Source organism: Lygodium microphyllum, chromosome 17, assembly GCF_053477565.2.
Source record: "Lygodium microphyllum isolate KBCC chromosome 17, Lygodium_microphyllum_v1.1.10, whole genome shotgun sequence".
Lineage (NCBI taxonomy): Eukaryota > Viridiplantae > Streptophyta > Polypodiopsida > Schizaeales > Lygodiaceae > Lygodium > Lygodium microphyllum.
This window is the reverse complement of record NC_141151.1, coordinates 119,137,450-119,281,628: the sequence shown is the minus strand read 5'-3', so window position 1 is coordinate 119,281,628 and position 144,179 is coordinate 119,137,450. Positions and strand designations below refer to the sequence as shown.

General features: G+C 42.5%; 1 protein-coding gene across 1 annotated transcript; it reads left to right on the top strand.

Annotated features, from left to right (window-relative positions):
- Positions 1-66,736: 66,736 nt before the first annotated feature.
- LOC148022298 (transmembrane 9 superfamily member 2-like) lies at positions 66,737-133,916 on the top strand. Its single transcript, XM_087697927.1, has 7 exons — positions 66,737-67,078; positions 124,360-124,400; positions 124,484-125,039; positions 125,120-125,257; positions 125,343-125,499; positions 125,587-126,071; positions 133,354-133,916. The coding sequence occupies exons 1-7, from the start codon at positions 66,939-66,941 to the stop codon at positions 133,571-133,573; spliced, it is 1,737 nt and encodes a 578-aa protein (XP_087554053.1). The 5' UTR covers positions 66,737-66,938; the 3' UTR covers positions 133,574-133,916.
- The last annotated feature ends 10,263 nt before the right edge of the window (positions 133,917-144,179 follow it).

The following is a 144,179-nucleotide window of genomic DNA, read 5'->3' as shown; positions in this document are numbered from 1 at the left end:
GAAGACTTATGTGTCCATTTGACCTGGATCGAACACTTAGACAAACTCCGTGCAGTCTTTGAATGGTGTCGCTTATATTGTCTCTCCTTGAACCCCTTGAAGTGTCAGTTTTGGGTAAAGCACGGATGCATCTTAGGACACATTGTGTCAAAGAACGGCATTGCCACTGACTTCTCAAAGGTCAGGGTTATTGTTGACCTTCCACCCCCAATTAATTACAAGGGAGTTCAATGCTTCTTAGGCCATACCGGATACTATCGACGGTTTGTACTGAACTACGTGTTGATTGCCAAACCATTGTACAAGTTGCTAATTGTCTTCGAGTGGACCAAGGCATGCCAACAAGCATACGAAGAATTGAAAAAGGCTCTAACAACAGCACCAATTCTACGAGCCCCAGATTGGACCATTAGCTTCCACGTGCACATCGATGCTTCTAAGTTTGCCGTGGGGGCAATGTTGTGCCAACCTGGTGAGCACAACTTAGATTATCCAGTGAGCTTTGCTAGCAGACAACTCACTAAGATAGAGTTGAACTACTCGACAACAGAAAGGGAGGGATTAGCCATGGTGTTCGCTGTGAAGAAATTTCGGCATTATCTATTGGCCACACCCTTCATCTTTTTCGTGGACCGTCAAGCCCTGCTTTATTTAGTAAACAAACCTTGTGCTACAGGGTGCATAGCTCGATGGCTTCTCCTACTTCTAGAGTTCAATTTCTCCGTGGTAGTACGAAAGGGAAAACAGCATTACATGGCTGATCACATGTCACGCATCCCCACAGGAGAAGCCGCTGGACAAGGCATCGTTGATGAGTCCGACACCCACCTATTCCACCTGTCCACCAGCGAGAGAGATTTATTTAAGGCTGATCTAATGCCATATTGGGTGGACGCCATAGTCCAAGTGCTCGAGCACGGACTACCCGAGCGACCAATAGAAAAAGCCCGACTTAGGCATTGATCCTGAAGATTCATCCCTACCAGCTGATTGCAGGCCAACTCTATAGGCTGGGGCAAGACGGATTGTTGCGTAGATACGTGTGTGAGCATGAGATGCACGATGTGCTTTCAGAGGCGCACAACGGCATCGCGGGAGGACACTTTAGTGGAGACACAACAGCACGAAAGGTGCTGCAGTCTCAACTATGGTGACCCACACTTTTCCACGACACCAAGCGATTCGTCAAGCATTGTGATGAGTGTCAACAAACAAAAGTGATTCGTAAAGATCAAATGGAGCTAACCCCAATTATTGCTCACCAACCCTTCGAAAAATGGGGAATCGACTTCATAGGGCCCATCAGTCTTGTGGCGCAATACTCACAAGGCAAGTACATCGTTGTGGCCACAGATTACCTCACGAAATGGGCAGAGGCAAGAGCCACACGAAAAAATGACTCTAGGATGACTGCCAAGTTCTTATGGGTGCAAGTGATCTCGTGCTTCGGTTGCCCCATTGAACTGGTTAGCGACCAAGGCACACACTTCATCAACGAAGTGATAGCACATCTCCTATCTACCTTTCTCATTATCCATCGCAAATCCTCACCATACTACCCTCGAGCTAATGGCCAGGCAGAATCAACTAACAAGATTCTTATCAATGTCCTAACTAAAGTAGTCTCAGCCTCACGCAGCGACTGGGACAACAAGCTGATGGCAGCCTTGTGGGCCTACCGCACAGCTTTTAAAACGGCTATCAGCCAAACCCCCTTCAGACTGACCTATGGAACTGAGGCAATTCTACCATTAGAATTCTTCATTCCTAACTTGAGAGTAGCACTTCAAGAACGATGGGAAGGGAAGGAGGCATGGACGCAACGCCTGGTCAAGCTGGAATGCCTATCAGAAACTCGTCTTCTAGCCACCTACGCGCTTATCTGTGAGAAAGCTCAATGCAAGAGCTAGTTTGACAAGCATGTCAAGCAGCGCGAGTTTGAACAGGGTGACTTAGTGCTCCTTTACTCAGTTAAAGGGCATAAGCAAAAAATGAAATTCAGAGGTCTCGGACCCTTCAAGGTTCATGCAATCAACCAAACCGGCAATGTCGAGCTTGAGACACTAGACGGTGAGGGAATAGGCTTCTTCAATGGCAGTCCTGTCAAGAAGTACTTCCCTCCCACGCATCCTTTGCATGAGCCACCATTGTTAGAACCGCCAGTCAAAGTACGAGTAGCTACAATCACTGAAATCAACGAAGATGATGAGGAAGCCGTAGAACGCACTTACCTCCGTATCACGGTCACTGCCAAGCAAACATGCGCTTTCAACGCCTTGATCGACGAGGGAGCAAACTTCACTGTCTTAACCCACAATCACTGGATCCAACTTGGCAAACCACTACTTCAATCCACAATTGCCAAATTAAACCCATATGGGGCCCACTCATACGCACTTCTCGGCAAGTGCAGAGTCGCCGTTTCCATCGAGTCTGAGACTGTTCCAATGCTTTTTTACATATTGCCAAGCGCTACAGGCTCAAGCACGGAGTCACTGCTAGGGCGAACCTTCAAAAAGCAGACTCACTGCAATATTGATTATGAGTCGTAGCACATCCACCTAGCAATAGGCAACATGCACATTGTCACAGCTTTCAGCAAGGGCTGCGCGACACCATCACCGTCCGCAAAGCCACTGGTAGAAACATCCATAGGCAAGACTAAGGAGGGGGTAGTGCACGGCCGCCACTCCCCGACTTCCATAAATCGCAACCCACAACAGCCAAAGCTAAGGCCCAACAGCCTTGCCTTCAATGGGTGCCTAAACAACCGCAACCACTGCCTAGGAGTCAACGTTCCTATTCTCATAAGACCCAGAACTCTAAACCTAGGAGGCGAAGACGCAATCGCAGGAAGCGCTGCGTGATCAAGCAAAGATGGGTCCCTAAAGCCCTCTTGCATGTGCAAGGCTACTACGAGGGAAATACCTGGCTGTGGATCCCTAAGGCCCCCATAGCCAAACGCACTATTCATACGCCACCCTCAAGCTTGATCAGCCCACGTCCCATAACACCTCAAAACCATAAGCCGCAGTGCTCTCCACAGCCCCAGCCATCCGACTCATCTATGCTTCGGGCCAAAAAAGTCGCACAGGCCTATCGGCCCAAGCAACAGCCACCGTCACAGGAGGCATCATCCGACCAAGTCAATTTGACCCCCAAAGCAAATCTGATTGTAGCAGTCCATCTGTTGTGGTGGACCCTATTCCACCCATATTCCAAACAGCCCAACTGCAGGCTCAAGGAAACTCCCAACCGCCCATCTTCGTTGTCAAAAGTGCTTGTTCTATCAAACCTCAACCACCTGTTGGCCTTACGCCCTCCTACGAACGAAAATCCTTCCTAGCGCTAGCCACTGACCTTGCGGAGGACACCGGGGATGACGTGGTGGAATGCATTAAACGACTCGATGCCACCTTCGTGTCACTAGCCCTCACCTACGACCGCAACTTAGGTTTATTGAAAGAACCCTTTGCAACGGAAGTGCGCAATATGCCTTCCTCTTGGGAGACCTTTGAGTTCTCATTTGCAAAAGCTTCTCATTCCGTTGAGTTGATTCACAGCGAGATCTCCAAGGAGCAAGCCATCAAATAGTGCCTTATCACGTCATACGATCCACGAATCACTTCTGCTATCACTGACCAAGAAATCGCGGAGTTATCACACATCGTTGATATTGGATCACCTTTCTTGAGGCAGTGGTACGCTCTTAGGTTGCAATGGGAAGTTGAAGGATGTCGCATAATGACCAACGCCGAGCAGCACCGCGCCATCAAAATAGCAGAGTATGATCCCACTTACATCGCGCCCACCTCGTACAGAGTGTTAACCACTCTTCGGGGACGACCCATGGATGAGCACATCCAGGGGCATCCCTACCTTGACCGCCTCTTAACAGAGAAAGAACTCCACATTGCGAGTCGGGTCGACTCTGGTGACTTCCTCACAGATGTTCTCACATACATCACGCACGTAGGAATTCGACCCTTTGATTTGGACCGCACAGCTCAACTGGAATACAATCCAAATTTCTATACTTGGCTCCTTCACAAGTAACTCCCATCCCAACATGCCGAAAGCCCTTAACCTTTTGACCCTCAATCCTAGGAAGGATTCTTTTCAAGATGGAAGGGGAGGGGGTAAGGTGGAATGAATCAGATGAGAAATGAATCAAAAGGGGAAAAATCAAAGGGGGTAAGGTGGAATGAATCAGATGAGAAATGAATCAAAGGGAATAAATCAAAGTAAAATTAGCGAAAAGCATAAACAGGTAGTATGAAAAAACGGACAGGGTAGGAAAATGGGAAGGAACACTTTGAAGTAAAGGGCAAAAGTCCAAGTCTAAAAAGGAAAATCTACATGGCTTCCTAATGAATTCATTCAAAAAGCATAGAGTTTTTCTTTTCCAGCAATCAGCGAATTGACATGTGGAAAATACTAATGAAAGTTACGATTTATGGCAGGAGCATAAAATGTCACAACAAGACCGCGCCCATTGACTCCCTTTCACAGATGAGGAAAGGGAGCAATACCGCATCCATCTAGAGAACCGCGCCTTCAACCAGCTCAAATTCCGAACCATCCACAACATAGAAGTCGTGGTGGCCAAGGAGGAAGCAACCAGAAGGGTGGTTGAACAATGCAACCTCACGAAGTATCTTGAAAAGTTCTCGCAGGAGCCGGACCACCTAAAGTGCGTGGAGTTTCTTAGAACATACAACCAAGACAAGAATGTGGTATTGTAAAAGTGGGCAGAGGGGAAGATGCAAAGCAAGTACAGGTCCGGTTAGATCTAGCCTTGGTGGACAAGGCTTTGGGATTGGTACCAAAGACGGAGAGGAAACAAAAAAGGGATGTTTATGCCATGCTGAAAATGAAGAAGGAAGATGTGCTCACAAATGACAGCATAAGCTTCTAGGATATCCCTGACGCACAAGCCAGGATGCAGGCCAAGCTGATACATGTGCTTTTCTCCAACCAGCGTTACAATTCATTAATGCATCGAATTAGCGTACCGGTGCTAGAGAATGTAGTAGCCCATACCCTAGACGAAGTGGATTGGAACGGGTACGTGCGAAAAATGATTGATCAGGCGGCCAAAGCCTTGGCCCTACGAAGTGTACCAGCAGGAGGAGAATCTCCGGCTTCTAAAGTTACAGAAAGAAAGAAAGCCTCCTCCAAAGCCTCCTTCATCGAGAATGGAGGTGTCTTGACTGCACTCATCCAGGAGGTAGTGAAGGAAGCAGAGGAGGCAGAAGAAGGAGAAGGAGAAACGCCAGAGAGGTCGCCTCCTCACCAGGACAAGGATAGGTCCACCGATAGAACTGAGATAGAAGAAGAAGGGGAGGGACAGACTAGCAAAAAGACAACCAGGAAACCCAAGAAGAAGACGACGCAGAGAAAGAAGAAGGATGACGAAGTCAAAAAGAAGGAGAGAGAAGACTTGGAAAGGGTAAAGAAAGAGTCCCTAAAAGAAGCCAAGGAGAGAGAGAGGACGAAGAGACAGGAAGAGGAGAAGGAAAAAGAGACTTGTAGAAAGCAAAGAAGGCGTCGAAATAAGAAGCAGAGGAGAAGAAAAGGATGGAAAAAGAAGAAAAAGGGAAAAAGAAGGAAGAGCAGAGAAAAGCGGAGGAGGAAAGGAAGAGAAAGGCGGATGAGGAAGAGGAAGAGCTGCGAAGGAAGGAGGAAGAGGACATGGCGGAAGCCACACACCGGTCCATCGAGCAATAGAGCCGAACAGATAAACTGGGAAACCTGAGCCCGCATAGAGAAGAAGGGTCAGGGTCTAGCACACAGGTGCCGGAGTTTGTGCCACCTCCAATCCCTAAGGGCAAGGGCAAGGCCCCGATTCATCCAATTCCTACCCTCTTGGTGCCTTCCGCTGAACCCACCACCATCACCCCTAGCATCCCGACCAGTGCCGACATGTCAAACTTCGTGGCGTGGATGCAGTACTTCATCAACAAAGAGATGGGCCAATGACAAAGCATAAAAACCACGGCCACAGGACAAAAGGGGCCAGCTACGGATGCGGAATCCAAGCAAGAGCGCAAAAGGCAGAAGGTAGAAGCCTCCACCTCGCCCATCCACACAACGATGATGCTATTGGCTAATTACGATGAATACGTCGCCGAGCTACTCTCCCAATTGGAGAAAGCTAAGGAGGAATGCAAGATAGCCGTAGCTGAGTTGGCAGCCGAGAAGGAATCAGTGGCCACCTTCCAGCTGGATAAAACGAGAATGATAGCCATGCAGCAGAGGGAGATCGTAGATCTCAAACAAGAAATGAAGGCTAAGGATGAGAGGGAGGAGCATTGGAGACAACAGCTCGAAAACGAGACACAAGAACTAGTGAAAATGCAAAGAGAGCACAAGCTCCTGATAGTGCAATATCAGGAGCTCGCTACGAAATCTGCTCAGATTGATGTGCTTGTGGCTGAGCTGAATGCCAGGGATGAGGAGAGAAAACAAGGCATAAAGGAGCAGCAAGAGGAGATCGAGCGCCTAACAAATCAACTAACCTCTGGAAAAGAAGAGCAAGAGAGGCTGGTTAGGGAGTTGGAAGACTATGAGCAGAAACTCATGATGCTAACCCTAAAGCAAGGAGAGAGCTTGGAAGTGATGAACAAAAGAGCTGAGGAGTGGGCTACGCACAATGAAAAGAGGGTGAAGACACTGGCGCGACGCCTTGCTCTGGCAGAGAAGGAGAAAATTATCGCAGAGAGAAAGGCAGAAGCAGCCCAAGTGGCCTTCAGCACTCAACAGAAGGCCTTCCTCGTGCGACACCATCCTGGACGCCACCCACGCAGCGTAAGGAGAGTCATTGGAGGTGACGCAGAGAAAGCTCAGCATGGCACGGAGAGCCTTACACGCTGGATTGCAGATGCCACCCTTACCTGCGGAGGTTAGGCTGAGCTTGGATGAGCAATGAAAATACCTATTGCTGGCCGGCCTAACCCCCCAGGAAATCGACGCCCTCGGATTCGAGGAGGAAGCAGCACAGGGAGAACAGCAGGGGGAGGAAGTAGAACTGGAAATCTACATGAACCGATTCAGGCAAGATGTAGTTCCACAACCCCCCTCGCCGCAATCTCATGCTACTCCTTAAGCAGGACCCGATTCCACAAGAGCGCGGCCTACCTCCCCTATTCTTTGACCCTAACGCTATAGACAACTGCGCCATGGCTCGTCTTATGATGAGGGCTAGTCTCCTTCCCTCTTTTTGCCTAGCCCTCCTAGAAGATATGAATGACATCCAATTCACTAGGTGCAATCACCCTTTTCTCTCCACCACTTCTCTTCATGTCCGCATGAATCTGAAAGATTACATACAAAGTCGCTAGTTTTTGAGCAAATCTATCCGACCCCCTTCCCCTCCTCATTCCGATGAAGACAATTAGGCCTGGTTATCATTTCAAAAAAAAAAAAAGAGAAGTGCACCACAGTCACTGCACCTAGGGTTTTCCCTATCCCCCTCCCCACTTCACACTTAGGGCACATCAAGGGCAAGACTTTCAGACCTGTCACCCTAAGACTTGCACCGCACCTCCAACGACACACGAACCGGGTCCTCAAGTGTGGGACATTACCAAGGGCTTGCCCAAGGTTAGACCCATCTCCCGGTTCCACTGCCACGGGCACCACGCACTACATGGAGAGGCAGACACACCCCTTAAGGAGTGCACAACTTTTCTTGCAGGTTATGTTCGAGTTTCAAGAACTGGCTACTCCATTGAAAAGGATCACCCACGGCATCCTTTAATGACCAAAACTTTCTCCATGTGCCGGTGTCCAGCCATCTGCTGATGGCTACCATGATTGAACCAAGTCAAGATAGATCTGCCATTGGCATAGATCTTGGATTCAATAACAAGCTCAAAGTCGTCCCTCAATGATCAATACATCATAGCATAACCCAAGACATACATCCGGAACCAATAGGCATATGTCAAAGCATGAAAGATAGCTTTAGCCCAAGAGTATTCAGCATGCATTTACTATTATAAACTGTGTATTTCCAGCCCCAAAATCAAGCCAAAATCATAGCATTATATGTAGCTTCAATCCCCCAATCAATCGGGATGCAATAGGCATCAAACCGGTTATGTAGTCATGCCCAAACAAGCATGGGCATACAAATACATGCTGTATCAGACCTGAAATCTATTGAAAAAGATTCTATCATCAAAATTTGGCAAATCTAACATCACCATCGCATCCGAAGCATACCAAAACCCCAACGTAGACTCTTATCTTGCCTAAATCGGGTTCCGAATGCCTGAGATATGACAAAAAGAGTGATTTTTGGGCCAGATTTTAAAACAAGCACAAAAAAATACGTGAGCTGGCTGGGCGGGTCTGCTATCCCACGTGTCAACAATGGGGCCCAAAGGGGGCACAAATGAGGGCCAAAGAAGGCCTACACCAAGCCTCAGCAAGCCTTGATAGGCTGGAAGCAAGGTCCAGGTGAAGGAAGCTCCAAGAGGTGTGAGCTATGGCTGCCCACAACTTGTTTACAGCCTATGAGACCTGAGAACTAAAGTAAAACTCTCAAATAATGAAGCAATACCTCAACGTCAATGCCCTGATAGTGCCTCAATAGGCCGGGAAGAAGTTTGAGAAGCCGAGGAGTGACGGGACCTCAACAGAATGAGCTATGGCTGCCGAGAAGGAGACCTAATGTGAGTGGGGAGTCGATGGGAAGCTAAGAATTCCATGAACCAAGCTCAAGAGTCGGGAAGCCGAGCTCTGATACCAGTTGAAAGGGAGCCACGGATCGAAGGTTGGACTCGAGAGCTATGGTGGGAGAGCAAGAGCAAGAAAGGAAGAGACTAGAAATGGGAACTCCAACAATCACAATGTGTGATCGGGCCTTCCTTTATTCAAACTGTCACTAAAAGAATAAAGAATAAAGTGATGGTGAGACAGGCGCCCGCCACTTGCAATGTGCAGCTGCGGTGACTGTCAGTGTAGTAATACACGGGTGGCTAAGCAGAGGTGCCTTTACCCCCAACAGTTAGAGCATAGAGGTGATAAGTGAATTGAGTTTAAACTTTTATATACTCAACTCACATCAGACCCTGCAGTAAAGGAACAAGTACTCATTGCCACATATGAAGAGAGTTAAAGATTGTTTAGGCTATACTAATATATTAAATGCACCATGTGCATGCGAGATAAGCTTGATTAGAAAATTCTGCATAGCATCAAGAGAGGATGGAAAGAATGTATGACAAAGTCTTGCAATATATTGTGTTTTGAAGATTACCAAGTATGTTAAAAAACATGCAAAGAATCGAGAGTTCACAACTTGGAACCCTAGGATAAAACCCAGGGGAAATAGAGATTCAAAAGAAGTTGAGTGATTGAACACATGTGCTGTGAGTTGTTCTTAATGATCTTGTCTTGGATTATTGGAAGTGGATACCCTCCTAGTTTAAGCTAGGCTAGTAACCTGACTCCAAATAGAATGTTGATCAAGGCTTATGCTTGGTTGTCTTGAAAAGGATATTTCTAAGTGAATTTGGCTGGTTGCCTTGGTAAGAGGAGATCCTACTAAGGACATGTGGTTTATAAGCAAAGTGATTGCTTGATGTAGAAAATGATATTTTATTGATTGGAAATGAAAGGGATGTTTTCCTTAGTAATTGTTTGTAAGCTGGGTGCTTCAGCTGTGGTTGATTCCCTAAAGGAATAATTAAGGAAGGATGGCGCTAGCTACCCCCCCCAAACCGCCAAACCCTAACCAAGGGGGTTGTGAATCCGCGCCGGGAATGTGGACCGAACCTGCCGTGAGAGGTCTCTCCGTGGAAATTACTTGGCGTAGGAGGATGCTTGGGTGCCAGTGGAGGCTCTGGCCATAAATCCCAATGCCTCTGGGCCCTACACAAGTGTTCCACGTGACTCAAGATGGGATCTCGAGGCCTTGATACTAGTTACAAGGCGAAATCTTGGGAGGATAAACCTTCGGGTTTTATTGCCGGGAGAAGGAAGGATTTTTCTGCGGAGGCAGAAAGGAACACTTAATTTTCCTGTATGGGCAGGAGACAAACATTAATCTGAAGATAAGTTAAGAAAGTGTTTAATCTTGTTTTATCTTGTTTTCATGTTAGTGCCCTAAATTACGGAAAGGAACCTGTGATTAACAGGGTTAATTAAGGAAGCTACTTTTATGTGTCAAACATAATGTGGTAGGTAATTAGATAACTAAAACAACCCCCGAGGGAAGCGTGGTGGATATGACCAATGGGTCTATCCTACGAAAGGGTGGTCTCGGTTAGCCGAGAGCTTTTCTCAAAAGGAAATGTTAGCGAGGAATGTTAGGGAAGGTCAGACGATGACCTTAGACAATGTTGGTTAGAGCCCTGATCCATACTGTTTTAGGGGACCGGAATGGGACTATGCCCTACGGGTAGAGAGGTCGAGCGATGCATCCCTCTCGTTTCCCATTCTCTTTGAACCAAGTGTGGTATGAGTCTGCTTGGGTCCAGCTGTATCTACGCAAAGTGGAGCGACTGAAGACCGATGCTAGAAGGTTGTTAGAAAGACTCGATTGTTAGGAACCCGGACTTCAGGTTGATCCTAGTGGAAAATGCTGGATAAGTTCCGTTGCGAGGCAGACTCGAGAGACCCTAGTTGGAAAACCCCGTGTCATTCCTTGGGAGTGTCGGACGGTGTCTTCTAGATTGATCTCTCGATGGGCTGCTAAGACGTGTCCCGCGATTTGAGGGGCGGGCACGTTACAGGAGTAAAATGTACCTGCCACTGCCAAGACTTGACACAAGTAGATGTCAGCTCACAGAAAATGAACCCAAGTCAGCTCATAAGCAAGTATAGTGGACCAAACAGTAGAAGCCAAGCATCAACCAAAGTGAATATCCCAGTAGTCTCAAGTATCCAAAGTGCTCAATAGCATCAGCCACCTGCTCAATGTCTATCAAGCATCCAAAGATGCTCCCACTGGCACAAAAGTCGTAAGTGTCAAGCACAAGAAATAGCCAAGGTAAGCTTCGGGCAAACAAGCCCAAGTAAGTCGCAGTAGCAATCAACTCCAAGACAATGTAACTAGTATGTAGTAGTGGCATAGGCCAAGTATGTCAAGACCGGTCAGACATAAGCAAAGTACATGCCATAAGTACATCAAGGATGGAGATCCAAATGCTATGTGAAGCGAGCTCAAGCTCAACCAATGATCTGAGAGTAAATCCAAGCTCTATGTCGATCCTCGAGAGTCACTACATCAATGTATACATCCAAGACATAGCCCGAATCCAATAGGCATTAAATATCCATTGAGAAGTACGATCAGCCCTGCTATAAATAGCATGAAATCACTGTCCAAAACTGAGCCAAATGATGGCTTGAATCAGCCCAAAATCATAGCCAGACAATGGTGCATCATTCCCTACCATATAAGCATCAAGGGAGCATGAACAACCATTACATAAGCACAATCCATAGGCATGAGACAGTCAAGGACCATATGATGCCTTGTTTTCCAGCCAAGAATTTGTGATGTCCATCCAAGATCTAAAGTATGATCAGCCCAAGAAATGATCTTGCAACATGAGGCATACATCCACCAAGCATTAGGCGTGCATATGTAGACATATGGGCATCAAATGATGTGTAAGTGAGCTCCAGTGAACCTATAAAATCTTGTTCCAATCTTGAACAATAGGTCTATTGTACATTCCACCAAGAATGAGCTCAATCCAATGCCACAAACCAAGTGGTAAGCATCAATGATCACCAAACATGAGTGCCAAGCTTGAATAAGTGCCAAATGAAGAAGGTAATGACCAAAACCCAGTTGTGTAGCTGCTAAATATGTAGTCCATGCTTGCATGAAACAACCACAATCTGCGTGGCAGGGTAGTAGCATATTTTTGCTCCAATGTGGCTGATGGGGGGCTTGGGTAAGGTGCTAAAGATGGCCTACAATAGGCCCAAGCTAGCCTCAAAGAGCTCCAAGTAAGACATGAGGTATACAAGCTCCAATGAGTATGAGATATGACTGCCCCCTATTTTGCCTTTGTCTATCCAAGTGTTGAGCTGAAAGTTTTGGCTCTTGACTGAGCTGACAAGAGCCCAAGAATGCCCTGGAACAAGTGGTAAAGGGCGAGAAGGTGGGAGATCAAAAATACACACCATGAAGGTCAAGCTATGGCTACCATGAACCTGAGAATGGTTGTAGGTATTCATTTAAAAGTTAAAGTGATGCAAGTTGAGGTTGAGCTCCACGAGATCCAAGATTTGATACCAGTTGAAAGGTGAGAGGGATCAGAGCTTGCTTGTGTTAACTGTCACACGAACAAGGTGGAAAATCTAGAAAAGCTAAAGCAGAAGACAAAGGCCAAGGCAAAGTGAAATGGAAGATGAAGGTGCACCAAGAAAAGTCTAGAAACACAAGAAGCGCAGAAAAGTCCTAAATAAGGGAAAAAGGTGCACAAGGAAAAGCGCAAGTCAATAATTTTGTAAAAGAGCGCAAGCGCATCATGATTTAATTTAAGAAGCACCGGGCTCTCACCCGTGCAATTTGTAAATGTAGACGGGCGGTGGAAAGGAAGCTAGGAAGATATAAGGACAATGGGAAAAAGGGCCTAGGCCACGGCCAGCCATGTAAAAAAGGGGATAAGGGGATAACCGCCCAAAAGGGATTTAGGGTTTTGTATATAAAGTTGAAAAGTGAATGAGAAGCTCATTCTTGTGTGTGGCCAAAAGTGGCTCTCCTCTTCTTCTTCTTCTTCTTATTCTTCTTCTTCTTGCTTGAGCTTGTGCTTGAGAGAGGGAGTGTGAGAGTGTGAGGGAGTGAGTGTGTGAGGGTGAGGAACTGGGGAGGAGAAGCTCTCCATCTTCTCCTCTCTTCTTTTATTCTCTTCTCTTGTCTTGTCTTGCTCGCAGCCATGGAGCTTGGAGCATGGAGCTTGAGGATGGAGCTTGCTTGAAGCTTGCACTTGGATCGTGAAGCTACCGAAGTGTGCGGGAGAGGAGGTAACTCGATTGGCATGGAGGTAAGCTCACTACACTCATAGATAGGTAGCGCGTCGGCTATGTGAAAGGTATCCACTAGTGCTCGGCTTGGAACACTTGAAGCAATAAGTGGTCCGTGGGTCTTGGCGATTGAGCGAAAGCTCCCACATTTTGGTTTCGTTGCCGACACCAACGGATTCAAGCCTTGAGCACTTGCACGCTTCGAATCGAGCATTGAAGTAGGGTTTTCCCCGAACCAATGCTTGAGGTAGATAGGTAGAAAACGAGGGAGTTTGAAAAGGTATTCGATCTCCTTAGCAAGTAGGTTTTTGTTGTTTTGGACTTGGGAAAGCATGATGGAGTAGTATATGTATTTTCCTTATAGTTTTTTCTTGCATTTGGAAAGGATAGGAGAAAAACATTGGAGCAAACAGTAGGGTTTTCTGTTGCTGTATAACAGACTGAAACAGGAAAAAGAAGGACAAGAAATGAAATTTTGGGTTAAATGTTAGTAAGGGAAGCAAGATTAAGGTGAGTGCAGGCCTGGACAAGGTGATAAGGGGCCAAGAGTGGCAAGAAAGGCCGCATTGTGCATTACAGGGGTTCGGGAGAGCAGGAGAGAGGAAGAAAGCTTCGTTGAGTGGATCCGCTTCGATGAACTGGCCATCCGGGAGTTATTTTCCCAGCCCAGGTAATTCCAAACCTTCCACTGCATGAGTAGGTGGATTTGGAGCTGCTCAACCAGTAGGATAGCCTCCATCGCTTGGCGCGACGAATTTTTTGAAGTCCGGCAAAAAACCTGTCACGTTCGACCCGTTTGAGTGACCGTGATTCTGGGCCGAGTCCCAGAATCGGCCTTTGGACCGCTCGGCCATTCAGCCCTCGACCATGTCGACTCGGCCCACCTGACTCGGCCCTCGGACCACCAAACTCTGACTGGTCGAATTTGACATTCGGACCAGTTACATTTGGCCCTTTCTACTCGACCCTTGGACAGGCCAAATTGGACACTCGGCCCCTGCAATTCCGGACCTGTTGGGCCGAATTTAGATTTTTTCAAATTTTAACCTAAAGATAATGAAACTGATCGAGAGACCATATAGAGCCAAAACTATATCATAGATCGATCATTGGGCTAAAACTTAGAGCAAGTAGTTCAAAATTTGGCTATAAACAGTCTTTCAAATCACGTATGGCATTTACCGTAACGGCCCTGTGGACCGGGGGGATTGCCCTCCCCCCCCCCCGAACCCCCACAGAGGGGGCTCCGATGTCAAGATGTGCAGGATCTAGAGCATGGCAGATGCAGAAGCTATGGAGGATGGAAGATAAAGACACAACTCATGTTGACATAACAATGTAGACAAATGTTACAAAAGTGAATTAGGTTTCAAGATTGAGACTTGAACTCATAAACACAATCTTATGTATGGACAACAATGACACAGACACTTGACAGAAAGAGACAAGTACTATTACATTATCATCATGTGAAACTGATAGTTCAAGTACATCATTATATAGAGTTCTTTGGTAGCTCTTAACATCAACTGTGCCTATGGGATCTGTCTCTCTTCCTAGAATGGACTGCATCTTCCTAGCCTAGCTGTTCCGATCCTTCTTGCCTTTGTACCTGTTGCCAACATATAATGCATGCTCATCTCTAGAGGTACTTGGTTCTTTCTTAGTTTTTAGCTTCTTTTCCTCTTCTAACAGTGATGCCTGGATATCAACAAGTTCAGGATTTGGCATATTGATTAAAGTTGTTGATACATTATTATATTCAGGAGGCAAACTCTTAAGTAGAATACCGATGCAAACATCTTCTTCCATTTTAATGTTGATTCCTGCAAGTTGGGTTAGAAGTCCTTCCATGTAATTTAGATGTGTGGCAAGTGATGTGTTGGACTTCATTTCAAGCTTGAAAAACTCTATTAGGAGACCATACTTTGATTATTTAGACTGTGCACCGAACAAGGTGTCAAGTCTCTTCCATGTATCCTGTGAGGTCTCACAATTATTCACATAATGGATATAGCTGTCGTCTAGCTCCAATTTGATAATGGCATGAGCCTTATCATCGTTCTATTGCCAAGTTACAGCAAGATCCGCATCACAAGGCTTCTTTTCTTTTCCAATGGTAATGGCCCAGAGGCCCTTCTTCATCAGGATGAGTTTGATGTGGGTCTGCCAGGTGTGAAACCCGACTCCTTTGAAGCGAGTATTTGGAGAGTCTTTGCCCATGTTAGACTTACGTGAACAATAGCAAATCAACTTCAAAATTTTGAGATTTATCAGTGGAAGAGCAGATTACAATGTGTCAAGAGACACAAGTAATGACAGTGTGAAAACACACTATGCAGAGACTATGTCTATGTTGATGTTGAGCTTGAATCTTCTTTATTCGGGGTCGTCGATCCTTCTTCAATCTTTCCAAGTCCTTCCCCTCCTTGATTTGATGCTGGGACAATAGATCAGAGTGGCAGTGTGTTGCTCCAGGTGGCAGGAGAGAGAAAATGATGAGATTTTTGAGCTTGAGTGAAAAATTGGCTATGGTGGATTTTAGGGTTTCATGACAGGGGCTTGGTTTTTCTGACATTGAAGGAGCTATGGTGGATCATTTTAAAAACTTTTTTTTATAGAAAGTAAGCTTATGTGATGCTCTACCAAAGCCCTATCTCCTCGTCCAGATTGCAGCCCATACTACGTGCGCAAAGAAGAATACCATGAACAAGTGCAGTTCAGAACTCCGAGCATGAATTCTTGCAATGCCAATGCATACAGTGGCCAATGTTATGGTTGTTGGTGCTAGGATGAAGCGCCTTGATGTGAGGAATGATTCCTTAGAAGAAAGCAAGAGGAGATATGCTTTGTGTTGGGAGATCCAGGGACTCCAATCAAGGTATGTCTTGCAGGTCACAGATTTAGGCTATGGCAGTGACTAACAATTTGAGCAATGTTGAGCTATAGAGTGGCCAATGTCAAGCTCTTAAGTGATACAGAGAAGCCTTGGGAATCAAGGAACAAATGTCCAGAAGAGACCAGGTTCAGATATGACCTGTGGAGAGAGATCCAGGAGCTTCAAGTTGACAGGGTGCTACTGGCTATGGCTGCCAAGGAAGGTCAAGTAGAGATGGAGGTGAGAAATGGAACCATGAGCTGGACTTGAGCTGACCTAAAGTTAAGAAGGACTGGGAGAGCAGAGAAGGGAGTTATGACATGCCTGACTAGGCTCTGATACCATGTCAAGATGTGCGAGATCTAGAGCATGGCAGATGCGGAAGCTATGGAGGATGGAAGATAAAGACACAACTCATGTTGACATGACAATGTAGACAACTGTTACACAAGTGAATTAGGTTTCAAGATTGAGACTCGAACTCATAAACACAATCTTGTGTATGGACAACAATGGCAGACACTTGACAGAAAGAGACAAGTACTATTGCATTATCATCATGTGAAACTGATAGTTCAAGTACATCATTATATAGAGTTCTTTGGTAGCACTTAACATCCACTGTGCCTATGGGATCTGTCTCTCTTCCTAGAATGGACTGCAACTTCCTAGCCTAGCTATTCCATACAAAGGGACTAAAGTAGGTGTGATTGCAAATATCTCAACATATGCCCCCTCCGCACCTCCCCCAAGTAGGTTGGAGAGAAAACGTGCACCGTGACAGGTCCTCCAAATTGGACCCTAGTGTAGTAATGGCTCTACACGAGCATGGATTCTCACTTGCAAAAGAGCAACCAAAAGCACATACCCAAACATAGACAAACAAAGACCCTAGAACCTCAATGGGCCAATCTAGCCAACAAGGGCAAAAAGGCCACACTGCAAAAACACATACGTGTTGCATTCGGAATGCATCTAGTCAAAGCGAAAATCAACAACATCAAGCTACAACTCCGAGGATGACTAGATATGACAGTCCTAACGATAGATGCACCTTGAATAGCACTACACAGACAATCCAAGACATCAGTGGAGAATCCACATATGGTCGTGCAGTTGGGGACCCAAGGGCATTTGTTAGAAGGCTTAAATTTATAAGCCAAGACCCAGAAAATGAAGACATAGTACCACCTGCTTATCTTAGGGTCAAACTCACGGCGAAAAGAGAGCACACTATCGATGCTCTGATTGATGAAGGAGCAAATTTTAATATCTTGACCTATGAAGCATGGACCCTACTAGGCCAACTAGAGCTCACACAGACTAATGTAACTCTTAGCCTTACGGGAGACACCCACAAGCACTCACAGGAAAGTGCAAAATCCTTGTGACAATTGAAACTGAAAGCTTTCCTATCCTATTTCATGTTCCTTCAAATAGTGCTAATTGCGAGAAGGAAACCCTCCTAGGAATACCCTTCAAAAGGGCGACCAAGTGTGAGGCCGACTATGTAGCACAAAGGATACACCTGACACTACCGAGTGTGAGGATAGTCACAACCTTTAGCAAGGGTGACCTCATCAAACCTCGAGGGAAAGGCAAGGAACGTGCTGACATAACAGTCAATCCTGTTAACAAGAGCAAGGACTTGTTGGAAGAGTTGATACAAGCACAGGTCGAACAACGAGAACCAGTGAATGAGGCCATGCCTAAAACAAGAAGGTCAGGAGACAATGCCAAGGATGGCCTTTGGACTTACAAATATCATAGAAGACCCCAAAAGAAGCCCAAGCCTTATAGACGAAGGCATCGATGGAGGGCCAACACAACACCGCGATGGATATCCAAAGTGTTGCTACGTGCTCAAGGGTATTACGCATGTAATCGATGGATTTGGGTGCCAAAACCCCCTGCTAAACCTCCTCTATCAATTGAAGGCCAGATTGTATCAAGAGCAAAGAAGTGTAGGAGGAGATCTAAATCAAAGACCAAGTCTCGAGTCAAAAACATTAGAGTGACCGAGCCCCTCAAGGTCAAAATCAAGAAACCAAACGGGACTAATCGGAGGGTAGATCCTCAACCTAGCGTTCTTGACAAGCAGATATCATATAAAATCATTGAGAATACACAAAAGCCACTAGTGCCCAAGGAGCCTTTGATTCCTCAAGAGGATAACAAGCATCATAGGCACAACATTGCTCATGGCAAGGTTAAATGCTCAACAAAGCAAATGGTAAAATCATCTAACAGCCACAAGCAAATCTTCCAGCCAATGTCAGAGCCACTTAGGAGTCCCAAGTCTCCTACACCATCTTTCCCTAAACGGACACAGGAAGCACAACAACAGTCATCAAGTGTAGCCGCTCAATCCCAATCTCTATCTCCATCTAAGCTTCCAAATGTCCAAGAGGTGAGACATGACACCATCCGTAGCTCTCGGCCCAAGGATATGCCTGTGCAACCTAATGTGACTAGATCAACTCATGCTCGATCTACACAAGTGAATGCTCAAAGGGCAACAAAAGACATAACCACTTCCGATCACCCTAGGGACTTGACACTGCAATCTACTAACAGGAGCCAGTCCACTAAAATAGCTGCTACTACTTCCAATCAGGGATCACAGCAGTCACAACCCCTAGCCGTGACAACGCCCCTTGTGGAATGTGTCCTTAGCAACTCACCTGTGGAGGAGGTGCCACAACCAGCATCCTTGACAACTCCAGCACTTCCAAAGTGCTTAAAGCCTAGGATGGAGGAGTTAAACAGAAAGGAATTGGCTGAAGAGCTAGACTCTCCAAAAAGAGAGGCAGTTGTACCCTCACAACCTAGCGAGGCTATTCAGCAAGCCATGGCTATGCCGCATGAGGACACACTAGAGAAAGAGAATGTTGAGGCCTAGCCAAGCATATCAACGATTGACCTAGTTCAAGGTCCCGAGTCTTCAAGGGATACACCTCAATTGCCTAAGAAAAAGAAGAGAAAAGAAAGAAAACAACAACGGCAGTTGCAAGTGGCTATAGACCCCAAGAAGATTGAAACCAAGAGTGTCGAAGAGCTGAGGAATAAAGCAACGAGACCATCCACCAATGAACCCATTGATGTCTCTCCTAATAGCGATGAAACCTCAGACACATCCGTGTGTTATGAAAAATCAAAGCAGCCGTTACCATCAACGGTTGCTTGCAACACTCAATCCACCAACAACAGAACTTGCATTGACCAATCAAGAGTGGATACAACACTGTCACAACAGGGTGACAAATTTATACCAATCACATCTAAGGAGAACCATGACGCAATAACAAAGCCTCAGGGGAAACATAGAAACCCCGAGAGCATAAGCAACCCTAGCGTTGACCAATCTTGCTCATCTAGGCCTGAGCCCCCAGCTCTACTAAAGCGTAGGGAAACTCCTAGAACCTTGCATGAGATAGCAACCGACCAAGCCCTCGTTGAACATAGAAGTGTCACAAAATGCTTAACTGAGTTCGATGCTAAGCTTGAAGTATTTGCATGTGTCTATGTCCTGGCAGACACTGGCGCATTCCCTAAGGATCAGCTTGAAGAATACTTGCCCTTTTCCCTATCCTAATAAGAGCAAGAACATCTTGACGAGCACTATGACAAGCTCCTGCATGAACGCATGCGACTCACCTCTGACGAGGAAGCCGACGAACTACGCTTAACTGTAATATTCAATGATGTGCTCTGCCAACCAAATCTCTTAGGGATAGAGCAACTAAAGCGACAATCAGAGGGTCAAAGTCAATTTGAGAAATGTTGGTTTGAAAACCGTGTTGCAATGGCCGAACTAGGAGTCCAAATCATGACAGTCCCAGAAGAGTGATTGGCCAAATGGCGGTCTCAAAGAGACCCAACCTATGTGGCTTCAACTTCCTTTCGAGTGCTAACTACCATTCGGGGTACGAACTTAGCTGGAACTAGCCAAGAGAACTCTTTTGCTGATAAGGTTCTCACTGAGAAGGAGCTACATGTTGCAAGTAGACTCGGACAAGGTACCATGATACTTGATGTTGCAAAATACTTGATGTTATTAAGAAGGCTGCCACGAGTACTGGATGTGTGTGCCACACTCCAGTACAATCCTGAGTTCTACAATTGGTTTTTATCCTCATGACGTGACATGGATTCGTAAACATGTACATAAATAAACAATGAATTTTGTGACCTTGTATAGATAATATCAACACACACAAGCAATGATAGTCAAGCGCAGGGAGAAGAGTTGGGTTTGATAGACTAAGCTCCTTAGCTCCTCCTCTCACCACACATTTAGAAGTCATGTGACCATTCCCACCTCCAATTGGAGGGCATGCAACCCTCATTATCACCATAGGAAGCCTTGACCAACATCTCTGATGGTGTAGATGGGGCACCGTCCCTTTCTATACACCTTTCCCCTTTTTCGGTCTATCCTTCCAGGGATGAGCCCTGCTCCACTTCATGACAACCACTCTATGCAACTTAGCATAAGCCAAGATCTACTAATGGTTGGAGGCAAAACGAACATCAACAAGGGGTTGTCCCTCTACAACAAACACTGCATGCCTCACCTCTCCCCTCCTTGTCATATGCGCTTGATAACCCACTGTGTAATCCCTTCCATGCGAATAGTTTTATCCTGCCTTAGGTCCTAATCCTTGGTTTCCATTTTGCAGGTCCCCCTAGGGTAGCAGTCATGGACCACATCGTGCAGCTGGCATGCAAGGAAGCTCTCCACCATCAAAAAGAACATAAGGCACTAGCGCCCCCACCAGAACGCTACATGCCTACTCTAAAGATGTACGCACCGAAAAGAGGCCCCAAACAACACCACTCAGGACGCAGGCCAAAAACCCCCCAAGCCAAGAGGACGAGGGCTCAAGGGAGCATACGGGGTGTGGCAATAGCAACCGTGTAGGTTTCGACCAGACGCTCGGGCACCAGGTGCTCGAAAGAGGAGAGGGCAGCTCGAGACAAGCAAGAATTTGATGCATTGTTTAAAAGCATTCTGGAAACAGTTGCGGCCAGGGACTACACCATCCTAGTCCTGACCGACATCTTCCCCACCCAGCCTCACAGGAGCCCCTCACCAGCAGAGCCTCAATCGCTCGACCACCCGGACTCGCCCCGCCTCGTGCAAATAGAGTAGCCCCTAGGATATATAAGCAACTTAACAAAGGCCATCCTGCCATAACTTTTTGTCTTTAAATGGTTAAAGGGGCAGGCTCCCCACCTGTATACACTTTCCTTATCTATTGCTAATATATGCCACGTATTTAACAAGCACTGGAATATGCATCGCAATCAGTATCATAGGATTTTGATAAAGTAATATCTTGACATGATTGCATCTGTTCATTGTACTTGATGCATGCAACTTGCATATACTCTCAAAGTGACGAGTGGATGCAGGACGACACAGGTCTTCGTGTAAACGTGTTCAATGCCCACGTCACCGCAAGACCACCAACCTCACAAAGAACCGCGACAAAGCCACACTGCCAAAAGCGAAAATCACCCTTGCGAGTGCCCACATTGCATGGCCCAAAGCATGATCTTAACCACTTCCTCTTTCTGGGTTACACTCTATGCCGGGCACTCAGGCAGCTATTACCCCAGTTGTACCAATATTGCACGTTCCAAAGAGGGTTACAATATCTCAAGTGTATCTCCCCATCTCAATAGCTGCTTCTCTAACAACGAGGCTAGGACACAATCATCACTGTAATATCCATTTCCTGAGCCTTCGAAGCTTGACATTTCCCAACCCATTGAAAGGCTAATAGCCTCAACATATTGCAATGGTTGTACTCAGTCTAGTTCAAAAAAAAAAAGAGAAAAGAGAAGAGAAAGAAAGAAAGAAAGAAAAAAGCACAAGAAAAAGAAACAAAAAAGAAAACAAAAAATGAAAAAAGAAAAGAAAAGAATGAAAAGATACAAAGCACCCACGATCACAGCACAGCACCTAGGGGTCCTCAAATTAGGTACGTCCAGTGACCTTGGTCGACTGGCTCCGTCCCTAGTCCCCTGGCCCTTTAGCATCACCCACAATTTTTCAGGGCACATCAAGGGTAGGATATACCTAGGGAGCTTGTCTCGCCTATGGTTAGACCTGTCACCCTGACCCATTCACATGATTCCCTCTTGCACTCTGCCTTAATACCATTGCAATCAATTGTGGTAAGCACTGCACGAATGGCCATGAAAAGTACACCATCCTCATCAAGTGAGTCCAATAGCTGCCAGCTATACACAATTTGGGTCCTCAAGTGTAGGACAATACTCTCAGCTTGCTTAGATCGACGTGTCTCCCAAACTAATTGAACTATGTCTTGTGCACGATAGAGAAGACTAGCACTATTCCTAGGGAGAGACCACCTATGAGAGGTTTTCAATTGCAGGTATTGAAGACTCCAAAAAGTATCGTTCACTCTTCATCGAAACCCAACTTTGAATTCTTATCCTTTATTGATGGACCTAAAAACGGGCCGGCACTGGCTCATGCACTAGCCGGACCTCGTCACTATGCACAAGACAACCCCTCGGCCTCGCGGCCAAGAGCGTCTATCAAAATCTCTGCCTTCCTAAACATTGCGTTTGTAATACGTTGTAGTCCAACTGATCCTAACCCAATATTGCTCCTCAAAGGGAGTCCCTTTCACATAGCCAAAAGGCTCGAATCACATACACATGGGGTTCCTCCTACGGCTGAATGCCGTCAACCCTCTGCGACTCTCCTACACCTCGGGGATTGGCCCCTCGATGCGTCGCTCAACATATAGACATTTCGCACAACCGTCGCTCAAGGTACCAAATAAACGTATCCAGGAATGTACCATTTCCTCACTTGACTTCCCCTTTATAATCCCACGACTAGCCTACAGCATAGGAACCTCACGCTCTCAACGGTGGGTCACAGGCCTACTAAAAACAATTGCTATGCATATCCAGGAGCTAACTCTGATACTTTTAATTTCCTCAAAAAATGATCATGCAAAGAGGTGGATGCCTAGTGCTCAAACATTTTAAAAACCAGCAGCGTGCAAGTGCAAAACATCTCCTTCATGCTTTTCTTTCTAACCGCTTTGTGCTTCGCTGCAACACCTAGCACCGAAGTGATCTTCGTGCTACTAGGTTTTAATTTTTATCATTATTATTCCGTCCTAGATGCAATGCATATAAAATCAGCAAATTATTCCTCATGCTCAGCGGCATTTAACCATTTTTTCCACAACTCTACCCTTCCCCGTTGATAGGGCATCATTATATTCATTTCTTTTAGGGTTTCCTTGTCATTTTATGTGGAGAAAGGAAGGAAACACGCACTAAAACATATAAACAAGGCTGAACTGAAGCATAACTTCATGCCCCAGCCTTGCTATACATCAACAAACATAAATCCTATTTTTCTATATTTTTCGTAGCCCCAAATGTATTTTTCCCCTATTTTTCATGGTTTTTTTATCATTTTCCCGCCATTTTCTTCATTTTCTTGTATTTTTTAAATTGCTGAAAATGAAAACCAGTTTGTGGGCTGTGGCCCTTAGTTCATTTGCAACAAAATTGAAAGATTAGTTGATGTGTATCGACGGTTTTCCCCATTTATACGCCCAAAACCCTTGTTTTCCTTCATTTTTATGGTTTTTCGTGTCTCGGTTCCCTATTTTCTGCTATCCCACACATGTTTTCCAGATTTTTAAATGATGAACAGCTAGAAACCAACTCAAAGCACGACATACTCAAAACTCAATCCATATGAACACATTTTTATCAACCAAATTTGCATCAAAAGACCATTTTCTTTGTAAAAACAATTATTACCGTGTCTTGCGGGTTTTTTCATTAAATTTGGCACGTCCCACGATTGATTTCCAGCCATGAATTCTGCTTGGAATCAGCAATCTACAACGGTTTTGCATTGCTCTTTCATCCTGTCAAGAATCGGCATCCATCCGGCCGTCCATCTCCATCCTATTCCTTCAAGCACGAACGGGGGCCAAGAGGAGAGAGAGAGAGGAGAGAGAAAGACTGATTTTCTCTCTCTTCAACCAGTCCACCATTGCGGGAGCGGAGACCGGCGATTTGATCGGCATGATATCTTGATCCGGCCTGGAGGCTTGTAGCTATGGCTTATGTGTAAGCCCTGCAATCGATTGGGGGGGGGGGGGGGGGTCGCGTTTTTTTCGGCGGCTGTTTTCAGCCGCCGCCCCCCCTCCATATCCACGTTTTTTTTTTGTGGGGGGGTGCCAAAGGTCACCCCCCCCCACTTGCACCTTTTAAAATTTCAATTTTTGGGCCCCCTCTTGGGCACCCCGGCCGGTTTCGGGCCAACTCTCGCGTGCGAACTCCGAACTGCGTTCTGAAAATTTCTGTGAGCTCGTCTCAACATTCCGGACAGGCCTGCAGCTTCACTGACTGGCATGGGCGTACGGAAAAATTATGAAAATTCTCGGAGTGTCGTACGGGCGCCCGTCAAGTACTTGACGCTTAAAATCGTGCTTGCTCGAGCTGCCGCCTTCGTGGTTGAGCATTTTCCCCCGCATTTCCATATTTTTCTCCTATTTTTAGGCATGTTCCGGGGCCTAAAATCCATCCTTCATTGGCGACCACGGGATAGGACGACTCAGTCCGTCGAACCCACGAACATATCTGCACATAAACAACCAAAGAAGCATCAAACTGATACAAAACAATTATCATCATAAAACTCAGCACAATGCTCCCCCTACCCCTGGACAGAACCAAGGCATGACATCCAGAAGGAATAGGCCTAGCATCATCTAATAGAAGATCCGAAGTGAGTCACTAACCAGCTGCTCCAACACAGCCAAACTAAAAAGAACTGCCAAAGAGGTTGCCCTAAGTGGTAGTCTGAACTACTGACCAACTAAAGACAACGCAACTAGGAGCTCCTACAAGGCGAGGACTCCTATAGCCTGAGCAAAGGATATTTTCTGTCAGTACATGTCTTCTTTTAGGATTTTGATTGGATGAACATACTTGGGCATGTAAAAAGGAGGGAGCTGAGCGTAGTGACCCAAGGAGAACAGGGCATCGGCCTCAGGACCTGTCTCGGCACCCAAGAACCTACCAAGCCCTCGCAAGGCGACACTGAATCCTTTTCTAACGCTCACTTTTATTTTCGCTCCAACCTTCCTGGTTTTGATATTATTTTTTCCAGCAAGAAGCCACCCCTAGGAAGACAAGGTATCGGCCCCGGGTCTGACTCGTCCCCAGGAACCTACCAGGCCTTCGCAAGGCAATGATCAACTGCTTATATATTTTCATTTCTTTTCTCCTCTTCTTTGATAGGGGTTAGAACCCCTTTTTACACACCTTCCTATTTATATTCATCTTTTGGGATATTCAGGATTTCTTGGCATCATCATTATGATCTTCTAGCAGGCTTCTCTAACTGCCTCACTACTAACAAGAACTCCTAGAACGGCTGCCTAGCAGGTTAGCAGAACAGAGCCACTAGGACTCCCTTCTAAAACAGATCTTTCAATGTCTAACAATGTCTTTACAGGAGGCAATGACTACTCCGACCTCCCTCAAACATACGTAGCCTAAACCTGGGACTTCATGCCTTGGTCGCCGGTCCCCAACAAAAAGTATCCCCTCAACAAGTACAAATACACATATAACAGGAAAGAAAGGTACTCGTAAAGGAGAAATATCACCTGGAGTGGCCACAAGAAGCTTCCATCGCAGCAAAGGCTCCTCCAGGCTCCACCAAATTCCACTAACCACGAAACCTGTCCAGCACAACACTCAACAAAAACCCAATTAAACGCACCCGCACTAGACAGGAAAATGGCCCTCTTGGCCTAATGAAATCAGACATGACTTTGCTACAAAACTGAATCGGCCCTCTTGGCCTAATGAAATCAAACAATACTATGCAGAACATCCACCTGGAAACAACCATGATAGACATCAAAGCATACTATTCCCAGGGGAACAGAGGCTCGTAGCCCTAAACTAGGTGCATTAAATTATGACCTATCCCTCCTGCGTATATCGCAAGAGGTGTTCGCATCACATGTCGTCGAATCAGTCTATGGGTCCGAGATAATAAAGGTAGATGAGTCTCGCTTACCCTCTGCATCACCCAAATCAACCATCGTCTGCCAAAGAGGGCATGTTCAGAGAGCATACCCCACAAACGACCAGGTCCTGTCTCACCATCAATAGATATATCGGGACAAGGGCCACAATTAAAGAAGAGGTCCTCTTCATACGCAAGATTAGCCAATGAATCGGCAAACTGATTCCAATTCCGTGGAATCAGCTGAAAAGACACTCTATCGAATTCGTCTAGTAGGGCTATGGCAGTATGATGGTACATACAAAGGATCGGGTTCCGCACCATGTACGTCCCATTGAGTTGATTTAAAACCAACTGAGAGTCCCCTTTCACCAACAACTGGCGGATACCACCCTTCTTTGCAATATTCAAACCCATAATCAGGGCTTTGTATTCTGCCATATTATTGGTAAAATTCGCCCCGAGATAAGCAGCTAACTTCATGACAATGCGTCGTCGGGGGTCTCGGATGACAACTCCTACACTTCCTTTTTTGCATGCACCCCTGGACGCCCCATCAAAGTACAAGGTGTACGTCCATAAAGGGTTTACATATCCTGCCATCCTGAACTCTACTCGTAATTATGGTAATCGAAATTCAGCATATTCAACGGGTGGACTGTAGGCTCCATCCCTCCATCATCATTGAATTCAACAGGGATGCTCGTCAAAAGTTGTAGGCAATGATGGCAGAAGACCTTGATTTCCCAAATAAATGTCCCGCCTTCTTGCTCAATCACCTTGTATCCTTTGCTCCACCAAATGAGCTTTCCCTGATGATACCTCTGTTCCAAATATGGGTGTTCTAAATAAGGGATCAGACGACCCATCAACCTCTATCACAATTTCCTTGCAGATGCTTGATCAATCATGCCTAGACCTGCAAGGCAGTTATAGCATTAGTACAATCAGAAGTAATAAGGTTTAATCTTATTAAGATTGACCTTATTTTTAAATTCTATCCCCTCAAGGTCAGCTAACAACACTGTAGATTTATTCTTTCCTATTCTAACGATCTTATAGGGCCCATCCCATTTGGGTTCTAGCTTGCCTGGGAATAATTCACGTCGTGCGTCATAATACAGAACAAGCTGTCCTTTCTTGAAGGTGTATTTCTTGGCTTTGAGGTCGTGTAGCTTCTTCATTCGGCGCTTCGCCACTTCTTGGTGCAATAAGCTCTGCAGCTTAAGTTCATCTAAATGTGCCAGTGTCGTCAAGCGCTCAAAAAGAGCGTCTTCATCGCTCAAAGAATGATTGATGGCAAACCGAATAGTCGGCAGCTCAATTTCTAGAGGCAAGACACACTCCTCCCCATATACTAACTTGAACGGGGTATGGCCAGTGGCTCGTTTGAAAGTCGTATTATAAGCCCACACTGCCACGTATAACTTTTTATCCCAATCCCGTTTCTTTTCCGACACAGTTTTGGACACGATGCCCACAAGCTGCTTATTGGTACTTTCGACTTGCCCATTGGCTTGCGGATTATAGGGGGTTGTCTTGTTATGCTGGATGTTCCACAACTCTGTCAAACCTTTGATCACCTTATTCAGGAAATGAGTTCCGCGGTCCGACACTAATTCTTTCGGTGGACCAAACCGGCATATTATCTGCTCTAAAAGGAAACTAGCAGTTTCTTTAGCATCATCTTTCCTTGTTGCACGTGCTTCTGACCACTTTGTGAAGTAGTCAGTTGCTACAATGATGTATCGCTTTTGCGTAGTCGACGACGGAGTAATAGGACCCACAAAATCTATTCCCCACTTCTCAAATGGAAGTATCGCCATAATAGGGTTGAGTGGTCGTTTCCTATTCTCTCGACTATCATGTCGTTGGCAAATATCGCATCGCTTAACATACGCAAACGCATCCTGGAAGATGGCAGACCACCAATACCCTGCTCTTAAAGCCTTTTGTGCTGTGAGTCGTCCAGCAAAATGGCCACCGCAAGCAGAATCATGGCACTCTTCCAAAATGAATGGCACCTCGTCAGGCGTCACACATCGGCGATAGATATCATCAACCCCTTGCCGATATAATGTACCTGCGATCAAGGCAAACTTTAACGCTTGCTGCTTAATTTTCCTTTTCTCAGCCTTAGATAATTCGGATCCCGCCTCTCCTGTTGATAAATAATGCGTTATTGCAGCATACCAGGAGGGAATAGATGCCGTATCTATTTTAAATATCATCTCCATGTCACTACCTTCCGCCACAGATTCTTTCGGCTCCCCAAAGTCCACTAGACATTCCACGATGCCTTGCAACCTTGGTGGCTTACTCCTGATTTCATAATCAAATTCCTGCAAAGTGATCAACCACTTCGCTAAACGATCAGGCGGCTGTAACTTATTCATCAATAGTCGAAGTCCCTCCGCCTTCGTATAAAGCACGACTTTCTCATAGAGAATGTAATGCCTGAACTTCTTGGTCCCAAAGACCATCGCTAGACACAGCTTCTCCATGTAGGTGTAATTGATTTCGGATACCCCCAGCTTCCGACTAGCAAAAGCAATCGGGTGGTACCACTTCTCTTCCCAAAATTGGGCTAAACAGCAGCTGATACTATACATGGTGGCTGCTGAAAATATATAGAACACCTCACCTCTTTTAGGTACTTTTAAAACGGGCGCTCTTGCTAGCTCTTGTTTCACATCCTCGAATGCTACCTTACAAGTGTCACCCCATACAAACGAACAGCTAAAGGACAATAAATTTGTAAGTGGCAACGTTCTTTCTGCTAAGGCGTTAATGAATCTACGGTAGTAACCAACCGAAGACAGAAAGCTATGAACTTCTTTCGGAGTGCGTGGTGGACCCATGGCAACTATAACTTTCACCTTCTCGGGGTCTGTCGCAATTCCTACCGAACTGACCACATGGCCTAGCAATAGCCCATAAGGTACTCCAAAAGCACACTTCCGTGGGTTTAGGGCGATGCAAAATTGTCTACAGCGCTCAAAGCATTTTCTCAAAATGATCAACTGCCTTTCTCTCACGGTGGCGGCCCCTAAGTCATCAATAAACACCCTCAACTCTTCAGGGGATATGTCACCGAATGTCTTATCAGTTGTTCGTTGCCACGAACCAGGCGCATTGCATAAACCAAAAGCCATCACGTGGTAAGCAAAAGTGCCAAATACAGTGATAAAAGTTGTTTTCAACTTGTCCTCTTCTGCAATTGCCATTTGGTTGTATCCTGCAAAGCAATCCATAAACGAATATATCTCCCTACCCGCTAATTGATCCAAAATCTGGTCAATAAATGGCAACGGGTAGTAGTCCTTAACTATCTGCTTATTCAGCTCCCTAAAATCTACACATAAACGGATCTGATTATTCTTCTTCTTTCTAATCACAACTAGCGAACACCATTCCGTGTGTTGCACAGGAAAAATCAAACCCGCTTTTCGAAGCTTCTCTAACTCCTCAAACAGCCCGTCCCTCAATTCGAAAGGCATACGCCTTACTTTCTGCCGTACAGGACGACTGCCCTCTTTTAACGGAATTGTATGAACAGCAAGACTGGGAGGAATGCCTCTCAACTCATCATAACTCCAGGCAAAGATATCACGGAATTCCTGGATCAAGGCCACATAGTCCTCCCTTTCTGCTGAGCTGAGCATAGAGCCTAATTTGATTGGCCGCGAATCATCAAGCGTACCAAGGTCTAGCTCGATAACATCTGCATCTCTTATACGATCTTGGGCCTCTATCGGCTCGTTCAAAGTGATCTGATAGATGTCCTCTGTGGTGGATCCTTCCTTGGACTCATCACTCGATGATGTCTCACTGCCAGATAAATCTTCTAATGTCTCCAATTCTGTAGAAGATAGAGGAGCTCTCTCACTCTGCGGGGACTCAGGATAAGCATCAACCACCACACGCTGGGCACCTCTGCCGAATATTAATCGACCGGCAGGTATATCCACTTGGCAATCCGCTTGCAAGATCCAAGGTCGTCCGAGTAATACTTGGTAACTTGGACGGCCTGCAAAACGAATCACCCTAAAGTCCAACATGCATTCTACATTTGCAACAGTGACATGGACCTTAGTAATGCAGCCTTCCGGCTGTCTCAAACTATCATCTGCCATTCTGAGAATTGTGGAAGTATCTTTCTGAATCGCAAGACCCAACCTTTCCATCAGTTCAGAACTCATAATGTTAACAGATGATCCCGTGTCGACAATAGCATAATCTACTAATATCCCATCGACATAGGCTGCAACCCTTGGGCAATGCTTCTCAGCATGCTCAAACCAGTCATCACCAACTCGCGCAATACCCAAAGGTTCTACAATATACCCAGTACGCAGGATCTTTCTAAATTCCTTACGCACTCCTGGGGAAAGCTTAATAAGCTGTAAAAGATTCACATCCGGCTTGACTTCGCAAAGGGAGCTCGCCAAATCGAATTCATGAAAGTTCGATAGAGCTCGCTTTTCACGCCAAACCATTCGCTCTTTAGGTCGCTGAACTGGCTTTATTGCCTCTTTCTTAACTTTCACCTTCTTCTTTGGTGCTTCCTTATCGGCTTTACTCTCTACGGGCTTCAAAGGTCCCCCTTCTAGGGCAGGATCCAAAACTTGCGTTCCTTTGTCGCCTTGTTTAGGGTTTCCGTCAACAGGCTTATCCATGTCGGCTTCTCTACCCTTTTTACCTCTTGTAAGAACAGCACGCAAATTAGAGGTTTCAACATCATTAACGCGTACAACCTCAATCAAACTAACCCCACTACCACTTGGTAGCTCTTCCACTGTAGTCTTTGGTCGTTGAAGTATTTGTTTAGGCCCATCTTCTGGCTGGGGGTCATTTCCTTGGGCACGATGATTAACAGGCCCTGGTTGCCGACTTCCACGCTGGAGAGAACTGATCTTACTCCAGCAAGTAGCTGCTAAATGGCCGGATTTTCCACAAATGTCGCACTTAACATTTGGGCAATTTCTTGGATAGTGCTGCCCGCCACACCATTTGCAACTAAACCTCGACGGTGCACCCTCCTCCGGGTATCTACTTCCTATCAAATTTTGTTGTTTTTTAAGGAAGTTGACATCAACAGCTATTTGTCGATACTGCTCCGTAATCATGTCGGTATAATGCTTCATCATGTCCTTAACCTCGCCAAGAACATTGGAAGAACTCGACTCATAGCCTTGGTCATTTCCATGTCGTTCAATCGGCCTAACAATTCGATTAGGCACAGGCTGTTGAGCTGCAGACATGGTGTTAGAATTGACCGCCTGGCCTCCACTACTTGGAGCCATTTGACTGCCCGTAGGCATCGACATGCTAGGGGGAGCGGGTAATAAAGGGACACTCGGCATCATGTTCCCTCTCCCATTAGGGTTAGCCATCGCTATCCCTTGGCCACTACTGCCATTGGCTATTGCCATATTGTTTCCCAATACTAAACCCATGTTCGAATTGCCTCTAGAAGCATAGGCTGCTTGTAGTCGGGATTCCACCTCTTGTGCTCGTGTAATGGCAGTATCTATATCCCCCAAGGGAACACTACTCAACTGCAATTGGATATTAAAGTCCAAACCATGTAGGAAATATTGCAATTGGGCAGCTGCGGGGATAGGAATAGAGGTGTCCAACTTACGGAAGACCTCTTTTATCTTCTTCGCATAAGCACGAATATCCTCGTGTGGATCTTGGCGGGTCACGTTGAGTACACGCAACCAATATTGCCCACCCCTTTCAGGGGCAAACTCCCTTCGAAAAGCTCCATAAAATGCATCAATGTTCAATATGGTTCCGGCTTCTAAACCATGATACCATATAGCGGCTCTTCCTTTGAGAGTCATGTTGAAGAACATCATCAAATGTCCTTCCTCTTGAATGCGACAGTTAAACATCAGCTTTTGAAACTCCCTAATGTGGAGTTCCGCATCTTCCTCAACTAGCCCATTAAAAATGGGTAGCGGGTAACCTAGAGCCGGCAAATCCGTCGTTCCTGCTGGAATTGCAATAGGCTGCGCCATGACGCGGATTGGATTTGTACTAGGAATAGGGGACGGTGGGGTTACACCTCCCGTACTTGACGTGGACTGACTTATAGAAGAAAGGGGAGCACTGGAGCTTCCACCTTCTCCTAACTTACTGCTTGTGGTCCTAAGACCACTAGATCCACTCCCTCGTAAGGGTTCAGCACCGCTACGCTTAGGGGAATATCTCCTAAAGATTTCAGCACGTCGCCTAGCTCTCTCGTCTCTTTCTTGCTTTTGGATTTCTGCTAGACGATGCTTATCACTAAATAACGGATCAAGCTCAGTATCCTCTGGCATAAACTACTAGTTGGTCCTTAAACAACCAGGATTCGAGAACCGCCACTTTTAAGCAGCTCCCGGCAGACGCACCACTGATGGACCTAAAAACGGGCCGGCACTGGCTCATGCACTAGCCGGACCTCGTCACTATGCACAAGACAACCCCTCGGCCTCGCGGCCAGGAGCGTCTATCAAAATCTCTGCCTTCCTAAACATTGCGTTTGTAATATGTTGTAGTCCAACTGATCCTAACCCAATATTGCTCCTCAAAGGGAGTCCCTTTCACATAGCCAAAAGGCTCGAATCACATACACATGGGGTTCCTCCTACGGCTGAATGCCGTCAACCCTCTGCGACTCTCCTACACCTCGGGGATTGGCCCCTCGATGCGTCGCTCAACATATAGACATTTCGCACAACCGTCGCTCAAGGTACCAAATAAACGTATCCAGGAATGTACCATTTCCTCACTTGACTTCCCCTTTATAATCCCACGACTAGCCTACAGCATAGGAACCTCACGCTCTCAACGGTGGGTCACAGGCCTACTGAAAACAATTGCTATGCATATCCAGGAGCTAACTCTGATACTTTTAATTTCCTCAAAAAATGATCATGCAAAGAGGTGGATGCCTAGTGCTCAAACATTTTAAAAACCAGCAGCGTGCAAGTGCAAAACATCTCCTTCATGCTTTTCTTTCTAACCGCTTTGTGCTTCGCTGCAACACCTAGCACCGAAGTGATCTTCGTGCTACTAGGTTTTAATTTTTATCATTATTATTCCATCCTAGATGCAATGCATATAAAATCAGCAAATTATTCCTCATGCTCAGCGGCATTTAACCATTTTTTCCACAACTCTACCCTTCCCCGTTGATAGGGCATCATTATATTCATTTCTTTTAGGGTTTCCTTGTCATTTTATGTGGAGAAAGGAAGGAAACACGCACTAAAACATATAAACAAGGCTGAACTGAAGCATAACTTCATGCCCCAGCCTTGCTATACATCAACAAACATAAATCCTATTTTTCTATATTTTTCGTAGCCCCAAATGTATTTTTCCCCTATTTTTCATGGTTTTTTTATCATTTTCCCGCCATTTTCTTCATTTTCTTGTATTTTTTAAATTGCTGAAAATGAAAACCAGTTTGTGGGCTGTGGACCTTAGTTCATTTGCAACAAAATTGAAAGATTAGTTGATGTGTATCGACGGTTTTCCCCATTTATACGCCCAAAACCCTTGTTTTCCTTCATTTTTATGGTTTTTCGTGTCTCGGTTCCCTATTTTCTGCTATCCCACACATGTTTTCCAGATTTTTAAATGATGAACAGCTAGAAACCAACTCAAAGCATGACATACTCAAAACTCAATCCATATGAACACATTTTTATCAACCAAATTTGCATCAAAAGACCATTTTCTTTGTAAAAACAATTATTACCGTGTCTTGCGGGTTTTTTCATTAAATTTGGCACGTCCCACGATTGATTTCCAGCCATGAATTCTGCTTGGAATCAGCAATCTACAACGGTTTTGCATTGCTCTTTCATCCCGTCAAGAATCGGCATCCATCCGGCCGTCCATCTCCATCCTATTCCTTCAAGCACGAACGGGGGCCAAGAGGAGAGAGAGAGAGGAGAGAGAAAGACTGATTTTCTCTCTCTTCAACCAGTCCACCATTGCGGGAGCGGAGACCGGCGATTTGATCGGCATGATATCTTGATCCGGCCTGGAGGCTTGTAGCTATGGCTTATGTGTAAGCCCTGCAATCGATTGGGGGGGGGGGGGGGGGGGTCGCGTTTTTTTCGGCGGCTGTTTTCAGCCGCCGCCCCCCCTCCATATCCACGTTTTTTTTTTTGTGGGGGGGTGCCAAAGGTCACCCCCCCCCCCACTTGCACCTTTTAAAATTTCAATTTTTGGGCCCCCTCTTGGGCACCCCGGCCGGTTTCGGGCCAACTCTCGCGTGCGAACTCCGAACTGCGTTCTGAAAATTTCTGTGAGCTCGTCTCAACATTCCGGACAGGCCTGCAGCTTCACTGACTGGCATGGGCGTACGGAAAAATTATGAAAATTCTCGGAGTGTCGTACGGGCGCCCGTCAAGTACTTGACGCTTAAAATCGTGCTTGCTCGAGCTGCCGCCTTCGTGGTTGAGCATTTTCCCCCGCATTTCCATATTTTTCTCCTATTTTTAGGCATGTTTCGGGGCCTAAAATCCATCCTTCATTTATCATCCTCCAAGCCCGCCAAGAATTGTCATGTACAGACTCCCCAACAAACCAACACTTGTGCTGGCCATCAATGCAATCCCCAAAAAAGAACATCCCTACCACCAACTCCAACAACCTTACCACCAGCCACCTAGGCCACCAGTGTGCCCCCAATGACCTTCCTCCACACCACCACCAACACTTCTTCATGGGAACCACCGATGTCCCTTCCACCCACGTCTTCAGTGCATGCCAAAGCCTGCTACCTATGACAGTGAGTGCCATGGGATTGGCACTCGTCTAGGAGGGGGGTAATATTAACCATCAGACGAACAAGGTGGAAAATCAAGAAAAGCTAAAGCGAAAGACAAAGGCCAAGGCAAAGTGAAACGGAAGACGAAGGTGCGCCAAGAAAAATCTAGAAATACAAGAATCACATAAAAGTCCTAAATAAGGGAAAAAGGTGCATAAGGAAAAGCGCAAGTCAATACTTTTGTAAAAGAGCGCAAGCGCATCAAGATTTAATTTAAGGAGCACCGGACTCTCACCCGTGCAATTTGTAAATGTAGACGGGCGGTGGAAAGGAAGCTAGGAAGATAGAAGGACAATGGGAAAAACGGCCTAGGCCACGGCTAGCCATGTAAAAAAGGGGATAAGGGGATGACCGCCCAAAAGGGATTTAGGGTTTTGTATATAAGTTGAAAAGTGAATGAGAAACTCATTCTTGTATGTGGCCAAAAGTGGCTCTCCTCTTCTTCTTCTTCTTCTTCTTCTTCTTCTTCTTCTTGCTTGCTTGAGCTTGTGCTTGAGAGAGGGAGTGTGAGAGTGTGAGGGAGTAAGTATGTGAGGGTGAGGGACCGGGGAGAAGAATCTCTCCATCTTCTCCTCTCTTCTTCTATTCTCTTCTCTTCTCTTCTCTTGCTCGCGGCAATGGAGCTTGGAGCGTGGAGCTTGAGGATGGAGCTTGCTTGAAGCTTGCACTTGGATCGTGGAGCTACCGGAGTGCACAGGAGAGGAGGTAACTCGATCGGCATGGAGGTAAGCTCACTACACTCATGGATAGGTAGCGCGTCGGCTATGTGAGAGGTAGCCACTACAGCTTGGCTTGGAACGCTTGAAGCAATAAGCGGTCCGTGGGTCTTGGCAGTTGAGCGAAAGCTCCCACAGCTTGGAAGAGCTGGAGAGCAAGAGCAAGAAAGAGAGAGACACAAAATGGGAAATCCAACGGTCACAATGTGTGACCAGGCCTTCCTTTATTCAAACTATCACTAAAAGAATAAAGAATAAAGTGACGGTGATGAGCGTCCACCACTTGCAGTGTGTAGTGGCATGTACTCTCAATGTAGTTATATACGGGTGGCTAGGCGGAGGCACCTTTACCCCCAACACTATCCAAGCTATTAAGAATGGCTAATCCATGTGTGCTTCCCAAGGCTAGGAGGTGGTCACCAAAGTCTGTGCACTTGGCTATGTCCTATGATGTTCGGAAGAGTAAACCACTCCATCTTTTATGTGAGGCCAACTACCCCTAACTTAAATATAAGATTAGACCTTGGAGCACCATAAATATTTAAGATGAAGATTTGGGTCGAAAGTGTAGAAACCTCCATCCACTAAAGGGAGGGTAGATTATTGTATTTCTATTGCCTTGAGGATCAAATGTGTTCTAGACTTCCCCTTTATCCGATACAAACAATCCCCCCTCAAGTAGCCAGAATGGGTGTGAAGTGTCCTTCTAGACCAGTTACTTGATGCAACAAATCAAGGGATCCGTTGCTATGGCAAAGAGTAGGGGGGCCAAAGGGCACTCTTGCCAATTTGAGAAAGGATTTAGAGAGTGAACCACTAATGTAAAATTGGGTCGTGACATTGGAAAATATCATGCTAACCATCATTACACATTTAGAGCCGAAGCCCAATACCTTCATGTTTGCCAATATGAATTTCCAACTTACCCAAACATAAGCTTTATCAAAATCCATGTCGACAAGGAGTGCCTTATGATCGCTTGTAATTGCCTGATCAAACACAATGACCAACTTGAGGATCACATTCTGAATCTTCCTTTGGTACATGAAGGCATATTTCCTCAGGTGGATAACACTGGCTAGCATAAACTTGAATCTCATGGCTATGGTTTTGGCCATCATTTTGTATGACAAATTGAGCATAGTCAAGGGTCTCCATTGGTCCACCATCATAATGCAATCTATGGCCTTAGGGATTGGTTTGATGAGACCTAAATTAACCTCCACAAGGATAGTTTCTCCTCTCATGCAGACATTGAAAAAGGTTGTGAAGTCCTTTTCACACATATTCCACAATAACTTGTAGAATTTTTCTCTCGTTCCATATAGGCCAGGGATTTTCCATATTTTGTTGGTTTAAGAGTGAACTCCACCATCTTAAGAAAAGGGCTTAGATAAATGGCTCATGTCCTCCTTCATGAGAGCTAAACTGAAGCCTTCAAAGAAGGATGCTGACTTAGCATTGTAATCCACCACCATGTCTAGAGGTGGCCATGATAAGCCTCCTTAATCTCCTTTGTATTGGTGAACCTTTCACCATTAGCATTCTCTGTACACCCAATATGTTCCTTCCTAGCTTTCTTCTTGAGGGTCCCATAATAAAATTCCATCAGGGCATCACGCTCCACCTTTTATCTTCCCTTAGCTAGACTTTTGCAGTTTAATTTGAGGGCCTCTTGAGCTTTAATGAAAACTTTAGCCTCCTACAAAATAGTAGAAAGGATATGGTTGTTAGGAGAAATATTAATAGCAGTAAGAAAATTAGACCTAGCTCAAGAAGAATGATCCATCCCACTTCTCCTCTTATGCATATTAGCTCTATCATGATTATTTGGAGGCCTCAATGTTGAGAATAGCAAATGATGCTTGCCCATAGAGACTAGATGTATGCACTAAAGAGGCTAGAAGATAGACAAATGGTATATGCTCTAGGAAGAGATGTCTTGAATCCCATATGCACAATGAGGAGAGTGAAACAACCCAACTACTATAAAGCATTGTGCTTTCACAATGAGTAATGCAATATCATGATGCTTTCCTCTTTCAGTTAGTGTCATTGTTGTCATTGCCATTCTAATACACAAGATTGTCTTTATGAGTCCAAGCTTCCATCTTGGAACCTAATTTACTTGTGTCACAATTGGTCTCTATATTGTCTATGTCATCATGAGTTGTGTATTCATTTTCCATCCTCCATAGCTCCTTCCATACTCTAGATCCATGCTTTTCACATGGTATCAAAGCACAGCTAAGCATGGCCCAACTCTCCTTTCACTCCTCTTAGCTCCTCTTCATCTCAGTCCATTCTTCACTTGAATCTCACAATCACCTAGTGGGGTAGACATAGCTAGACTGTACCTACCTCCATTAGAGCTCTCAGATTTCCCTCTACAAGCCATATCTCCACAATGTTCCTTCTAGGCATATCTTCCTAGACTTCCTGCACTCCTCTCTGGCACAGTAAGATTGCTACTCCCTAGCTTCGAGATTGCTGAAATTTGTCGTGCTTCCCTGAACTATGCTTGCAACCTGTTGTACATTCTGTCTCTCTCCATGCAGTGCGATTCATCCTGTGAGTTTAGGGCAATTGAAGGTCTGTATATGAGCTACCTCCCATATAAATCTTTTGTTATATGATCCATTGTAGAGTAGTTGTAGTCATCTAAAAACCAAACCTGCAGAAAACTCTAGCATACAAACACCATGGCCATTGACTTGCAAACTCAAAACCACTTCATTTTCTCACTTTTCTTTGAAAGGGAAGTAGAGCCCATGAGGAAGAAGCTTGGCGGTGAGAGCTATGGCAGATGGAGGGCAAGAGCAAGAGAGAGAGACTCAAAATTGGGAACTCCAACAACCATAATGTGTGGCCGGGCCTTCCTTTATTCAAACTGTCACTAAAAGAATAAAGAATAAGTGACTGTGACGGGCGCCCACCACCTGCAGTGTGCAGTGGTGGCAGGGGTACTATCAGTGTAGTAATACACAGGCGGCTAGGCAAAGGCAACTTTACCCCCCAACAACCTCCTACTTAAAGGCAAATCTGCCCTAGTGAGAGAGAAAAGAAAAGAAAAGACACTACAACATGTACACATGTACAGCAGGATGAGGAAAAAGATGTCATCTCATCCAACACCCATCAATCTCCTGAGGAAGGCAAAGTGCTCTATAGTGAGGCTCTTCATGAGCAAGTCTATAGGATTCTGGTAAGTCGGAATCTTAACGAGGTCAATAGACATGTCCTCAATGACCTCGCGAATGAAGTGATACCTCATCTCAATATGTTTCGTCTTCGCATGGAAGACTGAATTCTTGGCCAACTAAATGGCACTCATAGAATTCGAATGCAGTGTCGGCATAGCATCTATGATACCAAGGTCTGCAATCAAACGGCCTAACCAGATAGCCTCCTTGCAAGCCTCTGTAGTAGAAAGAGTCGTACACTTCTGTGCCCTGGACATTCAAGAGATAGCCCCTCCAGCATAAGTGAACACATAGCCAGAAGTGGACTTCCTACTATCTGCATGTCCTACATAATCAAATTCAGTGTACCCCATGATTCCTATATCCTTGCTGCCATAGCAAATACACATATTTGTTGTGCCCTGCAAGTACCTCATGATACCCTTCACGGCATCACAATGTTTATTGCCAGGTGTAACCATATAACGTGCCACAACCCCAACTACAAAAGAAATATCTGGATGGGTGGCTATCATGGCATACATAAGACTACCACGGCTGATGCATAGGGAATATTGGCCATCTCGGCCCTCTGCTCATCTATCTGTGGACAATCGACCTATGAAACCTTCAGATGAGAAGGTAATGGACAGCCAATAGGCTTAACATCCTGCATACAGAACCGCTCAAGGACTTTATGAATGTACTCCCTCTGTGATAGATAAAGAGTCCCCGAGATCTTTCACGCGTAATGCGCATACCAAGTATATGAGAGGCCTGTCCCAGATCTTTCATCTCAAAGCTCTTCTTGAGCGAGCCTTAAGAGCATCTAGCTCCTCATGAGCTATCCTTGCTAAAAGCATGTCATCCACATAGAGTACCAAAATCAGTAAAGAACCATCACGGGCTTTCTTCGTATACAAGCACGGATCCATAGCACTGTGGCTGTAACCCTGTGACTGCATGAATGCATCAAAATTATGGTACCATTCCCTAGGTTCCTACTTCAAGCCATATAGACTATTATTTAGCTTGCACACTAGGTGTTCCCTGCCAGGGTCTGCAAAGCCCTTAGGCTACTCCATGTAAATCTCATCATGCAAGTCCCCATGTAAAAAAGCCGTCTTGACATCCATATGATATAAGTCCATGTCAAGTTGTGCAACCAAAGCCAAGACTAAGCATAGGGTGGTCATCTTGACCACAGGAGAAAAGACTTCATCAAAGTCAACACCATGCTCCTACTTAAAGCCCTTAGCAACCAATCGAGCCTTGTATGCCGGCTTGGGGTGTCCAGGGGTACTTTTTAGCTTGTGCACCCACTTTCATGGCAAATCCTTCTTACCCTGAGGCAAGGAAACCAAATCCCAAGTCTGATTCTTATGCAATGAGTCAAGCTCAGACTGCATAGCCCTCTCCCAAGAGTGACAATCACCCCTGTGCATAGCCTGTCCTTGAGCACATGGCAGAATGCCTCACATCCAAAGACACGCAAATGATCATAAGAGGGGGGCATGCCTGCCCATATCTCCTCTGTAACCTGAAAGTCAATGCCACTGCTAGGTGACCTGTTAATGAGATGCACTGCAGTAGTAACTGCCTCAGCCCAAAAGTGTGCAATAAGCCAGCCTAGCTAAGCATGCTACGGACCCTTTCCTGAATGGTCATATTCATGCATTCAACCATACCATTCTCGGGAGGGGTGTAAGGGGCAGTCAATTGATGCTTAATACCCTGCTCATCACAAGCATTGATACATATTCACCCCCATTATCTGACCTTAGGCATTTCAGCCTATTCCCAGACTCGTTCTTTGCTAATGCAAGTCAATGCTAAAATGTGTCTAAGACATTGGATTTTCTCTTTATGGGATAAGTCCAAACCTTACGTGAGTAATCATCTATGAAAGTAACAAAATACTTTGCCCCACCTAGTGACTGACAGGGCATGGGCCCACATACATCTGAGTGCACAAGAGCCAAGGGCTCACCCATTCGTTTTATACCATACTTTTTATGTGTATTCCTGGTCTACCTGCCATACAAACAATAATCACAAGAATCAAATGCGAAGAGTCAAAAGGTGAAAGATACTGCAAAGCACAGAGCATTTTCATTCCTTTAAGGGACATATGCCCCAAACGAGCATGCTAAAGAGATACATGGGGGATAGAACCCACAAACAAAACATGATTCAAGGTAGCTCCAAATACAAGTAAGGGATAGAGGCTGCTAGACTTGGCACCTCTTGCAAGCACAAGCCTGCCCCACGAGTAATCTTCAATGCAGAGTCTCCAAAAGACACAAAATACCCTGCATCATCAAGCTGTCTAACTAACATAAGGATGCGAGTCAATGCAGGTACATGGCGTACATCATGCAAAACAGAAGAACTGCCAGAAGGAAACTACAGCCTAACATCTCCAATGCCCATAATGTCAAGAGACCTGTCATCACCAAGGCGCACAGAACTAGAGATGGTACGATAGGTATGAAACCAATCTCTACAGGGTGTCACATGAAATGACGCACCCAAATCCAAAATCCAACACTGCGCATATATAGAATGTGTCTCTGAAGCCTGTAAGGCATCGCATGAAGAAGCTGCAAGTATGTAATTCACATCTGAATCAGTGGCCTACATGACATTAACCTCTTCTATCTTCACACTAGACTAGTACAATACTATGCTCAGAAGACTTTTCCTGCACTTTCTCTTTTCCCTTTTCCTTGCGCTTATCATCGCGCATCTTATGGCACTGCGGCCTAATATGTCTTGCTTTCCGACAATAAGGATATGTAAGATCAGACTTCCGTCCATGGGACTTACTGCGGTCACGTGACTTTGATCTGGACTTATGATCATTATCATGCCTGCCATGTCTGCCACCTCTAACAGTCAATGCATGTGAAGAGCGGGAAGCATCATTATTTCTCTTGTTGATTTCTTCAGTCAATAAAGCACTCTCAACATCTTTGATTTTCAGCCCATCAAGTTTGTTCATGCATATGGAAGTACGGAAGACATCCCATGATTCAAGCAAGGTGCCAAGTAGAAACAATAGGTGCAAGTTGTCTGTGAACTCAATACCCTGTGACAACATATTCTTCATGATAGCATGAAACTAGCTTAAATGAGATGATAGGGATGTCTCCTCCTTCATGCGAAGGTCCATTAACTGCTCCAGCTAATATATTTGTGATGCAGGACTCTGATGTGCATAAAGCTCTTGAATCTTTTCCCATAAGTCCCATGCACTCTGATTCTCATCTTCAACAACATTATGATAGACTTCTTCGGAGAGTGACAAGATAATGGTAGACTTGCATAGCTCATCAACTTCCATCCAAACATCATCATCTGTCATATCTGGGACTTCCAATACCCATATTTGGTACCATCCAACTTGGCAATGTTAAAGAGAGCTGCGTCTTTCAGATGACCAGCCATATTGTCCCAAATCAAAGCAAAAATGCAAAATTGCAGGTTGTTGTAATTAGCAAAAAATGCACTAAAACCACTGCTAAAACTTGCTTAAAGAGTGGATATCACCAAGAGAACCACCTGTCCACCAAATATGACCAAGAGAACATCAAACAGTAAGCATTACCCTCATAAAAGTGCTCGAAATCTACAGATTTCAACTTGCTAGAATAAATTATAGCAGTATGTAAAACTGTCCCAAAGTGAAGCAATCACTGATACATATGTCACTACAACTACTAAGTAGCTAGATACATCTAATAGTGAGTGTCAAGGGGCAAGAAGGTACCAAGAACTATCAAACCAATAACATGTCAGGCAAGATACATCTCATAGGTCTAGAAGTTATGCATGTAATGGGTCTCGAGGTAAGAGAAGAGACCAAGGACAAGCACAACTAATAGAGCAAGAAGCTCAATGCATAACCATCCAAGATGCATACAAAACGGACAAACCTGTGATAGAGATAGGTGGCTGCCCCAATAGGCGATTCAAATCAGCCCACTACAGACTAACTGCAGCAGACATAAAGCTCTCAAGAGAGCAAATGCATGTAACTGTCCCACAAGCTCAAGCTCAAGTGTAAATAAAACTCTGTGTACATCCGAAAATGCTAAGAGGCTTCCATTGGAAGTAAACTCAAATGCAAATAGAGCAATCAACGCTCAAATACATCGAGTACATAGCATCAAACATTCCAAATCCCAGTAGGGTACATCCGGAGCATAAATCCCAAGCTATCTCAGACCCGTAAAGCATAAGCCTGAAAGCATTCAAATAGCATGTAACTGACAACCAAATGTAACACCCAATAGGTCCAAAATGCTCAAATACATCCAAAGGCGAAGCTCCAAGTGGCTGTCATGTATGGGCAAACCAAGTGATAGCCATATCTGACCAAAGCATAAATGCAAGAGGCCTAAATGTCAAGCAGTGACAATATGCATAAACCAGTCCAAAGCATGCCGATTCAATCCAAATGCCAGTGAATGATGACTAAGATGGAGCCTAATCCAAGCTCAAAAGCATTCCAAAACCAAAAAGAAGAATTTGATAATCTCCAAATACATCGATATGATAATTCAAATCTCCAGTAAGCACCCCGTATCCAAGAACCAATGCATACACCAAGTAAATGAGCTTCAGCCCCTTGTATTACAACAGCATATTCACTGTCAAATGAAGCTCAATCAATGCCCCAATTTTCTCCAAATCAGTCCCAAAGCATAGACATAGAATCCCATAACATCCGGGCATCATGGGGCATCAATAGGCATCAAACGAGGAATGCCAAGGAGCATCAAATATCAAATGTCAAGTGCTGCCCTATTTTTTATAGTCCTGGGACTATGTATACTGCAATAAGTGAAGGTGGAAGCACTTGTATCGATCGTCGGGAGCCAAGAACCAATGCCACGGAGCCTGAAGATGATCGGAAAGGTTGCAAACAATGTCGGCAAGCCGGGGAAGGAGCTGGAAATGCCAAGAGTGGATCAGCCCAGCCCCCTAAAAATGCGATGCGTTTTGCCCTGGCTACTCCTGGGCGCTGGGGGGTCTTCAACAATACTAGTGAGCACTTGGCAATGATCATGGGGCTCCAATGCAGCCTGACAAGGTGCCGAATGAAGGCCGGAAGATCGGGGAGGAGGCCGGAGATCAAAACATATCTATAAATGAAGGTGCCATGGCTGACATTGAAGCTCGAGTTGAAGCTCTTCAAATCCAGGTTGAAGAGAATGTCGTGCAAGCTCCAATGCATGTGCTTTGATACCAATTGAAAGGGAAGTAGAGCCCAGGAGGAAGAAGCTTGGCGGTGAGAGCTATGGCAGATGGAGAGCAAGAGCAAGAGAGAGAGACTCAAAGGTGGGAATTCCAACAACCACAATGTGTGGCCGGGCCTTCCTTTATTCAAACTATTACTAAAAGAATAAAGAATAAGTGATCGTGACGGGTGCCCGCCACCTGCAATGTGCAGCGGTGGGTACTGTCAGTGTAGTAATACACGGGCAGCTAGGCGGAGACGCCTCTACCCCCAACATTCTTAGTCAATTGAAGTTCATGCCACTTGGTTTAGAGTTCTTACTTAGTAACCAGGGCATCAAATCAGCAAGGAGGGGAGATCTTGAAGGCTTGGAAGATTTGGAAGACCATCAAGTAACATCAACATTAAGCTCCTCTTCCACCTCACTCTTCTCAATCTTCTCACTCCATTGACACTCTCTCTAAGATGAATCCTAGCTTAGTTTCTAGCAAGGATAAACTCAAAAAGAAGATTTTTTGAAGCTCTATTGAAGACTTGCTCAACAAGACATTCAAGCATCATCAAGCTTCAACTACATAGTATCTCTTGATACTAGCTAGTGTTGTTTAGCACTACTATTTCTTGTGCCCTTTGACACATTCAAGAATCAACTCACTACTGGTCTCATCTCACTCACTTGAAGTTGATCAACATGGCAGAACTCGAATAAATATCCAAGTTCAATGGAGAAGACTTTCATACCTGGAAGGAGAAGACCATGTACCACCTTATGCGGAAGGACTTGTGGGACCTGTTTGAGGATGATGCAGATAGCAAGAAGGAAGATTATGAAGAAGAAGACCATGTACCACCTTATGCAGAAGGACTTGTGGGACCTGTTTGAGGATGATGTAGATAGCAAGAAGGAAGATGGTGAAGAAGACCAGCTCAAGACAAAGGAGTGGAAAAAGATGAACAACAAGGCTCTAGACATCATTGCCTAGGGACTATCTGATGATGTATTACACCATATCTCTCGCATCAGAGATGCTAAAAAAGCTTGGGATGAGCTTGACAGGATCTTTGGAATTCAAGCCAAAAACTCTAAGGTCAAGTTGTTAATGCAGTTCTATAAGCTTGACATAAAAAACAACACTTCAATGACTATGCATATTAACAAATTCAAAAGTCTAAAAAACTCAACTTGCCACTCTAAAGAAAACAATAGATGAAGATGAAGCCATTGTTGTACTCCTTGCTAGTGTAAACCAGGATCCTTACGAAAATATTGTCTCTACTCTCAATAATGTACCTGATATGTCATAGAAAGATATTGAGCACTCTCTTCTCGATTAAGAGAATAAACAGAAGAACAAGAATGCCAAAGATGTGTCAAGATTGTGAGAGAGAAGGAAGGAGTCTCACTTGTAGCTTTCTCACTTACACAATGGGGGAATACACACAAAGGTGGAGGCTGAAAATAGTTTTTCTCTTCTTAGTTGTGTAAGCCAAAAGAACTCTAGTCCAGAGAAATAGAAGAACCCTATATATGGGTCTCAAACCAAACTCAACTAACTAAGGTGGCATACTAACTGAGCCACGAACTAGAGTAGATAAGGATAGCTGTCATCTAGCTATTATTCATGGGTGGTGTACCAACCGCATCTGCAACTAACAAGTCGGTGACATAAATGCACAACTGTCACCCTGGCATATCACGAGTGGAGCTCGATATCTCAACACTCCCCCTTGAGCTCAATCCCAAATCCTGCATACCAAGCAGGTCTCTGAACTTGCACAGCTTCTCTACGCCCAATGCCTTCGTGAATATGTCAGTTATCTAATCCTCTATGCTGACATAAACCAGATCAATAAGACCTAGTAAAACCCTCTCCCGCACATAGTGATAATGCACCTCAATGTGCTTTGTTCTAGCATGATAGACTGGGTTATTTGCCAAGTGTATACTACTCATGTTGTCACAATAAATGACAACTGGCCCATCTGTAGGCTGATGCATATCATAAAGTAGCTTATGCAACCAAGCTACCTCACATGCAACCATTGTTGCACCCCTGTACTCAGCCTTTGTGCTCGACAAGGCAACTGTAGGCTATTTCTTGCTGCTCCAAGTGACTGCAGCACTCCCAAAAGAGAACACATATCCACTTGTAGATTGTTTATCAGAAATACTACTAGCCCAATCAGCATCAGTGTATCCATGCAACTGTATCTGAACCCCAGTCTTATAGAATAGTCCATACTGCAATGTGGACTTCACATACCTGAGTATGCGTCTAGCCGCATCCAAATGCGGTTTCCTTGGAGCCTGAATAAACTGACTTACCAATCCAACAGCGTAGCTCAAATCTGGCCTGGTAATAGTCATATAAATCAAACTTCCTACTATGCGTTTATACATAGTAGGGTCTTCCAGAAGCTCACCTGCATCTGCGCTCAGCTTCACATTCTGCTCCAAAGGAACTGAAATAGGCTTACAGCCTGTCATCCCATATTTGGACAGCATGTCCAATCCATACTGCCTCTGCAAGAGCCGTATCCCACTTGGTGATCTAATCACCTCAATGCCCAAGAAATAATGCAGCTCTCCCAAATTCTTCATCTTAAAATTCTGCTTCAATAGCATTTTCACATGAAGGATATCTTCATCACTATCACTTGTGATAATCAAATCATCAATATAAATGACGAGCAACATAATTCCTTTCTCTGTTTTTCTCACATAAAGTGAGAAATTTGCCTTGGAAATCTGAAAGCAAATAGTGACAAGATACTGTCCTATCTTGTCAGACCATGCTCTAGGTGCTTGCTTCAAGCCATACAAGGCTTTCTTCAACCTGCAAACAAACTCAGGATGAACAGCATGCACATAACCTGGTGGCTGCTCCATATAGACCTCTTCTTGCAAATCACCATGCAAGAAGGCATTCTTTACATCCATCTGATGTAAATACCATCCCTTTGATGCAGCCATAGCAATGGCTGCTCTTACAGTTGCCATCCTTGCAACCGGGTTGAATGTTTCTTCATAATCAATGCCATATGTTTGTGCATACCCCTTGACTACTAACCTTGCCTTGTATCTGTTTACAGAACCATCTGCATTGTGCTTCACCTTATAAACCCACTTACAACCAATTGCATTATTATCTTTAGGCAAAGGTACCAATTCCCATGTAGCATTTGCTTCCAAGGCATCCATTTCTTCATCCGTGGCTTTCTCCCATTTTTCTTTTCCCATGGCTTGCTCAAAAGAAGTGGGTTCTGGTTCCTGTATCACTTTGACTATATAGGCATAGTGAATGGCTGTAAATCCATCATATTTCAGCCTATCCACAGGATACCTAGCTCTGGTACACCTGCACAAAGTAGGCTCACTTCTAGGTACTCTCAAAACATCCCTGGTCTTCCTTACTCCAGGTGTAACAACAGAAGGAATACCCAACTCATCATCAATGCTCTGTTCTGAACTACTGGATTCACCATCCACATAAGAGTGACCTGCATTCACATCAAACATGGGCTGATCTACCTTCTCTTTTCCTTTTCATGAAACCTGCATACCACTATCTGCATTGTTTTGAGGAGATTCTCCCGATCTCAATATGCCTGTCCTTGGCGAAGAATGTGAACCACTGCTAGAAAACACTCCAGGTCCACTAATATTTTGTGACTGCTGCTGTGAATTCTGTGCAGCATTACCATTTTGTGCATCTACATCATCAATCACATTTACTGGTTTACACCAGCTACTCATCTCATCAAAAACAACATCTCTGCTCACTGTAAACTTACGAGTAGAAGGGTTATAGCATCTATACCCTTTCTGCTGCAGAGAGTAACCAATAAAGATGCACTTCTCAGTTTTTGGATCCAACTTGGATCTCAACTCATCTGGCACATGAACATAGGCAATGCAACCAAAAATCTTCAAATGAGAAATATCTGGTTTCCTACCAGTATACCTCTCCTCTGGAGTCATCCCATGTATTGCTGCAGTGGGAGTTTTGTTCATTATGTAGACTACTGTAGCAACTGCTTCAGCCCAGTAAAAATCTGGCAAGTCTTTTTCGTTGAGCATGGCACGAGATACCTCTCCAATATGCATGTTTTTCCTTTCTGTAATTCCATTTTGTTGTGGGGTATGACTGTATGAATATTGCTGCTTTATGCCATGCTCTTGCATCAACAGGCAACAAGGATGATTCTGTAACTCCCAATGTCTCTGCCCACAGGCATACAATGCAATTTCTACGGAAACTTTTCACCGACCTGTAGAACAGTGGTCGCACAGCAAAAAACAGGGCCTTTTCCTGAGTGCGTGCGGAAAACTTCCACCTCCAAAATAGGCCCCGAAATGGCCTCGAATCAAAAAAACTGGGCAACCAAGGGCTAAAGCCCTTATCCGCAGCATATACTACCCTCTTGCTACACAACGAAGGGCGTCTCAATCTGAGACAATGCACTCTTTCACTTTCCGGCTGTGCTATCTGCAGAGACTTGCTCCCAAACTCGAAAAATGAAAGTAATACTGGTCCTCTTACCAGAACGCCGCGAACTTGGTTTGCTTTCTTGAGCTCCTTACCACGAACCAGGCTCTGATACCATGTCAAGATTGTGCGAGAGAAGGAAGGAGTCTCACTTGTAGCTTTCTCACTTACACAATGGGGGAATACACACAAAGGTGGAGGCTGAAAATAGTTTTTCTCTTCTTAGTTGTGTAAGCCAAAAGAACTCTAGTACAGAGAAATAGAAGAACCCTATATATGGGTCTCAAACCAAACTCAACTAACTAAGGTAGCATACTAACTGAGCCACGAACTAGAGTAGATAAGGATAGCTGTCATCTAGCTATTATTCATGGGCGGTGTACAAATCGCATCTGCAACTAACAAGTCGATGACATAAATGCACAACAGTCACCCTGGCATATCACGAGTGGAGCTCGATATCTCAACAAGATGGTGTTCCAACATCTAAGAAAACTCTTATACACAGCAAAGAAGCTGTTGGAGCAAAAGACTGAGGTCAAGGATTCAACTCCGACAACAAAGATCAAATGACATGCCATTATTTTGGTAAGATTGGCCATATAACTACCGAATGTTTCCATTGTAAAAGAGCACAACAAATGCAGAATGGTAACCACCAAAATCAATTCATGAATGAAAGAGGAGAAGAAGAAGATGCTTCCACCATCAACAACCACTCTGACAAATTGTTTTGAAGAAATTATATTTCCTATAGTGGATCTTATGTTTTCCCATAGTGGATTTTTGTTTCCCTTAGTCGATTTGCTTTGTAAAACAAAACCCTTACCAAAGTTGTAAAGTTTCAAGCTTTAACTTGACTAGGTTGGCTATGAGCTAGTCTCCTGGGCCATGTCATCATGTGGGGGGGCAAAAGCTAGCAAGTATTAGAACTCATCATTTGAGAGGGGGTGTTGAGAATAGCAAATGATGCTTGCCCATAGAGATTAGATGTATGCACTAAAGAGGCTAGAATATAGACAAATGATGTATGCTCCAGGAAGAGATGTCCTGAATTCCATATGCACAGTGAGGAGAGTGGAACAACCCAACTACTATAAAGCATTGTACTTTCACAATGAGTAATGCAATATCATGATGCTTTCCTCTTTCATCTAGTGTCATTCTTGTCATTGTCAGTCTAATACACAAGATTGTCTTTATGAGTCCAAGCTTCCTCCTTGGAACCTAATTCACTTGTGTAATAGTTGGTCTCTATATTGTCTATATCATCATGAGTTGTGTATTCATTTTCCATACTCCATAGCTCCTGCCATGCTCTAGATCCGTGCTTTTCACACTCAATAGCAACAATGTTGCACTTGATCCATGTTTCAATGAGGTCACTATAGTTTGCTTTAGTAGCTTGCCACACGTGCCTCATCTTTTCCAAGTACTTGGGGTTGTTCAAAAAGGACATATTAAGCCACACGCGGGGGGGGGGGGATTCTTAGTACTACCTCCATACTATAGTCTAAATGTATCGAAATGTGGTCTAATGAAGTTACCTTCGAGAGTACTAAGATGTGATTGTCCGAGGATAGCCACCAAGCCCCATCATTGGTGTAAACACAATCAAGTCTGGGTGCTCTCTAACACCCATCCTTTTGATGATTGTGCCACATGTATATGGGCTGACAATTACCAAAGGTCATTGCCACATCAACTAGGGTATGCATGCAAACTAGAGCTTCTCATGTTGTCTTATATATTGTCAACATCTAACCTACACCATGAGATTGGTCATCTACTTCAGTTGTCATGTTCCAAACCCCTAAAAGAAGGGATAGAGTGGATTGTAGCTTGCCACTTAAGTATTCCACTAGCCCACCCTACTAGAGGAGCAATTTGTTACACATACTAATATGCATCAGACTTTCTCCCATCAACAGTCACCTCGGGTTGGAACCATAGAGCCATCTTGATCAGCCCACACTAGTAACAATGAAAGGGCCTCTTTGATTAGCAGCATAGCACCCCCTCTACCTCCATCACATCCTTGGGCTATGGGCATATAGCCCGGTATGTCCAAGGCTTGAGCCTCTACTACCTCCATTTTTATCTCTCACAATCCCAAAATCTCTAGCTTCCTTCTATTGGGGATAAAGGCACCTATTCTTATGCCGCCTTGTATTTACTTCACACATCATGACCACACACCTGTACACTATAGGTAGCAAGTGCCCATCACTGCCACTTTATTATTTATTCTTTCAATGACTATTGAATAAGGGAAGGCCAAATACACATTGTGGCTTTTAGAGTTCCCACATATTATGTCTCTCTCTCTCTCGCTCCATCTGCCATTATAGCTCTTACTTTGCTCTTACTTTCACTTGTGTGATTTCACTTAGGATCTACCTTCCAATTTGTATTAGAGCCAACCATTCGAGGAGCTTCTTCATCCTCTACTTCAACTTGGATTCAAAGCTTCAACTCAAGGTTTCATGGCAGCCATTATTTTTTTCTCCCGAGGTATACATTGAGTCTTTCCTTCTCTCGACTTGTTTTAGCTTGCTCCTAGCTTGTCGAGGAACTTCCCAGGGACTTAGCTGAGCCTTATTTATTGAGTTGAGGAGAAGCCATTCTATCCATTTTGAGTGGACATAGAGCATACAATAGAAGTCATGAACAACTAGGGTAGCTTAACAACACTTTTGTATTTTGACCATAACTTTTCCATATGCTACCGGATCCAAGAGTTCTATAGCTAGAAATGAAGAGCATGAGGAGAGCTACAAATCTGGACACTCACAGAGTTGATTCTATGAAAACTTCTATTCTATATTTCACACAAAACAATACATTTCTAGTTTGGACAACAAACAATAAATTCCATAATGCATCTTTGATGCTTTTGGAATGCTATTTTGGTGTGCAGATAGTATGATTAATCTTTTGGAATGCTAATTGGATCATTTAGAGCTTGATTAGCTCAATTTTGTAGAGGTTTATTACTGTCATAACAATTCGAACATCAAGTATACAACAATGAACTTCATGCTTTGAATGCCTATTGTGCCTACATCGTATGTCAGGTATACTACATGGCTTTAGTCAGTTACTTTGAGCTTTTATGCTTACTTACAAATATTGAAGCTTCATTTGACACTTATGATCTCGTGTATATTTGTGATATGCTTGGGCTTCTCAGATGCTTTGATATATATGTCTTGAGCTTTGCTTGCTCACATTGCATTCCAAAATTTCTTCCAGTGGGAGACATATATACTTAGTAGAGCTTGGTTCTTTGAGACAATGGGACTCTAGATATGCTCTCTTGTATGCTATAGATGCAGTTACCTCTACTTGTGGCCTGATTTGATTTTGTATGCTGCTTTGGACATCGGCACTTACCCTTCTTAGTAGTTTATCAATGATTTAGCATTGTCTTATAGAGCAAACATTGTACTTTGGCAATCTATTACTTGTAGTTACTTGGTGGATAACTCTATACTTTAGTATTCCCTCTTGTTTTGCCTTTATCTTGGATGAGTTTTGGGGGCTGATTTGCAATGAGTTATAGCAATCCATTCTCTTGGATTTTAAATCGGTATACTGTCATTATGGCCGGTTCTTTGAATGATAGTGTTATTTTTAATATTAAAAATCTTGATGGCACAAACTTCACCTATTGAAAGATGCAAATATGGTAGGTACTAGTTCAAAAGAAGTAGGTTAGGCCTTTGAAAACCAAGAGTGTAAAGTGGAAAGGCATTGATCACGATACTTGGGATGAGTTGGATGAGCTATGTAAATCCTCTATTATATTGTCATTGTCAAAATAGGTTTGGAATTTATGGGAGAAGATATGTAGTCTTTATAAAAAGCAAAGTCCTTGCTTCACAAATGTATTGCTTGAAATAACTCATGGATCTTCATGAAGGAAGGGACTAGTGTGTCTACACATTCGCATGAGTTTCACTCAAATTTTAGTCAATTGACTTCGCAGGGCATTGAGTTTAAGGATAATCTTCCTCCCTTCTTCTTGCATGTGACACTTCCTTAGTCATGGGACACTTTCTGTATTACCATGTATACTAATATGCCTAAGGATGGTTTAAAACTCCAGGATGTTGAGGGTGCCTTATCAAGGAGGAGAGAAACATAAAGAATATGGATGTGACCCATACTTCTCATGCATTGATTGTTAGGGACAGACATGATGGTAAGAGAGGTAATAACCACTGTGGTGAAGACTCGCAAAGGTCTTAGTCTTGCGGGCAATCTCGCAGTAAGTCCTGTGGTCATAAGGCCTCTCTTACATGTCATTATTATGCAAAGCAAGGTCATATTAGGCGAAAATGCCATAAGATGTGCAATGTTAAGCACAAGGAAAAAGGCAAGGAAAAAGTGTAGGATAAGTTTGATGATCGTAGCATTGTTCCTTGTGTAAGCCTAGCGTAAAAAATGAGGAGATAAATGCCTTGGAGCCTAAGTCTAATGATGATTACATCTCGGTAGCTTCTTTTATTGGTGCTAGTTAATTGATTGATACCTTGTCCACTTTTTCTTAGTATTGGCTAATCAATTTTTCATGTTACCCCACATAAGGATTGGTTTCATTCCTATCACAGCATAACAGGTTTTGTGAGACTAGAAAATGACTTGACATTGGATATTATTGGCATTGGTAATATTAGACTGTAGTTTTCCTCAGGCAACACTTTTGTTTTGCATGATGTACACCATGTTCCAACTTTGAACAAAAGCCTACTCTATGTTGAACTATTGAATGATGCAAGGTATCATGTATCTTTTGGTGATTCCGCATGGAAGATTACCTGTGCGAATCTTATCTTTGCTAAAGGTGGCAAGGTTGGTAGCCTTTATCCCTTGCTTGTATTCGGATCTATTGGCCATATTTTGGATGTGGTTGACATATCACATATATCTTTATGGAATCGTTGTTATGCGAGCAATGATCGAGAGCAAGTCTCACTCACAACCCGATAACGAGATGTTAAGGAGTGCTGGTTGGGGTAATTGACTTTGTCAAATGCATAACACAACTTAAAAAATTCAAATATTCGATAATACACCACAAGCCACATATAAAAACAAGACAAAATACAATGCCTCTTGAAGCTCAAAACAACTAATAACCCGAATGTGGGTAGAACATCACACAACCATAACACAACAAAAATACCAACAATTTGAAAACAAACCAAGTGAGATATATTTTCGTACCTTAACAACCTTGAGCCGATACTCGGCGCTTTGACACCCAAAAGTACCGACCATAACAAAGAATTTGTTGTCTGTGGGTCAAATGGCAGAACAGAATCTGCAAGTGAGGTTTAACAAGGATGGATGTTTCATTGAGGAGTATGGAAATGGCTGCAAGGTAATTGCCAAGGGCAGAAGGGATAGCAGGATGTTTACATTGGATGCGACCATTCCTGAACTTAAAGCAGCTATGTTTGCACATGATGAGAGTGCCATTCGGGATGTAGAGATTTGGCACAAGCGGATTGGACATGTCAATGTACAAAAGCTGAAATCTATGCAGCATAAAGAAGTAGTACTTGGATTACCTAAATTCAAGTATAATGATTTTGGTCATGTATGCCCTGCATGTCAGTTTGGGAAGCAAGCACGGTTTCCTTTCACGAGACATGTAAAAAACAGTACTAGGCTTTTACAGTTGGTACACTCTGATGTCTGAGGTCCTTCACATAATGCTTCCTTTGGCGGTGCACGATATTATGTCTCATTTATTGATGATTTCAGCAGGTACACTTGGCTTTATATCTTGAAACATAAGGATGATGTGTTTGATGCATTCAAAGACTTCAAGAAACATGCTAAAAATGAATTGGGCTGTTACATATCATGTTTGAGATCAGATGGAGGAGGTGAATATGTCTCAAACTACTTTGACAGGTATCTTGCTAAACATGGGATCAGAAGAAGCTCACATGCAGTTATACACCGCAGCAAAACGGTGTTGCAGAGAGGAAAAACAGGGTTTTGATGGAGTCAGCTAGAGCTATGTTGAATGAAAAATGTCTGCCAAATGGTTATTGGGCTGAAGCATTGGTGACTGCTGTATATGTGCTGAATCGAACCCCTACAGCAGGGATTCATGAGGTCACTCCGTATGAACGGCTGTATGGTCATAAACCTGATATTTCACACTTGAAGGTATTTGGCAGCATTGCATATGTGCATATACCGGATGAGAAGAGGAAGAAATTGGATCCTAAGGCAGTGAAAAGTGTGTTTATTGGATATGCACAGGAACGGAAAGCTTATAAGTGTTATGTACCTTCTACGCATGAGATATGGTATTTGATGAGTTAGCATCTTGGTATGGGAATCCTGTTGCAGTGCCTACTGATGGCTCACCCAGTATGAGTCATGCTGAAAATACTCCTGCAAAGAGTACTTCCATGACTGGTCAGACAGGTGATGTATCATCTACAGTGAGTCCTTGGACAGGACGATTATGGAGTCGCACTACTGCATCCACTGACACGGATATGTCAGTGAGGGGGAGAACAGATAAGGGAAAAGAAAAGGTTTTTGAAGATGTAACAGGTCCACTCACTGCAGGTTATGATTCATCTAGCAGTGACAGCTTAGATAGTGAATTGGGGATTCCATCTGTTATGACGCCAGGTGCTAGACAGAGCCGTTATGTGCCGCCTCATGAGAGGCAAGCTCACAGTGAGCCACAGCTCAGGAGATCAGAGAGGGTCAGACGACCTGTTGACAGGTATACTTACACTGGATATTCAGCCCGTCATTATGCTTATATGACGAAAGTAACAGGTTTTAGAGAACCAAGTAAGTTTGATGAGGCAGTTTCAGATGAGAATTGGCATGCTGCTATGGATGAGGAATATTCAGCTTTGGCTGAAAATTGTACATGGGATTTGGTACAGTTTCCTGAGGGCAAAACACCTATTGGATGCAAGTGGGTGTATAAGGTAAAATGTAAATCAGATGGATCATTGGAAAGATATAAGGCCAGGCTGGTTGCAAAAGGGTATGCATCTTGATTATGAGGAGACTTTCAGCCCTGTAGCAAAGATGGCTACAGTTAGAACTGTGATTGCTTTGGCAGCAGCTAGAGGCTGGAAACTATGGCAGATGGATGTAAAGAATGCATTTCTCAATGGAGAATTACAGGAAGAGGTTTACATGGAACAGCCTGAAGGCTATGTACATCCAGAATTTCCAGCACATGTATGTCGGCTGAAAAAGGCATTATATGGATTGAAACAGGCACCCAGAGCATGGAATGCTCGCATCAACAGCTATTTACAGCAACATGGTTTCCGATTGGGAGATGCTGATCATAGTTTGTTTGCGAAGAAGACAGATAGTGGCTATGTTTTCCTAGTTGTCTATGTTGATGACTTAATCATTACATGAGATGATGAAAATGGGATTGCTGAAATAAAAACGTGTTTACAGGCTGAATTTAAGGTCAAGGACCTTGGAGAGCTGAAATACTTTTTGGGGATTGAGGTTGTTTCTACACCTCAAGGCATATGGCTGCTACAGAAGCAGTATGCTCATGACATGTTACAGAAATATGGTATGGCTGATTGCAAGCCTATGGATACGCCTTTGGAGCAGAATGTCAAGTTGCAGATTGATGTTGGGACAGAAATTGAGAATGTTACTATGTACAGACAGATGGTAGGCAGCTTGATCTATCTCACGATCACTAGACCTGACTTGAGTTATGCTGTAGGGCTGATCAGTCAGTTCATGCAGAAGCCTCGCAAACCACACTTGGATGCAGTCAGAAGAATTCTGAGATATGTAAAGGGTACCATAGATCATGGGCTGTTTTATGCATATGGGAGAATCCTTGACTTGATGGGGTACATTGATGCTGACTGGGCTGGTTGCACATATGACAGGAGGTCAACCAGTGGCTATGCATTTGGATTGGGCAGTAGCATGATCAGTTGGCAGAGTAAGAAACAGCCTACAGTTGCATTGTCCAGTACGGAAGCAGAGTATCGTGGTGCGGCCTTAGCTGCCTGTGAAGCTAAGTGGTTACAGAAGTTACTGAATGACTTGGGAGTACACTTGGACAGCAAAGTCAAGATGTACTGTGACAATTTGAGCAGTGTTATGTTAGCAAGCAATCCTGTTTATCATGCAAGATCAAAACACATTGAGGTTCACTACCATTTCATCAGGGAAATGGTTTTAGCAAATCAGATTGACTTGGAGCATGTGAAGACTGAAGACCAGGTAGCAGACATCTTTACCAAATCACTTGGTAAAGATAAGTTCATTCGCTTCAGACAGCTACTTGGAGTGATGCAGATGATTTGAGTTTTGTTTTTGAGCTTGAGGGGGAGTGTTAGAAATCAAGCTCACCGTCAGTGTGTCTTCATCTATGACCGACATCTATGACAGCTAGTGTGTACAGCTGTCTACATGTGACTACATTAAAGAAGTCGGGTTAGTAGTCAGTCAGTGACCTGACTAGAGTTAGTCAGTCTAGTCTACATTTACACTAGGTCACTTTATCTTGTAGTGTGGGTGTGTGCTTTTTAGTTTGAGTGTGTGGAAATGAAGGAATGAGCTTGAGAGCCTGAAGGCTCATGGATATGGAGTCTTTCCCTTTCTCTCTCTCTCTACTCTTTGAACAATTATGACTCACTACAGAAAAATCATACGTTGGATTTGATTCCTTTATCTAGTGGAAAGGGTGCTTTGCCATGCAAGTAGGTTTACAAGTTGAAGAGTACCCTTGGACAACCCAAGTCAATATATAAGGCCTTTGATAAGGTATTCTCTCCTGTAGTCAAGATGACTACCCTATGCTTAGTATTGGCTTTAGTTGTGCAATTAGATCTAGACCTTTACAAGTTGAAGAGTACCCTTGGACAACCCAAGCCAATATATAAGGCCTTTGATAAGGTATTCTCTCCTGTAGTCAAGATGACTACCCTATACTTAGTATTGGCTTTAGTTGTGCAATTAGATCTAGACCTTTATCAAATGAAAATAAAGACAACTTTCTTACATGGGGACATGCATGATGAGATTTATATGCATCAACCTAAGGGCTTTGAGGGAAAAGGCAAGGAACACCTAATGTGCAAGTTGAGAAAGAGCCTTTATGGCCTTAAGCAAGCACCTACGGAATGGTACCACAAGTTTTATGCTTTTATGCATTCACAGGGATAGACACCTAGTGATATGGATATGTGTCGCTGCACAAAGAATACTCATGATGGCAACTTTATTATCTTGGTACTTTGTATGGATGATATGTTGATCACTAGGAGAACTCATGATGAGTTGGATGCTTGAAAAGTTAGCTTAAGAAGAGCTTTGAGATGAAGGACATGGGACATGCCTCACATATTCTTGGCATGCATATCATGCACGATCACTCTAAGAGGCTCCTTTACTTGTCACAAAAGGACTACATACAAAAGGTTCTTGAGCGCTTTCATATGCAAGGTGTTAAGCCTATTGGCAGTCCTTTACCTTGCAAAAGGATTGCATACAAAAGGTTCTTGAGTGCTTCCATATGCAAGGTGTTGAGCCTATTGGCAGCCCTTTACTCTACCATGTGAACGTTAGTTAGGCAAATTGTTTCCAATTAGATGAGTAGAAGGATGAGATGGTCAAGATCCCTTTTGTATCTATAATGGGTAGTTTGATGTATGCCATGATAGCCACTCGTCTAGACATAGTATTTGCAATGGGACTTGTGGCACGCTATATGGCTACACTTGGCCAACAACTTTGGAATGCTATAAATGATATCATGAGGTACCTAAAAGGCACTGCAGATATGATCATTTGCTATGGTGCTTAGGATACTACAGTCATGGGTTACTGTTAGGGGCCTAAAAGCTTTCCCTACTTTTACCCAAAGCAAACAGTTTCCCTTATAATAAACATATCCAATCTATAATCAAACTTGACTAATTTGTATGTTCTGAATGTTAATTTTGAATCATTTCTTCCATCAACACGCTCATTTCCGACCACACAGATTCCATTTCATAATTCAGATAATCGATTATACGAAACAGATTACAGTTTTGAAAACAGAGAGAAACACAGGCAGAGAAATCTGTTATGTTCCTTCATAATCACAATATCATTTACAGGCTTATCTGTTCTCTTGATGTGAACAGACACGAATAGATTTTTCGAACACCCTTTCTAACTTCCCCAAAAAGACTTATAGTCTACTCATGAATTTTCACATTTGATCAAGACAATGATTTAAACTACCCTTACAAAACTACATAAGAAACTCCTAGGTTATGCCTTAATCATGCCTTTAATAGTTGCATTAACTCCAATTATGCAAGACATGTAGATACTAGGAAGTCCACCTCTAGGTATATCTTGCCTTTTATTGGAGGTGCTTTTTCTTGAATGTGCAAGTGTAAAAAGGCACAACCTTACATACTATGGAGGTAGATTATGTTGTAGCCATTGAGGCTTGCAAGGAGGCCCAATGGTTCGGTCCAAATCTTGGTATTGCTATTACTCTTACACTACATTCAGATTTTATGAGTGCTATTCAATTGGCCAAGAATTCAATCTTCCGTGCGAAGATAAAACGCATTGAGGTGCACTATCAGTTCATTAGGGGGGTGGTAGAGGACAAGTTTGTTGAGCTTTTTAAGATCTTGATTAACCACAATCTTGCAATTTTGCTCACTAAAAGTCTCTCTGCAAAATATTTTTCCTTTCTTAGGAAGATGATGGGCATAGAATGAGATGACATCTATTCCTCATCCTGTTGTACTTTATGCACATTTGTACTTTGTCGTTTTTTTCTTATTCCCTCCTCACTAGATGCACATTTTCTTTTAAGTGGGAGGTTGCTGGGGGTAAAGATGCATGTGCTTATGCTACCCCGTATTTACTTCACAAATCGTGACTGCACACCTATATGCTACGAGTGGCACATGCCCATCACTATCACTTTATTCTTTATTCTTTTAGTGACTATTGAATAAGGGAAGGCCGATCACACATTGTGGTTGTTGGAGTTTCTACATATGGTGTGTGTGTCTCTCTCTCTTTCTCTTGCTCTATTACTCCATCTGCCATAGCTCTTACTTTTGCTTATGTGCTTCACCTTTCACCTTCTTCTTATCACACATATGCAAGATTATTTTCCTCTTTAAAAGCATAGGCCACAAACATTCCATGTTATTGTAGTAACTTTCTTGGTAGAGTTGATGTCAACAGGATGGTACATCACAAAGCTCACCCTGACATTCAATGACTTCATAGTAATTGTGATCCACCAATAGTATTCATGCTTGTTTCTTGAGTGATACTTTGCCTTGCCTCTTGGTTGTTTGCCCATGAAAACTTCCATTCTTGGATTGATATGCTCATTCTCCTTTCCTTTATAACCTTTAGCAGGAGGAATGGCACTCTTATTACCTTTGACCACTTGTTTGCCTATGACATCCTACCCCTCCTTTCTCTTTGTTTTTTATTTGTCTGGCTTGGGAGGCTTCTTAATCGACTAACGAGTCTTAGACTCAATCTGATACACCACCATCTTCACCTTGTCTTCTAAGTATTTTGACACCTCTTTACATTTGTCCCACAGTGCACAGACTTTTTTTTCGGCATAAGGACCCAAAGGGCTAAATCCATTGAAGGCACATATAGAATCTTACCCAATGCACTTGTGATAATGGCCACCTCGTCATCTAGCCATATTGGCAAATTTGGGAAGGATACCCACACCGCACACTCATATGCAACGTAGAGTCAGGCGAAAATAATGGCAACCAAGGAATCACAAGTACCGAATTACCATTGTACTCGACTGCACATTCAAAAACCCAATCCTTCTCTTGTGGGTTGTTAAGTAGTGCCATGAAAAAACCCTCACAAATGAATCAAAACTCTTGTAGCTAGGTTCTACCTTGATAGGTTGTTGAAAAACCCCTTACAAATGAATTGAAATTGTTCTAGGTAGGCTCCACCTTGATAGGTCATTGCAAACCATTAGCTGAAGTATTTTTTAGTTGGAAGAGGCATATCTTGCAAACCTTTGCTTGATTTGATCCAAAGACAAGGCTGCTTGCACCTTGAGGCATCTCTTACATGCTCCTTTGCTCCTTGCGCACCTTAATCTCCATGTCCACCATATCAACCCCACTCTTGTGAGCAATAGTAGCAAAATCCAGCTCCATGGCAAATCCATTACTCAACGCCTATTTCTTGCCATGGTGCACGTCACATGGTCCTTCCTCTCCACCTCATTTGCTTGCCCCAGGTGTCTACATGCATGTAGGACACAACAACCACCACATGTCATGCGCTTTAAAGGGTGTAATTGGCCACGGCTGCGCTTTAAAGTCAAATATTTTGAGCCTCCTAAAGAGCCAATACTCAATCATGACTTCTTCAGAAACTTCACTATTCTGACACTTCTAGGGTCACCTTTGTAATGCACTAGGAGTGCGTAGAGTACTTTTCCCAACTTTGCATTCGTCACCCATGGTTGGCATTGTGATCCCCGGCAATCCAAACCACCACCTTTTCTTGCAAGAAGGCACTTTGCTAGAAAAGAGAATAGAAAGCAAGAGAGCTTTGAGAATGAAAGAGAGTAGTTGTATTATGTTGGCACAAGGCCCGAGCGGAGGAAGGATCACCCAAACGTTTGCAAAATGATAAGTTGTTACAATGCTTGTTGTGCACTTGACCTCCCTCATACACTCCCCCCTACGAGAAAGCTCGATGCCCTCAATTGAGTGGGAGTGGGATTAGTTGACGCAAAAAACCACGGGTCTTAATTCACTCCTAGAGAGCAGATCATTGTCTTGCCCCGCTAAGATGTCTACCTAGTATAAGTGCCTTATCCACCACTGACTTGATACGTGTGAGATAAGGACTTCTTATTGAAAAAGTACGATTAAGAATTGAAGTAGAATGCCTTGCCCACTGACTTGATTACAAGTGTGGATGCAAGGACTTAGCCAAGATACAACAATTGGTCAGCCCACTACTCATCACTGGCAACGTGTGAGGCAGATGATCACTCATGAGGTAAGGGAGAATGATATAAGTTGGGATTCTCTTGCTCATTGTAGAATTGGAGTAACAAGTCACGAGCATGTTCAATGACTAGAGGTTTGGCAACCCATGAAGCTTCTTTGATTGGTTGGTTCTTCCGTTTGATGTGGAACCCTGGATGTTTGCCAATGAATCGAGTTTCCAAGATGAGTTCAGGCTCAAACATAAGTTGAGAGAGTTGAGTTGGAAGAGGTCGCGAACTTGGTACATGCATGAAAGCACCACAACAATTGCACATGGAATGCATCATGGATTAACACATTTGACAACAACTGTATCTTGTAGGTCATGTCATCGAACCTGGTCACCACTTTGTATGGACCATAGTACCTATTGTTGAACTTGGGATTAAGGTTTTTGGGCAAGTCAATGTTTTTGGAGATGACAAGTACCAAATCACATGGGAAGAACTCCACATGTTTACGCCGTTTGGCATTGTATCTCTTTGCAATGAGAACCTTGTTATGTTTGAGACTTTCTTGGGCCACCTGCATTCATCATTTCCATTTGAGAAGGAATTCTTCTGTATCTAGATCATCCACATATTACTTACTCGTAGCTAAGGCCATGGGAGTAATAACTTCTTTTCCGATGGCCACTTCAAAGGATGTGAATCCTGTTGAACTATGTAATGTGGCATTGTAATGAAATTCTAGGATGTCAAGATATTGTGCCCAATACTTCTGATCTGCTCAAACATAGATGCAGATATAATCCTCAATGCCTTAATTCAGCCTCTCAGTTTGACCATCTGTTTGGGGATGAAATGCAGACGAGAATTGAAGTTGAGTATCCATGAGTTTGAATAACTCTCGCCACATGTTGCTGAGAAACCAGGGATCCTTATTTGAAATGATTGCTAAAGGCACGCCATGATACTTGAACACCCTAGAAAAGAACAACTTTTCCACCTTCTAAGCTGAAATGGGAGGTTCTGGAGCAATAAAGTGAGCTTGTTTGGAAACATAATGAACCACCACAAAAATAGCTGTGCAGCCATGAGACTTCAACAAATTTGTTATGAAATCCATACTCACCACGTCCCATCGAAGGACAAGAAGGAATTGGCATCTCTTGAAGTTCCCTTGGCTGGCTTCATGCCCTGTGCTTTCACCATCTGACAAGTAGGGTAGGTACGTACATATTCTGTAATGTCCTCCCGCATTTTAGGCCAATAGAAAAATCTTTTAAGGTAGTCAAATGCTCGTCAAATGTTCACTTGACCAGAGTTACCATTATAGGGCTGTCATGACATTCCCAGAGTATCTGTTTGTGAATATCATCATTCTTGGGAGCATATAGGGCTCCTTGATAATAGATGAGGCTATTCCTTACTTCATACATTCTCCACGGGGTATTTCTTGCTTCTATGTCCTTTAGTAGTTGTTGTGTTTCCTCATTTCTATTCTGCTTTTTGCCACATTGTAACTCCACTTGTCTGCTTAGAGCATCCGACATCTTGTTGGAGGAACGTGGCTTATGGAGAATTTCGATGTCAAAACTCGGCTAGGAAATCCTGCCATCTAGCTTGCTCGGGAGACAATTTGGGCTGAGTTTGGAAATATTTGAGGGAGATGTTATTTGTATACACCTTAGTTGGTTTGTCTTGCACATAATGTCTCGACTTTCTTAAGCAGTATACCATTGCATACATCTTTTTTTCATGTGTAGCCCATCTCCTTTCTGTTGGATCCAATTTCTTTGACTCATAGCACACTGGATGGCCATCTTGCATGAGCACGCCTCCAATGGCATAACTTGAAGCATCTATATGGACCTCAAAAGGTCTAGAAAAATCTACCATCTTCAACATTGGGGCTTGAATCATCATACTCTTCAGCTGCTCAAAGGCTTGTTGTTCCTGCTTTGTCCATTGGAAAGTAGCTGAATTTGTTGTCAAATCTGTTAATGGGGCTGTGATTTTGCTATACCCTTGAATAAATCCGTGACAAAAGACTGTAGAGCCTAGAAACTCTTTAACTTGACCAACCTTGCGGGGAGCCTCCCAATTCTTCATTGCTCGCACTCTCTTGGGGCAGTGATTTTGCTATACCCTTGAATAAATCTGTGACAAAAGACTGTAAAGCCAGAAACTCTCTAACTTGACCAACCTTGCGGGGAGCCTCCCAATTTTTCATTGCTTGCACTCTCTTGGGGTCGATGGCAATGCCATTTTCTTTGACCAAGTGCCCTAGAAATTCTATCTCATGTACTGCAAACTCACACTTTTCAGGCTTGATATATAACTGATTGGCCCGAAGTTGGGGGAATACCTTCTCCAGGTGTTCCAAGTGCTCTTCCAAAGTTTTGCTATAAATCAAAATATCAGCAATGTATATGATTACAAGTCATCCAAACAATCAATGAACAGTTTATCCATGAGCTCACAAAAGGTAGTTGGTACATTAGTGAGCTCTTCTGGCATGACCAACCATTCATAGCTTCCATATTAGCTTTAGAATGCCGTCTTCTCTTCATTACCTTTTGCTATCTTGATTTGGTGATACCTTGACCTCAAGTCGATTCTACTGAAATAGCATGCCCCTTGTAGCTGATCCAATAATTCATCCACTATTGGCAGATGGTACCTATTCCTTATTGTTGATTTATTGAGAGCCCTATAGTTCGTACATAGTTGGAGAGACCGATCCTTCTTCTTGACAAAAAGCATTGGAGCACCATAGGGTGAGATCTAATAGGCCAAATGTGCACGGCGACTTCCATTTCTCCTAGCTATCTTTTGAGCTCCACTAGTTTCGTACTCATCATTTTGTAGGCTAGCCCACTTGCTGGTGGCTGAGAACTCTTGGCAAGAGATCAATCCTATGATCTATACTCCTACGGGGAGGCAACCGGTCTAGCATGACATCTTGGAACTTGTTTAGGACCTCCCGTACCTTCTCATCTTCTATGGTCCAGATGCTGTGTTGAGTTACTGGCTCTTCTTCAATAAGGCGCATCATATAGAGCCATAATTGGCCCCCATGTTTCAACTCTTTCTCTAATTGTTTGGTGGTGATCTCTATGGGACATTGGGCCTCTGCTTGTTCCTCTTGTTTCCCTTGAGTTGTCTCCATTGCTTCAGCTCCGGCTCTATCTCTTATATACCCTTAGCTTGTTTCTCATGTTGCTGATTTGCTGACCCCTTTGGCATCCATACTTGTGTGGCACTATCCTTAAGAGGGCTCCTTATGTCACTCACCTTCGTGACTACTAACTTAGCATCCACTGCATTGCCTGTTGGTGATGTGTTGTGGCCCTTACATTTTTTGCAAAAATACAGTACCCACACTACTGCTTGTGGGGTTTGTAAGTATATCTTATTCTTTCTCATACCCATTATTTGAACAGCATGGTTAACTATCCAATCCATGCCCATTATGACTTTGAAATCATCCATTAGGACCACTATGAAATTCAAGCTTGCTTGCCATTGCCCAATTTGAATTGGTACATCTTTTGCCAATTCACAATATCTGTATTTCCCCTAGACAAATGACACCTGCAGTCCTTCTTCCCTCGTAGGCCTCACACATAGTCGAGCAGCTACTTTAGGTGATAAAAATTTGTGTGTTGCACATGCGTATACCATAATTGCTTGTTTTCCCACCTTAGCTTGAACAAACATGTTGCTGATGCTTGGAATGAAAGTTGGCATGGTAGGTGAGGGTTTTGCCCCTACAACATCCACCTTGGCCTTTGCTTCCCACTCCTTGCCTTCATCTTCTATCTCCGTAATCTGTAATGTTGACTTAGGCTCCTCTGTGTCTGCTCGTGCATAAGCAAATATTGACCCACTTGTTGAGGCTGTTGTCCCCTCTTGGACAATCCCGTGCGAAGCGAGATCCCCCACATGTATTGCAAGACAATGGGCCTCCTCTACCTTGTCCAAATCTGTTTCCCCCTCCATAGCCACCTTTGTTTGTGTAGTTCCCTTGGCCGCTCCCGAGTTGGTAGTTCTGGAGCTAGCAGAACTGTTTGCTAGGGTTGACTCGGACCGAGTTCCCTCGTTGTACTCTAGTCTGAGGGGTTGTCTGTTATTCCATCCACTATTTCCAGGTGCATTACTTTGGAAAGATCCTTGACTCTATATGTTTTCCCATGTTGAGTTTGAAGGAGCGGTGTTGCCCCCTTGAGAGGTACCATGACCGGCCCCTCCTTGTCTGCCTTCAAAGTCTATTAGCCTTTGAGCCATGGTCATAGCTTCCATTACACTTCCTGGCTCTTGTTTTTCTATTTCCCTTCGAGACCAGGGTTGCATCCCATATAGAAAACCATGTAGCTTGGTAGTCACGTCCATGTCTGGGAGCTGTAGCATTAGAGATCTATACTTTTGCACATAGTCTCTCATTCTTCCAGCATTTTGCCTTAGATTTCTCCATTCATCTCTGATTTTGAATGGCTCATTCTTTGGCACAAAGTAATCTTTCATGTTTCTCTGTAACTCTTCCCATGAGAGTTTTCTCCCATGAGAGTTTTCTGCTATATTGTTCTTCTTCATACATCAGTCACTTTGAAGCGTCACCCTTCAACAGCTGGGCCGCTACCAATCATTTCCGTTTGAGTAGTCTCATGTAACCATCCACTTCACAAATCCATCTATTTAAACTCAAAGAGTCCCTTTCTCCTTTATACTTTTCTGGTGCTTGAGGTTTATATTTTTCCATCTCATCCGATGAGAAGTCATTCCGATCCTTCTTTTCTTTCTTTTAGTGTCTTCTGTGATGATTCCCAGCATTGTTGGAGCCTTTCCTAAAGCTTTGGGTAACATAGTAGCCAGCAAGTCCTTCATCATCTCCCGCATGGCATCCATCGGATCGGGCTTGCGCTGAGGTACCTCTTCATCATGCAATGCTGCATCTAACTCATTTTCATGTTCGATTACATACCCTTCTCCAATCTCCAGTTGAGGTCTACTTGCCCCGATTCCAAGGGCCATCGAGATCTCATCTCGGTCATCTCGAATTTCACCTTTGTTCTTGTTGTGTCCACCCATAGGGGTGCGTAGAGTACTTTTCCTAACTTTGCGTTCGTCACCTATGGTTGACACTGTGATCCCCCGCAGTTACAAACCACCACCTTTGCTTGCAAGAAGGCACTTTGCTAGAAAAGAGAATAAAAAACAAGAGAGCTTTAAGAATGAAAGAGAGTAGTTGTATTATATTGGCGCAAGGCCCGAGTAGAGAGAGGAACACCCTGACGTTTCCAAGATGATAACTTGTTACTCCCTCATACCTTTGACTCTAGAGATCTCAAAGCATGTCGAAGAGGAAAACCAATTGTGTTTGGTAAAACGTTTTTGTATCAGTAACATGTCCAGTCGTGCGATTAATAAAAGAAGTACATTCGTATGCGATGAAGAGCGTTGCGCGGTAGATCTTCGGCGTGGGCCATTTCTCAGCTCGGATCTCAAATCCTAAGGGTGTCTCTGCGTTCCGTCGTCGCCATGGCCGCCATTCAGGTCGGCCTCCTCGCCTTGCTGTTCGCCTTCCTGCCATGTGCTCTCGCACGTGATAGTCATCAATTTTCCAAAGGCGACGCTGTTCCCCTTTACGCCAACAAGGTCGGGCCTTACCAGAACCCTAGGTAAGGCCTGCTTCCCATCTGTCTCACTCTGAGCTTCTCTGATTCGGAAATGTGTTTGGTATGAATCAAAACAGATAACTATTGATGAGGTCGTCAATTCTGAGACGGGCCTAACAAATTGTCCCTCTCTTTATTCAGTGGTTGATCTAGCTCTTGTAGATTTGACTAGCATAGTTATTTTGTACATGATGATTTGTTTAAGGTTGTAGCATTTTGGTTTTCATTGGCACTTTCACCGTGTGTCTTCGCTCTACATAATCAGAGGGACGGTTAGTTGTTCTTTATAGAAATCTCTATTATTTTTAAAGTTAAACTTCACAATGGATCCTCAAATACGAAGATCGGGAGAAAGCAGAAGATCAAGCAGCCAAAAGAATCCTATTGAAATGAGAATCAATGATTATGTGCTGCACAGGTGGGATTATATTGTACTGTGAGGTTTAAGGCAGAAAGAAATCTTTATTGTGCTATCAAGTCCTCTAAAGTGAGGCTCAAATTTGGAGGTGTATTATACATCCACTCTTCCAACATATTTTCACAGCTCCATGATAGTAACGTACTAGGAAATGAAACTTTTTGCTTCATCATCCAAATACATACTACGGCTCTACTCGAGCTCTGTGCATTTGATCCTTTTGCCTTGATTGTTGAAGCCTCATACATTTGCATGCAAAGGCAACCTCTTGGTTAGAGTCCTAGAGGGCAACCTATATTAATTTGAATAGTTGTGTCTTTCATATGCAGTGTCTACCTTGCCTTTTGCAATGTCTAGTACAAAGGCAAAGTATGTGGTTGCCCCACTGAGGCATTCAAAGAGGCCTTATGGCTGTCACATTTGGTTGCTGAGCTTGGGATTACCGAGGTTTCTATCCTCCATTGTGATAGTCAGAAGAGTGCTATCATGTTAGCACGAAACCTTGTCTTTCATGCAAAGACAAAACACATACATGTGAAGTATCATTTCATCAGAGAGGTACTTGACAGTAAGAGTATTGAGCTGGTCAAGGTGCACATTGATGATAACTCTACAGACCTTCTCACGAAAGGTCTTCCAGAGCAGAGAGGTTTGACCAGTCAGCAGTGTTGACCACTATATCTATCTAGGTTTGTTGAGGTAAATTCCTACTTGTAGATGGAAGTAATGTTATTGTTTCAAGGGCCTTAATCCGATTGGTTGGCTATTTCTCATAGAATCATTTCAACCTCCAATCAATGCAATAGTCATACACATATCCTTTCTATCCTAGAAAGAAAAGATATGAAATCAAGAGTGAGATAGATTGTTGGTCCCCCCAACAACTTAAGGGGAAAACTCGAAAAAGTGATGATATCACTTGAAATGGCCACAAGAAGCTCCCGCGTTGATTGAGGTAAATTCCTACTTGACAATCCAAAAACTTGGAGTTTAAATTCTCCCTAGCCTTTGAAAATTTGACTATCTTAGAGATAATTTGATGTGTTGTCCTTTCTAGATATTTACATGTCTAAGGAGAATACCTAATTGCTCATTGAGTTCGAGTAGCATCTAATGTCCATGAACAAAAAGTAGTGGATCAAACTATTGTAAGAAAATGTATCTCAAAATCAAGGCCCTAGGTAACATATGAAGTGTGAGTCCAAAATGTCCCAATTCCCCACCCAATCTATTATTTATCCAATATGTTTTTCGTAATGTATGCCAAATTCCAATTATATTGTATGTGGAAAATAAGGCTACCAAGAAGCAAGAATGAAGCTATTTCAACAACACAGAATTAAATGTGAAGTCAAGTGATTACATAGAAAAACATTTAATTATGTTTATGTTTGTTAGTCAATGTTTTCTTTTGGAACCCCTATAATTTCACTGTGTCAACCACAAATAAATTGAAATGGAGAATAGATGAGAAAGTTGTTTGATGATAGAGACAAGAACAAAGTGTCAACTGGGAAGGGCCAACCCCCTCATTGAAAAACGAAAATGTTGGTCTCTCAATTTTGAGATCACACTGAATGTTCAACAAAATTCTTAATAATTTTTTAAAACAAACCAAAGCAATTGAGTCTAATATAACGAATCATTTACTAGCTAGCCTTGTCTCCTAATGGATTTTCATCCATCCTCTTGACATCAATTATAGGCAAATCTTTGAATTGTATTATAACTTTTTGTCTTACAAGACCATTTCTTGTGGTTTGATTCTTGCAACACAAAATATGTTCTAGTTCAAAGAGTTGCAATGTTTCTTCTACTTTTGGTGGAACTTTGATAACGTGCTCTTTTGGTTTTCATTTTGGTTTCAAGTATGCCTTAGGCAAGCTCACATGGAAGACTTTAATGTATCTTCTAATGAGTAGGAAGTTCGATCACGTAAGAAATGTAAATGGAAAATCTTTGAATTGTAGGAGAAATTTTCATATCACAGGACCACCTCTTGTGGTTGGATCCTTGTGAAATAAGATTCATTTTAGCTCATAGAGTTATGTTTCTTTTCCTTTGGATGAATCTTTAATAGATTGTTTTAATTTTGGTTCCATGTAAGGCTTAAGCAAATTATATGGGAGGCATTAATGTATTTTCCAACGAGCATAAAGATCAAGCACGTATAAAACTTCATTTATTATACGAATTACCTATGAATCACATAGATGTGTCAATGAGAGACAAAGAACATAAAGGGAATGGACATCAGACTCGCTTTCCAATTATATAGCCCAGTGGGTCACGCTTGAGTCAAAGAGCTAGAAGCGTACAAGGCCACAACCATGTCCCAAGAGCTAGCACCCTATACCACCAGCCCATACCAACCCAATGTGCATTGGCACACAATCCTAGAGTTCAAGAGTGGTGGTGATCACACAATGATGCACCCAATAGTGTTATGGGTACGGCAATTGTTCTTTGAGGGTGAGGAGATTGCTCTCACAACTTACAAGAGAAGAACTTGAAGAGAAATTAAACTAGAACTTGATTGTGAGATAACTCCATTACAAGAGAACTTGATTACAAGAGTGCTCATCAAGAGTGTGGCTTGATTACAAGACAAGACTAAAACAAGGCAAGAACTGGAAGACTCATAAGTGGTGTTGGCAAGACTGAAGGGCTTGTAGTCTATGGTTCCTATTTATTGTATAGCCTAGGGAGGTTAAGGGGAACACATGTTGTTATAAGAGAATGCCATATAGCACGACATGCATATTGACACATGGCATGTTGACATTAACGATGACATAAGCAATGATGTTGTATCTTCTAGAATGTTCTAGAATGTTCTAGAATCTTCTAGAAATCTATGAAACCAGGGGTTGTTCCAACTTGCATACGAACCAAGGGTTGTCCTTGCTTAAGCGTTTGTTACATTAATTCCTCTTCTAGCACCAAATTCCATCAGGGGCGGTGTTGTGCTTTTGAATAGGCCTTGGCTTTATTGGGTGTTGAATATGAAATTCACGAACCTTAACAAGAGCTCTTTGAAGATGTCAAGCTGGTTCCCACGTTTGTTCACTTGCATCATAGCCCTTCTAATGGACAAGATACTGTAATTTGCCTCTTGAAATTCTCGAATCTAGGATTTTGTCTACTTCATAGTCTTGAAGATCTTCAATTATGATTGGAGGCGATGGCTTTGGTATTCTTCCAAGGATATTGTATGTATGACATGGCTCTAAGATTGAAACATGGAATACAAGATGGATTTTCATGGACTGGGGAAGTTGGAGATGATAGGTGATTGGATTTACTTGGCCAAGAATCTTGAAGGGCCCAATTTGTTAATAATCCAGTTTATGGGAGAGGCAAGAAGAACGTAGATCACATCGAAGAAGTCAAACTTGATCTCCAATCTTGTATGATGGATGTTGCATGCGAAGCTTATTTGCATTTCTCTTATATTTCTCTTGCGCTTGTTTGATCCGTGCTTGCAACTCTTTATGAATATTAAATAGGTGTTAAGCTAAGTTTGTAGAAGTTGGATTCTTCTCTTGTGATCTTATATGAGGTCTATCCTTGGGTGTTGATGATAATTAGCAAAGAATGGTGTGAATTAAGTGAAGGCGTGGGAGAAATTATTGTATGCAAACTTAGCAACGGATAATAGATCCATCCAATTGTCTTGATGATAGTTGATTGTGCATCTAAGGTATTGCTCCAAGACTTGATTTACTCTTTCTCTTTATCTATCACTCTGTGGGTGATTGGTTGAAGAAAGATTCACTTGTGCTTCCATAAGTTTCAATAGTATTCTCCAAAACCCAGACATAGATTGGAGGTCGCGATCACAAACAATATCATCAAGTAACTTGTGGTGTTGATATACCTGTTCAAGGAAGAGCTTTGCTGTTTCTTCTCCATTGATACTCTTGGTTGTTGGGATAAAAGTGTACCATTTTTGTGAATTGAACAATGATCACCAAGATAGAACCATACTATTTGGAAAATGATAGTTTTATAATGAAGTGCATGGATAAGGATGACCATGGTTTACTTGGAATAGGTAATGTTTGAAGAAGACCATGAAGTGGATAATGAGGGACTTTAGCTTGATTGCATGTGTCAGAAGAATGCACAAAGTCCTTGACTAGTTTCCACATCTGTAGCTACCAAAAATCCCTTGAAACTAGCTCGATTGTCTTGTCATAACAATTTTGCAAGATTGAAGGGCTTGTAGCCTATGACCCTTATGGAGAACCAATTTGGGTTCAAGTGGAATGTAACAAGCAATATCTTGGAGTTACGAAACTTCCTTGATTGTTGTTGGGTGTAAAGTCCCTTTAATCTCCGTGTGTACAAACTTACGGGTGTGAACACATCCTTATTTGTACCCTAACATATAAATACATTTTATTCTTTGTGTATCGTCACTCAACTGGTACACTCATCTTGGGATTCTCTCTCAGTAGTAGCAGTTGTCGTGACTCAACAGGCATGCATGGATACTAGTTGCGACTGCAGCAAGTGATAGGTTAGGTAGCTGCGATGGGAGGTGACAGGTCGGGGCTGTTGTGCAATAGGTCAGATGACAACTCGGGCTAGCAGTTGTCGTGACTCAACAGGCATGCATGGATACTAGTCGCGACTGCAGCAAGTGATAGGTTAGGTAGCTGCGATGGGAGGTGACAGGTCGGGGCTGTTGTGCAATAGGTTAGATGACAACTCGGGCTTGATGCAGCAGGTCTGTAGCTGATGGCGCAGATCTGAGGTGGCGTGACAGGGCAGCAGGCGTGACGTAGGTCAACGGGCACCATGCTTCGTCAGCTTCTTTTTCGTAAATAAAAAAGATAAATTTCTTGAAGACTATTGCCCTTCTCATTATGGGGGATTCACATGCATAAGCACAACTCCTAGATTTGTGCATATTTATGCCCGAAAATTTGGGGGTTTTCCTAGATTTGATGTTGTCATGCATAATATTAACATTGGACTCGGAAATTGTAGAAATTGTGTATATTAGCCTTGAAAATTTTGGGGCTTTTTATGTATTAGTGAAATTTTGCTCAACTGAGCCGAATTTATTGACATTGGTGCACTTTTGGACTCCAGAAATTTGGGGCTTTTGCAAAATTTTGAAGAATTTTGCAAAATTTACTTGTTTTATGCCTCTTGAGAACACATTTTAGTGCAATTGGGGCAGATTGATTAGTGAAATTTTGGGGCTTTTGCTGAAATTTGTGAATTTTGGTGAAATTGATGTGTAAAATGCACATTGGGCATATTGCTAAAGCAATCTTGGTGCTGTAAGCAGTGAAATCTGAGCTTATTATCTCCCACTTATGAGATTTTGAAGAATTTGTAAAGAATTCTGGTGTTTCTGTATATCAGAAGTGCTTTTGGGCACATTATGCAATACACATGTTTGGTAGCTCCCATTGAGTTGATATATTGCTGAATATTCATGGTGCAGCAGTCTTAGTGATCATTTCCAGATCTGGGATTGTTGCAAATGTATTTTTGGTGATATTGTTGAAGTGGGAGTCACTTTGTAGTGGTGTATGCATGGATTATATGCTGAAATCTTAGTTATATTGTTGAAAGTCATTCCTTCTATTGTTGTACATGAACTTGGATTAAATCTTGCCCTTACCTCTTAAAATTTTGGGCTGAAATTAGCGGAATATTCAGCCTAATATTTACTATCATAAAATACAGCATTGGTACTTGGCACTTTGCTGAATAATGGCCACTAATGCTTCTAGCAACACTGACACTAAATCTCTTTTTGAAATCAGGAGGTTTGATGGCATTGGCTTTGACTTGTAGAAGGACAGGATGCAAGGCATTTTGTTTCTCAAGGATTGTGATGATACTCTCTTGGAAATCAAGCTTGCAGCTATGATAGATGAGGATTGGGCTGGACTCAACAAGAAGGCCATTGCATATATTAAAATGGTTGTATTTGATCATGTACTAATAGGCATTAAGCGTCTTGATACGACTTATGTCATATGGAAAAAAGTTGATGGACACTTATGAAAATACAACTCTAGTAAATCAAGTGCATCTCATGCGCAAGCTTGTAAACATGGAGTTGGATGAGTCTAAGCCAGCATCAGAGCATTTGGGTGCTTTCACAAGGATTTTGAGTCAGTTTTGCAGGACTCTGGTTTGCAGCCTTTAATGATAAATTGAAGGCAATTTTCTTGTTGATGACTTTGCCTGATAGGTGCGAGTCTTTGGTTGTTTCACTAAGCAACAACCCTGCTTTAACCTTTAATGGTGTTAGGGGCTTTATTCTCAATGAGGAGATTAGAAGAAAATACAATGGAGAAAGCAGCAGTTTAGCCTATCATCTTAGAGGCAGGTCAGAAAAGAGGGGTAATGTTAGAAATAAAGGCAAAATCAAGAGTAAAAGCAAGGGCAAACAACAGGATGCTACTTGCTATCAATGTGGGTGTAAAGGGCATAAAAAGCCCAATTGTCGGTACTACAAGAAAGAGCAAGCAAGAAAGAAAGAAATAACAAGAAAAGAAAAAGAAGGATGACAAGAAAGATGATAAAAACTCTCCCTCACAAGAAGTCGCAAAGGCAAATGTTGCATTTGGTTTGGTCATTGAAGAGCTCTCTAACAATGGAGAGATACTTGTTGTGACCTCATGTAATGATGTAGATCTTATGGCAGTAGCAAGCGATGTGCACATCACCAAAAAGAAGGTGATTGGATTGATGCCTTTCTTTCAGCTCATGATAGGCTGTCCCAATCATGGATAGTGGATAACAGTGCATCTTTTCATGTTACTCCCTCTTTGGAGTCATTTTCTGAATACATTGCAGGTTGCCTAGGCAAGGTTTACTTGGACAACAATTATGCATGTGAAATAGAGGGTGTAGGTACCATTCACTTGGGACTTGAAAACGGCCAAGAGCTGATCTTGCAAGATGTCAGTATGTACTTGGCAAAAAGAAAAGTTTATTGTTAGTTGGGTAGCTTGATGTAAGAGGATATTTTACTACATTTGGTGGTGGATCTTGGAAGGTCCACAAGGGCACTATGCTGATTGTTAAAGGCAGTAAAAAGGGGACTTGGTATTATTTGCATTGTAAAGCATTACCTGGCAAGTTTTTGGCTGTGGCTGAAGTTCATTCACGGATGGAACTTTGGCATAAAAGACTTGGCCATATGAGCCAGAAAGGCCTTCTGGTTCTCTCCTCTTTAGGGAGATTTGATGTAAAAGGCTTTGGTCTCGACTTTTGTAATGATTGCATATATGAAAAACTTATGAAGTCTTCTTATTACTTTCGTGTCGTTAATAAGTCCAATGCTCTTGACTTAGTACACTCTGATGTATGCGCTACGATTGTTAATTCACATGGGGGTGCACATTACTTTCACTTTTATTGATGATTTTAGTAGAAAGTCATGGGTGTATGTGTTAAAGAGCAAAAAGGAAGTGTTGGATGCTTTTAAAAGGTTTCATGCCTTTGTTACCACTCAGAAGGGCTTAAGTTAAAAGCTATAAGAACGGATAATGGGGGCGAGTATGTTTATAATGAGTTTAAAAGGTTTTGTGAGATGTATGGCATTAAGAGGGAGTTAACAACCCCTCACAATCTTATATCAAATGGCATGGTTGAAAGATATAATCGCACACTTTGTGAGAGAGTCAGATGCATGCTATCCATAACTAATCTCTCACGGTAGTTCTGGGGAGAGGCTCTTAAAAGTGCAATTCATGTATGCAATTGCTCTCCCAATCGTGCATTGGAAAATGGCATTCCTGCTGGAAAACCTACTTCATATGACCATTTGTGTATCTTTGGTTGTGATGCCTTTGTGCATGTTCCTATAACTCAGAGGACTAAACTAGACATGAAATCCATCAAGGGCATCTCCGTGGGATATGGAGATGAGGGAGAGATGGGTTATAGAGTTTGGCTTCCTCAGGACAAGAAGATTGTATGCATTGAGACATAATATTTAACGAGGAAAAGTTGCTGAAAAATGCTACATATGGTGACCTTGACAAAAAGAAGTTCAAATTTCAGCATGAACAGCCAGCCATTCAGGAACCATTAGTTGAAGATTCTGTCCCTTTTGATGTTGAAAACGAGCAGCAACCTATTGTGCTACAGCCAAAAGATAATGGACAGCAAGTAGATGTACATGATGGAATAGGACAGCAAGAAGAACATGCTGAAAACAGGTTACAGCAGCAAGAAAATGCTGAAAATCAGCCACGAGTTGATGGTGTGCGCATACCTGAGGATGTAGGCCCATTGTCTAACAATACAGATCATTGGGTAAGAAAGTCTACATGTGTCAGAATGTAGCCACAGAGGTTTCAACCATCTTGGGATTGCATTTTATTGACTGATGAAGGCGAGCCTATGACATTTAGCGAGGCACTGTCATGTGAAAAGAAGAGAAAGTGGGAGCTTGCTATGTAGGAAGAGATGAAGTCTCTATATGTGAATAACACATGGGAGCTTGTACCTTTATCTAAGGATAGGAAAGCTATTCCTAATAAATGGCTCCTTTTGAGTTTACATACCATTTTTTCCTTCCCTTGTTCAACAAACCCTTCAGGCTGCTGCATATATATGTCTTCATGCAGATCACCATGTAAAAACACAGTCTTTACATCCATCTGTATGAGCTCCATATCCTCAACTGCAACCAAGTCCAAAATGGTTCCCAATGTAGTCATTTTGATTATAGGAGAGAAAATCTCATCAAAATCAATTCCATGCTTTTGCTTGTACCCTTTTGCAACCAATCTTGCTTTGTACTTTGGTGAGGAACCAGAAGTGACCTTCATCTTGTAAACCCATTTGCACGGAAGGGTTTTCTGCCCTTTAGGCAACTGCACCAAGTCCTAAGTGCTATTTTTTTCAAGAGATTCCATCTCTGACAATATGACTTTATACCATTTCTTACTGTCCTGTCTGTCCATTGCTTCCTTGAAGCAAGACGGTTCACCACAGTTTGTTAACATGACATAGTCAGCCACATTAAGTGCACTAGGAACAAACCTGTCAGGTTGTCTAGTAGCCCTAGACGATCTCCTAACCCAATGGTCATTGTTTGCTGGCTGTTTCTGCAAATTTTCATTTTCAGCATGCTGTCCTAGCATTTCAGCCTGCAAATTAGTATCACCAGCTTGCTGTCCTGGCTGTTCTTGCACATGTAATGCCTCATTTTCATGGGCAATAGCTGGCTGATCATTTCCAGCATCATTTCCTGCATTTACAAGTTCATTTACAGCAGGTATTTGCTGCTGTACAACGGGCACATTTTGCTGTCCAAAAGGTATTTCTTCCCGGAATACAACCCTACGGACCTCCTCAGTCTTTTCGGGTTGTTTGTGCATGTGATCTTCCCGGAAGATAACGTCATTGTTGCGTACTACTTTCCTTTTCTCGGGATCCCACAATTTATACCCCATTTCATCCTCGTCACTATATCCTAGGAAAATGCATTTACAGGACTTTGGCTTAAGTTTGTTGTGTTTTTCTTTACGAATGTGCACAAAAGCCTCGCAGCCAAACACTTTCAGATAAGCATATGAAGGTGGCTTGCTCAACCACGCTTCTTTGGGAACTCCTCCCCCCAAAGACCTGTTTGGTGACTGATTAGTGAACGACTGTTATAACAGCCTTTGCTCAAAAACCATGGGGTAATGTAGCATGAGACAATATCGTTCGGATCTTATCCTATTTGGTTCGATTCATACGCTCTGCAACTCCATTTTGGGGCGTATTATGAGGGGCAATGAGCTTCCTCTTTATGCTTTTGCTGTTACAAAATGCCTGAAAGGCCTTGGACACATATTTCCCACCATTGTCAGAGCAAAGACACTAAGTGTCTTATCTGTCTGATTTTCAGCCAATGCCAAGAATTTTTTAAACTTATCAAGCACTTCATCCTTGCTACGAATAGGGTAAACCCATACTTTCCGTGTAGCATCATCGACAAAGGTAGCAAAATATTTCTCTCTCTAAAGATAATCCTGGCATTTGACATATATTTGAATGTACTAACTCTAGAGGAGAAGATTTTAAAGAAAGAGACTTTTTATGTGATGTGTGTGCATGTTTGCCATAAATGCAATGATCACAATGCTCAAAATTAGCGTAATGAAGACAAGGCAAGTAACCCAAACAAGAAAGCACTTTCATTCTTGTTTGACTTATGTGTCCCAATCGGCCATGCCACAAAGAAACGCTTGGCTGCTCGGTCACGGCAACAACACGGTCACGCACACTAGATACATGAAGTGGATACAAAGTATCACTCTTGTAACCTCTGGCAATAACCCTAGATCCCTTACAGATCTTCCATTTTCCATCACCAAAGGTGGTATGAAAACCATCATCATCTAGTTGCCCTGTGCTAATCAAACTCTTCTTGAGCTAAGGTACATGGTGTATATGCTGAAGTGTAAAGACAGAGCCATGCTGAAACTGTAATTGCACACTGCCAATACTTGCAATCTCACATGCATAGTTGTCCCCAAGATGGACAACACCATGTTGACCCCCTGTATAGGCGGAGAACCACTCACGATGAGGGGTGATATGAAAAGAAGCGCCTGAATTGAGAATCCAGGTATGCATGTCATCATCTGTATCTGCAAGTAAAGCATGTGCACCAAAGTGTGAAGTGCACCAAAGTGTGAAATGTACCAAAGTGTGAAGAGACAAAGAGTACGTCACTTCCACTGTCACTGTCATGAGTGACTACATTCACCTCCTCAATTTTTACACTGCTCTTCTTAGGCTGATTGTCCTTCTTCTCTTCCTTGCTATTATCTGTCTTCTTGTATTTTCCTTTCTCTTTCTTCCATTTGTAGCAGTCACGTTTAAAGTGACCCTTCTTGCCACAATGATGGCATTCAACATCTTTACCACGTGATTTACTGCGTCCCTTGTTATCATATTTGCCCTTTTGCTGGTGTCATCTGCCCCTAGTATGCAAAGCACTGGAAGACTTACTGGATGCATTGTTCTGCCGATTCATCTCTTCCATAAGTAGAGCACTCTCTACATCAACATACAAAAGGATCACATTAGAATTGCTCATAGCAGTCCTGAATGTATCCCAACTCTCTGGTAGAGTGCAAAGCAAGAAAGTAGCCTTAAATTCCTCATCAATCATGAACTTCAAGGCAACCAACTGGCTGAAAATGGAGTTAAACTCACTCAAGTGAGTAGACATTGCTATACCTTCTTTCATATGCAAATCCATAAGCTTTTTCAGCCAATACACTTTGCTTGCAGCACTCTTCTGTGCGTATAGTTCTTCCAGTCTAGTCCATATAGCATATGCAGAATCCAAACCTTCAATGTTGAAGAGCAAGGCATCAGAAATCGATAGCTCTATGGTTGAGCGTGCAAGCTCATTCAACTCATCCCAATTGTCCTGATCCATGTCTGCAGGCTTTGCCTCTTTGGTTTTAATCGGCTTTGCTTGCTTCTTTTGTAATAGGATATTGTAGCACTGTTTTTGCCACACTGCAAAATTATGTTGCCTTCAAGCTTCTTTATGTGCATCAAATTACTGCTGTCATTGCTGCCAGCCATGATTTTCAGCCCTGCCAGCCATGATTTTCAGCCCAAATGTGACCAAAAAACCAACAAATGCAGGCCCAAACTATCACCCAAGTGACCAAGGTACAAACAAGTACCAATTAGCAATAAATGACCACGCAGAAGTATAGATTTCAGATCTGTAATTAAGTTTTCAGAAGCACCAAACCAAGTGCTATAGCATTATCCAACTGATTACAGCTGTTCCAAGGGCATGTGCATCACATTAAATGAGAAATCCCAAAATTTCAGCTGCAATTTCTGTTGTACATGTACCCACGGGCATAAAATTCGACACGAATGGTCAAAAGCCCCAAAATTTTGTGCTCAAAGCATCAAATACACATTTTCATTTTCTCTGTTATGCATAGGACAGGCCAGTTTTGCCAAAATGTAGCAATTTCAGCAAAATCCCCAAAATTTACTAAGTGTCGATGTCCAAATTGTGTGGAATTCAACCTGCATGAACATAAAATCACCAAATGCTGCACAAATTTTGCCCAAACTGCAAAAGCCCCATATTGCACGGGGTCCAATGTTTATCAATGTCAAGAAATTGGGTAAATTTCAGCCCAATTTGCGCATGTACATTAAAAGCCCCAAATCTTGGGGACAAAATGTCACAAATTCATGCAATTTTTGAGACAAATTTGTTTGTCTTGCATCACATTCCTCAAATTTGGGAAAATCCCCAAATTTTGTGGGTCAAATGTTGAGAAATTTCACTCAAATGAGCAAAATTTCAACAATTTTGGCGAAATCCCCAATTCAAATGCGCACAATGTCTGCAATTCTGACGGAGATGCCTCAATTTTTCACGAACAGTGCTCAGTTTGGCGAAGCCCCAACTTTTTGGGCCAAAATTGCACAAATTTGACCTTTTGTGCTTGCACGCGCAAACCACGGTTAGAGGAAGGAGTTTGAAAAAAGTTTTTTTTTGAAAAAAAGATTTTGGATGATGGGTCCATTGGCCCGTCAGGCCTGTCTCCCGTCCTCCTCATCGCGCGCTCGCCTCGTTGGTCCCGTCACCGTCGCGCGCTTGCCTCGCTGGTCCCGTCATCGTAGCGTACAAACAACAGTCACCCGTCACACGTTGGACCCTCTTGCATCGAATGCTGTTGCCTACTGCTGGTCATCATTACGTTGGTCAATCGTCAGCTGCAATCGCTATTAGCTGCCGCACCAGTCGACTGCCTCAGGTCTGCACTTGTCGGCTGTCTCTCCAGCACATAGCCCGCCTGCGACTCTCTTGTTCGCCTTTGAGCTGTCTCTTGTCATCTCTGGTCTTTTGCCTCAGCCTGGCGATCGTCTGCAGCACCTTACGCTCTGATACCAGTTTGTAGGGAATGATTAGGCATGGAGATTGAGGCAGACAGTCGTTACGCGCAGTGAGAGACAGAGGGAGTACAAGAGAGCAAAGTAGAGAGTGAGCAGGTTTTTAGGTACAATGACGAGTGTATCACTTTAGGTTTTTAGATAGATATATATATGAAAGTATAATGTGCTAAGGGTGTGTTCACACCTGTGCACATATAAAAGGCACGATGGCCCTTTATTCCCAACATATAAGTTAGTCCAAAATTATAGGTACTCCTTAATATCTTAATACACAAAGACAAGCAACCCAATGAGATATTCTAGGTGTATTAAAATACTAACTAAGCAAACTAACTGAGATTGCAAGTTCTGGCTTAATATGAATCAACCAAAGTAATTTCCCTGCAATAGAATGATAGGTATGAGCATGAAAAGGCTAACCCAAAGTATCCCTGTGTATATGGACAATGAGATCTAGAGGTGTGACCATTGGTCATGTCTGATCAATGTAATATTGTTCCTCCAAGTGTAGGGCGTAATTTTGTTATGACAAAAAGATACTTTCCTTGAATGTAACAATCTCCATCCCCAAGAAATAAGAAGACAATCCTAAGTCTGTTATCTCGAAGGTAGCGTAAAGATGTGCCTTAATTTCTACAAGAGTTGTAGAATCGAAGCCAGTGAGTAGGATATTATCAATATATAGTAGGAGATAGCTGACCTTTGCACTAGTGGTGTGCACATATAGATTTGGATCATAGGGGGTAGAATGGTATCCATGAGTCCGTAAGAACTCGTCCATCTGGTAGTACCAAGACCTCGGCACTTGCTTCAACCCATAAAGAGCTTTTTGTAAGCAAAATACCTTCTTAGTTCGGTCAGCGGAAGAAAAGCTAGGAGGTTGCTCCAGGTAGACTTCCTCCTTCAAATAACAATTTAGAAAGGCACTTTTAATGTCCATTTGATAGATCGGCCGATTGTAGTAAGTGGTGAGTGTAACCAATAGGCGAAATGATGTCAGCTGAGGAGTAGGTGCGAAGGTTTCTTTATAGTCAATGCCATGCTTTTGCTTGAAACCTTGCACTATGAGGCGAGCCTTGTATTTGTCTAAAGTACCAACAATCTTCAGCTTGGTCCTAAAGATTCACTTCGTCTTGATGACCTTCTTGTGACTAAGATGATCCACTAGGGTCCAAGTCTCATTTCAGTCAATACTGTCTAGTTTCTTTTCCATGGCCTCACGATATAGAGGGTCTTGGAGAGCCTTATGGCTGAGTATGTGCAATGTAATTAGCTGTGAACAACGATGCATATGAAGCATGAGGGGCGAGCTGAGTAGACCTTCTAGGGTGCTCCGGAGTGAGATCTGGTGGAAGGATCCTCGAATCCCTCATGGTTTGTTGGTACCAGCGATGTAATGGTTCTTGCGGAGGAGGCTTAGGAACTAAAGTATTTGCAGGATTGTAAGGAGCAGATAGTAGAGCTGGCTCAGTAGGCATGATCTTAAATGATGTGAGCGAAGGTGAGGATGAAGAGTCTGTTAGCAGTCATGTTTGTCATGCCTTGTCATCTCCTGCCTGTGAGCCTCAGTCTGAGTCAGACGAGGACATTAGGAGCTCTGACTTGTCTATCACTTGTTTTGACGGAGGAGGTAGCTCATTCTAGAGCACTCAGATGTGCATTTCCCGGGGCAGTTTCTGCATTCATCAGCTTGCCTCACCTGCCGGACATTGTCCACCCTTTCCGGGATTTTTCTGAGCATTCCTGGCATTTTTACCAGCATTAAATGCTGGTCAGATCAGCATTAAATGCTGGTCGGACATATTTATGGCCTCAAATTTCAGGTCGGCCAGTTTGTGGGTTTTTGGGCTATTTATAGCCATTTCCCACTTGGCAGTCAGTTGTATTATCAACTTCCCTCCTTCCTTGGCAGGTGCACACTCCGACTCCGTCATCTTCCTCCGTCTTTGGTGCTGCCATCGTCATCAGCCTGATCTGATTCCCTTACTGACGCTTCGGGCTGCGTGCAGGGACTGATCAGTCCATTTCAGTGTATTCAGCATTCATTTCAGTCAGTGCAGATTTTCTTCCTTCATTCTCTGCTTTCTCTCCTCTCCTCCGTGTTCGTATTTCCTCTTCCGTTGCGCACTCTCACATGGTATCATCGCCAAACTGAGAGTACATGGAGCTGAGTTTTACGCGGGAGAACACCCACAACTCTGCGTTTGCTGGTCAAGACGTCTCCAACAGCTGAGGCGTCATCCTCTGCACCATCTCCTTGATCAGGGCGGCCTGTTTTGGTGTCAACAAATTTGCGTTTGCTGCTGGTGCCTTCTCCAGTGGCTGCCACGTCATCACCACCCTCATCTTGCCTGCGTTTTCAGCCTCGGCGGCCTTCCTCCAGCTGGGCGACACCCTTCCAGCCTGCGCCTTGCTGTTTTGGCTGTTTTTTCCATCGTCCGGCAGCTCTTTTCCTGCTGGCGACTTCTTCCCAGGCTGCGTTTTCAGGCAGGCGGCTGTTTTTCAGTGGTGATTGCATCGTCAGCATTTGCGTTTGACATCATCCTTGCGTTCTGTGCAAGGCGGCCCGCTCAGGAGCTTCTGGTGTTTGTGTTTCGGCACCGGCAACCTTCCCTTGTTGTGTTTTGGTGTTTGCAGATTGGAAGATGTCTTATCATCAGTTTACAGGTTTTGATGACTCAGATGATGAGCTTTTGTCTCGACATTCATCTGAACGGAGGCGTGATTTCTATCACGAGGACCGTCGTCCGGAGTCTATTCCTCTTTCCCGTCCCCCTTCTATTCATGTATCTCGGCGATCCCCTTCCAGTGGGCCGAAGATGCAGCCTTTGGTACCCCCTGTACAGGTACCCGTACTTCCTCAGCTGCCCAAAGAGGACCGGTTGGATGGCTCCAACTTCTCTCTATGGTCCTGCAAGGTGGAGTGTATCTTGGACTCCTTCGATCTTTGGGAGCTTGTTTCTATTCCTATTCCCCGGCCTAAGGTGGATCCCGCAGATGGGACATCTATGGATCGTGCAGCCTTATGGGATCGGCTTAATTCTAGAGCCAGATCTTTCCTCTTTCTGAGTTTGCAGGATTCTGTCCTTGTTCATGTTCACAGGTTGAAGACTGCAGCGGACGTGTGGAGAAAGCTCGCGTCTCTCTATCAACAGAAGACGTTTGCCCACCGGATATCTCTTGAAAAGAAGTTGCGGATGCTCGCTATTGATGATAGTCCTTCCATGAAGGACCACATCAACAGATTACAGGATATGAGGGATGAGCTTGCATCCCTCGGTCGGACGATATCTTCTGAAGACATGGCTATGATTCTTTTGACTCAGCTACCATCGCCTCGGTTTGATGTCTTCTACACCAGCCTTCTTACATCGAGGACCCGTGAGAAGCTTCTATGGGAGGAGTTATCCCCGCTTGTCTTGGAGCATGACGAGCGACTCAGAGAGGTTAGTGCTAGTGGATCCGACTCCACTAGAGCCTTTGTTGCAGGTTCGGGAGGGCAGAAGAAGAAGAAGACGAAGTCAAAGGCTAAGAAGAAGGACAGTTCTTCAGGCTCTGACTCAGATTCAGAGAGACCGAAGTGCCCACACTGTGGGAAAGGGACACATCCAGAGGAGAAATGCTGGAAGAAGTACCCTCACCTTCGTCCGGGAGCGAAGGGTGGATCTACATCGGAGCCTTCTTCTACCTCTACACCAGCTGTTACCCATGAGTCCGTGTTCCTTCATATCCATGCTTTGGAGGAGGATCCTTCTTCCGTGGCTGCAGTGTCTTCTGCGCAGCCTTGGTTAGTGGACAGTGGTGCTTCGAGTCATATGACTCCCCGAGGTGATTTGTTACAGGATCTCCGTCCATCAGAGGGTTCAGTCACTGTTGGTGACATTTTATCGGTGCCTATTAGTGGTGTTGGTACATTGCCTTTGTTTACAGACCGACCTACGAGCTTCCTTTCACCAGCCCTACATGTTCCGGATTTGGGCCTTCCCCTCCTCTCAGTTTATGGCCTTACGAGGCTTGGCACACGAGTGATCTTCACCGAGCATGCCGTTGTTATTGAGGATTCTTTTACAGGAGCTGTCTTATCTACAGGTTGGCAGGAGAGCGGGCTTTACAGGCTCCATTCCCCTTCTTTGATGCAAGGTCCTCCGAGGCAGTCTATTGCTACACCCGTTCCCGCTTGTGCACCTACTATTCCACAGGTTCCTTCCCATCCCCCACCTTCTCCTCCGGTGGTTCCCTCGTACCCCCCATCCCTTTCAAAGGGGGACGATCTCGGTGATGCGGCTGTGGATTCCCTGGCCCCTAGTGTTTTAGAGGGGGATTCCCAGGATCGTGAGGAGCTCCTTCAGCGGCAATCTACATCGACGGACTTCATCGACCTTGGCATTCCTCTTGCCACCCCAGGATCCGTTTCTCCCTTGGCCTTCCGCCACATCCAGGATCTGAGAGGGGGTGTTAGCAGTCATGTTTGTCATGCCTTGTCATCTCCTGCCTGTGAGCCTCAGTCTGAGTCAGACGAGGACATTAGGAGCTCTGACTTGTCTATCACTTGTTTTGACGGAGGAGGTAGCTCATTCTAGAGCACTCAGATGTGCATTTCCCGGGGCAGTTTCTGCATTCATCAGCTTGCCTCACCTGCCGGACATTGTCCACCCTTTCCGGGATTTTTCTGAGCATTCCTGGCATTTTTACCAGCATTAAATGCTGGTCAGATCAGCATTAAATGCTGGTCGGACATATTTATGGCCTCAAATTTCAGGTCGGCCAGTTTGTGGGTTTTTGGGCTATTTATAGCCATTTCCCACTTGGCAGTCAGTTGTATTATCAACTTCCCTCCTTCCTTGGCAGGTGCACACTCCGACTCCGTCATCTTCCTCCGTCTTTGGTGCTGCCATCGTCATCAGCCTGATGTGATTCCCTTACTGACGCTTCGGGCTGCGTGCAGGGACTGATCAGTCCATTTCAGTGTATTCAGCATTCATTTCAGTCAGTGCAGATTTTCTTCCTTCATTCTCTGCTTTCTCTCCTCTCCTCCGTGTTCGTATTTCCTCTTCCGTTGCGCACTCTCACAGAGTCTAGTGCAAAGGATTGTACGATGTCCCTCTCATCAAAGATGACATCCCTTCTAACAATCACCTTGTTCGTTTGAGGATTGAACAAACGAAGAATAGCCCATAAAAATGAAGAAATTTGCTCAAGGAGTTGTAAAGAAAGTACCCTAACACAGAAGTGTAAACAGAAACCGTATGACAAAGCACAGACTGATAAAAGAACACAGTTAGGGTTAGGGTTAGGGTAACTCAAAGACAATGAGCATAGTGAATAAATGAAATGATATGACTACTAATAATATGATACTCATGCAGCAAACACACTATGCAGTGAATGAATACTGAACCTCGAACTCTTGTATCTCAAGGATCAGGGCAGGGGTAATGAGCTGGAGAGTGTGTTGTACTCCGAATGGATCCTGAATCGTAGCAAGGCAGTCTCCGGATGTCGAACACTAGCAAACACAGCAGTGAGAAGCTAGATCTGATGTAGACAGCAGTGAGGAGAGAGAAAGACTAAAACTCAGGCAGCAGGTGAGAGAAAGACTAAAAACGCAGGCATTACAGCCTGCAGGATAGAGAAAGACTAAAAACGCAGGCAGCACAGCCTGTAGGAGAGAGAAAAACTGCAATGACTGCAGCAGGAGAGAGAAAACTGTTAGGGCGGCAGCTGGGGCTTGCAAACGCAGCACTTTGCTGATGTGGCAGGCTGTACGACAGCAATGCAGATGATCAGTAGTCAGTCGCCAAGCAGAAACAGCAGCAATCAGCGTGTGGAGGGTTGGAAACAGGTGCCAGATTGTAGGGAACAGTGATGGACAGCAAGGGCTGAGATGTCCTCCGCGAATGGGGTATGGACAGCAAGCTGATAACACCTGAAACCTGTAAAAACAAGATTGGGGGAAGAGTGGAGGACTGGGTACCAATTTATAGAAAATTAGGGTTCTAGATCCTCTCCCACTTAACTCTCTCGATCCGCTCCCCGTTTTAGGGTTTTGGCTAAAATAAGCCTAAAATAAGCATGTTTTGGGGCTGTTTAAGTGGCTAAGAGCAATTCTTAGCACAATACCCCCTGGCAGGCCCAAAATAGGGTGAGAAAAGTAGGCCAGTCTAAATTTTGATTTACCCCAAGGCGTCCCACCTCAAAGTAGCCAGGGCATCGGACAAAGGGTGCACGTTGGCTGCCCAATGGCCTACCAAGACTACAGAGGCGATGGTTATCTTACCAAGGGAGCCCAAGTGATCACCCCAGAGAGGCCAGGGCATCGGACCAAGGGTGCTCGACGGCTGCCCAAGGGCCTACCAAGTCCTACAGAGGTGGATGGAATCAATGGATTTTTTTTTTTTTGAAATGTTTTGAAAATACATAAGTAATATAGGGGCAGTGGCCGATTAAGTGACAGATAGGAAAAGATAAAGAGAGTTTTAAACCCAAGTTAAGCACAAAACTAGCAGACGAATCCCTCAAACTGATTAGGATAAGTGCCTAAGGATGAGAATAAGTATGTGTATGTGCCAATCATGTTTGAATATGTGGAAAGGCAAAATAGAGAATGGTGGGCTTAGCAAGACAAGCAAAACAAGCAAGCAAGCAAGGGTAGGGAAACTCCCGTTAGGAGAATTGCCATGTGTTATGCTACGAATATGGTGGATCCTAGAGTTGACTACTCCAAAAGACCGAAAAGAGATAAATGCGCACAAATGTATGTTTATATGAACAGAATGCCAATGCATGGGGTAATGCAAAGGGAGATGCAAGGTGTCATGCTCATGCAATATGCTATGCAATGGTGCCATTGGGACAGTGCCCTCGCAGGGGAATTGTTCACTTGTCCAAGGGCCCTTTTACAATCAAGTTACAAATGCCCATAATACTTGGAATTGTTCACTTGTCCTGACAGTGCGGATGAAGTTACAAATGCCCATAATACAATACAAAAGAATAAGTGAATGTAATGTTTAAAAACTGTTAAGCATCATCACTATCACGATCAAGAGTAGAAGCCACCCCCTCTCAAAGTGGAAGGGAAAGCAAGAGGGAAGCACCCTCTCCTCGTCAAGCTGAAGAAGTAGGGGAGGGTGTACCCAAGCCGATCCTGGGTAGTAGGTATTGAAGAACCGGCCGGTTGACCGCTTTGGTCAAGATATTTGCAAAATTATCTGATGAAGGCACAAACTCTAGGCGAATAGTGCCTAGCTCAACCTGCTTTCCAAAAAAGTGGAAGTGGACTCCCATATGCCGTGTCCGTGGTGTGATGATCGGATTGCCCACAAGGGCAATGACACTCTGGTTGTTGCAGTAGACAACTGTGGGAAAGCCACATGGAAAATGAAGCGCCGCCTGTAAACTCCTCAGATAGATGGCCTCGGTGTTGCCATCGAAGAGAGCCCGGTACTCAGCCGCGGCCGTGGAAGCCGCCACCGTCTCTTGCTTACGGCTGGACCAAGAAATGGGAGTCGTGCCCAAGGTAAAGAGATAGCCGCTATGGAAACGCCGGGTGTCAGGATCTCTTGCCTAATCAAAATCAATGTATCCCTGCAAACATAAACCAGAACCATATGTCAAGCCATAAGAAAAAGTACACCGCAAATAACGCAACACATGAAGACATGCAATCCAATGTGACATCCTAGGTGCTGTGAAATACTGATCGAGTATGCTAACTGAGTAAGCTAAATCTAGCCTAGTGTGAATTAACCAAAGAAGTTTTCCTACAACGGAACGATAGGTGTGTGCATCGAAGGGCTGTCTTAGGGTATCCTTCGACAAGTGGATAATAGGATCAAGAGGCGTGGCCACTGACCGTGTGTGATCCGAAGTGGTAAGCTTACCTATCTTGTCATCAAGTGTGTGTGTATGTACGTACGACACCCGAAGACTTTGAAATGGAAAATAACAGTCCGAGAGCCAAAAAATGCCTTATATGGGGTCTTTTGAGGAAGAGCCGCAGTCCGGCACCGGTTGAGGATGTACACCGAAGTGTTAACAGCCTCTACCCAAAGGCGCTCATGAAGCTCCATTGCGAACAACATGAGCGTGCCATTTCCATGACTGCATGGTTCCTACGCTCTACGACTCCATTTTGAGAGGGGAAGTTGGTAGAGGTGAGCTGGCGAGAAATGCCATGCTTCTGTAGAAACTTGGAAAACTCGTGGGAGATAAACTTACCACCGCTATCACTCCTCATGCACCCGATATGACGACCAATCTGGTTATGAACTAGCAGCACCCAAGCAAAAAAATAAGTGAAAGCATCTGACTTATGCTTGAGGAAGTACACCCACATGTATCGAGAATGATCATCCACTATCAAAAAGAAGTACAACGCACCGTTCAAAGCGGCATTGGATGTTGGCCCGCAAAGATCAACGTGAATCAATCTAAGAGGCTCCTCAGCTCTATGTGTAGACTGCTGAGGAAATGGGGTATGGTGCTGCTTCCCGAGCTGACAGGCTTTACAAACATCTCGAGCTAGCTTCAGGCGTGGAAGGCCCTCAACCAGCTCACGGCGTGACAACTCATAAAGTGAGTCATAACCAAGATGCCCTAAGCGAAAATGCCAAAGATGCTCATTGTGCGTAGGCTTCCGAGATGTGGCTAAGGCCTGGAAGCTATGGAACATGCAGCCCTTGGCAATCGGCTCGGTGAGAAAATGAGTCATGTGGTATAGGCCATTAGCGTGTGCTTCACCGCGAGCAATCACTAAACCAGTATGAGAATCAAGGATCTCGACTGTGGTCGCTGTAAAGAAAACTGCTCGCCCCAACCGGCAAAGGTGTTGAACAGATAACAAGTTCATCCCAAGCTGAGAGACATGATATACATTGTCTAGCAAAGCCAGATCCGGATTCTTATCAGTGGTAAAACCGACGCAACCTTGACCCTGAATCTTGGTTGAGGAGTTGTTTTCTACATGGACCTACCCGGCTGCAGGAGCTCGGATACGGAAAATGTCCTTTATAGGAGTCATGTGATGTGTAGCTCCACTGTCCACAATCCAAATTGAAGTTGAAGTGCTCGGTTGTGACGAGTGGGCCTTTGCAGTAACCTCGTCAGGAGGCAACTCACAGAATGAGACTTGCATCGGATGTCTCTACGGAGACGATGTGGGCCTCTGCAGACCAGTCAGACAAGCCCTCTGGAGTTGAGAATATTGTCGACTGAGATGGCTGTTTGTTGGCAGTGTGAGTCTGACCTTTAAACTGCCCCTTGCCATCACCTTGCCTCCCCTGCTGAGGGTTGCTCGACTGAGGGGCGGGGGTTTGAGACTTAGGTTTTGGTGTTGTGCCTCGTGCCTTTGATCGACACTCATTGTCAAAATGGCCATCCTTTTGACAATGTTGACAATACCTATTCTTTTTAGGTACATTCTGCCACCTTGGTTTAAGTTGTGACTGGGAGTTTCCTTGAGAATTCCCAGATTGATTTAGCTTTTGAGTTTGATTTTGATTTTGAGTGGAGGTTTGGTTTGGTTCGCCCTTCCCTTGTTGCCCTTTTTGAGAATGAGCAAGAAGAGCCCCCTTTGAAGAGGAATTTATATGAAACCGATCGAACAATCGTGCGTAACGCAACAACTGACACTCGAATTCATAGAATGTAGGCATGGTAGGCTTTGAAACTATTCCTTCCATAAAATTGAAGTATTTCTTGGGGAGTTTATTTAGGAACAATGTGACCTGATCGTCAGAGGACTTGGGAGTCCCTGTAGTGGAAAATTCAGCGAGGAGACGCCGATACTCAGCCAACTTGACTTTCAAGTCATCCCCGTTAGTGATTTTGAAAAGCTGAAGCTCATGGTCAAGATTAATACGATAGATCCTATCCCGAGCCGCATAGCGGTCAGTCAAGTGTGCCCATTGCTCAGATGCTAAGTCAAAATGCTAAAGTTGAGAATGGAACTCAGGCAATAAGCCTTGCATCAGCTCGACAATAGCGGAGGCATTCCTAACCTTCCATGAGCGGACGACCGCGTATGAAACAAATGCGAGATCAGGTTGGGGTTCCAACCTCTGCACAAGATCCCATAGGTTCTGTGAGTCAAGGACATGTCTCATCAAATTCGACTAAGTAGTAAAGTTTGATCCGTTAAAATGAGTCTTGTCATTAAATGCATTCTTTGCAGAAGATGAGCTAGAACCATGAGGTGTCGGGTAGGTGGTGTAAGATGATGGTGGGAAAGATGATGGAGGTAGGTGTGTCTAATAAGAGAAAGAGGAAGGGGGAAGAGGTGGGTACGTAGGAGGCTGTGAGTGTCTAATGAGTGCCGATTGATACGAAGGCACTGGAACATGAATGTTTCCACAAGGTGCCGGTGTAGGTGGAGACACTGGGACATGGTAGTCTTGTCCAAAGTGAGATTGGGACACAACAGGATGACCAGAAGGTCCACTAGGCAATGCCATGGAGGCAAACTGTGGAGGCAACTGATCCATACTCGGGAGAGACTGAGTGGGATACCCAGGCTGCAATGATTCCGAAAGTGTGTATGAGGTAGGTGGAACACCACCCGGCTAAGGGAAGGATGAGGTCCTAAAGGATGTGCCTATGTTTCCATAACCCCCTGGTGTGATGTGTGGTGCGACATGAGGTGTCTGAAATGGAAATGTAAATGGTGTAAATGGAAATGGTGAAGCAGCAGAAGAATGTGGTGAGATGGGTGGGTTTTGAAAGTGATGTGTATGAGGTGCAGATTCTTTTTGTTCATTGTTATCATTTAAAGACTGAAAATGAAACTGTGAAGATGATGATGCACCATGTAATGAAGTGAAAGAAACACCAAATTCATTCTGATTATGTGAAGTAGACGGAAAAGAAGGAAGGGCAAAAGAAGAGGTACTTGACTTTTTTTTATAATCCCCGCGACGTGTGTTAACATACAAGAATTGGTTCTCAAGAGGAACTTTTCTGTAGTCAACAGACTGGACTCTTTCTTCCACATGATCTCTACCAGTATATTGCAAAACAGAAGAGGTAAAAGAAAAAGGCACAAAAGACGAATCAAAAGTACCTTGCACCGGAGAGAACGGAAGAGTCTGAAAAAATGGAAAATACTCTGGATCTTGCTCTCCAAGAGGGGGGCCCATCCCTGATGGAGTTCTCGACGGCCGTGTAACATCATCAGACTAACGCGCAACATGTGAAGAGTGAAAATCATGCATATCTTCATTCGGAAGCTTTTCTTGAAGGGCAATCCTTCGGTTGAGCTCCTTAATCTTCTTTCGTCGATAGGCTATGATCAGTTTATATTCTTCAGAGGTTAGCTTGCCTATCTTTTCTTCCATGTACTCAGATGTGTCTTCCACCATGTCGGAACTTTGTGAAGCAAGCTAATCGGCCCACTCTCACTAGGTTCTCGGCAGAGGCTGTTCTGGAGACAGAATTGGTGTTGATATGTTCGACGTCATTTGAACCTACTGTTGTTCTTGCTTCTTGCGAAGAGCTCTCAGATTAAAGGCCTAGGTTTCTCAGAGAGTATCAGGCTCTGATACCATGTGAAGAAAGTACCTTAACACAGAAGTATAAACAGAAACCGTACGACAAAGCACAGACTGATAAAAGAACATAGTTAGGGTTAGGGTTAGGGTTAGGGTAACTCAGAGACAATGAACACAGTGAATAAATGACATGATGCTTATGCAGCAAACACACTATGCAATAAATGAATACTGAACCTCGAACTCCTATATCTCAAGGATTAGGGCAGGAGTAATGAGCTGGAGAGTGTGTCGTACTCCGAACGGATCCTGAATCGCAGCAAGGTAGCCTCCGGATGTCGAACACCAACAAACGCAGTAATGAGAAGTTGGATTTGATGCAGACAGCAGTGAGGAGAGAGAAAGACTAAAACGCAGGTAGGACAGCTTGCAGGAGAGAGAAAAACTGCAGTGACTGCAGCAGGAGAGAGAGAACTGTCAAGGCGGCAGTTGGGGCCTGCAAATGCAGCAGTTTGCTGACATGGCAGGCTGTAAAACAGCAGTGCAGATGATCAGCAGCCAGTCGCTAGGCAAAAATAACAGCAATCAGTCTGTGGAGGGCTGGAAACAGGTGCCAGACTGTAGGGAACAGTGATGGACAGCAAGGGCTGAGATGTCCTCTGCAAACGGGGTGTGGGCAGCAAGCTGATAACACCTGAAACCTGTAAAAACGAGATTGGGGGAAGAGTGGAGGATTGGCTACCAATTTATAGAAAATTAGGGTTCTAGATCCTCTTCCACTTAACTCTCTCGATCCGCTCCCCATTTTAGGGTTTTGGCTAAAATAAGCCTAAAATAAGCATGTTTTGGGGTTGTTTAAGTGACTAAGAGCAATTCTTAGCACAATAGGGGTGAGCTTTCCTATCTTGTCATTAGGAGCGTGTATATATGCACAACTACCGAAATCTTTGAAGTGAGAAATAACATGCCGAGAGCCAAAAAATGTATCGTACGAAGTTTTTTTAGGGACCGTCACAGTCGAACATCGATAGAGGATGTACACTAAAGTGTTAACAGCCTTGATCCAAAGGCGCTAAGGGAGCACTGTTGTGAACAACACAGAGTGTGCCATATTTAGGACAATCTAGTTCCTACGCTCTACGACCCCGTTCTATGCAGGGGAGTTAGTAGAGGTGAGCTGGCTTGCAATGCCTTGCTCTTGTAGAAACTCAGAAAACTCGTGGGAGGTAAACTCGCCACTAGAATCACTCCTCGTAGTACCCATATGATGATTAGTTTGGTTATGGACCAGAAGCACTCAAGCATTGAAATAAGTGAAAGCATCGGACTTGTGCTTGACGAAGTATACCCACATGTATCTAGAGGAATCATCCACTATTAAAAAGAAGTATAGTGCATCATTTAGGTTGGTAGTGGATATGGGACCACAAAGATCTACATGAATAAGCCTGAGGGGTTCAACAACTAGAGTGATAGACTGCTGAGGAAAGGGTGTATGATGCTGATTACCTAGCTGACATGCTTTACAGACCTCTCAATATTGTTTTAGGCGTGGAAGGCCCTTAACCATCCCTTGACGCGTCAACTAATAGAGAGAGTTGTAGCCAAGATGTCCTAAGCGAAAATGCTGAAGATTCTCAAAGTCCATGGGTTGTCTTGTAATAGTGGCCAAAGCTTGGAAGCGATGGTACTCCAAATCATCGACAGTCGGCTTGGTAAGAAAGTAGGTCATGTGGTAAAGGCCGTTAGGTTGTGCCTTATTGCGAACAATCACGAAACTAGTGTGAGAGTCTAGGATCTTGACTGTGGTCACTGTGAGAAGAAGACTGCTCGTCCCAATTGGCAAAGCTATTGAATGGACAAAATTACCCTAAGGTGGGGGACATAATAGACATCATCCAGTGAAGTGAGATTTGTTTCCAAGTCAGTGGGAAAACTAATGTGACTTTGGGCTTGAATCGTGACCGAGGAGTTATTTCCTATGTGGACACTCCTGGTGCAGGGGCTTGGGGAATAAAATGTCTTCTCTAGGGGTCATGTGATGGGTAGCTCCACTATCCATAAGTCAAACAAATGCTGACATGCTTGACTATGACGAGTGGGCCTCTACAGGTACCTCATCAAGAGGCAACTCACAGATGTGAACGAGACTCGCATCCGATGTCTCTAAGGAGATGATGTGGGCCTCTATAGACTAATCGGACAAACTCTTTGGAGTTGAATAGTTTGATAATTGTGATGACAGATTGGTGGCAGTGTGGATTTGACCTCTCCATTGCCTTTGCTGAGGGTTCCATCACCCTACTTCCCTTGTTGGGGATTGCTCGATTGGGGTGTAGGGGTTTGATTCTTGGATTTGGGATGTGTGTCTCTTGTCTTAGAGCGACACTCGTCGTCATAATGGCCAACCTTTTGACAATGTTGACACTACCTATTTTTTTAAGGTACATTTTGCCATCCAGGTTTAAGTGTTGATTGATTGTTTCCTTGGGATTCACTAACCCTATTTTGATTTTGATTTTCATTTGAGTTTTGTGTGCCCTTGCTCTATTGCCTCCTCTGAGAAGATGCAACTAGAGCCCGCTCTATCGAGGACGTGTTATGAAATTGATCAAACAACCGTGCGTAATGCAATAGCTGACACCCAAACTCATAAAATGTGGGCATCTGAGGCTATGAAATCACCTGCTGCACAAAATGGAAATATGTTCTTGCCAACTTGTTAAGAAATAGGGTAACCTGATCATCAGAGGACTTAGGCGGTAAGGAGATGCTGATACTTGGCCAACTTGACTTTCAAGTCATCCTTGTTTGTGATTTTGAAGTTTTGGAGCTCATGATTCAAATTGATGCAACGGGTTCTACCGAGCCGCATAGCGGTTGATGGAAGGATCGAGGTGCAGCTGGGATTCAGTAGACAGTGTGAGAGTGAGAGACAGAGTGAAGCACGACACCCAAGAGAATAGACTGAAAAGAGTGTAACCTGAAAGTACAAAGTACAACCCTTAAACCTTAGGGTTGTAGGGGTGTTCACACCTGACACACACTAAGTGCCCATAAGTGTGTAACATAAGCACATAAGTACATACCCTTAAACCTTAGGGTTGTAGGGGGTGTTCACACCCGACACACACTAAGTGCCCATAAGTGTGTAACATAAACCTTAGGGTTGTAGGGGTGTTCACACCCGACACACACTAAGTGCCCATAAGTGTGTAACATAAGCACATAAGTACATACGACAATAAGACCATAAGTTTGGGGGAAAAAACCTCTCCTACTGAGAGTAAAAAGTGCCCTAGTGTCCTACTGATCACCGACACTCCCATATGAGCGTGTCAGAGTGCAGCGGTGCGGAAGCGTAGGTGTGACATTAATGTGACATTAAAAGTGATATTTAATGTCACATTAAGGTCATAAGTGTGGAATGTGACATTAAAAGGGATATTTAATGTTACATTAAGGTAAATTTAGGGGAACATGCACGAGAATGACCGTCCGGGCTCTTGGGCGCCCGAACGGGGTTAAGGGGAGCCTAGAGAGTAAGGGAGTCCAGGAATAGTAGGACTCCAGGAAGTTGACGGCTGGCAAAGAGATAAGCTTGAGGGCCAGTACTTATCTAGGCGTGGCTGGGAGGTTAGTCTGTCTCGTGCTTCCATCTTTTCAAGAAAACTGTCCCCGTAATCTAACAAACAAGAATCCGTCAGGTCGTCAGTTTTGGTCATATTGCGTGAGCAGCCGGAACCAGGAGCTGTGAAGACGTGACGTGACTCGTCACGAAAATAATCGCTGGAGTTGCTGGTCATTAAGACGTCGATAATAGTCGACGGGCCGTCAGTCAGAAAACGGGCCGTCAGTCAGAAGCGGGCCGTCAGTCAGAAGCGCCCCGTCCCGTCGCGTGAGAAAAAGGGCCGTCAAAGAAATTTTAAAAGAATTTCAGCGCCATGTCACATTAATGTGACCTTCAATGTCACGGCAGAAAAAGTTACGAGCAGAAACGTTTCGTGACGGGCAGGAAAAAAGAAAAAAAGAAAAAAAACGTGGAGCCGCCAGCATCCGCGAGGATCAGACGTGCAAGCTGCCAGCACCCGCGAGAACTAGATCAGAAGTGGAGCCGCCAGTATCAGATTGCTGAGACGAATAGGACTGCTCCTGAGAATGATAGGACTGCGATTGCTGTGAGACAGGCAGAAAACATCATATACAACTGAAGTCACAGTCTGCCATTAAAAATCAGGGAAGTATTTTATCTTGTATGCAAATTTCTTATTTTTGCTTTCCAATTCCAGTGTATTAATGGCAGAAAAGGGAAGAAAAAAGGTAATGCGGGTTTTCCGGGGATCAACCTATGGCAATCCCCATGAACCAGACATACAAGAAGAACAATGGAAAGAATTTTTTGCCACGAGAGAGCAATTTGATGATCTTTCTGCTCGTGTGCAAACTCAGGGGGTTCAAATGGAGTTTTTAACTCAAACACTTACTGAAATAAAATCTCAGCTAACTTTATTATTGGAAAAAGATAAAAATAAGATAGAAATCTCAGATGTCCCATCTTCATCCAAAGATTTAGATGTGACCATTCGAGATTCTAAAGAACCCCAAACCTATCATAAATTGAGGGATAATCTGGTTTTAAAGGATATGAAACCACCTCAATTTTACGGGGAGGAAAAAGATAGGAATAAAGATACAATCTTTAATTTCCTCCAAAAATGGGAAAGATTTACATAAATTCAAAAAATACCCCATCATATCTCCAAGCACTGGAGGCCAGTTTAACTTTGGGGCCCAAAGCATATAAGTGGTGGCGAACTTTAAAGGAGGCGAGTAAAATACCTGAAACTTTGGCTCAATTGAATCTGTCTTTTTAAAAGAATTTCTTTCTGAAAATGAAATGGAAAGAAATTGGGAAGATTGGGATTATGTCAGACAAAAGGGACGGCCACTGACATATCTGGAGGAATATCGTGAGATAATCCTCAAACTGGAAGGAATTGATGAATTCCAAAAAACAAGAGGATTCATTAGGGGACTGGATAAAGCCTGTAAAAGGAAGTAAAACGGAGTTTACCTAAGACACTTGAAGAGGCAATTAAATTTGCATTAATTTATGAAGATAGTACGCGTCCAGGTACACTCACCAGTCTCACTGATACGGAGCCCAAGTCTAAGGAATTAGAAACCTCAAAATTTGTGGGCAAATTTAAAAGAAAAATGCCATTTTTCAAGGCTAAAAAACAACCTTTTGAAAAGAAACCATATATGAGGCCAAAGCTAAGTCCTGATGACTTTGATAAGGCCAAAAAAGAAAAATTGTGTTTTAATTGCCTATCCCCTAATCATGCTGCTTGGAATTTCCCTCAAAAGAAAAAGGGGGAAGACAAAGGAAAGAACAAGGGCAAGGGAAAAGAAAAACAAATCCATGTAGTGCAGACCTTAGAATTAAAGGGCCATGAAAAGTATAAATCTTTAAAGGTCTTGCACATGGATGTACAACATAAGTGTTGTATGTCAACTTCTTTGTGGCAGCCTACTTTTGGGCCACATGATTTACTTAGAGTACATGGATTGATAGCTGGAAAACGGGTTAGAGTCATGATTGATGACTCTGCCACACATAATTTTATAAATTATGCACTTGTGAAAAAATTAAAACTTCCCCAACAAAACAGTGAGCATCAATACGTTGTGCGTATGATGCAAGGCCAAGACAATAAAATATGGGATACAATGGTATCCAATTTGGAAATCGAGATTCAAGGATATAAAGATAAGCTTGATTTCCAAATAATGAACATGGAAAGAGCTGATATTGCTCTAGGGAGGGAGTGGCTATGGGGATTGGAACCATCCTTAAAACGTAGCTATCACCATAATACACTGGAATTTGAAAGGGATGGTAAGACTTTTGTCATTCAAGGTGAACATGAAGTATCTGATAATCCTTTGCTGTGTTCTACTGAAGTTCAGAAGCTGATAAAGAAGGAAGTTTGTGAGGTATATATGTTATGGTCTCTTCCTATACAGAATACTTTTACTTTCTGTAATATAAAGCAACAATTTTCTTATGTTTGCGAATTGAATGTAAATAATGAATTGAACAGTTTGTTAGATGATTTTAAAGATGTGTTTCCTTCTGATTTACCAAGTGGCCTTCCACCAGATAGGGGTGAAATAAATCACCCAATTGATATAAATAAGGATACACACCCAATTTCAAAACCACCGTATAGGTTAAGTGAAACACAGCATCAAGAAGTTGAGAGACAAATTAAGGATTACCTGGATAAAGGATTTATTCAACCTAGTAATTCACCTTGGGCTTCACCAATTTTATTGGTAAAGAAAAAAGATGGTTCTATGCGACTTTGTGTTGACTATAGAGCACTTAATAAAATAACGGTGAAGAATAAATTTCCTATGTCCAGAATGGAAGATCTTTTTGATCAATTGCAAGGAGCAAAATTCTTCACAAAGATAGACTTAAGATCAGGTTATCACCAAATAAGAATTAAGGCACAAGATATTTCCAAAACGGCATTTCGTACTAGATACGGGCATTATGATTTTTTGGTGATGCCTTTTGGTCTCACTAATGCACCAACTACCTTTATGAAGCTGATGAATAGTGTTTTATGGCCCTATCTAGGACATTTTGTAGTAGTCTTTTTGGATGATATCTTGATCTTTAGTAAATCAAGAGAAGAACATTTGGAACACTTACAATTAGTATTCCAACTGTTAAGAACACATTCCCTTTATGCGAAGAAAACTAAATGTGAATTCTTTGCACAAGAGGTCAAATATTTAGGGCATATAATCTCGAAAGAGGGAATCAACATGGATCCAGAAAAAGTAAGGGCAATTATTGAATGGCCACCTCCACGGAACCTGGAAGAGCTGCAGATCTTCCTAGGTTTATCTGGATTTTATCGTAGATTCATTCGAGATTATGCCAAAATAGCTGTTCCAATGACAGACCAACTTAAAGGGAAAGGGAAAAGTTTTAATTGGGGAACAGACCAAAATGAAAGTTTTCAAAAACTTAAGGTAGCTATTGCTACAGCTCCAGTATTATTAATAGTGGATCCCAATAAACCATTTGTGGTTGAAGCTGATGCCAGTGACAAGGCAATAGGCGCGGTCTTATTACAAGAAGGTCGACCAGTTGCTTTTGAAAGCAATAAATTAGATCGTGCAAAACAGAATTATTCTGTTTATGAGAGGGAGCTGTATGCAATAGTACATGCAATGAAGAAATGGAGGCACTATTTGTATGGTGCCAAACTTTTGATTTTATCGGATCATGAAAGCATTAAGTGGCTTAATGATCAACCAGATTTACATGGGCGTAAAGCCAGATGGGCCGAACTCCTCCAAGAGTTCGACTATGAAATAAGATATAGAAAAGGAAAGTATAATATAGTAGCTGATGCACTCAGCAGAATGCCCATCATTAATGAATTGAGTTTTACTCAGTTCACTTCCAACTTGCTTGAATCTTTAAAAGGGAAATGTCAGGTTGATCCGGCATATTCCAACATATGGGAAGCAATAAAAAATGGGCATCCAAAAGAAAGTGCTTCTACTGAGGAAGGAATATCTGAGGATGTTCAACTAGGAAATGGAGCATCAGGGGTTGCTCAAACTGGATTCAAGTGGAAGAATTTTACCATTGATAATGGTTATTTACTCTACAAGGGTAGGGTATGTGTCCCGAAAGATATAGAAATAAGGCGCCAGATACTCTTTGAGTGTCATGATACCCCTAGTGCGGGACATCCAGGAGTTAATAAGACTTATAGTCTTATTAAAAGGCAGTTCTATTGGCCTGGAATGAATAAGGACGTCCTTGACTATGTGGTCAAATGTAATAAATGCCAGGTTAATAAAGCTGAAAAATTAAAAATGGGAGGACTTCTCCATCCATTAGAAATTCCTTCGGGAAAATGGGAGAGTATCTCCATGGACTTTATTGTTGCTTTACCTAGAACACAGAGGGGGCACGACTCTGTGTGGGTAATTGTGGATAGGTTAACCAAAATGGCTAGGTTTATTCCAACTTCAATTGATGTTAAAACACCAGAATTGGCTAGATTGTTCGTAGAGAACATATACTGATTGTATGGCCTTCCGGCAAATATCATTTCTGATCGGGATAGAAAATTTGATAGCCATTTTTGGCGTGCGGTATTTAGGAAATTGGATACTAAACTTAGCATGAGTACGGCGGATCATCCGCAAACAGATGGGCAAACTGAAAGGGTTAACCAAATTCTTGAAGATATGCTTAGGGCATATGTAAGCAAAAGGCAAACTAATTGGGAAGAGTATTTACCGATAGCAGAGTTTGCATATAACAGTGCCAAACACTCTTCCACTGGATATAGTCCATTTATGTTGATGTATGGGTTTCAGCCCAGAGCTCCTTTTGCAGTAGGACTGCATAAGGAAAAGGTTCAGGCAGCTAAAGACTTTTTGGAGGATATGAATAGTATGTTAAAATTTGCTCAAGAAAATATTAAAAAGGCTCAAAGTCGAGCTAGAGCATATGCAGATCCTCACCGAAGAGACATCTCCTTTGAAGAAGGAGAATTGGTCTATCTTAAGGTGCCTGAACAAACTAAAACTATGAAAAAGGGACATTGTCCAAAGCTTTCACCAAGGTATTATGGTCCTTTCATAATACTTAAAAGGGTGGGAGAATTGGCTTACAAGCTCCAACTACCTACTGGTAGTAAAATACATCCAGTTTTTCATGTAAGTAAACTAAGGAAGAAGCTGGGTGATTTGGATAATCTAATCTTAAATGATGATATTGAGGAGTTATTCTATGACCAATCTAATCCACATGAACCAGAAAAAATATTAAATGTTCGTAATAGACGAATGAGGAATACTATTTATCAAGAATGTTTGGTTAAGTGGAAAGATTGTTCAGAAGAAAGCTCAACATGGGAGCGAGTAAGTACTTTAAAGAAAAGGTTTCCCGATTTACAGTTAGACCTTCCAAATATCGTTTTCGAGGACGAAACCGATTTTTAAGGGGAAGGAAATGTGACATTAATGTGACATTAAAAGTGATATTTAATGTCACATTAAGGTCATAAGTGTGGAATGTGACATTAAAAGGGATATTTAATGTTACATTAAGGTAAATTTAGGGGAACATGCACGAGAATGACCGTCCGGGCTCTTGGGCGCCCGAACGGGATTAAGGGGAGCCTAGAGAGTAAGGGAGTCCAGGAATAGTAGGACTCCAGGAAGTTGACGGCTGGCAAAGAGATAAGCTTGAGGGCCAGCACTTATCTAGGCGTGGCTGGGAGGTTAGTCTGTCTCGTGCTTCCATCTTTTCAAGAAAACTGTCCCCGTAATCTAACAGTAGGACTGAGAGAGAGAGAACGCAGAGAGAGAAGAGAGAGAAAGAGACAGTGGACGATGAAGATCTGCTGTATAAAGAATGCTGAATACAAAGATATGCAGATATATACACGGGCGCAGTGCGCTGGACTGCGTGTCTCCACCTCGACGATGCAACCTGCTGTTCACCTCGAAGTCCGCTGCAGTTTGCACTGTCTGCTGTCTGAAATCTGCGAACAGAGACGGAATCTGTGCGTCACCGGTCTGTAATCTGCGAGCAGAGAAGTGTACCAGACTGCAGAAAGTGCCAGGTATAAATAGCCGAGAAACAGGGCAAAAGAGGGCGCCAGAAATAGCCAGGCGGCTGCATTAAATGCAGCCGACTGGCTGCTGCAGGTCGGACTGCCACGTGGCAGTCCGACTGCACCAGGCCTGCCCTGCTGCCCTGATCTAATCTCTAACAGAGCGTAGGCGTAAGTGAGGCGCGAGTCAAATACCCAACAAACCCCCCTGGAGTGAAGAGTGATCAAGAGTACAAGGATCACCCGCCACCAAAGGATATCAAATTTAAAGCATCGCGAAATGCTTCAAATTTGTCACGAGGAAGAGCTTTGGTGAAGATGTCTGCCACATTACTGGTGGTAGGACAATAGACAAGGCTGATATCACCTGCATGTAGCCTCTCTCTGACAAAGTGATAATGGATCTCAATGTGTTTCGTGCGGTCATGAAACACTGGGTTCCGTGCCACTGCAATGGCACTCTGACTGTCAGTGAACAAAGGAGTAGGCTCCGTAACAGATACATCCAAATCAGCTAGCAAGCGTCTAAGCCATACGCATTCAACTGTGGTAGTGAAAGCTGCCTTGTATTCAGCTTCACATGACGATGTGGCAACAGTGGATTGTTTCTTGCTAAGCCAAGAAATGTAAGAAGAGCCAAGAAAGAAACAATTGCCACTAGTGGAGTGATGTGTATCATAATCACCAGCCCAATCAGAATCGCTGTAAGCATGTAACTGCAGTGGTCCCCCCTTGGCATAAAGCAACCCAAGAGATCGAGTACCCTGCAAGTAGCGAAAAACACGCTTGACAGCTTGCCAATGTGACATACGTGGCTGATGCATATTCCTGCTCAAAGCTGAAACTGCAAACTGTATGTCCGGCCTAGTGTTGCAGAGATATATAAGACATCCAACTGCAGGAGCATATGTATGTATATCAAACAAATCACTGTCATCATGTAATGACAGTTTCAGTCCAGGTTCCATGGGAGTACAAACTGGCTTGCAATCCTGTAAGCCAAACTTCTCAAGAAGCTGCCCAATATACCTTGACTGTGATAGCCCAATACCTCGAGTATTATGTATGAACTGGATGCCCAAGTAGTAATGCAAAACTCCCAAGTCAGACATGTCAAAAGTTTGCTGCAAATTTTGTTTGAATGCTAAAATCTGATCAGCATGTGTTCCAGTGAGCAAAAGGTCATCAATATAAAGACATATAATCAGCATAGATTCCCCTTCTTTACATACATAAAGGGTAGACTCAGATGAGCTGTTTAGAAACCCCTGACCAAGCAAGAAAGCATCTATTTTTGCATACCAAGCTCTAGGAGCTTGTTTCAAACCATATAGTGCCTTTTTGAGCTTGCATACCAAATGTTCTGAGCCTTCAACCGCAAAACCAATGGGCTGCTGTACATAAACTTCCTCCTGAAGTTCCCCATGTAAAAATGCAGTCTTGATATCTAGCTGATGCACTGTCCAACCATAATGTGCAGCCAAAGCAATCATAGACCTGATGGTCGTCATACGGGAAGTAGGAGCAAATGTCTCCTCATAATCAATGCCCTTTTTCTGTGCGTAGCCTTTAGCTACAAGCCGTGCCTTGTATTTATCAATGGATCCATATGCTTTCCTTTTTAGTTTGTAGACCCATTTCGTTCCAATGGCTTTCTTCCCAAATGGCAAGGACACCAAATCCCAAGTTTGATTCTTAGTAATAGAATCTAATTCAGCTTGCATAGCTGCTATCCAATGCACACTGTGTTGTGCATCCTCATAACATTCAGGCTCTTCATTATCAAAAGTACTTGCTGTCATAATAAACTCCATGGTATGTGCTGAATCATGCAAACGAGTTTGCCTTCTAGTACGACCAGCCATGGGTGCATCCAAAGGACTATCTTGCATAGTCTACAAATACCATCTAGGTAACTGTCTAGCATCCTGACTGTGTGCAAGCTCTTGCTGAATTTCAGTTTCAGCATGATGCTGAATATTCCGATCAGCCAATGGCTGAATTTCTGCACTTTCCATAGGAGCAGCTGGCTGAACATTAGGTTCATTTTCTGAAGCTCCAGCTGAATCACCAAAAGTAATGGGCAGCAGCCCTTCAAAAACATCACGGGCAGTCTGATATGTGTCCAAACCAGCCAAGGATAATTTTGATTTTTCATCAAAAATAACATCCTTGCTGACAAAAACCTTCTTTGTAACAGGATCATAGAGTCTGTAGCCTTTGCTCTCATTGCTGTATCCCATAAAAATGCACTTAACAGCCTTGTTGTCCAACTTTTTTCTAAGTACCTGTGGAATATGGGTATAGGCAAGACACCCAAAGGTACGAAAGTGACCAACAGAAGGTTTACGGCTGTTCCAAGCCTCAAAAGGTGTGATGGTCTTCAAGGCTTTGGTAGGGCATCTGTTCAAAATATGGCAAGCACACATGACTGCTTCCATCCAAAAACTATGAGGCAAGCTCTTTGCCTTTAGCATACATCTGGCCATCTTCATGAGTGACCGATTCTTCCTCTCTGCTAACCCATTTTGCTGTGGAGTATAGGCAGTAGTATACTGATGGACTATACCCTTCTGCTGCAAAAAAGAATTTAGCATAGAGGACATGTATTCCCCCCCTCGGTCCGAACGGAGAGTCTTAATCTTGCATCCAGATTGATTTTCAACAAGTGCACTGAAAGCCAAAAATGCATCATACACTTCTGATTTCTTTTTCAAACAGTAGACCCAGCAAAAACGTGTAAAGTCATCAATGAATGTCACAAAATAATAACAGCCGCCCAATGACATGGTCTGCATAGGCCCACAAACATCTGAATGCACCAACTGCAATTTGGTTGTTGCTCTGAAAGCAACATCACGAGGAAATGAGAAACGATGCATTTTTCCTAAAATGCCTCCCTTGCATAAGTGCTCAGGAGGTCTCTCCAAGAGAGGTAAGCCATCCATCATCTGAGTACGCTGCAAAAGCATCAAGCTGCCAAAGTTTACATGCCCCAAACGAGCATGCCATAACTCCGTCTGTATCATAGCAGGAGTAAGAGTGGATGTCAAATATGCCGACTGATCTACTGAAAGAGCATCCAACTCATATAAACCATGACACAAAGATCCTGTCAAGACCAAAGTCATGCGTTCTTTATTTCTAACCATGCAATGGTCATCATCAAATGTGACCTGCAAACCACAACGTGCCAAAGAAGAAATAGAAAGCAAATTCTTCTTGATTCCAGGCACAAACAAAGCATCTTGCAGGCGGAGAATAGAGCCATCAATGGCTGTGAGCTGAATCTCCCCAATACCACGAATAGGGTATGATGCATTATTGGCACACTGTATCGATTTCCCAACTGGAGGTGCACTAACTGAAGCAAACAAATCTCTGCGAGATGTAATATGTCTAGAAGCACCACTGTCAAAGAACCAAGTGTCAGCATCCTCTGTAGAGCTAAGTGCTCTATCGGCCCAAGAGATGTCATAACTGCAAGTGTAAAAACAATAGTCCCTGTCCACAACAAAGGACGCGGACTCACTAGTAGTGGAAGGAGTAGTAGAAACATACATTCCTGACTCCTTTTTCTTCTCTTTGGCAATACGCTTCCTGCACTCAGTGATATAGTGGCCGGGCTTCTTACAATAGTGACATTTTCCTTTTTTAGCTTGCGTCCCCCCTTGTGCCTGATTCTGCGATATGCCCGAAGTGTGAGAACTTTGTGGAGCATTTTTCACCTTGCTGTTTTTGCCTTTCTGTCTTGCCACAAAAGCCTGCTCAGAGACTATAGCATCCACACCACTATTTTTCCGTGTTTGCTCCTCCTCTAGAAGCAAACTAACCAGCTGAATAAAAGTGAGTGGGTGCTCAGCAATCCTCATGGTGAGGTTCAATGCAGTATGAAAAGACAAGTACGAAGGAGGTAAAGAATTCAAGGTGGTGGATATCAACTGTGCATCCGAAAAATACTCATCTACATTCATGAGCTGCTCTCTCAAGTCCTGAATCTTATTTAAGTGATCCTGCATAGAATCACCCTCATGCATCTTCAAAGTTTCCAACTCTTTCTTCAAGAAAGAGATCCGAGTCTCATTCTTTCCTGCAAACATATGCTCCAAAGTCAACCATGCATCTCGTGAAGAAGATGCCGAACGGATGTGAGGTATGATGGACCGCTGAACTGCCAGAGCAATCAGTGACAAGGCCTGTGCATCACGTGTGTCCCAAGCTTTTTGAGTTGCAGTTCTTGGAGGAAGTGGCTGAGGTGGAGCGGACTGAGGTCCCCGTTGTCCATGTGCGCCATGGGGAGGAGGAGTAACGGGAGCTACAACTCCCAGTCGAGTTTCCTCTCCATTGACATAATCCCATAAATTCTTGGCCACTAATACATTCTTCATCATGAATGATTATAGTGAATAATTGTTTCCGTCCAATCTGTCTTCCTTGGATACATACGTAAAGACATCACCTCCCTGATTTGCCATGATGACAAATTTCCAAAGACAAAATGAGCAATGCCAAAGCAGTATGGACTGGAAATCTGCAAATTTCCAGAAATTGCAGCAAACACGCTTCTACAATTAATGTGCAAGGGCGTACTCTGTCAAAAAACTGTCTTTTAATGCACGCTTCCCAAGGTGCAAACAGTGCTCAGCAACACTATTATATCAAAATCCCCAAAATTTTTGCCAAAATGTCTGTCAAAACAGTCTTTTTGTGACTGTACCAGCAGTTCATATGCAACTGTCCTCAAAATACACAAAAGCCCCAAAATTTCTGATGATCTAGTCCAGAAATTTGCATCAAATTTATCGCATGTATTCGTGCTGTGCCTGCCGTGTATGAACCTCCTCTTCCAGAGCTTTATTCTGGGCTAAAATTAAAATTTTTTGTTTAAAATGTACCTGACGTGGACTGGGCAGATGAACAGGATGACAGGCGGCTTAGGCGGCGCCGTGGCTGACGTGGACTGCGCTGACGAACAGGACGACAGGCGCGAATAGGACGACATGCGGCTTAGGCGGCGTCGTGGCTGACGTGGACACTGGGCAGACGGGCGGCTGTTTGGGCAAGGACGAATAGGACGACAGGCGGCAAACTGACGAGTAGACGTGTGTCGCTTGAACCTGCGCGCTGGCAGACGTCTGCGCCTGCAGCTGACGTGATGCCTGACGACTGACGAGCGACGTTGCGCTGGAGACAGGTTGCGTGCCACAAGTTGCGCTGGAGATGTCTGGGCTGTAAGCTGAAGGCAGGAAGCGACGTCTGACGAACAGGACGGTGCTTCAGACAGACGAGTGGGCAGCGCTCAGCAGGCGAGCGGCTCTCTGACGCTGGTGATTGTTGACGAACAGCACTGGCGTGCTGAAGACTGACGACTTGGAGCAGACGTAGAGCAGAGGTGGCTCGGGTGCGGTCAGGACTGCACACTGCAAGCAGGAGCTGAGCTCAGAGCTGAGCTCTGATACCAAATGTGAGATGGAAGGATCGAGGTGCAGCTGGGATTCAGTAGACAGTGTGAGAGTGAGAGATAGAGTGAAGCACGACACCCAAGAGAATAGACTGAAAAGAGTGTAACTAGAAAGTACAAAGTACAACCCTTAAACCTTAGGGTTGTAGGGGGTGTTCACACTCGACACACACTAAGTGCCCATAAGTGTGTAACATAAGCACATAAGTACATACGACAATAAGACCATAAGTCTGGGGGAAAAACCCTCTCCTACCGAGAGTAAAAAGTACCCCCGTGTCCTACTGATCACCGACACTCCCATATGAGCGTAGGCGTAAGTGAGGCGTGAGTCAAATACCCAACAGTGTGCCCAATGCTTGGATGCTTAGTCGAAATGTGGAAGCTGAGAGTGAAACTCAGGCAACGAGCGTTGCATAAGCTTGACAATAGCGGATGTGTTACGAGCATTGCATGAGTAGATGACCTCATATGGGGCAAGGGCGGGACCAGGTTGCGGTTCCAATCCCTGCACTAAATCCCATAGGTTCTGAGAGTCTAAGACATGCCGTATCAAATTTGACCAAGTTGTGTAGTTTGACTTGTTGAAACGAGTCTTGTCATTAAATGCATACTTGGTGGATGAGGAACTAGAATCGTGAGGTGTTTGTGAAGATGGATAAATGGGATCAGATGGAGGATAAGATGGTAGTGGTGGTGGATAAGGAGGAGGGGGTAAAGGTGGATATGCAAAAATAAGATGTTGATATCCAATGATTTTTGATTGCTATAGAGGTACCGAAACGGATATAGGTCCATATGATACCATATGTGTAGGTGGAGGCACTAGAACACGATACCCTTGTTCACTACAGAATGATTGGATGGTCCACTAGGCAATGCCATAGAGGCAAACTGTGGTACCAAATGATCCACACTAGAGTATGTCTGTGATGCACTCCCAGAGGTGTAGCCTGAAAGTGTGTGCGTGTGGGAGGTCGAGCCTGTCATAGGTACACCATTCGGAAACGGGTATGTAGAGGTCCTAAAGGTTGTGCTTAAATGTGTAGAACCCCTTGGTGTGGTGGATAATATGATGCACTTAATGGAAGTGGAAAGGAAGGTGCAGCGGAAGAAGAGGGAGGGATGGGTGGAAGCCCAAATGGATTTGTGATAGATATTGTTGTGGAAAACATTGTAGGTTTCTTTTGTCCATTGAATGCACTAGATGAAGATGTACCTACTTCATATTAACCATGAGAAATAAAATCCTTTGAAGAAAAAGGAAGAGTAGGAATACTTCTTACCTAGTTTTGAGTTCATGAAGAAATACATGTCTTCCTCATTACTCACAAACCAAAGCTTGTTTTGAAGAGCCCCTTCTTGATGATTATCTCGTGATCCAATAGAAAATATAGAATCAATTGGTATGGAATCTAAATAATAGGGTTGTACCTGGCATTGAAGAAAAGTAGTACTGCAGAAGTGATGAGTAATCCTAGCCTGGTTCGACTTGCAAATGGCAAGTCCATAGTGGAGATTCCAAAGGTCTTGCAAGATCATTAGTTCTTGCACCAAATCTAAAGGAGAAAACTCAGGCTTACCTTCAACCTCCTGTTGAGACCTATGCATAAGGATGAGATCATACTCATTTAGCGGTAGAAATTTGATACGATTTGTGGACTCCATGGTAGTCCAATGGTTCTCTGTCCATGTAGATTGGGCAATAGTAAGTTGGGACGCTCACTCTCCTGATCGTTTCTATGCATGTTTGGCTGTGGAGATTGGAGCAGTGTAGTGAATGTGTTCGAAGTCATCTAACCCTTTTGTTGTTGTTTTTGTGAATGAGCTTTCCGATCAAAGGCCAAGGTTTCTCAGAGAGTACCTAGCCTTGATACCATGTAAAGAAATGCTCTAAACACAAAAAGCACAAAACAAATTGTATGATGAAGCACAAACAGATAAACCCAGAATACAGTTAGGGTAACTCAAAGACAGTGAACACAATGAATAATAAAGTGAATGAATAATGAATATACAATGCTCATGTAGCAAACACACTATGTAGTGAATATTGAACCTTGAGCTCTCGTATCTCTAGGATCAAGGCTGAGGTTATGAGCTGTAGAGTGTGTCAGACTTTGAACAGATTTCGAATCGTAGCCAAGGCAACCTTCGAGCATCAAACACCAGCAAACGCAGCCAAGAAAGGTTGGATTTGATACAGACGGCAGTGGAGGAGAGAGAAAGACTAAAAACGTAGGTACTTGAGGAGAGAGAAAATCTGCATAGTAGCTGTTATGTGCAAATGCAACAGACAGTAGAATAACCCCAAAACATCCTTAATTAATGAAGGAAACCTTTTCTTAAAAAAAAAAAAGTAATCCTAGAGAGTTATTGTGTCCCACATGCAAAACCCTTTTAGGTGTCCTAAAGTTTCTATAAATAGGCATGCGGCCCACCACTCTCCCTTAATCCTTTTTGCAGGTTTCAAGAGCCATAACTCTACTGCCCACACCCTGTTCGTAGCGGACATTGCGTTCAGAGCTTCCACCAGCCACCTGCTGCCATTTAGCACCTGATTCGAGCCTTTCTCTCATGTTTGCTGCTGTTGCCAAGTCCCAGGAGCTGCCACCTACAATTGGGTGCTTTGCCTATGCTTGGGTCATGACATTCAATAGAATTGGCATGGCTTCGCCATCAAGTGTTTCAACTCCAAACAACCCTAATTATATAGATGGCACGATAGCCAAACTAGTGGAAGGTTTTTGTCTAGGGTACTTGGCGTACAAGTGTGTGATCCCACACTCAGGGCATCTCAAGTCAACTTTGTCTCTCGATTGGCTTGACTCTTGCTCACTTTCGGGGCATCAAGATGAGATGTGCCTTGGGTGACCGTAAGTCCAGATGGATTCTTGGTTCTGTTTTTCTATCTTCTCTCTCCTCTTAATGCTACATTTTGGTTTTCTGGCTGCCACCTTGACATTTTTAGTCAAGTTAATGTATTTTTAGCTCAACACGTGCTTGATCCCTTCTCACTATTTGAAGACATTATTACTATAACACTCAATTGAATACAATTTCAGCACTAGAGCAAAGCTTTTAACCTTCAACTAGGTTCCTTAGGCCCACCAAGTCAAGGAAATTGATGGTATCTCGGTGATGGAACCATGAAAACTAGCCTTCCTCCTTGGATAGGGTGGTAAAACCCGATCAAGTACACATTACCTTAACAATCTTGGGACAATAAATACTTGGTTGGCCCCAAAGGTGGCACCCCTTTCAGTATTTCTTTATCTTTAATTGCTAATGGACAATGCACAGGTTGAGATTCCACAATCTCCTTTGCTAATCCAAAAGCCCCTTGCTGTACATACAATTAACAAGCAATTAGGGCCAATTGCCTCTTGATTTTCACCCAAGAATTGCACAAATGGAACCACCAATTGGCCAAATGCTACCCTAATTTACATCAGATTACCTAGCATTTGAAATCCTTGTTAATTCCATGAGGTTCAAGTGTTGATTTTAGTATATGATGCATATTCCTATTGGCACGGGTCCCAAGGTGGCTTCCAAATCCTAATTTTTGTAGAAATTTAGGGTTTACAGCAGAAATCTGCTGTTGTCCACCAATTTTGGCTGAAATCTGTTGAGAATGGCTGAGATCTTTTAAGAAATTACTAGAGAAGATGAGAGAAAGCCAAGATGAGAGAGAAATCCTGTTTTCTTCATGGGAAAACCCTAAAATTTGCTTGTTGCCTACTCCAACTTGTATTTAATGTAGTCACCTATTGCTAAGCACCTCCAAAATGTTGTCACCTGATTAGCAACGCTATTGCCAAACCTTGGAAGGTATCTCGTTCTTGCTTCTTGCCTACTGAGGCCCCTAGATGGTTGTCTTCTGCAACAAATTGCTATTCTCTGATTAGAAAATGGACCAATAGCTTTCTCTCTCTCTCTCTCTCTCTCCTAGGTTTTAAACTAGCTGAATGACTAAGACCCAGTCCCAAAAACGTTTTCTCAATTTGTATGGGCTTTTTTGCTAAGTGACAGTCTTCTAAACCCATTTTTCAACATTATCCAGCCATTTAATTAATTTTCAAAATTAAATCATCTTGAAAATTAACTTCAGTCCTGCTAACCTTGCCCGATATTGAATGTGCCCATCCATAATTAAATTGGCATGGCCATTTGCAACTTGGAGTGGTCCCGAACCTCTATTGACGCTTAGAGTGGTATTAATTAACTAATTAACACTAGTCCCTAGTGTCATCTCTGATACTTATTGGCCAAATATTTGCAACTTGGAGTGGTGCTCAACCTCTCTTGACACTTAGATTGGTATTAATTAACTAATCAACACTAGTCCCTAGTGTCATCTTTGACACTTATTGGCCAAATAACAATGCTAGGGTCAAAATTGACATTGACTAATTTCCAAAGCCTAGCTAGCGTAACTTATCACAACTTTTTCTTTTGACACCCACTTCATCCTTGGGGTCCTTGGCGTGTTACTGTAAAATAACTACCATGTGTATCACATGTGCTAACCAACCTTGCACATTTGATTAATAACTTAATCAAATGTTATTGGCAAGATTAAACCATCTTAATATTTCATGTCCCTATGACACTACCTGCTGTTTTAGGTTTGATTGCTCTTCCCAACTGCTCCAAACCTTGTATTTTGCTGCTTTCCTGGTTTGATTGGCCCATGCGCCTCATTTGACAAGTAGGTGGTAGTGTATACTGTTGGATGGCCTACTTAATTGCTTTTTCTAGTGTTGGACCCTGTGTTTTTACTTCTAGAGCTTGCGTTTTGATGTGCCTAGGTATTGTTTTGACTTAGCTGCTGATATTTTCATCCTTTTGGCAATTGATTTCCACTCTTATTTTTTTCCTTTTTGGAGGGGGCCCTCGGGGCAGGTGTCAACTTTCGATAGCTTGCATTTAATTCTATTTTGCATTTTCAGCCCGATTTCCACACTTAAGGGAAGCTTCACACATGTCGGTGGCTATGCCTTTGTTCACTACACTCACGTTACATCTTGTTCCTCTCTCTCTTTTATCTAAACCATTCTCTTTCTTGAATAGTTACACATTCTTCGTAGTGGACTTATTAACCATTCATGCCCTCGGTACTCTCTCTAAAAACCTTCCTTATCTTCTTTGCTTATCAGTATGAATGACTCCTCCATGTTGCAACACTAATGACAAGCTTGACCCCTTGGCTATCTAACTTGGAGTGAGGTGATGAAAGCACGGCTTATGCAAAAGTGACCTTGGTATATAATCCTAGGATTTGCCTTGCAATTGTAAGAACTTTTTCCTCTTTCATCCGATTGGGATGAGACTACTATGAGGTAGTGATTCTTGATTGGGACAACAATAATGCTAGAGAAAATTCAGCGCTTCTTTGATATATCTTGAAGAAAGTACTCCTGAGGGTCACCTCTTGTAGGACATCTTTGAAGGTGTGGAAGGAAGCTTTAGCTTATTTATGAGGCTCCATAGACCATGAGAGCTATTAGCTTCTATGGTCGATTGTAGGATACTGGGTTCGAGGTGATTGATATGATTTAGTCATTCATTCTTAGAGTGGCACAAATCTAGGATTAGCTTTGCAATATTCAATCCACTCCTCTTGAAGCCCATCTTATGGGGATTGTTTTGAACCAATTGCCTTTGGAGTTTGATGGTGTTGTGAATGCCTTTGAGTTAGGCATCAAATTCTCTCATTAGTTTCCAATACAACATGGATGCTACTTGAGCATGAGTCTACTTTAGACTATAAGGGAGGTTTCCATCTCATTTAGATGACCACCTTTCGGGTGTTGAAGGTGGGGAATCCATGGTCATGATAGTGCTTTCTATGGAGTTGATTTGTGACTAGCATCAAGATTCACTTATTTCTACTCTTGGTGATTAGGGATCAGTTTGATCAACATAAGCATCAATGTCTTTTTGAGGCACCTTGGTGGTGGCTCAATCACCCATTGCTTGGGTATCCATGGTTCTATTTGATACTTATTGTTGTATGTATCATGGTGTGCCTTTCATCATTGTGTAATTTATTGTACTTGTCACTCGTGATTTGAGAGAGGGTGCTAGCGATGTACATATCATGGTTGTTCAAGCTCACTGTTTGGGTGTATTGCATTTCTGAGGTGGCACATTTTATCAATTGGTTGACTTGTTTTATTGGTTTTTTTTGATGCAGCCCGACTTGATTATTTTGATGTGTTATTCCAATATATAGACTACCTCTCCTCCATCTTATTTATCATTCATACATGCATATTGTATCCTACGATGAGCAAGAGGGAAATTGGGAGTACCATGAGTTCGTACCTTTGTACACACTTTTGATTTAGTGTATGAATTCTATTTCCCAAGTTTATTATCTTTGAGTTCATGTATTCTTGTTCCGTTGTTCAATCCTTCGTGTTTATAGTAGCGTTTTCTTGTTACTTTCATTGCTCTACATCATTCCGATAGTTGTCAACATAGTTGCATGGAAACACGTTTCCAAGGTAGGAAATGTGCAAAACGGTAAGAAACGTTTTCTACCTTTACAAGGCATTTCTTATATATCAAAAAAAGGTTAGTGGCTCAAAAGTGATGTTTTGGTCCAAAAAAGTGTACCACCATATCATGAAACCATCTTTTTCCCTTGTGAAAGGGCTTGAAAATGGCGTTTTTTGTTAGAGTGCAGTGATGCGGAAGCATATGACCAAGATTGAGCGATAGAGTGAACACAAAGAGAAGAGAGAGAGATAGAAAGAGACAAAATAACAATTTTTGCAATGAAGGAATGCTGAATAAGAATGCATATATGTACACGGGCGCAGTGCACATGTTTGTGCATCTCCACCTCGATGATTTCACCTGTACATCTTGAAGTCGGCTGCAGTCAGCAGGATCTCAGCATAAAATTTGTGATCTAAAGTGTCTGAATGTGTGTTGAAGATTTGCTATATATAGCAATAAATATGGCCCAGCCAAAATAGTAGCCGGCCTGCCAAATCTGGCCGATCTGTGCCAGATTTTGCTGACTGCACAAAAACCTATAAAAAATGGTAAAACTGCTACTTCAGCATAGTGATTTGATCTGCAATAAATGCGACTATCACATGTCACTCTTGCTTTGATTTTATAGCTTGCTAGGTGGCATATGCAGCACACAAACTCTGACAAACTGCTCTTGAATGCCTGTCTAACAAGAAAATGCATAAACACTGCCTAATCTAACACATGCTTGTTCAGGGGATGATCATAGTTCTAATACCCCCTCTCAGATCGTGGATGCAGCATGAGGCTAAGGGATCTTTCTATGTGCTTTGTGCGAGCATTGAACATTGGGTTCCATGCCAAGGCAATGCAACTCTCATTGTTGCACCAAAGAGTAGAAGGACTTGGTTGAGGGCAGCCAAGCTCCTCCAACAACCTTTGAAGCCACATTGTCTTGCATGTGGTAGAAGACATTGCTTGATACTCCGCCTCAGTCAAAGATAAGGCAACCGTGGGTCGTTGCTTATTGCTCCGAGAAACAACACATGCATCCAAGGCAAAGCAATAACCTGTTATGGATCTCTTGTGGTCCACATCTCCCGCCCAATCTGAATCACTCCAACTTGTAAGCACAAAATCTGAACCATCTGCATTTGCTGGATAAGAGAGCCCTAGATCGGGGGTCCCTCTTGGGAACCGCAATATCCTCTGAGAAGTTTGCCAATGCACCATCTTGGTCTTAGTCATGAACTCGGCCACTAGCAAAGCTACAGCAAAACATAAGTCAACATGAGTGTTGAGGAGCCAAATCAAAGACCCAATCAACTGTCGATAGCAAGTAGCATCGGCCAAATGAGAATTTGAGTGGGCTGTGGCCTTCCAGTTTGGATCCATAGGAGTTGAAATGGACCTGTATCCCTCCATCTCAAATGTAACAAGAAGCTCGTGCACACACCACTATTGGGAGATGAAGACCCCCCTTGGAGTTTGATAGATCTCATGACCTAGAAAGAAGTGGAGAAGTCCAAAATCCGTCATCTCAAACTTCTCATGAAGAGATGCTTTCGTTTGCTCAACCATTTGTGCATGGTCACCTGTCACAATCAAATCATTCACTTAAAGGTTGAATAACACACAACCTCCATTGGAAGTGTGCATATAAAGTTGTGGATTGACCTTGGAGCGCCAATATCCCAACTTCTCTTGGAGGAACGAGTCTATCTTCTTGTTCCAAGTACGTGGAGCTTGTTTAAGGCCATACAAGGCCTTCCTCAACTGGTAGACTCTACCATCTGACAATCCACAACCTCCATTGGAAGTGTGCATATAAAGTTGTGGATTGACCTTGGAGCGCCAATATCCCAACTTCTCTTGGAGAAATGAGTCTATCTTCTTGTTCCAAGTACGTGGAGCTTGTTTAAGGCCATACAAGGCCTTCCTCAAGTGGTAGACTCTACCATCTGAAGATCCAAGAGGTTGCTCTACATAGATCTCCTCCTTCAAGTCTCTGTTCAAGAATGCAAACTTTATATTCAATTGATGTACTAACCATCTCCTATGGCCAGCCAAGGCAAGAACAGCTCAAATAGTCACCATATGAGTAGTGGGAGCAAAAGTATCACGGAAATCAACTCTGCGCAATGTTGCACTTGAGTGCTGACCAAAATGCAAGCTCGTAGTGAGCATAGATAGAGCAGAGAGCTTAGAGAATCATGTTAGAGTGTACCAATGTATTGCACGGTACGCAAATAATAAAAATGTATTTATATGTTAGGGTACAAGTAAAGGGTGTGTTCACATCCCCTAAGTTTATACACGTGGAAGTTTACACCCGAAGGGGCTTTACTCCTAATAACTTCCCACTTAAAGGCCCAAAGTGGTTCCTGTAAACTATCCAACTCCCACTAGTCGAATGCAATGCTCATGCTGAGCCTTTGCAAGGCTTTTAGTGAGAACATCTGCAGGGTTATCTTGGGTTTTAACCTTAGTCAGTGTGGCAAGGCCATTATCCAAGACCTGTCGAATGAAATGATACCGAACATCTATGTGTTTGGTATGGGCATGAAACATGTCATTTTTAGCCAGTTATACTGCACTCTGGCTATCACAACCAAGCACTGGAGTACGTGAAGAAAGACCAAAATCTTTGACCAAATGACAAAGCCAAACAACTTCTTTAGAAGCTTCTGTGGCTGAAATATATTCAGCCTCTGTAGTACTCAGTGCTACAATTTTTTGTAGCCTTGAACACTAAGAAATAGCTCCACCAGCCAGAGTAAATACATACCCACTGGTAGACTTTCTAGTGTCAAGATCTCTTGCCATGTCTGAATCACAAAATCCTTGCAGCTCTAGTGTACCCTTTCCATATCATATACATTTGTCTTGTGTACCTTTTAAGTATCTAAAGATACATTTCACTGCTTCCCAATGTGGTTTGCCAGGGTTAGACATGAATCTACTAACAACTCCCACTGCATGGGCAATGTTTGGACGAGTTGCAACCATGGCATACATCAAAGAACCACAAGCTGATGCATAAGGTATGCCTTTTATCGTAGTAGCAGTTGCATCATCTTTTGGGCAATGAGCTTTGCTAAGCTTTGTATATGGTGGTAAAGGTACACCAAGAGACTTAGCATCAGCCATATTAAATTTGTCAAGTACTTTACTGATGTACTTTTCTTGTGAGAGAAACAACAAGTGCTGTTCTCTATCTCTTTTAATGCACATGCCCAAAATGTGTTTAGATGGTCCCAATCTTTCATTGAGAAGGTTGAATTCAGCTGCCTTTTAAGTGTATATAAAGTACTCTTATGCTTTCTTACAATCGGCATGTCATCCACATATAAAACTACACAACAAGGCTTTCATCATCAGCCTTTTTAGTGTATAAGCAGTGATCTACATGACTACATTTGAATCCATGGCTGAGCATAAAGGTATCAAATTTTTTATACCACTGTCTAGGAGCTTGTTTCAGCCCATATAAGCTGCGTTTTAGCTTGCAAAATAAATGCTCTTTCCTTGGAATAACAAAACCTTCGGGCTGTTTCATGTATAGCTCTTCATCCAGGTCACCATGAAGAAAAGTAGTCTTCACATCCATCTGATCCAACTCTAAATCCAAGGATGCAGTGAGAGCAAACAAAACACGGAGCGTAGTCATCTTCACCACCGGTGATAAAACCTCTTGGAAGTCTATGCCTTCCTTTATACATAGCCCTTAGCAACCAGATGTGCCTTGTATTTGGGCTTCCCATCAATACATTTCACCTTATAAACCCATTTGTTAGGAATAGCCTTCCTATCCTTGGGCAAAGGTACAAGCTCCCATGTGTTGTTCGCATATAGAGATTTCATCTCTTCTTGCATAGCAAGCTTCCACTTTCTCTTGTTTTCACATGAATGTGCCTCTTTAAATGTCAAAGGCTCACCTTCATTAGTCAATAAAATGCAATCCAAAGATGGCTGAAACCTCTGTGGTTGCCTTCTGACCCGCCTAGACCTTTTTACCTAGTGATCTGTGTCCTCAGGTATATGCACACCATCACATGGTGGCTGATTTTCAGCATTTTCTTGCTGCTGTAACCTGTTTTCAGCATGTTCTTCTTGCTGTCCTATTCCATCATGTGCATCAATTTGCTGTCCATTGTCTTCTGGCTGTAGCACAATAGGTTGCTGCTCATTTTCAGCATCAAAAGGGATAGTATCTTTAGCTAATGGTTGCTGAATGGCTGGCTGTTCATGCTGAAACTTGACCTTCTTTTTGTCAAGGTCACCATTTGTAGTATTTTTCAGCAACTTTGCCTCATTGAATACTACGTCTCGGTTGCGTACTATCTTCCTATCCTGAGGAAGCCAAACTCTATATCCCATCTCTCCCTCATCTCCATATCCCATGAAGGTGCCCTTGATGGATTTCATGTCTAGTTTAGTCCTTTGATTTACAAGAATATGCACAAAAGCGTCACAATCAAAGACATGCAAATGGTCATATGAAGCAGGTTTGCCAGACCAAACCTCTTCAGGAATGCCATTTTTCAATGCACGATTGGAAGAGCGATTGCACACATGAACTGTAGTTTTAAGAGCCTCTCCCCAAAACTGTTATGGGAGATTAGCTGTGGACAACATGAATTTGACTCTCTCACAAAGTGTGCGATTATATCTTTTAGCCACGCCATTTGATGCAAGGTTGTAAGGGGTTGTCAACTCTCTCTTAATGCCATGGATCTTAGAAATAAGCCCTTTTTGTGTGGTAACAAAGGCATGAACTATTTTAAAAGCATCAAGCACTTCCTTTTTGCTCTTTAGTACATACATCCATGACTATCTACTGAAATCATCAATAAAAGTGACAAAGTATCGTGCACCCCCATGTGAATTAACAGGCATAGTGTACACATCTGAATGTACTAAGTCAAGAGCATTGGACTTCTTAACAACACCAGAGTAATAAGGAGACTTCACATGTTTTTCATATATGCAATCATTACAAAAGTCAAGTCCAGAGTCTTTTACATCAAATCTTCTTAAAGAGGAGAGAACTTGAAGGCCTTTCTAGCTCATATGACCAAGTCTTTTGTGCCAAAGTTCCATTTGTGAATGAACTTCAGCCACAACCAAAAACTTGCCAGGTAATGCTTTACAATGCAAATAGTACAAATTCCCCTTTTTGCTGCCTTTAACAATCAACATAGAGCCCCTGTGGACTTTCCAAGATCCACCACCAAAGTTAGTAAAATACCCTCTTGCATCAAGCTGCCCAACTGATAGTAGACTTTTCTTTATGCTAGGTACATATCTGACATCATGCAAAATCAGCTCTTGACCATTTTCAAGGGCCAAGTGAATGGCACTTACACCCTCTATTTCACATGCATTATTGTTGCCCAAATAAACTTTGCCTAGACAACCTGAAGTGTATTCAAAAAATGACTCCAAAGAGGGAGTGACATGAAAGGAGGCATCGCTGTCCACTATCCATGATTGAGACAGCCTATCATGGGTTGAAAGTAAGGTATCAATCGCCTTCTTTTTAGTGATGTGCATATCACCCGCTGCTGCCATAATATCTGCATCATTACATGAGGTTGCAACAAGTATCCCTCTAGTGTCAGAGAGTTCTTTAATAACCACACTAGTTGCAACATTTGCTTTTGCAACTTCTTTTGAGGGAGAGTTGTCATCATCTTTCTTGTCATCCTTTTTCTTTCCTTGCTATTTCTTTCTTTCTTGCTCTTTCTTGTAGTAGCGACAATCGAGCTTTTTATGCCCTTTACGTCCACATTGATAGCAAGTGACATCCTGTTGTTTGCCCTTGCTTTTACTCTTGCTTTTGCCTTTATTTCTTGCATTACCCCTCTTTTCTGACCTGCCTCTTAGATGATAAGCTGAACCACTACTTTCTCCACTGGACTTTCTTCTAATCTCCTCACTGAGAATAGAGCCCCCAACACCATTGAAGGTTAAAGTAGGATTGTTGCTCAATGAAACAACCAAAGACTCCCAGCTATCAGACAGAGTTCTCAACAAGAAAATGGCCTTTAATTTATCGTTGAAGGGTTGCAAACCGGAGTTCTGTAATTGGCTCAAAATCCTTGTAAAAGCACTCAGATGCTCTGATGTGGGCTTAGACTCATCCAACTCCATGTGTATGAGCTTGTGCATAAGATGAACTTGATTTATTGGAGTTGTATTTGCATAAGTATCCATCAAAATTTTCCATAGTATCAAGACGCTTAATGTCCGTAAGTACACCATCAGATACAACCATTTTAATGTATGCAATGGCCTTCTTGTTGAGTCTAGCCCAATCCTCATCTGTCATAGCTATAGGCTTGACTTCCAAGAGAGCGTCATCACAATCTTTGAGAAACAAAATGCCTTGCATCTTGTCCTTCCACAAATCAAAACCAATGCCATCAAAATTCTTGATTTCAAGAAGGGATTTTGTGTCACTGTTGCTTGAAGCATTTGCAGCCATTGTTTAGCAATGTACCAGTTTTTTTGTGTGCAATTTATAACAGCAAACAATGAGCTGAATATTCAGTTAATATCAGCCCAATTTTCAGGCAATGAGAGCAAGGTTTAATCCAAGTACTTGTACAGCAGTAGGACTGATGACTTTCAGCAGTATTACTGAAATTTCAGCACATACTCAAAGCATACATCATTGCTAGGTGACTCCCACTTCAGCAGTATCATCAAAAGTACATCTGCAATAATCCCAGATCTGCAAATGATCACTAAGATTGCTGCAAAATGACTGTTCAACAGTACATCAACTCAATGGAAGCTGCCCAACATATGTACTACATACATATGTAACCAAGTACTTTTGATACACAAAAGAAACCAAGATTCTCTGCAATTTCTTCAATATTTCACAAGTGGGGAATGAATCTCATTGCTTACAGCACCAAGATTGCATCAACAATGTTTCCAATGTACATTTCAGACATCATTTTTGCCAAAATTCTCAAATTTCAGCAAAATCCCCAAAATTTTACTGACAAATCTGAACCGATTGCATCATTACATAAACCCGAGACCACAAAATGGGCAAAATTGGCAAAGTTTGCAAAAATTTTGCAAAAGCCCCAAAAATTCTCAAGTCAATTGTGCATCAATGTCAACAAATTTGACTCTACTAAAGCAAAATTTCATTGATATGAGAAAAGCCCCAAAATTTTGGAACCAATGTGTACAATTTCTGCAAATTTTTGGTCAAATTGTCATGTTATGTATAACCAGCATCAGATATGGGAAAACCCCCAAATTTCTGGGCATAAAAATGCACTGGTTTGAAGACCGTGATTCCACATGCGAACCAGGGCTTAGAATAAGCCACTTCACCATAAAATTGAAAGATAATCTGCTGGTCGTCGCCTGACACGTGACGTGGTTGACTGCACTTGTCCTCGTCGTGCTTTCGTCAGGTCCAAACTGGTCGCCCGCTAGTCCTCGTCGTGTCGGATGGTCGTCACCTGGCACGTCAGGTCCAAACTGGTTGCCCGCTGGTCTTGTTGGTTCCGGTTGACTGCTTGCCTCACGTTGTGAGCAGTCCCCTGCCATGTGCAGCCTCAGTCTCTTGTTGCCGCCTATCTGCTTGTGTGCTTCTCGCTTGTCTGCTCGCCTACTTCTGGCCTGCTTCTCACCTGTGGCCTGGTCACGCTCCTGCATGTTGACTGCAGGAGTCACCTTAGTCTCCTCTGTCTGTGTGTCACCTGGGTCTGAGAACTATTGCTGTCCCGTTGAGCTTGCAACTGGCGACTACTGCCTGTGGCCTGCGTGAACCATTCAGCTTTGATACCAGTTTGTTGCACTTGAGTGCTGATCAGAATACAAGCTTGTAGTGAGCAAAGATAGAGCAGAGAGCTTAGAGAATCGTGTTAGTGTACCAGTGTGTTGCACGGTACACAAATAATAAAAATGTATTTATATGTTAGGGTACAAGTAAAGGGTGTGTTCACACCCACAAGTTTATACACGTGGGAGTTTACAACCAACACACAAAACCTTTAGTAACAAGGCGGGCCTTGTGCTTATCCAGACTGCCATCATTGTGGTATTTGGTCTTGAAGACCCATGTGACACCAATCACCTTTTGATGAGTAGGATGGAGCACAAGGTACCAAGTGCCGTTTCTCTCAATAGCCTCCACCTTGTGCTCCATTGCTTTTCGCAAATGATCAAACTGCAAAGCCTGCTTCACGGAGATAGGCTCCCTATCTTGCATCAGACGGGTCATCAGATGATAGTTAGAACAAACAAGCTCGGTGGAATATGCTTGGTTCCTTTGAGAACGCTGTGGGCCATCGTGCGGCTGCCAGTCCTTAGGGACCCCCTTAATCCTTACATCACAACTCATGTAGGCATCTTGCTTAACATGATTATACAAGCGGTAGCCTTGGGACTATGAGCTATAGCCCTCAAACACTTGTTTCTTCGAAGCCACTACAAACTTGTTCCTCTAACTCTTTGGTATATGAACATAGGCATCACATCCAAAGATCCTGAAATAAGAAACATTTGGCTTGGCTCCAAAATAAGCCTTAGAAGGAGTCATACCAACCATGGCCGAAGTATGTCACCGATTGAGGATATGGACAGCAATAGCCATAGCCTAGGCCCATAGACACTGAGGTGTCTTACAATGCTCCATCATGGTGCGAGCCATCTCAATCACACTCTTGTTCTTTCGCTCCAATATGCCATTCTCCTGAGGTGTGTTTGTGTTTGCAAACTCTTGGTGAATACCACAATTTGTACAAAATCTAGCAAGCTCATTAGAAACGAACTCTCCTCCCTTGTTTGACCGCAAGGTCTTGAACTTCTAGTCTAATTGGTTCTCCTCAAAGAGCAACCAATCCTTGAAGGTGGAGAAGGCCTTCGACTTCAGCTGTAGAAAGTACGCCTATGTCATCCTACTAAAATTGTGCACAATTAGCATGGATTACATACTTCCCTTAAGGGACTCGGTCCTCATAGGTCCAGATAGATCTGTAGATACAAGCTCCAAGGGTGCTAAAGACCGCCTTGAAGCCTTGTGGGGAATGGCATCACGATGTTATTTTCCACGAATGCAAGATACATACGGCTGTTGGCTCACCACAATGTTTGGCATACCTCGAACAAGCTGTTCCCTAGAAGCCTTCCGAAGGTAATCATAAATAAGGTGGCCAAGCATGCCAAAGTTGGGACTGTGTTTGTGAAGTAAGAAGAAGAGAAGTCAAGGTAGAAGGAGACCTCAACTTGTAGACTCCATTCTCCTCATAACTTGTAGAAAGTACTTGTCTCAATCCACGATCAAGAATCCTGAAAGAATCTGCACCAAACTCAACCAACAAGCCAGGAGCACAAATCTTGTGCACGGAAAGCAATTCGTAATCCAAGCTTGGTACATATAGCACCTCAGAAGTATGAGTACCACCTTGTTCATTTGGAATTAGTTGCATATTACCCCTACCTTGTATGGAAAGAGAAACAATCCATTCACAGGGGTGTGGGGTCATTAATGCAACATTAGAAGCCTTTTGGGTCGATGCTTGAACCACCTCCAAATGGAGGAAAGCAGCTGATGAGGGAGCAACCACCGCTTCAGAATCCTTTAAAGCCTTCTTCTTCTTGGTGTCCTTCTTATCCTTGTTTGGGCAATTCTTCTTCTAGTGACTTGTCTTGCCACAGAGCCTATTTATTGTCAGTCTCTCCTCCTCATTCATTCATCATCTGACAGGTTCTTGTGGAGGGGGGAGCAGGTGCTAGTGCCTTCACAACTAGTGACTCACATTGGTTCTGTACTGTCTCTGTCTTGGTATATGGATTCCATTTTCCAAGCATTTTGAGTTCTCTTCTTTTGCAGTGTTCTTCTATTCTCTCTTTCCTTTCTCTTCTGTCTTGTGTTCAGCAGTTTATTTTAGCATACGTATACGCTTCCATTGCTGCATCCACTTCTCCTCATTCATTCATCATTTGACAGGTTCTTGTGGAGAGGGGAGCAAGTGCTAGTGCCTTCACAATTAGTGACTCACATTGGTTTTGTACTATCTCATGTCTTGGTATATGGATTCCATTTTCCAAGCACTCTGGGTTGTCTTCTTTTGCAGTGTTTTTCTATTATCTCTTTCCTTTCTCTTATGTCTTGTGTTCAACAGTTAATTTTAGCATATGTATACGCTTCCATTGCTGCATCCACTTTTAACATTTGCATCTAAGTTTTAAAAACTCTCTTTCTCGTGGGCATCACTATATGGAGCTAGGACAGTAACTTGAATGATTGATGGGGAAGCTATTATTTATATTTTGTGAAGTGCTTTGAGGGTGCCATCATCTCTCTCTCTCTACACACCCACCCACCCACCCATCCACCGTACTCTTTAGCACAATGCACTTGTTAGAACTTAAGTCCTCAAGCTCTGAAGAGTGAAGCTCTTTCTCTACCTCCTCAAGCTCTTGAGCTGTCTTCCCTTAACTTAGCTCTCTACTTGCAGGCTCTCTCCTATTCCCTCAAGCACTAAAATGTTTGAAGTCAAGACTCGGAATTTTGAAGTGTCTTGTCTTAAGTTTCAACATTAAGTACAAGCCTTGAAATCATGTGTAATTTTTTTGCATCAGCCAGAGTGTCAAAAGTATGTCCACCATGTTTTAGTCCACCATACTACACATTGGACGATACTAATCATATGCCATTGGATACCCTAGATATTCTCATTCACTCATTCTAATTCTACAGATTGTATTCTGTGTTTCGTACGTGTTGCATTTCTGTGTGTTTGGCATTTGCCATACTGTTTTCTTATAGATTATAATCAATTTCACTTTTTTTTGTGCAGTGAGACATACAGATATTTTGACCTGCCTTTCTGCCCTCCAGGTTTGGCTCTAACACTAGGTAGGATCTGTCAGTTTCTTTTGCAAAATTTCACAATATTTACTCACTCTTTTGATATCCTACAGCTCAGGTTACAGAAAAAAGAGAAGCTTTTGGTGAGGTACTTGAAGGAGATCGAATGGTTCATGCAAAATATGAATTGTCCTTTCAAGAGGATAAAGAGTCAGTTTCTTTGTGCAAGAAGACGCTTAGTAAAGAAGATGTCAGGGCCTTCCGCGATGCAGTGAAAAAGGACTTTTATTTCCAAATGTTTTATGATGACCTTCCAATCTGGGGCTTTGTTGGGAAAATGGAGGACACAAAGTACTTCCTCCACACAAATGTCAACTTTAATGTTCTCTACAATGAAGATAGAGTAATAGAAATAAGTGCAGAGCCTGTTGATGCTATTGACATTACAGATGATACGGATGTAGAAGTTGAGTTTCGCTATTCTGTGAAATGGAAAGAGACACAGATACCTTTTGATCGGAGAATGGAGAAGTATGCGAAATACTCTCTACTACCTCAGCATTTAGAGATTCATTGGTTCTCGATTATCAATTCTTGTGTGACGGTGCTTCTATTAACGGGGTTCTTGGCAACCATTCTAATGCGAGTGTTGAAGAATGACTTCATCAAGTAAAGGCCCTACTTCTGATATCTTGGATTTGAATGTGATATTTTAAGGCATTTCATTGTCAAAGTTAATTCTCCTGTAGATATACACGAGACGAGGAAGCTGCTGAGGAGCAAGAAGAAACAGGCTGGAAATATATTCATGGTGATGTTTTTAGGTTTCCACCTCACAAGTCCCTATTCTGTGCTGTAATTGGAAGTGGAACTCAATTGCTTGCCCTGTAAGTTCTCTTTCTGTGATTTATTTGTCTGCATATGTTGATGATCCTATGTTCAAGGTGATCTAATATGATAAATGATTTGCAGTGCGATATTCATATTTCTGCTTGCACTAGTTGGGGTTTTCTATCCGTATAATCGAGGTGCATTGTATACTGCTCTTGTTGTGATATATGCACTTACATCAGGGATTGCAGGATATAGTGCAGCTTCCTTTTACCAACAACTTGAAGGAACCCACTGGGTAAGTCATTTTCATTTTCATGTTGCTGTCTGGTTACTGATAGCTCTCAGTCGAGCAGAGTGTTGATAAACATGATGTCTACTGCAGGTGCGCAACTTACTGCTTACAGGGTGCTTGTTCTGTGGTCCTTTGTTCCTAACATTTTGCTTTCTTAACACGGTTGCAATCATTTACAATACTACTGCTGCTCTACCTTTCGGTACCATTGTTGTCATTTTGCTTATCTGGACCCTGGTGACGTCTCCTTTACTTATCTTGGGAGGAATAGCTGGAAAGAATAGTAAAGCAGAGTTTCAAGCTCCTTGTCGCACCACAAAATTTCCCAGAGAGATCCCACAGTTGCCTTGGTATAGAGGATCTATTCCACAAATGGCCATGGCAGGATTCTTACCATTCAGTGCAATCTATATTGAGCTGTATTACATATTTGCAAGCATTTGGGGTCACAAAGTATACACGATCTACAGCATACTCTTTATTGTCTTCATCATTCTCTTGATTGTGACAGCATTCATCACAATAGCCCTTACATATTTCCAGCTTGCGACGGAGGATCATGAGTGGTGGTGGAGGTATGGTGTTCTAATTTCACAAATATTTATCACTTCTGTTGCTTAATCGAACTCAGGATGCAGAAATGGGTTTATCTATGTGCATCCACCTAGATGCTGTGCATATGGTATTTGTGGTCACATTCTAATTTTACTCATATTTATCACTTCTGTTGATTAATCAAACTCAAAATGCAGAAATGGGTATATCTAAACCGGTCTATGACTCACATAAAGGGGTAGTTCCTTCAATTAACACCTGGTCTTTTCACACACACACAAAGACAGAGACCTCACTCCTCGCTCAACACCAGATTGGCCCCGAAGACCGGTGCCCCTCTCGGTATTTCTTTATCAATTAAAAGATGGAAAGTTACAAAAATGAAATGTTCCAAAATACATAACCTGAGAACCGTTGGTTTTCATCTTTTCTGAGTAAATCCCAGCTGCATAAGGACAGTACAGCATGACCAGAACAATATCCATTTTAGGAAAGCATTTTCTGTAACCATAACTCGATGATTTATGTGCAGAATTGCAGTCTGTAGATCTCTGAATTTACTGTTCTTACTGTCCAACATGTCCGGAACAACATCCCTTTTAGGAAAGCATTTTCTGTGACCAAAACTCAATGATTCATGTGCAGAATTACAGTTTGCAGATCTTTGAATTCACTGTTTTTACTGTCCAGCATTAAAACAGTCCCATAAACAGCACTAAATCAAAGCTGAAAAACCCTGTTCTTGTGTGGCATGGTTATTACTTCCTTTAGTTTCTGCATTGGAGAAGCCAACAGCTGCTCCTGAACCTAGATAGTGAGGCTCTTGCCTCAGCAGAAGTGGAAAGAAAACATAGAACTGTACCTTCGATGGAATCAGGCCATCATGCAAAGCATTTCCTTTGAGAATAGAGAGAGAGTTGAGCAAAGGGAGCAAGCTCTACCTCCGTACATGAGTCAGAGACAAAGAAGTATTCTCCATGGTTGATGAAACTGTAGCAATCTGCTCTTGGCTCCTCTAAAACTTCATTCTCAGATTTGCCTCTTATGCCTATTACGTTTTTTTTAATGCTCTCTCTCTCTCTCTCTCTCTCTCTCTCTCTTTTGGGAATTTGTGCCACATGGCATATATGTAACAATTTTTCCATTCAAACCTTCTGGTTTAAAATTCTCTATGATCGGTGCAAAATTTAACACCGGGACAGACCAAAGAATTAATCATCGTGCAAAAACAAAGATAATGACGCGAATAGATTCTGGGGTTCAAAAATAGTAACTCTCTAAATTTTAGGGATGGTGACTCCTGCATTTCTCAAGTTGTTATGAACAACTTTAATCATTGCAACCATATCAAAAAGTGTAATGTGGCTCAATTACAATGACTTTTATTCTGTGAGCATTCTCACATGTGCATCTTCTGTTTGGGCCAGACTCATTGTCCTGTACCATCTCTAGTAGCTAAGCACACAGTCCCAAACCACTGGCATTCTATTCTTCAGTGCCCATTCAATATGGAACTGGTTCTAAGGCTCAGACAAACCATTAGTCCAATTTGTCCAAATAATTGTCTCTTCTAGCCATGTAAAGATTTCAGCTTATTCCAAGAGAACTTTGGGGGTAAAAAGAAATAGCAACAAAAAAAAGGAAAATAAAATATTTATATAAGTAAATAAGAAAAGCAATTGTAAAAAGTATCACCACCCAGTGACATATCTCCCTCTTGAAAGAAGCAAGCGACCTCGATTGCATGCCACACATGCTAACGGATGACACAGAACGATAACAAGATTCTCAATGTTATTAGTGCCATCGCATGTATCACTTGCTAATAGATGACATGGGGCGATGGTAAGAGTTTTTCCATTACCATTTGTGTCATTGCAAGTTTAAGTTTCACATAGGTGGAGGATCACATCCTGTATCCAACTATGATTACTAGAAGCCTTTCTAATATACATGTTTCCAGATGCAACACAGGACAATAGCACGTATCCCCGAACTATTAGTGTCACAATATGTATAATCATTTAACTGAAGTGTAACAAATATAACTTCAAAGCACTGAGATTTCATTCAATGATGCACATGTTAATGCTAAGTGTAAACCATACATTGTGTATTGTTCAATGAGATGCAGTATTTAACTGTACAATAGAGAATGTACATTGCTTCAAAAAGCATTTTAAGTCACTGTAGATTCCAACAAGAGAGCTTCTCGGTAAAGTTGCAATAACTGAGGCAAATCTGCCAATTCAACCTCTTCCATCCATTTGGCATCCATTAGTGAATAGTTCTTAAACTTCACAAAAAATCTTCTTATAGCTCTACCTTTCACTTTCCTATCCTTATGTGCCATGATTTGCTTAGGAACTAGAATCTCATCTAATTCCTCTACTTCAGGATGTTCCTCTTGAACCATATCTTCTGGCACTTCACCAATAAAATGCTTCAATAGGCTCATATGGAATGCATTATGAATTTTTCAATTTTCTGGCAATTTCAGCCTATATGCTACGTCATTGATCTTCTCTGAGACTTGAAAAGGGCCATAGTAACGCATACTCAGCTTTGGAAACAAACGTTCCTTGTCCTTCTGTTTTCTTAAACGTGCCTTTTCAAAATGCAATAAGACCCAATTATCCTTTTTGAAGAAGAGTTTGCGACGATGACTATTATCAACTCTTTTCTGTTTAGCTTGTGACTTTTTTAAGGCATACTTGACCTTTTTATATGCTTCTTCCAATCTTTTACATAACAATCTACTTCAAAAACGTTATCTTTTGTCTACAAAATGGGAGGTAGTTTCTTTCCACCTTCCACAATCTCAAAAGGTACTTTGCCAGTAGATGAGTGCATTGTATTATTGTATGCATACTCAACCGATGGCAAGTAGTGTTTCCAAGAAGTCTTATGGTTCGAAACATAACACTTTAGTAGATCTAAAACAGTCGAATTTGCTTCTTTAGACTATCTATCAGTTTGTGGATGGAAAGAAGATGAAAATTTCAGCATAGTGCCCATGTTTTCAAACAATGCTTTCCAAAATAAGCTACTCATTCTTGGGTCTCTATCACTGACAATTGACCGTGGCATTCCATGGTATTTGAAGATATAATGCATAAATATCTTTACCATGTGCTTTGACTTAAACTTTTCCTTACAATAATGAAATGTGCATGTTTGCTGAATCTGCAAATGATAGTCCAGATTCCATTCCCCGAAGAAGTTCTTGGAAGATCAAAAATGAAATCCATGGCAATACTTTCCCATGGCCTTTTTGGAATAAGCAATGGTTGCAATAATCTTGGTGCCTTCTGTCTATCAAATTTGACCTTTTTGCATACAAGGCAAGATTTGACATATGCATCAACATTAGATCTCAAGGTTGGCCAATATAAGAAAGTCTGGACCGCTGTGATTGTAGCATCAATACCACGATGTCTTGCATACGGTGGAGCATGACTTTCTAATAAAACTTTTGGCCTTAGCTGTTTTGTAATGCATAGTCTTGCATGCATCATGATAAAGCCTTCTTTAAACACTTAATGATCATGATGTTGGTCATTGATCTACTGTTCATAGATTTCAGAGAAATCTTCGTCATCAACATACTGTTCTTTTATATAATCCAATTCATGGTGATAAGAAATTGAAACAGCTGACACATGTGGTTTGCGAGATAAAGCATCTGCAACTACATTCTTCTTGCCTTTCACATGCACAATCTGAAAAGGAAACATAGATAGGAAATTTGCCCAATGCATGCGTTTCTCTGACAATTTAGCCTGTGTGAGAAAGTATCAAAGTATTTGAAGATCTGTTTGCACTACAAAATCAGCACCAAGCAAATAGTGCTTCGGACTAGAAAATGCATAGATCACAACCAGTAACTCTTTCTCATAAATTTGGCAAGTCCTTTCAATGACAGAAAGTACTCTACTCTCATATGCCACAACTCGGTCATTCTACATTAATACAGTACCAATGCTGTTTCCACATGCATCACATTGCACTACGAATGGCTTAGACAGATCTGGCAAAATAAGTATTGGATTTGTAGTCATTTTCCCCTTCAAACATCTAAATGCTGATTTCTCTTTGTCAGTCCATTGCCATTTGACATCCTTCTTTTCAAGCACATGTAAAGGAGAAGCAATCTCTGCAAAGTGTTTTACAAATCTTCTACAGTAAGAGCATAGGCCAAGGAAACTGCAGACATCATGAACGATTTTCAAGTCTGGCCAAGAGACAATTGCTTCTATCTTTGCAGAATCCATCCTCACACCATCTTTAGAAACTATGTGCCCAAGTAAGTGAATCTCTTCCAAAAAGAATTCACTCTTTTTGCCATTAATGAGCAATTTGTTACGCTGAAGCTCATTAAAGACTGTAACTAAGTGTTTTCTATGCTCCTTTTCATTCTTTGAAAAGTTAATAATATCATCAAAGAATGTGCCAATGAAACTTCGATAAGGGCGGAAAATTCTATCCATCATCTTGTTAAACGTGGCAGGAGCATTGGTTAATCCAAACGGAATGACTAAAAATTCATAGAGACCAAATGTTGTTCTAAAAGCAGTCTTATGGATATCCTCTGGCCCGATTCTGATATGATAGTACTCACTTTTCAAATCTATCATGCTATACATTCCTGCTCCTTGTAATCGAATCAAGAATGTCATCTATTCTCAGAATCGAAAACCTATTCTTGATCGTGTGAGGTTTGCCTTTTTGAGCACTCCATGGTATGATGTGATGACTCAGCCTGGGAATCCTCATTATGTGACTTCAAAATTTTTTGTATCCAAGGATTCTTTACAAGCTGTTGGAAAGAGCCAACCATACTCAGGAGTTGTGCTGTAAACAAGTCCTCTTGTTCTTGCTCCTCATCCTGTGGTTTAATCTCGATTCTAGAAGGTGCTAACACGTGTTTACCAATACTCTCTCTTCGGTATCTATAAGCAGAAGAACTCTCTTCTTCATGAGGGAGTTTTCCTTTGCCTTTATCCATGTCTGCCATCTCTCTAGTCCTGTAATCTCTGTAAAACCTGTGTGTATGCCCTTGTTCACCCAAAACTGACCGAGCTTAAATTCTTACAGAAAAGAATTCAAATCCCAGGGATGGAACCATGAAACCGGTCTATGACTCACATAAAGCGGTAGTTCCTTTAATTAACACTTGGTCTTTTCACACACACACAAAGACAGAGACCTCACTCCCTCGCTCAACACCAGATTGGCCTTGAAGACTGGCGCCCCTCTCGGTATTTCTTTATCAATTAAAAGATGGAAAGTTACAAAAATGAAATGTTCCAAAATACATAACCTAAGAACCGTTGGTTTTCATCTTTTCTGAGTAAATCCCAGCTGCATAAGGACAGCACAACATGACTAGAACAACATCCCTTTTAGGAAAGCATTTTTTGTAACCATAACTTAATGATTTATGTGCAGAATTGCAGTCCGCAGATCTCTGAATTCATTGTTCTTACTGTCCAGGATGTCCAGAACAACATCCCTTTCAGGAAAGCATTTTTTGTGACCAAAACTCAAGGATTCATGTGCAGAATTGCAGTTTGCAGATCTCTGAATTCACTCCCTTTTAGGAAAGCATATTCTGTGATTGAAACTTAATGATTCATGTGCAGAATTGCAATCTGTAGAACTTTGAATTCAGTGTTCTTACTGTCCAGCATGTCCAGAATAACATCCCTTTTAGGAACACATTTTCTGTTACCATAACTCAATGATTTATGTGCTAAATTGCAGTTTGCAAATCTCTGAATTCACTGTTCTTACTGTCCAACATTAAAACAGTCCCACAAACAACACTAATGTTGGCATGGTCATTACTTCCTTTAGTTCTTGCATTGGAGAAGCCAATAGCTGCTCTTGAACCTGGATAGTGAGGCTCTTGCCTTAGCAGAAGTGCAAAGAAAACACAAAACTGTATCTTTGATGGAATCGGCCCATCATGCAAAGCCTTTCCTTTGAGAATAGAGAGAGAGTTGATCAGAGGGAGTGAGCTCTACCTCCTCCGTACATGAGTCAGAGACGAAGAAGTACTCTCCATGGTTGATGAAAGTGCAGGAATTTGCCCTCGGCTCCTTCAAAACTTCATTCTCAGATCTGCTCCTTATGCCCATTACGTTTTTTTTAATGCTCTCTCTCTCTCTCTCTCTCTCTCTCTTTTGGGTATTTGTGCCACATGGCATACATGTAACAATTTTCCCGTTTAAACCTTCCGGTCTAAAATTCTCCATGATCGGTGCAAAATTTAACCTCGGCACAAACTAGAGAATTAATCCTTCGTGCAAAAACGAAGATAATGACGTGTGGGGTCCAAAAATATCAACTCCTTAAATTTTAGGGATGGTGACCCCCTATATTCCTCAAGTTGTTCTAAGCAACTTTTATCATTGCAACCACATCAAAAAGTGTAATGTGGCTCGGTTACGGTGACTTTTATTCCGTGAGCATTCTCACATGTGCATCTTCTGTCTGGGCCAGGCTCATTGTCCTGCACCATCTCCAGTGGCTAAGCACAAAGTCCCAAACCACTGGCATTCTATTCTTTAGTGCCCATTCAATATGGAACTAGTCCTAAGGCTCAGACAAACCATTGGTCCAATTTGTCCCAATGGCTGCCTCTTCTAGCTATGCAAAGATCCCGGCTTATTCCAAGAGAACTCTAGGGGTAAAAAGCAACAGCAAAAAATGAAAAGAAAAATAAAATATTTATATAAGTAAATAAGAAAAGCAACTGTAAAAAGTATCACCACCTGGTGACAACGTGCATCCACCTAGGTACTGTGCATATGGTATTTGCGGTCACATTCTTCTAGGCTAGTTTGGACATAGGTGTGTAATATAGGAATAAGCAGAGTCCAATGGGCTATGTGGGGACAGTATGTGCTGCATGCATCTCGACCAACTTATTCTTGCCATGACCAGGATTCCGCCTTAAAGCAGGCCAAGCTATGCCATGCTATGCTTATTGCTTTATCCAGTTGTTGCACTTCTTAATCAGTTTCTCTACAATTATCCTGCTCAGTACCCAAGCCTCAGTGCTTCATGGATGTCTATGATCACGAGTTAAATCCTGAGCACTGCTCTTGTCAAATTTCTTTCTGTGAAGGCTGTTTCTCTGTGTGCTCAGAGTGGTTGTCGTATAATGTGTTTTAATTTGTCCCAATGGCCCTTATGCGATTCTCTTGTAAGCAGAGTTTTCTTTAGGATCCCATGGTCTCTACTGAAATGACTTTGAGGCATTTGGCACTAATGTTACTGTGATGTTTGCTGCAGGTCCATCTTGTGTGGAGGTGCAACAGGATTCTTCATATTTGGCTACTGCTTTTATTACTATTGGGCCCGTTCAGAAATGAGTGGTTTCATGCAGACATCTTTCTTTTATGGGTACATGACTTGCATTTGTTATGGGTTGTTTCTGATGCTGGGAACCCTAGGTTTTAGGGCTTCCTTATTTTTTGTTCGTCACATATATCGGTCTATTAAGTGTGAATAAGTTCTCTACTTGAGGAAACTCTTGTATTCTCGGGCAGAGGACAGGAATGCTTTCTTCAGAAGAAGGCTGGCTTGGTTTCTGAAATGAATCCTTGATTCCTGGGTATGTGTAGTAAGTCAAAAAGGAATTCAGACACAGCCATTTTGTACCACTTAGAAACAGGTTTCAACTTGTATATGTGAGGTAGCATGTGGCCTCTCATTGATTGGATTAGTTTACAAAGGACAGCTAAGGTTGCTATAAGGCAAATAGTGAGTTAAGATCATACATGGACGAGCACTGAAGACTTACATATGCATGACCGAAGTTCTGACTGCTTTAATGTTGAGGTGTATTCTTTTTATGTGCTCTGCAAACCCTTCTTTCTAGTCCGCTTCTGAACCCAGCATCATGAATTCCATGGGTACTTACGTACATGGAGGTGCGAAAATGTTCATTCTCTTCAGTAGCCCTGAAACCGAGTTTCCCAAAAAGTAGAAGCCATCAGTTCGTTTTATTGATTTATTCAATTAATAGGTAATGTGATCATAGCAGTAGAGTCCAGGTTTTATGTTTTTTATCTTGTTTGTGTTGGGGAAAATAATGTGGAAAAGACACGGAAGGTGAAGGATCGTGGGGACAAAGGGTCATGATATATGAAATAAGGGTCGAGGTAAAGAACGGTTAAATATCTCGTGGAATGGTAAGGTAATGAGAGCAAAGGTCATTACAATCTAGTTTTAGGAGTTGCGAAAATGGAAGGTCATAACTAGCCTTACTAAAGGAGTGCTCTCAAGACATGCTAACTACACAACAAAAATATGTACTTCTCTAAAACGTGTCTTTATTGGTGTGTGCGTGTGGTATAGATTAGTTATGGAAGTGATAAGAGCATCATCAAAGTGCTGAACCCCAATCAGATCTTCACTTTGTGTATATACATTTGGGAGAGACATTATTTATACTACAAAAAATTAGAATATAATTTATTGGTGTATTTTGTGTTTGTGCAAGAAAACATGGCATAGTAGAAGATAATAGTGTACACATGTACTAGTGCGAATATGAACAATAAAATTTTCTAAAATATGAACTAAATTGACAATTGATTGCTAAAAGGTTTTGTCTATCTATGTGCTTTCTCTAGTTGTACACATGTACTAGTGAGAATATGAACAATAAGATTTTCTATTATATGAACCAAACCGACAATTGATGGCTAAAGGTTTTTTCTATCCATGTGCTTTCTCTAGCTACTCCAATAGATGGATGGAGGATAGTGTGTGTAAAAGGTGGAGCGTCAAAGGACAAGCACCACCTTTCTATACACATACAAGTGGTTCAATTTGAGTTAATGTTGTGTTGTCCAATTGGCTTGTCTACCACTCATCCATACTAATGCACATTATTCTAGAAAAAGTAGGACAAAGATGTATTGGATTAAAGGTTGTAGGAATGCACATGCACATAGCTTGAAGAAGAAGAGGCTTGAGAGCTCATAAGACAATGTGTATTGAGAAGTATCAATATAAGGATTTGCAAGTCTAATTGTTATATACATGAAGCCAAGGGAAAAACCCCCTAGTGAGGGAAAAAGGTTACCTTGGTAGTTGTAGGTGTCTTCACAAGTCACTTCCGCAATTTAGTAACAAATTTGCCTTGGGATTAATGCGATGAAGCACTTGTGCATAAGGAGGTGCCAAGCTCAATGGACTATAAACAATCCACAAAAAAAAGTGAGGGATGGCTTTGCAATACCAAAATCACCAAAAAGGTGTCTTAATAAAACACTTTGATCATAGTTGTGAAAGCTATTTTGTACTCAACTAAAAGTCAAATTTGTACTTAGCTAAAAGCCACCACAATAGATTGCTTCTTTCTCAACCATGATATGCACGAGTTTCCAAGCATGAAGCACAAACCACTTGTGGGCTTAGGAGTAACATAACAGTCAGTCTAGTTAGAATTTGCAAAAGCATGTAAATTTGGTAGGAATGATCCCTTCTTGGGATAAAGCAATCCAAGGTGTTAAATACCACACAAGACAATAAAAGATATGCTTCATTTCTTGCTAATGCCAAGTCTTTGGCTTGTTCATAAACCTACTCAAACATTTAAACTAAATGTCATGCCTTGTGATGCATATATAAATCTAGTATCCAATAGCCTAGTAATGGAGAAAGATATCAAATCACTCTTTGGAATATGAATGATTAACTTTGAATCCATCTCCATAGGAATACGAATACACTTACAGTCATCAAGGCCAAATCTTTGCAATACTATATTGATATAAAATTTTTGGCTCAAAGCAATGCCTCCATTCATTGCTTAAACTAAATACCCAAATAATGATGCAAAAAATCCAAATGTGGCATGTCAAAAGCCAAATTCAAATCAACCTTAAAATGAATAATATATGTATCCTTGGGACTAATGAGCATATGTCATTGATACAAACTACAATATTTAGAGGTACATCATTCTCATTTGTGGTAGACAAGGTACTCTCAATCAAGCTATTTTGAAGACCGTGTGCAATCAAGTAAGCAAGTATTTTCTCATACCAAGCCCAAGATGCATGATTTGCTTCCCCCCCTTTTTCGGCCCCGTTTCTAAATAAAACCATGAGGCTTGTAAAGATATATATCTAAGAATATTATCACCATTTTTGATCATGCATGTAAAGGTATTATCATCCTTTGAATCCATCTTCTCTTTTACCTTGCAAAGAAGGCATCACACAAACAACACATACTCTTATATTATGAAGGCATCAATATTAATAGAAATTGGTCTATAAATGCTTATAGGAAAATACTTGATTGAGATAAAATTATAGTTATTGGTCTATTTGGGCCCTCCTATTGATTTTTAAAGCTTAGTTGATCTTTTTGCTATTTGCTAACCATATATAGTATGGCTAAAATCAATGCTTTTACACCCTTTATGAAGTCTCTATTTTAAATCCTATTATGTGGAGGACTTCCTATTATCTTTTCTACCTTCTCCATCATTCAATTCCTTTTAATGCTTTCTTTGCTTGCATGCTTATTTTCTCCTTTAATTTTAAGACGATTTATTTTACATATGTCTATTCTTGATTCTTATGTAGAGAACTTTGTCTGCTTTCTTTGCTTGCATGATTATTTTCTTTCTATCGTCTTATTTAACTCCTTTTTCATTCAATGTCTTTTTAATGTTTTCTTTGCCTGCATGCTTATAGATCTCTCCTTTAATTTTAAGAGGACTACATTTACATTTTTATGCATTCTTGGCTCTTTTTCATTCTATCTTTTATTACTCTTTCTTGTATTGTGTCTTATTTCATTCTCATTTGTGGTATACAAGGTACTCTCAATCAAGCTATTTTGAAGACCATGGAAAATCAAGTAAGCATGTATTTTCTCATTCAAGAACCCTTTTTCAATCAAATTTTATATTATCCACAAAGGATTTGCTTAGATTCCTTCTCTCTTCTCATTCAAGAACCCTTTTTCAATCAAATTTTGTATTTAAAATGGAGTTAGTTATGGGAATGTGGTGCTTGGTTTTCAATGCAAAATGATTAGTGGATATGAAGTAATTGTGATATTTCAATCGAAAAACTTAGATTCATTCTCTCCTCATTCAAGAACCCTTTTTCAATCAAATTTTATATTTAAAATAGAGTTAGTTATGGGAATGTGGTGCTTGGTTTTCAATGCAAAATGATTAGTAGATATGAAGTAATTGTGATATTTCAATCGAAAACATGAAAAATAAAAATTTGAAAGTTTCCTTCAAGATATTTTGGAGATTTTTTATATCATAGCTTTTGGTTTAAAAAATAGACATATTTGTAAATTTTTTTATTTTTTGGAAATGCTTTTGGTGGTAAAATTGAATTTTCTAAAGTATGAGAACTCTTGGATACCCCTATTCGCTGAGCTATTTCTCCCTATTTCTTTACTCTCTCATGGCTCTTCTATGACCTCTTTTCTATGATTATGCAACCTTCATTAACACAGAGAACTACTTACATCTCTCTTGCTCACAATCACTCATCCATAACCAATGTATGCAATCAATCTATGTCTGTCTATCTATCCTTCCTCATTACACTAAGCTACCTCTCGTTCCACTTGATACCTTTGTGTGTATCTCTACTCTATCTCCTAAGATAACTAAGCCTAGCTCTCCATTTCTATTAATATCTTTGTTCATCCCCTCCAATCTATCTCCATATGGATACTAGACAACCTATTTCCATTAATGTCTTTATGTGTCTATCTCAGTGTCTCTACCTATGCCTCTTAGTTTATCACTATAAACTCAATAGCCCTATTTCTATAAGCATATATGTCATTTGGCTTTTCTCTAGTCTAATTCTCTAGATACTAAATCTCATATTCTCATAAGCATCTCTGTGTAATCAATCCATATAGTTGCAACTGGGACACAAGCAATAAGTAAAATGAATATATGAAAGGAGTTGCATATTACGGTAGAGGTTGAATACTTGTGACAATCCTCATGTTCTACAGAGTTACAAGTAGATAGGATTGAAGCATGTGGACTTGTGGATTGATGGGGGAACCTCCCTAATTGATCCCCTAACTAATAAACCTCTAACTTTCTCAAGAATTACAAAATTTCTGAAGTATGTGTGTGAGGGTAATAATGGGTTGCTTTGTTACACTAAGCGGCTCAATGATTGGGCATTCAAAGTGTCCGCAACCATCCAAACAACCATAAAAAATTATCATGATGTAATCATTGCACATCAACTTCATATACAACAACTCATATGACAAGTGGCACAACTAAATGAGGTTATAATTCAACAAAATAATTAGATGATCACAATGAAGGACACTATCCATGACATATGTATCTCATATGAGGAGGCAAAGGCACAATTAGAAGACCTTAGAAAGATCAACAATAAGCTAATGTAGGAGCGCAAACAAAATAAGAAGCCAATCAATGAGTTAATTGTGAATAGCGACTAGTCAAAGCAACATATTAAAGCATGCAAAAAAGCTTAGAATGAAAACCTAGGTGAGAGTGAGCTTGGATCTTCTATTAGAAGATTGCTAAATGTGAGTTCAAGGCTATGAAGGAGAAGGTGATTGGGTCCACATTGAAAGATGTATCAAATAAGTTCTTAGTTGTGGATGCATAATCCATTTGTGATAGGGCCAGTATTAGTACAGTGACTTACTAAAAAATATTCAAGGGTGTGTAGGTTTAGTCATGTGTTGAAGAGAAATAGACTCATGCCTCTTCCCAAACCTTCAAAGTTAATAGTGTTAAGAATGCGGATCTAGAGCATGGCATGAGTTATGGAGGATGAAAAATGAAGGCTAGATTCATGTTAACATAAACAATGTAGAGCAATTGTTACACAAGTGAATTAGGTTCCAAGATAGATTAGCTTGGACTCATAAACACAATTTTGTGTAGGACACTGACAATGACAAAGATACTAAGTGAAAGTACCAAGTATCATGATATTGTATTCACCATTGTGAAAGTGATAGTCAAGTATAATGCTTTATAGAATTTGAGTTGTTCCACTCTCCTCACTGTGCATATGGGATTTAGGACAGCTCTTCCTAGAGCATACATCATTTGTCATTTCTCAACACCCCCCCTCAAATGATGAGTCCCTACACTTGCTGGCTTTTTGCCCCCCCCCTCACATGATAACATGGCCCGAGAGACTAGCTCATAGACAGCCTAGCCAAGTTAAAGCTTGAGACTTTACATCTTTGGCAAGGGTTTTTACAAATCAAATTCGCTAAGGGAAACATAGAGATCCACTATGGGAACAAATTCCTTAGAATAATTTGTCAGAGTTGTTGATAGTAGTGGAAGCATCATCATCATCATCATCATTCATGAATTGACTTTGGTGGTGGTCATTTTACATCTACTGTGCTCTTTTCTTGTGAAAGCATTCATTGGAAATATGGCTAGTCTTACCACAATAATGACATGTCATCCAACTTTTGTTGTCGGTGTTGAATCCTCGACCTCTTCCTTTGGGTCCAGTAGCTCCTTTGGTGTATAGGAGATTTTCCCTTGATTTGGTCTCTTTTACACATTTGCTTTTAAATTTGCTTTCTCCATCAAGCAATGAGTGCTCAATGTCTTTGAGTGAGAGACTGGGAACATTGCTTTTAGGCGGACACAAGGTTCTCATATGGATCCTTATTTACACTTGCAAGCAGTACGGCTATTGCTTCATCTTCATCAATATTCTTCTTAAGAGTTGCAAGCTGGGTTTTTAGGCTCTTGAACTTGTTAATGTGTGTGGTCATGGAAGAACTGTCTTTGATATAATGTTTATAAAATTGCACGAGTAATTTTACCTTTGAATTCTTTGCTTGGGTACCAAACATCCTGTCAAGTTCCTCCCAAGCAGTTCTAGCATCTCTAATGCTAGAGATATGATGTAGCACATCATCATTTAGTCCTCAGGGAATGATGCCTAGTGCCTTGATATTCATATTCTTCCATTCTTTGGTTTTGAGCTGGTCTTCTTCAACGAACTCATCTTCATTATCTTCCTTTTTACTATCTGCATCATTTTCAAACAGGTCCCACAAGTCCTTTTGCATAAGGTGATACATGGTCTTCTCCTTCCAGGCATGAAAACCTTCACCATTGAATTTAGCTATTTTCTCAAGCTCTGCCATGTTGATAATCTTCAATTAACCAGCAAAAAGGTTGTATTTTAATGTGTCAAGAGACACAAGAAGATCAGTGTCAAATTGACACTAGTTGAGTATTAATGGATACTAGTCGGTACTTGATCTGCTTCTCTCACGAACTTTGTGAATGACTTTTGAGCTTCCTTAGGTACTTCCAAAACTGTAATGAACTTCAGAGAGTGTTGCTCAGTGATTAAAATCACTGTTGATAGCTTGTTGAGAAGAAATAGTGAAAAATGTCAAACTTTAAAGCTTTGGCTATGGCTACCCACAGAGATGACAGTTAGGGTTTCACAGATTGTGATAGATAGAGAGAATTTTGGGGAGCCCTTTTAGCTTGAGATTGCCCACTTGGGGGGCTTCAAATGCCCCATAAAGATATGGAGAATTGCGCGTCGTGCTGAGTGGTGGATCAAATTGAATCTTTGCATGTGAATTTTGCGCCAGTTTCACAGTTTCTTATAATGCTGGTCCTACAAGGCACAATATTGCCCTCTCACATGACGAGGAGAAGCACCTTAAGTCAAAGAACAATTCCCTTGAAGAGAGCAAGGGCTGAGATGCCTTTCTTTTCTCACACTACTTCCTCCAAGGTCAATAGGTAGGACAGTCTACATACACAATCAGGACAACAAGCAGTAGTTTGTGCAATGTTGGAGCTATAGTTGCCAAATGTCAATGATTGATGTACCAAGGAGGAGCTATTGAAGAAGAGAATCACTTCTCCAAAAGGAAATTCAGAGAGATTTGGCCTGTGCAGAGAGATATGAGAGCTTCAAGGTGACAAGGTGTTGCTGACTATGGCTGCCATGGAAGCTTCATTGAATGTAGAGATGAAAATGAGGTTGGAGATGCGGTCCAACACTCAAACTGAGCTGAGAAGAGATGGAGAGGAGCTAAGCGATGCCCGATTGGGCTCTAATACCATGTTAAGAAGGTGACATAAATGCACAACGGTCACCCTGGCATATCACGAGTGGAGCTCGATATCTCAACAGATAGTCTTTCCTTTCTTTCTTGCACCTAAATTTTTAAAAGCCCCCAATGTAAATATAAACACATCTAACAATCGACAAAGATTACTTAACATTAGAATAACAATACCTGGCCTAACATTCACAAACCACTCGGTAGGCATTGTCACAGCTTGATGTAATGTCACAAAGCAACCGAGATTCTTAGGAGGTTTTGGATTTTAATCTGTGCTACAAGTATTTTTGGTTTTTTGATGATTGGTTGAGTAGGAGAAATCCATTTGGTACCCTACTTTTGATTTTTGTCGCATTTAGAGTAGGATAGGTAGGAGAAATCAGAGAGGGAAGCTTGAAGTTCACTGCTGTAAAATAGTCCTGAATGGGGCAATAACAGGGGACATATACACAATGAGGAGAGTGGAACAACTCAACTTCTATAAAGCATTGTACTTAACTATCACTTTCACAATGGTGAATACAATATCATGATGCTTGGTACTTTCACTTAGTATCTTTGTCATTGTCAATGTCCTATACAAGACTGTGTTTATGAGTCCAAGCTAATCTATCTTGGAACCTAATTCACTTGTGTAATAGTTGCTCTACATTGTTTATGTTAACATGAATCTAGCCTTCATCTTCCATCCTCCATAACTGGGTTTTGGAACAAATAGGAGATTCCATGTATGTTCAAGGCGTAGAAACACTAAAGATTGGGACAAAAAATACATATGAGGTGAAGTTCATCAAAATCAATAATTATTATCTAGATTTATACAAGGTACATATGGCAATGGTTATGTACTACAATATGTATGTTGAGAAATGTAATGGTAAATTGTAGTTTGTCATAAAATTAAATGAAAATGAGATCATCAAAGGAGTAATGCTTGAAAGAGTTGGTGTAACTTTGATGAACGGAGCTTTACAATTCGACAAGAATAACATAGGAAACTTTAGTTTTCAATCACAACACCATGTGTGGTGGCTCACTACATTTGAGGTTCTCAAGAAAAAAACATTGAGGTGCTACAGTTGCTCTTTATGCACATAAGCATTCCAAATATCATACGTTGTCAAGAACATATCGAGATGCTCTTAGTTGAAGGGTATGGTCAATACTTAATGAAATGGCATCTTGCAAGATACTTGAAAACTTTAAAATGTATATGTGGAAACTTGAATGGTGCAATTGCAAAGCATCCATGCCTATATTGCTTGACAAAGAGTGTGGAAGAAAAGGACATGAAAAAGAACTAGTAAAGGGTAACAAGCGTTACACGGATACGTGATAAAGAAGATTCCACTTGGAAGCCCTTCTTTAATATTCCATTGGATCGTATTTATACTTATTCATTTCATGCTTTTGTTAAAATTATGGAGAAAATTGTGTACGAGTATATTTTCTTTGCTTATAAGATGCAATTGAAAAAAGAAGCCACTGCAACGTGTAGGAATATGGAGCAAGTGCTATTAGAAATTGGGCTACACAAACATCAAATAATGATTGAAAAAGATGAGAAGAGAACAAGAAACATGGAAACTTGCCAAAAAAGCCTTGCTTTAGAGGACTGGAGGCTAGGAGGCTTCTTTCAACACTCATCAGTGAGAAAGGAAATGTCACAGTTCATAGGCCACAAGATTACGATGTGTGGAAAAAGTTGCATACTATGGTTCTTGCTTGAAGTAATGGAGGTATAACAAGGTTAATGAAAGCCAAGGTTTAGATTAGTCTCGATAAATTGGATCCCTTGCTCCGAAAGATGATATTTGGCAATGGAGATAAGCAAGAGTTTATTGAAACTAAGCATATCTTGTACAAAAACATGGTGAAAGAGTGGGATAAAAGTTATATCACACATTACATGGTGTGTATTAAGTCAATATTTTAAAACTTCATGAATTGTATAAATTATTGATGATGAGCATATTATTACTCATGTGTGATATGTGCCTTTATAGTATATCCTTGAGATGCATGGGCCATACTTTACAAAAAAAGGAAGCATCGAAGTTTGGTCCATGCAAGGGATGGAAAATTCACAATGGATGGCGCATGGTGCATACCAAAGAAAAACCAATCATGGTGGAGGGGTGAATGGTAGTAGCAATCTAATGATCCAATTGCTATATTGGTGGTACATGATCATAGTAGTGGATGAAGGTAGAAGAAAGAAAATGAAAGTGTTGATGAATCTGTTGTAGACATAATCAAATCACTTCGTGTCACTAAAATAACGTGTTATGATACCTCAAGTGCCAAACAAAACCATGCCAAGTGGCTAGAAATAAGGCTTTGAGAAGGTAGCAAATGGGTTTGAAAAGAGCTAAGATAGTAAGATGAAGAATGCGTTCAGTGTGAATGAAAATTTTTATTTAAGGGAGAGAGAGTGTGTGTGTGAGTCTATGTGAATGACTCTTAAAGTTTAAGTACTATATAAGATAGTTTCACTTTCTATCTTATTCATTGAGATTTAAAATCTTTTGTTATGTACAATTGATGGCTAGGTTTAAGGTGGAAGTAAAGAAGCTTCCACTCACACCCCGAAGCTTCCACTCAGAGCCCCATGTCATATTCTTGGACAATGGCACTTCATAGCCTACAAATGGCTCACTCCCTTCTTCTCAACCTAACCTAGCTTTCTCAAGCCACCCTAAGAGGGATCCTCCTCAGCATCCCATAAGAAACACAAGTGGAAGTTAGGTATAGTGGCCTTGAGAGAAATTAGGAAGTATCAATGCTCTTTTGATCTCATCATTCCAAAAACGAGTTTCTCAAGACTTGTTCACAAGATTGTGCAAGACCTCTACTGCACGAAAAGTAGGAGGTGGTTTTTGGCATAGGGTCAGGATAGACCCGATCACTTCACAAAATTATATCTTCATGCTTTGTAGTGTGTTGCAGAGGTCTTTTTGATAGACTTGATGATTAATGCTTAGCATTATGCAATA

Bases quoted from the DNA above. Each gene is read 5' to 3' on its own strand.
- LOC148022298 (XM_087697927.1), top strand. From the start codon at position 66,939: ATGGCCGCCATTCAGGTCGGCCTCCTCGCCTTGCTGTTCGCCTTCCTG. The intron at 67,079-124,359 runs GTAAGGCCTGCT...TTTTTTGTGCAG, and splicing joins GGGCCTTACCAGAACCCTAG to TGAGACATACAGATATTTTG. The intron at 126,072-133,353 runs GTATGGTGTTCT...TGTTTGCTGCAG, and splicing joins GATCATGAGTGGTGGTGGAG to GTCCATCTTGTGTGGAGGTG.